At 47.2% G+C, this 134,321-nt stretch overlaps 1 protein-coding gene across 5 annotated transcripts; it reads right to left on the reverse strand.

The window, feature by feature from the left end:
• Nucleotides 1–68,939: 68,939 nt before the first annotated feature.
• GATA3 (GATA binding protein 3) lies at nucleotides 68,940–121,178 on the reverse strand. 5 transcript variants are annotated; one of them, XM_056846105.1, is made up of 5 exons: nucleotides 120,938–121,178; nucleotides 108,493–109,032; nucleotides 86,259–86,401; nucleotides 74,371–74,496; nucleotides 68,940–69,367 (listed from the first exon to the last, which is right to left on the reverse strand). In XM_056846105.1, exons 1-5 carry the CDS (start codon nucleotides 121,176–121,178, stop codon nucleotides 69,083–69,085), a joined length of 1,335 nt encoding a protein of 444 aa, XP_056702083.1. In that variant the 3' UTR covers nucleotides 68,940–69,082. The 5 variants fall into 5 exon arrangements, with proteins under 5 accessions (XP_056702083.1, XP_056702082.1, XP_056702085.1 ...); XM_056846104.1 differs by having other exon boundaries at nucleotides 86,259–86,404; XM_056846107.1 differs by having other exon boundaries at nucleotides 68,941–69,367; nucleotides 108,493–109,029.
• Nucleotides 121,179–134,321: the final 13,143 nt, after the last annotated feature.

The following is a 134,321-nucleotide window of genomic DNA, read 5'->3' on the forward strand; positions in this document are numbered from 1 at the left end:
CTTATACTGAATCAGGCCCTTGGTCCATCAAAGTCAGTATGGTCTACTCAGACCGGCAGCGGCTCTCCATGGTCTCAGGCAGGGGTCTTTCGCATCACCTACTTGCCTGGTCACTTTAACTGGAGATGCCAGGGATTGAACCTGGGACCTTCTACATGCCAAGTTCTTTCTATAACCTCAAGTAGGGATGCCAGGCAATGATGGTTGTGAGCAGGGATTATGGAGGGTGACGTCAGCTACAGCGTTATGTCACTTCTGGTGAAAAAAATGGAAGTGACACAGGTAGTTCTAGGAATCGCTGGAAACTCTATGGCAAGACCATAGTTTCTGGTAATTCCTAGAGCTATCCTATGTCACTTCCTTTTTGCACTGGAAGTGACGTGGCGCCGCATGCAATGCTGCAGGGTTTTAAAAATGTCTCCTTCTGCCACTCACAGTAGCAACAGGAAACAGGAGGAGAGAACAGGGTATGCCCCACCCCCACCAGGGAAATGATACCCCCTAATCCGCAAGGTATCTTCTAGACAAGGAAGAAGAGATGGTTTTTGTACCCTGCTTTTCTCTACCTTTTTGAGGAGGCTCAAACCGGCTTTCAATCACCTTCCCTTTCCCTCCCCACAACAGAACCTTGTGAGGTAGGTGGGGCTGAGAGAGTTCAGAGAGAACTGTGACTGGCCCAAGGTCACCCACCTGGCTTCATGTGGAGGAGTGGGGAAACCAACCTGCTTCACCTGATCAGAGTCTGCCGCTCATGTGGAGGAGGGGGGTATCGAACCCAGTTCTCCAGATTAGAGTTCATGGCTATTAACCACTATACCATGCTGGGTCGGATTGTTTTGCATTTCATGCTAGAGCACCAGGGGAGGAAAGTGAGTCCAAAGACTTCTTTTGCTTGCTGACTTTCTTGTACAGGCCAAAGTGTGAGGGTTGATCTTGCAGCAGGGGGTGGACCTCTGTGCGGATTTTCGCAGAACGGTGCTGGCAGCTATTTGCCTTGCACTCAGGGCTATCTGGAGCTCACCCATTTCTTCCGTGCGCCACTCCGTTTCTTGTAACTCCTTGCAATTTGCTTGAGGACACGCCAGTGGGTGTTTTGACTTTCCAGAGTGTCTTTCAAGACACAGATGGGGAAAGGGGGCCTTTAGAAGAAGAAGAAGAGTTGGTTTTTATATGCTGACTTTCTCTACCACTTAAGGAAGAATCAAACCGGCTTACAATCACCTTCCCTCCCCCTCTCCACAACCGACACCCTGTGAGGTAGGTGAGGCTGAGCAAGTGTGACTAGCCCAGCTGGCTTCATGTGCAGGAGTAGGGAAACCAACCCTGTTCACCAGATTAGTGTCCACCACTAATCTGTAGATTAATCTGTAGAAGGCATGTAGAAGGTCCCAGGTTCAATCCCTGACATCTACAGTTGAAATGACTAGGCAGTAGGAGATGTGAAAGACCTCAGCCTGAGACCCCGGAGAGTTGTTGCCTGTCTGTGTAGACTGCCCCTGACGGACCAATGAACCGATTCAGTGAGGCAGCTTCATATGTGTGTTCAAATGATTAATTTGCAAAAAAAAAATCACCTACCTTTGGAGGACGCTGCCTGCAGTGCCTCTGCGTGAGACACTGAAATAGGTCTTGCCTGCCTTTTGCCAGCGTGGTGTAGTGGTTAGGAGCAATAGACTCTAATCTGGAGACCCAGGTTTGATTCCCTGCTCCTCCACATGAATGGCGGACTCTAATCCGGTGAAGGGTTTTGGTTTCCCCACTCCTACACATGCAGTTAGCTGGGTGACTTTGAGCTAGTCACAGTTCTCTTCGAACTCTCTCAGCCCCACCTACCTCACAAGGTGTCTGTTGTGGAGAGAGGAAGGGAAGGAGATTGTAAGTTGGTTTGAGTCTCCTCAAAAAGGTAGACAAAAGTGGGGTAAACCAACTCTTCTTCTTTATGGACTCTTCTTCATGGACTCATGAAGGCACATAGAGAATAAGCTCCTCTTGGAGGATGAGAAGAACAAGACGAAGAAGAAGAAGAGTTGGTTTTTATATGCTGACTTTCTCTACCACTTAAGGCTTATAATCACCTTCCCTTCCCCACAACAGACACCCTGTGAGGTAGGTGGGGCTGAGAGAGTGTGACTAGCCCAAGGTCACCCAGCTGGCTTCATATGGAGGAGTGGGGAAACAAATCCAGCTCACCAGATGAGCCTCCGCCTCTCATGTGGAGGAGTGGGGAATCAAACCCTGTTCTCCAGATCAGAGTCCACCGCTCCAAACCACTGCTCTTAACCACTACACCACGCTGGCTCTACTACACTATGTAACTCTAGTTTTAATTCAGAAAAGTGCTTCAGCCCTCAGAAGTTCTGGGAACACTGCACCAGAGACCACTCGAAAGCCACGGCTGGCCCGCGGCAGACATGCTCACAGCCACAACGCCAGTCCCCTTAGAAGAAGAAAAGGTATGCAGAAACCATGAGGGGAATACGGAGCACCACAACTCAAAAGTCTGTCGTGCCGCTGGTGGAATCCAAGTCAAACACTGGGTTCCAAAGCAGCTGGTTAAAAGCACCGCGATTTTCCTAATATTTACATTCATATTTTACTGGACAATGGAGACCCCGAGTCTCTCTATTAAGCCATTATTACATTTTACAGATGTCACCTTGACACATTTTTGAGCAGGCCCTGGAAGCGTGTGTTTGCTCAGCTTTCCCCTTTGGGCGCAACGAGGAGCACGTTCCCTCGCCGTTCCTGCTCTGCGCCGGACCGATCTACTTTTCACAGGCCCTGTTCCCCTCATTAACGCGGCAGCGCCTGGCTGATGCAGGAAACCGGCTTTTGAAACGGTGCGCGGCACGCGGCTCCCTCGCTCAAAACATTGGCGACGGAAGAGCCCCAGCAGGGAAGTTGAGAAGAAACACAGGGCTTTGTCAAAGGCCCCAGTTAGGGTTGCCAGCCTCTAGGTGGTGGCTGTAGATCTCCTGCTATTACAACTGATCTCCAGCTGATAAAGATCAGTTCCCCTGGAGAAAATGGCCGCTTTGGCCATTGGACTCTATGGCATGGAAGACCTGCTCCTCCCCAAACCCCGCCCTCCTCAGGCTCCACCCCAAAAACCTCCGAATCTGGAGAGCCGGGTTTGATTCCCCACTCCTCCAAGTGAGCAGCAGACTCAAATCTGGTGAACCGGGTTGGTTTCCCCACTCCTCCACATGAAGCCAGCTGGGTGACCTTGGGCTGTTCACTCTCTCAGCCCCACCTACCTCACAAGGTGTCTATTATGGGGAGAGGAAGGGAAGGTGATTGTAAGCCGGTTTGAGACTCCTTCAAGGTAGAGAAAACCGGGGTATAAAAACTAGCTCTTCTTCTTCAACACTTGTGCAAAAAAAGTGATCTAGTGTGTCAGGTTTGAATCCTGTCTTGTCCATGAAGTTCTCCAAGTAGCCGTGGCAAATTAGTAACATAAGAAAGGCCATGTTGGATCAGATCAAGGCCCATCAAGTCCAGCCGTCCGTTCACACAGTGGCCAACAAATTATCTTTCAACTTCAGGTAACCTCATTTTTTTTTCAAGTATCATTTATCAAAAAACACACATGCAATATAGACAATAAAATTTGTCCTTTGTGGCTAGCTTGGGGCCAGCTGGAGACACCTGTGTGAACTTTGAATTCTTTGCCTTCAGATGCAAATCGAATGTCTCCAATGTCAATATTTAAGGGCTGACCGGGCAACAATAATGAGCAATATTGTTTACCCGATATCAGCCAACACGCTGAACTAATGCTCACCTGGTCGCTGCCAAAATATACATTGCTCTGACAATACATCTGTTAAAACAGCATTAACGCCACCGACCATGGCAATCCATTTCCGATAACCTTCATGACCAATTCCTCGCAATGCCCGAGACAGGCCTGTCTCTAGGGTTGCCAGCCTTCAGGTGGTGGATGGAGATCACCTGGGATTACAACTGAGGTGGGGCCATGGCTCAGTGGTAGAGCATCTGCTTGGCATGCAGAAGGTCCCAGATTCAATCCCTGGCATCTCCAGTTAAAGGGTAGGTAGGTGATGTGAAAGACTTCTACTTGAGACCCTGGAAAGCCATGGAGAGAGGCCGTGGCTCAATGGTAGAGCATCTGCTTGACATGCAGAAGGTCCTAGGTTCAATCCCTGGCATCTCAAGTTAAAGGGACCAAGCAAGTAGATGATGTGAATAGATCTCTACCTGAGATCCTGGAGAGCTGCTGCTAGTCAGAGTAGACAATACTGACTTTGATGGACCAAAGGTCTGATTCAGTCTAAGGCAGCTTCATGTGTTCATGTGTTCACCTCCAGGTGACAGAGGTCAGTTCCCCTGGAGAAAATGGCTGTTTGGGAAGGTAGGCCCTATGTCATTATACTCCAGTAAAGTCCCTCCCCTCCCCATACCCCACCCTCCTCAGGCTCCACCCTGAAAATCTCCAGGTATTTCCCAACCTGGAGTTGGCAACTCTATATATCCTCCATCTGTTTATGGTTGGAAATTAGACACAAGACGGCAGGGGAAAAGGAGAGGCTACCCTAATTACCTTTCCAAGAGCCCCCATTACCTCTTGCTCTTTCAAGTGGCTAGAGGTATCTCTGGTCCTATTTACACTACAGGCTTAAACCGGTTTCCCTCTTTTCCGGGAACCCTGGGAATTGTAGTCGTGGGAGGAAGAATATGACTCTCTTTTTTCAAAAAGCACTTTCACAAACGACCACTCCCAGACGTCATTGAGGGAAGCACTGTCAAGCCCCGGGTACGTCAGGGCTTTGTGTTCATTCTGCATGTATTTTTCAACCTTTAGAAGTTACCTCCCTTCGTGTTTTCCCCATGTTTTGTGGATGCTGTTTTAAAAAGGTAAAGGTAAAAGGTCCCCTGTGCAAGCACCTGGTCATTCCTGACCCATGGGGTGACGTCACATCCCGACATTTCCTAGGCAGACTTTGTTTACGGGGTGGTTTGCCGGTGCCTTCCCTAGTCTTCTTCCCTTTACCCCCAGCAAGCTGGGTACTCATTTGACCAACCTCGGAAGGATGGAAGACTGAGTCAACCTTGAGCCGGCTACCTGAAACTGACTCCCGTCGGGATTGAACTCAGGTCGTGAGCAGAGCTTGGACTGCAGTACTGCAGCTTACCACTCTGTGCCACAGGGCTCTGTTTTACCCCGATGTTTACCCCGAGTTTAATGCCTGCCTCGATCCCAAATCGAAAGCTGGTCCTGGACATACTTGTCAATTCGGGGTTTTCTCCCCACACCCATCTTCTTGTATCCCTCCTATTTGATTTCCCCCCTCATCCAACACCTCCCCTCCAAGCTGGAATACTATGAGGCTGCTTGTTTGGTCAGTTTCACAGCAAGTGTTGGTCAGTTTCACACCCCTGTGTAGAGTGATTTGAGAATTTGACTGCATATACTGTGCATCAAGAGAGCAGCGTTTCCATTGGAAACAACCCCTGCATAAAAGGACCATGACGGAAGAATGGGCATAAACCCAATGTACTATGCAGCGTCTGAGAGCAGAGAAAAATGTCACAAGCAAGGAAAGTGTGAGATATATGGCCAGTTTCCCTAACAGCAAATGTTTCCCAGTCATTTCTATAAGACAACCGCCAAAGAACTAGCAGGATGACTCAGATCAAACTGTGACAGTCAGCTCAGGTCCTTCTTCTTTGTTCTCATTACCACTCTGTATTCTTTCTTGAGTGCATGCTTCTGAAGTACCTACCCAGGGTACCGCCTAGGGTTGCCAATTCTGGCCCAGGAAATTCCTGGAGATATGGGAACAGTGCCTGTGATAGGGATGCCAGCTTCCAGGTGGGATCTGGGGACCCCCTGGAATTACAGCTCATCTCCAGACTAGAGATTAGTTCCCCTGGAGAAAATGGAGGCTTTGGAAGGTGGACTCTATGGCATTGTACCCCACTGAGGTCCTCCCCAGGCTCCACCCCCAAAGCCACCCCCAAATCTCTAGGAGTTTCACAGCCTGTATCTGGCAACCCTAACCATCATTCCCCCACTGGTGGCCAAGGGGAACCTGGCAACCCTAGCCTGTGGAAGGAGATCTCTATAGTATACCATAGAGTTTGCCTTCTGAATCTGCCATTTTCTCCAAGATAACTGGTCTCTGTAGCCTGGAGATCAGTTGTAATTCCAGAGGAACTCCAGGCCCCACCTGGAGACTGTCAACCTATGGGCTGAAGGCCCATAATTCTGCATATTCATGCTGAAGGTAAGCAAATCAGGATCGGGACAAGAATTAGAGACTGGGAACTCTATGTATGCCCTTTTTTCCATATAGCTTGAGAAATGTTATCAAATAGGATAAAAGAGGGGGTTACCGCACTTTGTATTCCCAGCGATGTATTAAGAGTTTGAAAATGTTATAAAAAAACATCGCTTTAAAAGGGTTTTTGGATACTTCGGCTTATAAATGGTTGGAAGACGTCTTCTCAGCTAAAGGGGCCAAACAAAGTGTGAACAGTATTTTTTATAACGTTTTCAAACTCTTAATACATCGGTGGGAATACATAGAAAGTGTGAACAGTATTTTTTAATAACATTTTCAAACTCTTAATACATCGCTGGGAATACAAAGTGCGGTAACCCCCCCCCCCCCAGTTAAGAAAAATAAGAAATATATAATAGACAGGGGGCAAGAAAAAAAAACAATTTATTCAAAGTTGATAATTTGTATAATAAAATCCATAAGTAGGGTCAATCCAGTTATGAAGATGACAACATTATTAATTTAGAAATAGTAAAGAGAAGTATGTGTCCTCCCTGATTTTTTTTATTTTATTTTTTATATAATATAATGTTGATGATAATAGAAGGCAGAACAGAACAGTTATATTATGACTAAAATTTGACAGATGATAGGTGATGTACGATTAGTATGTAATAGTCTGTATTGTGGTTGTGGAGTGTTTGTATGGTGTTTATGTTTTTCAATGTTTGAAAAAAAAATTAAAAAGAAAGGATATAAACGTGAGTAATAAATGCCGTCTTGGACTTCTCTGCCTCTCTAAGTTCTCAGCCACAAAACTCTCTCTGCCCTTAGGGCCTGTGTGAAATTTTACTCCCAGCCAGACTAGCAACTTTCCCTTCCTTCACGGAAGCCGGACTGCAAACCCTTGAACGGCTTTGTTCCCTGAGCAGTTGGAATGTTCCCCAACATTTTGTAACCTCTCACCCCACCCCTCGGCCAATCAGAATGGAGAGCTGCGCTACCCCAAGCACAATGCAGCGCAGATGTTTATGTCCTTGCTACATTTAGCTGTAGGCAGCGTCAAAAGCCTCTTCATCTACACTTACTAGTCAGGAAGGATCTGAGAGGGGAAGATTAATTTAAGCAACTTCTTAATTGAGCTCGTCAGAGGGACTAAGCCAGGGTGGTGTTCCGAAATATGTCAGCGCGAAAGGGTACACTTTGATTTTTGTGGCTATGTAAATCAGTCGTTTCAGTTTCCCCTCGACCGTCGAAGGCCTTAATCTCATTTAATTGCTCTTCCGCAAGGTGCCTTGTGCAACGCGTCTGAGAAGTGAAACGCCGGCTAAGGAAAGGGACATGGCAAAGAAACAGGCTCTGGGTGCCGGCCACAAAATTCACACACCTTCCTTTCTGATGCCATTTGGTTTTGGTTCATCTGGTCCAGCAAAACCCTTGGCAAGCGTCAACTGTACTTCTCAACCGGCTAACTTGACTTGATTTAATTCCTGTTGACCGGCGCCAGCTTTGTAAATATAAGGATGACTAAATATTTTTTCTCAGCCTGAGTGTTTTCAGCACTGTTAGGGGGATTCTCAGATGTTGGGCTGGTTTTTACGCTTTCCGAGGGAGAGACTCCATTTTTTATTGTTTATCCCAGAAACCTTTGGGGTGTCTTAAAATCTAATTTGTACCCAGCACCATATCTTCTAATCAAGCTGCACAATCTCCTGGTCTCGATTTTAATGAATCTCCCAGATGCAAATGCTGAAGTCCAGCCCAAATACCATGAAACATCTTTTATCTCTCTTCCCCATTTCTGTTTTTTATTTTGGTTGAGTTGCCAGCTCTGGGTTGGGAAATACTTAGGGAATTGGGGGGTAGAGCCTGAGGAGGGCGGAGCCTGGGAAGGGAGGGACCCCAGCAGGTTATAATGCCATAGAGCCCAACCTCCAAAGCAGCCATTTTCTCCAGTTGAACGGATCTCGATTGTCTGGGGATCAATTCTAATAGTGGGAAATTGCCAGGTGGCACCTGGGGGTTGGCCACCCTAACATCCAGGCTGATGAAGACTTCTGAGAAAGCCAAAAGCTTGTCCTCATTACTTTGTAGGGTTGCAAAATCTCCTGCTATTATCATTGATCTCTAGACAACAGAGATCAGTTTCCCTGGAGAAAATAGCCGCTTTGGCCATTGGACTCTACGGCATTGAAGTCCCTCCCCTCCCCAAATCCCATCTTCCTCAGGCTCCACCCCCAAAATCTCCAGGTATTTCCCAACCCAGAGTTGGAAACCCTATTACTTTGTGATATTTTGGTTGATACTAATAAAAAGATAGCCCCCTATTGATGTAGGGATGCCAGCTCCGGGATGGGAAATTCGTAGAGATTTTGAGGGTGGAGCCTGAGGTGGATGGTGGGCAGAGGGGAAAATTGCCGGGGGGGGGGGTTGCCCGCCACCAGCGGGCACCTGGCAACCCTGATTATACCCCACTGAGGTCCCTCCCTTCCCAAACTCCACCTTCCTCAGGTTCCACCCCCAAAATCTCCAGATATTTCCCAACCTGTAGCTGGCAACCGTATGAATGGGGGAGGGGAAGGGGACGAAAAGAGTCTGGGGGCAGATCAGAATGGCCTAGGGTTGTTTACAGGCCTAGGGATGTATAAAGAAATTAATACCTAAACTCTTCCAAAATTTGGCAACACTATTAGCAAAGACTGAGATTATTTTCATTTCAAAAGTCATTCAACATGACATTGAAAAAATGGAGCATGCAGAAGATTACACCGGCAGGGCTCTGGCAATTATATGTGTTTCTCATGGCCAGAAGGAGAAAGCGGGGCCTTTCTTCGGGAAATTCTCTGCCGAGGGAGATAGCCGTGCCGAGCTCAATGGCTTGTAATTTTTGGTTAAAACCTATTTGATCCACAAGACCTTCATTACTGAAATACCTGCCAAGTTGCCATTGGGGTATGTGTGATGCCTTTTGGTTCTGGGTTGGTTTAATCCAGTATTTTTATTGGTTTGGTTATCTGTTATTCTTATGTCGCCTATCTTGAGAAACTGTTAGTAGGATAAAGGGCAGGACAGGCTATTTCTTTTTCATAAGCCAGCAGGGCAGCCAGCTCTGGGTTGGGAAATTCCTGGAGATTTTGTGGGTGGAGCCTGAGGAGGGCGGAGTTCAGGGAGGGGAAGGACTTCAATGGGGTATAATGCCATAGGGATAGCGGGAGATAGTCATAATAGTGGGAGATCTCCAGCCACTACCTGGAGACTGGCAACCCTATAAGCCAGTCACTCGAAAGAACATGAAGGAGGTTCATAGCTCAGGGGCAGAGTACACACTTTGCATGCATTTGCATGAATTTCCAGTGAAAAGTTCTCAGGGGGCAGGTGTTGAGAAAAGAGAAGCAATCCAATCTCCTGGAAGTAGGGTTGCCAGGTCCCCACCACCGGCAGGAGGGTGGGGCTTGGGGAGGAAAGGGACTTCAATGCCATAGAGTCCAATTGTCAAAGCAGCCATTTTCTCTAGGTGAACTGATATCTATTGGCTGGAGATCAGTTGTAATAGCAATCAGTTGTAATAGCCTCTGTTTTATGCCCTCCATTAAGCAAAGCTTTTACTAACCAGAAGGAGGAAAAACCAGTTGTGTCAGTTGGCAACCCTTGTTGGGAAAACAAGGCCCCAAAGCAGCCGTTTCCTCCACTGGAATTGCTTGCTGCAGTCTAGAGATGAGTTGTAATTGTGGGAGATCTCCAGGCCCCACCTGGAGGATAGCAACTCTACCCAACTGCTTCTCATCCCTCCCATTGCTGCCTAGGGTGGCCAACCTCCAGGTAGTAGCTGGAGATCTCCCGCTATTACAGCTGATCTCCAGCCAACAGAGATCAGTACCCCTGGAAAAAAATGGCCGCTTTGGCACTTGGACTCTGTGGCATTGAAGTCCCTCCCTTCCCCAAACCCCACCCTCCTCAGGCTCCATCCCAAAAATCTCCAGGTATTTCCCAGCTGTCTCTCATGACCTCACAGCTGCTCTGGGTTTCATTATTATCTGTGATGCCACTTAGAGTTGCCCACCTCCAGGTGGTGGCTGGAGATCGCCCATGTTGCCAGGTCCGGGCTGGGAAATATCTGCCAATTTTGGAGGTGGAGCCTGAGGAGGGCTGGGTTTGGGGAGGGGAGGGATTTCAATGCCCTGAAGTCCAGTTGCCAAAGTGGCCATTTTCTCCAGGGGAACTGATCTCTATTGGCTGGAGATCAGTTGTAATAGCAGGAGATCTCCAGCTAGTGCCTGGAGGTTAAGTTAATGAAACCACAGCACCAGCTCTATTAATTAACAATAACCATGAAATGCCACAAATAATTGTGCGTTATTAAATAATATTATTGAGATTAAGTCAAAATCACAAAAGTATAACAAAATACACGGTTGCTTCACCCTTGACAAGTTCTTGGTCAGAATATAATGCAAAAGAAAAACAGTGATTCAACAGCGTCCATAAAGTCAACTGAAATATGTAACTTCCAAGTGCAAAGTCCAAAGAATCGAAACTGAGAGATACAAAACGTCACTTCCGGATAAGTAGGCGTTTCGCAATTATGATTGCTTCATCAGTTGTAAATGTCCAGATATTCTTACCCCAGTGGGGTTATCAACCTTGTAAGCGGGTACAACGACCTCTGTAACAAATAAACCAAGATCACATATACACACCATTGAGCATATTAAACATTTTTAACATTTTTAACTTTTTTAACTTTTTACATACAGTTTTAACCTTTTTAACTTATCAATCAACAAGCCAAGAGAGTAATAAACATTACCTATGATGACCAGTAGACCCTCACGGTTCCTAAGGCTTCTGCCAAAACTGGTAAGGAATGCTAACCCTGACCAACACTTTATTCCAAAGAAAGGTAACAGCTGTGTTACCTTGTTAATTAATTAGGTAATTAAGTAGGTGGAAACCCACCAAAATTTTCTTAAAGAAAACAAGAAAGGTCAAATTCGTTATTAAGACCCCATGGGGTCATAGTTTTAAAGAGATGGATGAACCTCATTTCATTCCTATGCATGATTTTGGCTACATCCTCTAGGATATGGGGACGCGGTTTGTACTGCCACAGTGCAAAGAAGAGAAGGTCCCTGTCAGAGTGAGCCTTCTCGAGAAAGTGTCCCGTTAGTGGTGCCTCCAGGGTCCTAGTGCGGATCCTCGTTCTGTGTTCCCCAATACGGACTTTAAGGGGTCTCAATGTTGAACCGATGTACATTAAAAAACAGGGACATAAAATTGCGTACACCACGTTTGAAGAGGAACAATTGGTGAACTGTTTCAATCTAAATTTAAAATTGGAATTTGTGGAACCAACTTCCTTGATCGGAAGAGAGAATGCGTACTTCGCGCATGCGCCACATTTAAAGTGGCCGTGCGGCTTGGTGTCCGATCTGCCCTGTAGGAGGTCAGTTTTTACTAGAAAATTGCGGACAGATTTAGTCTTCCTTAATCCAAACAGAGGATATTCATGGCAACCCGGAACATTATACAAAACGTGCCAGTGTCTTCGAACAATCTTTTGAATATCAAAAGTTAAGTGATTGTATTCCAGAGATGCAAAGATTCTAGATTTCCCAGGTTTGCTCTGATTGGAAGGTCCCAACAGGGTCATCCTGTCTCGGCTCCTCACCCTATCCAAAGCAGATTGTAAAACTTCAGATTCAAAGCCTCTGCGCAATAATCTACCTTCTAGGGCTGAAGCTGCAGAAAGAAAATCAGATTCAAAAGTAGAATTGCGCCTCAACCTCAAAAATTGACTGAACGGTAAGTTGCGCCGCAAGTGTAAGGGGTGGTGAGAGGCAAAGTGTAACCCCGCCCCCACATCCGTGGGTTTGCTGTAAGGTTTGACTGCTACCTTGTCCTCTGTGGTCCTAAAGACCATAAGATCTAGGAAGGAAATAGCTGAAGAATTCATGGAGCCTGTGAACTGTAGGTGGGTATTTAAAGTATTGATCCACTGTAGAAACTCTGGATAAATCTTTTCAGAGTTCAAAATGCAAAAAAGGTCATCAATGTACCTAACATAAAACAACACGTGATCCTGAAAAAAAGAATTATTATAAAGCAATTCGTTTTCAAACCATATCATATAAGTATTGGCCACTGAGGGGGCGCAAGCAGCGCCCATGGCGACTCCCTTGATCTGTATATAGAATTGGTCCTTGTAACGAAAAAAAATTATTTTCGAAAAGAATATCAAGCAAACTTAATAAGAAATGTGTGGGGACCGAGCAATCTTCCCTGGTGTCCAAGTTCCTTTCAATAATGTTCCTAGCCTCATCAAGTGGGATGTTGGTGTATAAAGATGATACGTCAAACGTGGCAAAAACTGCCTGTCTAGGTAAAGAAAGATTTTCAACCTTGTTAATGAATTCACAAGAGTCTTTGACATAAGAAGGAGTGCACTTACTGAACGGTTGTAGGAATATGGAGGTTGCCTGGAGGTTGGCAACCCTGCTGCCTCATCGCAGCACCACCCGTGACTCCCAGAGGTGCTTAGGTGGAGACAGACCAGTAAAGAGCTCTGAAGCTCAGCACAAATCAGAACCAGGCGCTTCAGAGCAGCTGATGATTCATTCACGCTTCTCCCTTTACAAATCGAATACGAAAGCCTTTATTGGCATTAAAAGGGAAAACGTACAGTGGCGTTTACAGTAAGATCATGATATAAAGTATGCCGGTATCATATGGTAATGTTTACTATAAAATCATTTTTGTAAGAACATACAAATCCCACTAGATTGGTTACTTGGTTATTTTATCCTGAGTTAACCATTGTATGGTGCAGAGTAGCAATCACGTTCTCTAATTACAAGCCAAAAAAAACCCCCTTGCTTTCGAGTCAATAATTGTTGTATCCTGCGAGGTCATAAGGTAGGACACCTTTGAATTGGTAGGTAACCATTCCCTATCAGCAAGTAATGGGTCTATGAGATTGGAGCGGCCCCTATCGTAGAGTGGACACTTAAGGAGGATATGTGAAACTGTTTCTATGTCGCCTTCTCCACATGGGCAGACCCGATTCAGATACGGAACTTTACTAAATCTTCCATATAGTAATGCAGATGGTAATACGTTTAATATAGCGAGCATAGATGCTTCATATTCATAGAATCATAGAGTTGGAAGGGACCACCAGGGTCATCTAGTCCAACCCCTTGCAAAATTCAGGAAATTCACAACTGCCTCCCCCCACGCCCCCAGTGACCCCTACTCCATGCCCAGAAGATGGTCAAGATGCCCTCCCTCTCATGACCTGCCTAAGGTCATAGAATCGGCATTGCTGACAGATGGCCATCTAGCCTCTGCTTAAAAACTCCCAGGGAAGGAGAGCTTACCACCTCCCGTAATATTACATTTCAGAAAGTTGCCTGGAATTTAGAGCAGGATCACAATCTATGTCTGCTGAGTGCAGTTATATTAAGGACTCAGTCCTAGGCATACTGATCTACAAGTAGGTTTCACTGAATTACTAATTCTCCCTTGACTCTTCCGCAGAATGGCTCCCAGACAGTCTCCCGTCTGGCTTGTTTATAGGGCCAGGCCTTCACGTCTGCAGCAGCAGGTTTCCTTCAGGGCACCCTCCGGGCGGGCATCGGGCAAGTAGTCTGCAGCCTCGACTGACGCAGCATTGCCGTGCTTTCCTTGACACGAGAATGGGGATTAATAGTGGGGCTTGCCAGAGGGCATGTGTGTGTGTGCTGTGAGCATCTACCAGAGGGCATTGCTTGGCAAAGGCAGGAGGCAAACCAGAATTACATAAGACTGGAGCTGGGCCTGGAGAGCCAGCATGGTATCGGGGTTAGAAGGTTGGTCTATGTTGGGATCCCTGACCTTTTCACGCCTGTGGGCACCCTTGTAATTTTGACACCGGGTGGTGGGCACAGTCACAAAAATGGCTGCCACTGGAGGCGGAGCCAGCCACAAAATGGCTGCCAGAACTTACCACTCACCCAGGGAAGATCCTTGGGCTGTGGTGGCAGCTGCTGCCAGAGCAAAGTTTTTAAAAGTCTGCACAGCCAATCAAATCCCCAATGGCCAATCAGAAACTCCTCTAGGCAAAAGCTGCACCTGGAGATCTCCAGCTACCACCTGGAGGTTGGCAACCCTAGATAGAAGTATTTTAAATAAGTTGTAAATAAATTCATTAAAATAAATGAAAGCTGGGAAATTGGGCCAGTTACAGTGAAATTCTAAGCAGATTTACTCCCTTCTAAGTCGACTGGCTTCAGTGCTAGCAGGGGAGGGGAAGGGAAGGTGATTGTGAGCCGGTTTGATTCTCCCGTAAGTGGTAGAGAAAGTCAGCATATAAAAACCAACTCTTCTTCTTCTTCTTCTCCTTCTCTTTCTCCTTCTCCTTCTCCTTTGTCCAAATGAGCACTGGATATAGGGTGCCAACCCCCAGAACGTGCCTGGACATCTCCCAAAATTACAGCTTCTCTCCAGATTACAGAAATCGACCCCCCTGGAGAATATGGATGCTTTGGAGGGTGGACCTTATGGCATTATACTCTACTGAGGTCCCTGTCCTCCCCAGGCTCCATCCCTAAATTTCCAGGACTTTCCCAACCTGGATCTGGCAACCTCACCCCCCCCCCCGCCCCCATCTCCCATTGCTGGCCAAGGGGAACCTGGCGATCCTTGTTCTAGCCAATGGGGGAAGTGACAGCTATGTTTGGCCCATACAGTAAGGAAGGGAATTATGGAAGAGTGAACAGAATGTGTCTTTGGTTCACTCTTCTGTAATTCTCCTCCATACTGTGTCCCCTGTTCCTTGTAGCTTTTTTCACTCAGGTCCCACAATCCCTGACACAGCCTTTGTGGAAGTAAAAGAGCCTCCTCCCTGTTTTATTTTTCAGCAAAAATGAAAGGTTTCCTAGTGCAGCCTTCACAATTGGGGGTGGTACCTGGGGAGGGTGGAGTTTGGGGAGGATGAGATATCACTGGATGACACTCTAGGCTTCCTTCCCTAGGCTCTATGGTCTTTACCACAAAGAAAGAGGAAATTCCTAGATAGGTTTGCCAGCTCTGGGTTGGGAAATACCTAGAGATTTTGGGGGTGGAGCCTGAGGAGGGTGGGGTTTGGTGAGGGGAGGGACTCCAAAGTCATAGAGTCCAAGTGCCAAAGCTGCCATTTTCTCTAGGTGAACTGCTGTCTGTCGCCTGGAGGTCAGTTGTAATAGCGGGAGATCTCCAGCCAATGCCTGGAGGTTGACAACCCTACTGACTGGAGGCCATTTTTTTTCTCCCATTCTTCAATTTCTCATATGCAGGAAAGTGAGGTGGGAGCAGGTGATTCCCCACCTGGGCAGGTAAATGGGAGGCCTAAGAAATAATGGTAGAATCCAGACCTTGGATACCTAATAGTGCTGTCCTAAGCAGAGTTACATCTTTCCAACACTTCTCTAAATGCCCACCTTCTCCCACATGAATTGTCCTCAACGTTCAGGGCTGAGTATACTCTTTATTACAGAAATAGAATGGCCAAAGGCGCAGGGCCTTTTCAGTCTTGGCACCTCACCTGTAGCATTTCCTTTCTTCTGCCATTCTCCTGCCTCTTCAAGTTGTTAAGTATAAGGTAAAAGTTGATTTCCAGGCCTCTTTCAGTTAGTGTTGTTTGCAGCTGGTTTGCTTCCTATTAAAGGTTTTCGGTAGGAAAGTGTTACGGATACCGTGGACTGCCAAAAAAACACAAATCAGTGGGTTCTAGATCAAATCAAGTTTGAACCCTCCCTAGAAGCTCAAATGACTAAACTGAGGCTGTCGTACTTTGGTCACATTATGAGAAGACAAGAGTCACTGGAAAAGACAATCATGCTAGGAAAAGTTGAAGGCAACAGGAAAAGAGGAAGACCCAACAAGGGATGTATTAACTCCACGGCCCTCAAGTTTGCAAGACATCCCTGAACAAGGCTGTCAAGGATAGGACGTTTGGGAGGACATTGATTCATAGCGTCGCCATGAGTCAGAAGCGACACTTGACGGCACTTAACACACACTCAAGGTTTTATTGCGACTAAATTAAAGCATAGATTTGAGCATGTCTGGCTGCTCAGCTGAACTTTTTATTTAAATGATATTGCTTTGTTTTTACAGTTTAATGCCGCTAATTTAAAATGCCGGGCTTCGTTATCTCGTTCTGCTTTTATACTTCTAAAGGGAGCCCTTTTAATTGTGAACCGCTGGTGGCGTTTCTATTCTTGTAATGGGTTACCATTGAGAGACTTCTTGGTTCACACGGAATGTGATTCCTTGGCTGATTGTTACGGTGATGGGATGTAAATTAATTCAACAAATAAATCATCTATTTTGGAGAACAGGAAATCATAGCAGCTGCTGCTGCAGAGTAGGCCACTGAGAGAAGAAAGAAGTCCCAGTGAGGTCATTTTTTCACGGAGGTTTGGCACGGTTTTGCCTTTGTTTTGGCCCGCTTCAAATTTTTGATTTTTCATGAATGCTTCGAGCTTGAGCAGAAAAACCGCGTCAACTCCGCGTCAACTCAAACCCGTGTTGGTCCGTTCTTTGTGGTTGCTATGCGTTTTTTTCGCTCCATGAAAAACGTTCCTGGGTTCGGACCAATTGTCCCCCCCCATGTCGGCTCATTTCTCCTCCCCTGTGAACGGCAATTGGCTGGGAGAGTTTCAAGCCCGGGGGACAGCCTCCCTCCAAGGCAGGACAGATCTCCCTCCTGCAAATCCAAGCCAAAACTCCCGTCACCCTTCTGAAGAGGGGCAGCCAGTCTGCTCTTGGTCTCCCTTCTCTATCTGGATGGAAGTTCCTGGCAATGGATGGCTGGAGCTCTACGGGGGGGGGGGGGGCACAATGATGACCGTCTGTCAAAGTCTGGAAAAGGGGGATGGCGAAGTACGGGGGGACGGGGAGCATGGTAAATAGAAAAGTTTTATAAGGAAGCCGGAGGGACTGGTGCTTTTTTTGGCTGGGGCTGTGTCCACAGAGGTGAACTGCACTGGGTAATCCGCTGGGCGGGAGTTGGGGCAGAGTAGGGGGCGGGCATAAACCATGAGCTTTTCAGAAGGGGACAGACCAAACCGTCGTAGAATACTGCTTGCTTTGTTCCCGTGAAAAACCAAAACTACTTCTGGATTGACGGGGATATAAAAACATGAATTTAAATCGTGCCCATGAAAAATAAATTTAAATCGCTTTTTTTTTTTTTTTGCTCCGCGGCAAGAGAGCATCAAAATCTTCCGTGAAAAGTGGGCCTGAGAGACGCAGACGGGGTGTCTGTTACATTTTCAGCTGTCCCTTCCTCGAAGAAACAAAGGCGAGGAAACTAATGGTGCAAAGGAAAACGAATTCTTTAATAATGTTTCTGACTGCCCCCCCCCCCCCCGCCCAACGCATTTCATGGGCCATTTCGTCACGGGGAATCTTTCAGATGCATGCATGGGGGCAATACTAAAAAGGAAGTAGGCCAGCTGGAGGGGGAAGGATTAATGTCACATCCAGGGTAAACCCTGAAGTGACAGGGATGCTCTAGCACATCCCTCCAAAAACTCTATGGAAACCATAGAGTTTTGGAGGAATGTGCTAGAGCGTCCCCGTCACTTCCGGGTCTACCCCGGAAGTGACGTTATTGCGCTGATCAACTCCCCCAGCCCCACCACAATGAAGTTCCCGTCAGTGGCGAGGGGGGACCTGGTAACTAAGGTTGCCAGGTCTCTCTTCGCCACCAGCGGGAGGTTTTGGGGCGGAGCCTGAGGAGGGAGGGGTTTGGGGAGGGGAGGGACTTCAATGCCGTAGAGTCCAATTGCCAAAGTGCCCATTTTCTCCCGGGGAACTGATCTCTATCGGCTGGAGATCAGTTGTAATAGCAGGAAATCTCCAGCTAGTACCTAGAGTTTGGTAACCCTAGATTTGAACCTAGGCCTCAACCCAAAGAGGAACACCAGAGCACCACACCAGTTCAATGAAGGGGGAGGGGCCATGGCTCAGTGGTAGAGCATCTGCTTGGCATGCAGAAGGTCCCCAGTTCAACCCACGGCATCTCCAGATAAAGGGACTAGGCAAGTAGGTGATGTAAAAGACCTCTGCCTGAGACCCTGGAGAGCCTCTGCCGGACTGAGTAGACCATACTGACTTTGATTGACAAAGGGTCTGATTCAGTATAAGGCAGCTTCATGTGTTCATGTGAAGAATTTGGCTTTTAGAGGTAGGCGCTTTAGCGAGGAGAGCATTCGTCATCAATGGGACCCTTAAGAAAGGAATGCGCCGATATTTCCTGATGAAAGAGCCATTTCTCAAAGGTCACATTTCAGTCTATTTTGTCTCCCGGCCTGTGACCCCCAGGAGAAAAGGGGACATACCTCATTGTGATGACCCATTATCTATGGCCACTCAGTGGAATCCCGGTAGCCAGGTGGCTGGGCTGTCAAACAATCCCATCTTTCATTTCTCCAGCGTCTGTCGCATAGTTTCTCTCTCCTTTCTCTTCCCGCCCCAACCCCCCTCCGTCCAAGCTGCCTGCGTAGCAGAGACCACAAAAATGCAAAGAGGAAACTCGTGTACCTAGATGACGCAGGACAACAAAGTGAAACTATTCTTTGGCTTACAAAGGGATGAACCTCCCTTGAAATTGCATTTCAATCTCGCGAAAAGGGTTGTAGCGGAATGAATAAAGTTATTACCAGGAAAAACATGGGCGTAGAGGGCATCGGTAGGTTATATCCTGTCACATTAGGTGTGCATCGCAAACAGGAAAAGTGAATGAGGGTAAATTAAAAAAAAAAATAGGGTTGCAAGGTCCCTCATTGCCACCGGCGAGAGGTTTTTGGGGCAGGGCCTAAGGAAGGGAGGGACATGTTAAAAAAGGTATCATCAGGTGAAAAAGAGCTGGGAGAATACTGAGATAATAGAGTGGACTACACCAGTTCAAACTGAGATGGAGGAACATGGCAGATCGCATTTGGGAACGATCCTCTCTGGTAAATTTTGATCTCATTTTATTTTGTTTATTTATACCCCATCTTTCTCGCCAAAGTGGCTTTCATCATTCTCCTCTTCTCCATTTCATCCTCCCAACCACCCTGTGAGAGAAGTCGGGCTGAGCGTGACTGGATGAAGTTAACTCAGCGAGCTTCCATGGCAGGGATTCGAACCTGGGTCTCCCAGAGTCGGACACTCTAACCACTATACCGCACTTACTCTCAAAGAAAATCCATGCAAACTAACAAACAGAACAGCAAGCAAAAGAAGACGAGAGGGGATATGATAACCATCTTCAAGTACTTGAAGGGCTGTCATATAGAGGACGGTTGCCCCAGAAGGTCGGACCAGAACCAACGGGGTTGAAATTAAATCAAAAGAGTTTCCGTCTAGACATTAGGAAGAATTTTCTAACAGTTAGAGCGGTTCCTCAGTGGAACAGGCTTCCTCGGGAGGTGGTGGGTTCTCCTTCCCTGGAGGTTTTTAAAAAGAGGTTAGATGGCCATCTGTCAGCAATGCAGATTCTATAACCTTAAGCAGATGATGAGAGGGAACACATCTTGGTCATATTCTGGGCATGTAGTGGGGGTCACTGGGGGTGGAGGTAGATGTGAATTTCCTACATTGTGCAGGGGGTTGGACTAGATGACCCTGGTGGTCCCTTCCAACTCTATGATTCTATTATTCTAGGATAGAACCTTTCTCCCTGGCGGGCTAATTTTCTGATTGCGTGGAATTATTTTATGCAAGGGGACAGTCAAAGATGGGAATTGTTCACCAAGTTTGCATTTTACCACTACGTTGCCACTCATTCTCCTGCCTGTGTGCCTGGGACGAGGAAACGCTTAAGCACTAATAACAGAAGCTTAAACTTAATCCAATAAGAAAGTAATATTAAATGCAAATGAACATATAAAGGAGAAAGGCAATCAAAACAAGAGAGGGGGGAAAATAAGACCGTGGAAGAATCCAAAAGAATATCAAAGGCTGAAGAGAAGAAAAACAGAGACCAAAAACAAGAATATTACCAAAATCCATTCTGGAAGTAACTATTTTAGCAAAATCTGGTCCAAATGGACAGATGTCGGAAAGATGTGATGGAAAAGTGAGGAGAGTTTACCTAGAGCAGAGATTTTGAGGGGTAAGAACTGGAAGAACTTGCTGTGTCGAATGAATTACAGGATCACCCCCTAAAATAACGGCATAGAAAAAATAGACGGTTTGGGAGGAATGCTCTTCATATTCATTTTCACCTCCTAGCCCAACCTCTAGGCCAGCGGTCCACAACCTTTTGACCCAGTGGACACCTTGGATTTCTGACACAAGGCGGTGGGCGCAGCCACAAACTGGCTGCCACAAAATGGTTGCTGCAGGAGGCGGAGCCAGCCACAAAATCTCTGCCACAGCTCAACGTCTGTCACACAGTGAAGACCCCTGTATTGTGGTGGCTGCTGCTGCCAAAGCAACATTTTAAAAAAATGTGCACCGCCAATCAAATCTCCAGTGGCCGATCAGAAGCCTCCCTGGGCAAAAGCCCCGCCTGGCCCCTCCCACTTTCTAAAAACACTGGGTAGGCACTTCTGCTCTACATAGGGTTGCCAACCTCCAGGTACTGTTGAGAAAACAAAACCAGCACACGATTTCAATGCAATACTACTATATAATGAAGTGCAAGATACCCAGGGAATGCTTAACTACAAAAGGACAATATGTACACTATATACAAAAATTGCAAAATACAAGGTACACAAATGCAAGTCAATCAAATTGGTTCTTATATCAAGGTAAGTATTCTAGATCTCTTCTTAATATTTTTTTGTTTTTGTTTTTTTAGTGTTGCATATAAGTGTAGCAGTGCTACAGGTAAGTAGAATATAGTCCACATTAAGACCGCCGAGGAAGGGATACAAGAAGGACGGGTCGTCTAGATCGGTATCTGCGTTTTGCCGGAGGCTTCATCAGCTGATCCTATTCAGAGAAAATATATTTATACAGGAAAAAATCCTCATGTATATCACGTTCCAAAAGCCAAGGCGGCTGCAGATAAGTTTCAATGTCTCAGAGTGCCAACCTCTAGGTACTAGCTGGAAATCTCCTGCTATTACAACTGATCTCCAGCCGATAGAGATCAGTTCACCTGGAGAAAATGGCCGCTTTGGCCATTGGACTCTATGGCATTGAAGTCCCTCCCCTCCCCAAACCCTCCCTCTTCAGGCTCTGCCCCAAAAAACCTCCCGCCGGTGGCGAAGAGGGACCTGGCAACCCGAGCGCTACACTATCAAACCGTGAAACAAAAGTTCCAAACGAATGTCATCGGCACGAAAATTATATTGCAAATCACCACACAAAGAGGAAAGCGCTACAATCACACATGGTCGGACACTGTGCCATCTTGACTCGGTAGCCATAATTCGCACCTGGATTGTCTTGCCCACACAAAAAAGTCCAATTGCCAACGAGATGCTGAAGCTCAATATCCAGCAACGTGTGGAAGCAGCCAAGGAAACAAAGAAGAATACCATTTTACCATGGGGCTCATATTAGACCACTGGTTCCCAACTGGGGGTCCGTGGACCCCCAGAGGTCCGCGAGAACTAAATTAAGGTCCGCGAAACAAAGTTATAAACCCATAATAAATTAATATTTTCAATTAAAAGTTCTCTATTATAAAAATATATTCAAATATTATTCTAAGTTTAATGTTTAACTAACAGTTATGATTAAAGTTTATTTTTAAATTCTCCGAATTTTTATTTTGAACCTTGGGGTCCCTGCACCAAACAAAAAAGTCCTAGTGGTCCCTGGTCAAAAAAAGGTTGGGAACCACTGTATTAGACGTATTGCTCTCCTGATCAGCGGATTAGCAGATAAGTCAGTTGAGTTTCTGTCTAAGAAGCTGCTGATGAGGGAGACTTCTCATTTTTCGCTCCCCACTGCCAAATTTTGCTCAATCGCAACTAAAATATGCAAAAACAGGGTGGAAAAAAACTGTTAAATTCTTTTATACTTTTAGTAATTTTAAAATGGTAAGCCTACTTTTGTGTTATGCACTAATATTTTATATTTTATTAATATCAGAGTTTTATCCATTTTTTGTAATTTGTATCAGTTTTACAGTCTTATCAAGTTAGACAATTTGATGTCCTACAGGCTGGTCAAATAGAGCGTATCGATAAACTTGAAGAAGAATACCACCCAAGAACAAAGAAGAGTACTAAGAACAGAACCTAGAGGAATTCCAAGAAGGGAAGGAAATTAAGAAAAGGAGCCATTAACTGAAAACCTAAACGAGCGATCAGTAAGTGAAGACTGAAACCGAGAGAGAGAGAGAGAGAAAACACAACCGATGAAACAGAATGAGCAAAAGAGAGGCCATGAGCAGAACATGATACAATGTCAAATGCAGACTCAAGACCCAGGAGATTAAGGACATGGGAGGAACCTTTGTGGCCTAATGCAAAATCAATTGCTGATCATTTTAAAGTGCCAAAACAACAGGAATCTTGTAGAGCTTTTTTAAAAAAAAATCTAGCCCAGGCTTTTGAGGACTGGTCTAATTCACCAGAACACAGCCAGTATGGTGTAGTGGTTAGAGTGTTGGGCTAGGATCTGGGAGACCCAGGTTCAAATCCCCACCCTGCCATGGAAGTCATCTGAGTGACCTTAGACCAGTCACACACTGTCAACCAAACCTACTTCACAAGGTTGTTGTGAGGATAACATGCAGAAGAGGCCGTTGAGTGGGGAGGGGGAAGGTAGGATATAAATGAAGTAAGTCAATGAGTTGATAAAATAAACTATGTTATACACTGTGAAAGCTTGTGCTAGGATAAAAATGTGTTAGTCTATAAAGGACTTCAAGACACCTGTTGTTATTGTTTTAAGAAGAGTTGGTTTTTATACCCCGCTTTTCTCTACCATTAAGGAGTCTCAAAGCGGCTTACAATCACCTTCCCTTCCTCTCCCCACAACAGACATCTTGTGAGGTAGGTGGGGCTGAGAGAGTTCTGAGAGAACTGTGACTACCCCAAGGTCACCTAGCAGGCTTCATGTGTAGAAGTGGGGAAACAAATCCGGTTCACCAGATTAGAGTCTGCCACTCATGTGTAGGAGCAGGGCATCAAACTCTGCTCTCCAGATTAGAGTCCACCACTCTTAACCACTACACCATGCCGGCTCTCAACATATGAAGATGGCCATACCTCTGTAATGTATAAAGATTCTGTAGGATGACAAAAAGCAGATGGAAATGAATTAAGAAAAGGAGCCCGATAAAAGATTTCTAGGTGTGACAGGCATGGCCACACCAATAAAATGCCTCCATAACTTCCAGGTTGGATTACCGCAATGCTTTATCTGTGGGGGGCCACTTGAAGACAACTCAGAAGCTCTCTTTGATACAGAATGCTCCCCCAGTCTGTTGACTGGGACTGGGTACCCTGGGATGTAGGTTAGGATTTATTTTATTTATTTTATTCATTGATACCTTGTCTTTCACCTTAATGGGAACCCAAAGCAGCTTACATGCTCTCCTCCATTTTATCTTCACAACACCCCTGTGAGGTAGGTTAGGCTGAGAGAGTGTGACTGGCCCAAGATCACCCAGCAAGCTTCCAGGATTTGAAACAGGGTCTCCTAGATACTAGTCTGACACTCTTAACCACTACACCACACAGGACGAGAGAAAGTGATTGGCCCAATTTCACCTGTTAAGCTTTTGTGTATTTAGATTTGAAGCTTTTTTGTGTGACTGCTTATACTCAAATCTGAACATTTTAGAAAGGGGGGGAGTGTTTTTAATATACAAATAAGATATTGAGAATAAACCATTGTCTCATGAAGCTTTGAAAGAAACGAGACAAGGAAAATAGGATGACTGAAAGAAACAAAGCATGAAAATGGCTTTGAAACCAATTGAGGCAACCATCAATCACTTAAGCATAGACAGAACCGATTCAGAAGATAAAGACAGATATGAAAGATGAGTTGTGAGAGGAAGGAAGAACCCATAAATGGAACAGAACCCAAGATTATAGAATCATAGAATCACAGAATCATAGAGTTGGAAGGGACCACCAGGGTCATCTAGTCCAATCCCCTGCACAATGGAGGAAATTCACAACCATCTCCCCCCACACCAACAGCGACCCATACTACATGCCCAGAAGATGGACAAGATGCCCTCCTTCGCATGATCTGCTTAAGGTCATAGAATAAGCATTGCTGACAGATGGCCATCTAACCTCGTCTTAAAAACCTCCAGGGAAGGAGAGCTTACCACCTCCTGAGGAAGCCTGTTCCACTGAGGAACCGCTCTAACTGTTAGAAAATTCTTCCTAATGTCTAGATGGAAGCCCTTTTGATTTAATTTCAACCCGTTATTTCTGGTCTGACCTTCTGGGGCAACAGAAAGCAACTCAGCACCATCCTCTATATGACAGCCCTTCAAGTACTTGAAGATGGTTATCATATCCCCTCTCAGATAGAAGAGGGCAAGTTGTGGTTTGGACATCAGAGCTTTAATTGGCAATCATGACATAGGAACAAAGAAGAAAATGATAGAGAGTAGGAAGAAATGGAAAAGGAAACCAAGAAGGAGATATGGCAGAAGATGGCGATGAACAAATGAAGCTCTTGTGAAAGAGTGAGGTGAAACAGAAGAAGGAACCAAGAGAGGAAAAGGATAAAGAAAAAAAATGGGGGGAACCTATCATGGCTGAGAAAATGACAGGAATGAGACTGTTTTAACAGAAGTAGAGGAGGAAGCACCAAAGCAGTTGGGCAGGAACAAGGTTTACCCCATAGTGACTCAGCACCCCTGATGCAAGAACAAAGGTCAAAGAGATAGGACAGAAGCCATGGCTGAGGAGAAAATGGATGGATGGAACGATAAGGAGAAGCAAAGAGCCAAAACAAAGCAGAAAAGAAGTCGCCCTAACACGATTTCTTGACTGAAAGAGTACTTGCAAGAGTATGTGTTATGTTGAATTAGTGTAGTCATAGCTGTAGGGTTAACCTTAAGTTAGACATTAGTTAGGCTCCATTGATCTAAAATTCTTGAAGATTTTGGAGTACTTGGATTTTTGCTAGAGGGGGGTGTTTCGGTCTACAGATGGAATCTCTTCCTGGTCCTTGTTCTGCCCCTCCATGACAGTTCAGTCACAGGCAAATAACAATGGTCCCTTCCCTCACATGAACTGAACATAAGAAAGGCTATGCTAGATCAGATCAAGGTCCATCAAGTCCAGCAGTCTGTTCACACAGTGGCCAACCAGGTGCCTCTAGGAAGCCCCCAAACAAGATCACTTGTAGCAGCATTGTCCTGCCTGTGTTCCAAAGCACCTACTATATTAGGCATGCTCCGCTGATCCTGGAGAGAATAGGGATGCATCATGACTAGTATCCATTTTTACTAATACCCATGAATACACCTTTCCTCCATGAACATGTCCACTCCCCTCTTAAAGCCTTCCAAGTTGGCAGCCATCACCCCATCCTGGGGCAGGGAGTTCCACAATTTAGCGATGCCTTGTGTGAAGAAATACTTCCTTTTCTCTGTTTGGAATCTCTCACCCTCCAACTTCATCAGATGACCCCTCGTTCTAGTATTATGAGAGAGGGAGAAACGTTTCTCCCTGTTTCAGAGAGCAGAGATAGGGTTGCCAACTCTGGGCTGGGAAACTCCTGGAGATTTGTGGGTGGATCCTTGGGAGAGTGGGGTTTGGGGAGGTGAGGGACCTCAGTGGAGTATAATGCCATAGAGTCCCCCCTCCAAAGCAGATCCTAGCAGATGCAATTGCCAAAGCGTCCATTTTCTCCCTGTGAACTGATCTCTATCGGCTGGAGATCAGTTGTAATAGCAGGAGGTCTCCAGCTAGTACCTGGAGGTTGGCAACCCTACTGTAACTGGAGATCAGTTGTAATTCCGGGAGGTCTTCAGACCCTACCTGAAGGTTGGGAACTCTAAAATGACTGGGCTGACTCCTTCCCCCTATGATGCCAACTTTCTACATGCGAGGAGTTCTTGTGTGCCAGTGGGTAAGCATGCAACCTCCCATAGCTGCAAGTCCAGGCAACTTGAACTGCAAGAAAAGCTTGATTGTTTCAACTAACTCCCAGTCTGTGAGAAACATTTTCTTTTTCCTCTAGGTGAATGAATCCTGCATTATTCATTGAATTCCATATGCGGTTATCCTGTGTTTTGTTTTTGTTTTTTCCTTACCCCTCTAAATCAAAAGAAATGTGATGTGGTTACAAACTCATTCCCTTGTATAATTATTCTTTCCAAGTTAATTACAAGATGCTCTAATTAATTATATTTAATGATTAACGCACGAAAACGCAGGAGGGATGAATGCTGCTCCGAGAACATTTGCTCTTAAAAGATAGGTCCGGACTAGTTTCCCCCCCCCCCTCTTATCAGGGAAAGGTTGAGAAATTAAAAAGGGAAAGGGAGAGAGAGAGTGTGTGTGAGACAGAGAGAGACAGAGAACGCCACCGGGCTGTGTCGGAAAAAGAAATATAATTATGTCCTACCAAGAGTGTATTTTTCCTTTGGAGTTTGCCCGTTGCCTCCCCACCCAAGTTTTGATTACTTTAATTGGATTCTGCTTGTCATTTGCTCTGTTGTTCATTTGTACAGTAATTAAGTTAAGTCGAGTCGATGTATAATGTTACATCAGAGTTTACATTATGAATTTGGGCTGCAATTAAAGAGAGGGAGAGGGAGAAAGAGAGAGAGATGTACACACAGGCAAGAGGACAGATGTACCGGGTCAGATGGATGGTCCGTCACATTCCTCTCCAATCACGACACCACCACCCCCCAAAGAAGCAGCAGCAATGTGACAGTGCCTAGCTGAGAGCTTTGCACTTCAACAGGGGCAGAACAGGAGCTGAGGCATAGGGTTGCCAGGTCCCTCTTTGCCACCGGCGGGAGGTTTTCGGGGCACAGCCTAAGGAGGGTGGGGTTTGGGGAGGGGAGGGACTTCAATGCCCTAGAGTCCAATGGCCAAAGTGGCCATTTTTCTCCAGGTGAACTGACCTCTGTCGCCCGGAGATCAGTTGTAATAGCGGGAGATCTCCAGCCACCACCTGGAGGCTGGCAACCTTAGCCATCCATAGAAGACTTTCCCACCAGCGTAGCCCCATCTATGGACAGGATCCTGATCAGGCCCGCAACACAATGGGACCAGGCCATCTTGTTCTCACCTGTTCATACCCTGGACATAGGGTTGCCAGCTCAGGGTTGGGAAATACCTGGAGGTTTGGGGTGCGGAGCCCGGGGAGGGTGAGGTTTGGGGAAAGGAGGGACTTCAATGCCATAGAGTCCAATTGCCAAAGCGGCCATTTTCTCCAGGTGAACTGATCTGTCAGCTGGAGATCAGTCGTACTAGCAGGTGATCTGTGGCTAGTACCTGGAGCTGAGGCAAGAGAAGGTGGGCACATAGAGAGTAGCCAATGGGGTCATAGGATCGGCAGGGAGTGCCTGGCAACTAGCAGGGGGGTTGTGGGGGGAGCACAGGGTCATGGAAGACATATTTTTTAAAAATAGAGCCGCGTGTACTTACCAGAAATTCATACAGGAAGTGACAAAAGGGTAGTTCTGGGAATCACCAGAAAAATTTCTGAAAATTCCTAGAGCCAGCGTGGTATAGTGGTTAAGAGTGGTGGTTTGGAGAACCGGGTTTGATTCCCCACTCCTCCACGTGAGCGGCGGAGGCTCATCTGGTGAACCAGGTTGCTTTCCCCACTCCTCCACATGAAGCCAGCAGGGTGACCTTGGGCTAGTCACAGCTCTCTTAGAGCTCTCTCAGCCCCACCTACCTCGGAGGGTGTCTGTTGTGGGGAGGAGAAGAGAAGGAAAGTCCCTCTCCACCCCAAACCCCACCCTCCTCAGGCTCCACCCCCAAAATCTTCTGCTGGTAGTGAAGAGGGACCTGGCAACTCTAGTCCACCCTCCAAAGGAGCCATTTTCCCCAGAAGACTTGATCTCTATTGTGTGATATCAGTTGTAATTCCAGGAGAACTCCAGGCACCTAGGGATGCCAGCCTCCAGGTACTAGCTGGCGCTCTCCTCAGTGGCGGATCTACATTTTGGGGGCCCTGAAGCTTGAACTGTTATGGGGGCCCCTTTGCAACCAGCAACAATAGGGCAACATCCAACAAGACCCTGGCCCCAGCCTGATGGAATGTTCTTCCAAGTAACATCAGGGCCCTATGGGACCTTCAGAAGTTCTGCAGGGCCTGTAAAACAGACCTATTCCACCCGGCCTACAATTGAGGGCAACCACAGGTTATCATCGTTACTGGCCTCCCTCTCCTCTCCCTCGGGGCTTCTGATATGAGGATTGGGCTGCTTGGCCGGGCCTCCAATGGCCCTGTAATTATACGAGTACCATCTTGTTAACTGTATTGAATGGTTTTATGAATTTTATTGATTATTTATGAATTTTAGATATACATGATTTCATTATGATTGTTGTTACCTGCTGTCAGGTAAGAGAGAGGAATGGGGATCTTCAGTAGCTGCCACCACTCTGGTGTGAGCCTAACACAAGAAGGCCCAGAGCACCATCCCTGCCCCTGGCTGCTTCTTCTCCCAACAGGGTGTACTTTCAAGACGACCAAACGCAGCGTGAGGACCCAGGGCAGAGTAACAAACATTTTATTAAAAAGGTCTAATAATAATGATAACTCAAGCCACAATAGGATGACAAAACCAGTAAAGGCAGGCAATCAAACAAATAAAAACCCTAACACATCTATCTTTACTGTCCCTAGCCCTTTCCTAGCACTAGGCCTCAGGCTAACTCACCCCTTCCTGGAGGAGGGATCCCTCCGTCTGCAGCAGCCTCTCCCCAGCCCTGCTCCCTAGGAGTGAACCCCCTCCCTTTTCAGGCAAGGCCTTTTATTCCATCTCCCCAGGAACCACTCCCTTACCCCTGATTGGCCCTAGCCTTCCCTCCAAATCCTCTTCCACCAATCACAAGGCCCAGAGGTTACCTTGGAGATGTAGGCCTGGAAACTACTTTAATGTAGGCCTCCCTAGGGCCTGTAGGCTGCACTTGATGCCTAGGATCATGACACCCACCCTGAGCCCGGCTTTGACCGGGAATGAGGGTGGGCTACAAATTTAACTAATAAATAATAATAATAGGGAGGGGGTCATCAGAGGGATAAAGAGGTGAAAATCTGGTCTTTTGGTGTTAAAATGCACAAGCGAGACGAATGCAGCCTGAATTGAGAATTCAGATGTCTTTTTTATGGTTCTGATTGGCTCTAGCCTAAGGACTGAGCTATAGAACTATTAAGCCGTGCACCAACGAAGGATTTGAGGATCCAGCTGCCAAAATGTAGACTATGGATTTTGGTGAACTCAGTGAGCCCTTACAGCTGGGGGTTCGAGCACTGCAAGCCCCCAAGAAAATTTTGAACTTTGACCAATTACAGGGACATTTTGAGGCCATGTGAAATTGGTACTATTAGAGCATGTTCTAAAGTCAATATTAAGTACTTCAACCCATTGGCTTATGATTCTATCACTAAAAAACTCCATTGATTTTGTAGAAAAATTCACTCATTAAAAAAAAAGTTGCTTTGGCGGCCCCTCCAGGATTGGGGGCCCTGAAGCTTAAGCTTCATTAGTTTCACAGTAGATCCGCTCTGGCTCTCCTGTTATTATAACTGATCTCCAGCTGACAGAGATCTGTTCACCTGGAGAAAATGGCCGCTTTGGCAATTGAATATGGCATTGAAGTTCATCCTCTCCCCAAACACTGCCCTCCTCAGGCTTCACCCCGAAAACATCCCACCAGTGGCCAACTCTAAGGCCTTTTATGCATGGCTGTTTCCCTCGCGGTCACCCCTCCGATGACTTTGGGCCTTTGTCTTGATCATGCATGTCGTTTCTGACTGTCCGAGGTCGCCCCTCTTTACCCCTGCATTTCCGCGCATTTTGCCCGCATTTTAAAATTCGTGATAAAAGAGTTCCCTGAATCTGTGGACAAAACGTGCGGAAATGAGCGGGAAGAGCAAGGTGACCTCTAACTAGGGTTGCCAACTGCCAGGTAGTAGCAGGAGATCTCCTGCTAATTCAACTGATCTCCAGCCGATAGAGATCTGATCACCTGGATAAAAATGGCTGCTTTGGCAATTGGACTCTATGGCATTGAAGTCCCTCCCCTCCCCAAACCCCTCCCTCCTCAGGCTCCGCCCCAAAAATCTCCCACCGGTTGAGAAGAGGGACCTGGCAACCCTACCTCTAACAGACAGAAATGGCATAATGAAAACACAGACCTGAAGTCATTGGAGGGATGACAACAAGGGCAGCAGCCATGCATAAAAGGCCTAAGGGTTTCTGACATTTATATGGTTGCCACCGGCGGGAGGTTTTTGGGGTGGAGCCTGAAGGGGGCAGGCTTGGGTAGGGGAGGAGCTTCAACGCCGTAGTGTCCAATTGCCAGAGTGGCCATTTTCTCCAGGTGAACTGATCTCTATCGGCTGGAGATCAGTTGTAATAGTGGGAGATCTCCAGCCACCAGTTGGCGTTTGGCAACCCTACTGGCATCATACCCCATTGAAGTCCCTCCCCTCCCCAAATCCCACCCTCCTTGGCCTCCACCCCCAAAATCTCCAGGTATTTCTGAACCTGGAGCTGGCAACCCTACTCCCAAATGTCGAGCATAGAATCATAGAGCTGGAAGGGACCACCAAGGTCATCTAGTCCAACCCCCTGCACAATGCAGGAATTTCATAACTACCTCCCCAACACACACTCACACCCAATAACCCCTACTCCATGCCCAGAAGATGGCCAAGATGCCCTCCTTCTCATGAACTGCCTACGGTCATACAATCATAGATCGCCAGCTAGTACCTGGAGGATGGCAACACTAGACATTCACCACTGTAAGAAACAGGATGCTGGACTAAATGGACGCTTTTATGTTCTCCCAATTTACCTGATGATTATGTGAGTATTCCAAACAAGTAATAACAGCAGGAAGATATTTACTCTGAGAAGCTGGTGAATTTTTTAAAAACATTTTTAATTGTTATTAAGAAATGTCTAAACAAAGAAATGGAAAAGAGGGAAATGAAAAAGGGGAATATGTTTAGGACGACTATCTTAAGTATATGTAAAAACCCTCCTTTTTAACGTACGTGTAATCCCACTGAAGCGTCTTCCACTAAGCGTTGTCTCAGCAAAACAGACACCACGGGGAAACTTTGAAAGAATAACTGAAGCACCCCTGAAGTGTTTTTGACTTTCACCAGCTCATCCGGTATTAAATCAACTGGCAATCCCCAAACAAGGATTTCACGTTACCTTGGGCACACGCAAGTAAAGCAAATTCCTCTTTTTTTAAGAAAAAAAATCCTTGGTCATTTGGGTTGGTCTTCCCAAGTCTGTGAATGCTGATTAGGAGTTTGGGTTTGGTGTATTTTCTTTCATATTAAAAGTTTTGTGGGGGGGTGGTTCTCGGGACTAAGCCTGTGTCAATTTAAAAAAAAAAAAGGAAGCCAGATGAAGCATGAATCTGTAAAGGATTTGGAAGGAAAGGGGGCGGGCTAGAAAGGGGAGTAATTCATTGGCCGTTTTTGCCACGGGGTTTTTTAGCATTTGAGATTCAAATGAAGACTGGTTAGAATTTAGTCTATGGTTTCTTTAGCTATTGTCCTAAATGCCAGACGTTGTATGTATTTAACATCTTGGCCTGTATTTTAACTTACTTACTTTTGGGGCATATATTTCCTGTCTTTACATTCGGAAGAAAAATTCACGGCGACTTTACAACAATCAGCACAAAGGTCACATTTCAAAAATCAACCACAATAGGATTGTGGGAACATATAGGGTTGCCAGCTCTGGACTGAGAAGTGTCTGGACATTTGTGGGTGGAGCCTGGGGAGAGGAGAGACCTAAGCTAGGTATAAAGTCCACCAGAGCAGCCATTTTCTCCAGGGTACTGATCTCTTTAGTCTGGAGATCATGACCAGGCCCCACCTGGAGATTGGCAACCCTAGTTACTGCTGGGGAAAGTGACTCGTGTCTGGGTTCCTCACCAAAAAAACATATTATTGACCTAAGAGAGCCACCGTGGTGTAGTGGTTAAGAGCTGTGGTTTGGAGCGGTGGACTCTGATCTGGAGAACCGGTTTCGATTCCACATTCCTCCATAGGGTTGCCAACCTCCAGGTACTAGCTGGATATCTTCTGCTATTACAACTGATCTCCAGCCAACAAATCAGTTCACCTGGATAAAATGGACGCTTTGGCAATCGGACCCTATGGCATTGAAATCCCTCCCCAAACCCCATCCTCCTAAGGCTCCGCCCCCAAAATCTCCCACAGATGGCAAAAAGGGACCTGGCAACCCTACTCCTCCACATGAGCGGCGGACGCCAATCTGGTGAACCGGATTTGTTTCCCCACTCCTACACATGAAGCCAGCTGGGTGACCTTGGGCTAGTCACACTCTCTCAACCTCACCTACTTCACAGGCTGTCTGTTGAGGAGAGGAAGGGAAGGTGATTGTAAGCCGGTTTGATTCTTCCTTAAGTGGTAGAGAAAGTCAGCATATAAAAACCAACTCCTACTCCTACTCTTCTTCTTAGCTGTCTGATTGCACCGTTTATGTCCTGTAATCTGCCTCAAGTTTCAGCAAGAAAGACTAAAAAAGTAAATGAAAAAATGAAAAATAATGTAAATGATATAAACAAATATTCCATCTTTAGGGTTGTTTTATTTTTTAAAAATGGCTTTCTAAAGTTTTTTACCTGGAGATCTCCGGCAACCACCTGGAAGTCGGCAACCTGAGTTGAGAAATTCTTGGAGATTTGGGGGCGGGGCACAGGTAGGGTGGCCAAACTCCAGATGGGGCCTGGAGATCTCCCAGAATTACAACTGATCTCTAAACAACAGAGATCCTTTCCCTTGGAGCGAATGGCTGCTTTGAACAGTGGACTCTATGGCAAAGAAGAAGAAGAAGAAGAAGAAGAAGAAGAAGAAGAAGAAGAAGAAGAAGAAGAAGAAGAAGAAGAAGAAGAAGAAGAGGAGTTGGTTTTTATATGCCGACTTTCTATACCATTTAAGGAAGACTCAAACCAGCTTACAATCACCTTCCTTTCCCCTGTGACACCCTATGAGGTAGGCAGGACTGAGAGAGTGTGACTAGCCCAAGGTCACGCAGATGGCTTCATGTGTAGGAGTGGGGAAACAAATCCGGTTCACCAGATTAGCCTCTGCTGCTCATGTGGAGGAGTGGAGAATCAAACCCGGTTCTCCAGATCAGAGTCCACCGCTCCAAACCACCGCTCTTAACCACTACACCACTCTGGTTACCATGCTGAGGCCCTACCCAGGCTCCACCCCCAAAATCTCCAGGAATTTCCCAACACAGAACTGTCAACCCTAGACCTGAGGAGGGCAGGATTTGGAAGGGATCTCAGGGTGTTATAATGCCATACACCCCACCCTCCAAAGCAGCCGTTTTCTCCAGGACAACTGATCTCTGTAGTCTGGAGATCAGTTGCAATTCCAGGAAGTCTCCAGGTCCCACCTGGAGACTGGAAATCATAGCTGCCTGTCTCCTAATACCAACCATGCAGCCTTGCAAATTGAGAATGATGTATGTGCAAACCAATTCCCCTGCATATCTTTCAACCTCCAAACCACCCAATATTCCTTACTTTGCTGTCTTTTCTTCCATCTACATGTACCTGCCTGGCTCCATTGTATCCTCCTAATCTGAAACCATTCATATTCTTTCCCTCCGAGGAATGGGAAATGCACTTGGAGCCATCGAATGCAAGTAGTTCATTCTACCTACTGGGACGTCTCATCCCAGCCCCTAGAGGCAATCTCATTACTGCCTACAATGATTATTAGGTTTGATTTCCATTCTCCTGCCACATATTAGCTGACACTAATATTATTGACTACCTGAGTCAGTCCTTTCACAGTTGTAGCAATGGTCTTCGGGTTGATGATCCCACAAAGAAGCTCTTTAAATTGCGAAGCGTTCAGGGAGTGCATTGAAATGAATGCAAAACCAGACAGGGCAGATGAGAAAAATCCACAGCTCAGCAGAGGAGAACACAGAAGCACAGAATCCAATGCTCAGACATCACACAAAACCATGTTTTAATTAAATGAGAAGAAGAGGAGGAGGAGGAGGAGGAGGTGGAGGAGGAGTTGGGTTTTATACCCCGCTTTTCTCTACCAAAAGGAATCTCAAGGCGGCTTACAATCACCTTTCCATTATCCCTTGTCAACAATCACCTTGTGAGGCAGGTGGGGCTGAGAGAGTTCGGAGAGAACTATGACTGGCCCAGACTTCCTTGGTGGTCTTCCGTCCAAGTACTAATCAGGGCCAACCCTGCTTAGCTTCTGTGATCTGATGAGGTCAGGCTTGCCTGGACCATCCAGGTCAGGGTGACAGTCAGAGTAGACTTTGCTAAATGGACCAATACCTTGACTCATTGTAAGACAGCTTTACATGTTCACTTGCATGAGCGGTATGTGCTTAGTTGTATACTACCTCAGAACTGCACTTGGGAGAGCACACAGAAGACAACAAGGAAATATGTTTGGACTCGATTCAACCCTATCTACACTGCAGCGATCATATTCATTTTATAATATCATGGTTTACCTCCAAAGAATCATGGAGATTATTGTTTCAGAGGGTAGCCGTGTTGGTCGGTGCTAGAAGAAGAAGAAGAAGAAGAAAAGAAGAAGAAGAAGAAGAAGAAGAAGAGTTGGTTTTTAAATGCTGATTTTCTCTACCACTTAAGGAAGAGTCAAACCAGCTCACAATCACCTTCCCTTCCCCTCCCCACAACAGACACCATGTGGGGTAGGTGGGGCTGAGAGACTAGCCCAAGGTCACCCAGCTGGCTTCATGTGGAGGAGTGGGGAAACCAACCCAGTTCACCAGATTAGCCTCCACCATTCATAGGGAGGAGTGGGGAATCAAACCCGGTTCTCCAGATCAGAGTCCACTGGTTCTCCAGAACAACGAGATTTGAGTCCAGTAGCACCTTAGAGACCAACAAGATTTGGGGGCGTGGGGTATAAGCTTTCAGGAGCCAAAGCTCTGACTCTCCCTGTCTGACTAAGAGAACTTTGACTCTCAAAAGCTCATACCCTGAAAACCTTTTCGATCTCCAAGGTGCTACTGGACTCGAATCAATAGAAATGATGGTTCTGGGTTGCGCCTCCTCACCCTATTTACCAGGGACATCCTTTTTTAATTATTATTAGCAGTCCTTTGGGAGGTGCCGTGTTCATTTCTGGTGTACATTCCTAAATGTGTGATTCTTCAAGGCTCACTGACTTCACATGGTCCTGAGAAACCCAATCTCTGAGCAGGGAAGGGATGTATCTTGTGCTTCGTGCACAGGCACAGCAACACCTGCGCATGAACTCCCAAACCCCGTGCAGGGCCTGGCGACAAGGCCAAAGGTGCATTGTGAACTCTTGTCCTACCTGTTGTCAGAAAAATTTGTTTTCCTAGTATATGATTAAACTAAAGAACAAACACCCCTCTGGCCTTCAAATGTGGAAGACAGGCTTTGGAAGAGTAAATTAATGCAGTATGAGAAGAAGGCTGGGTAGAGCCTACAGCAACATGCTGGGACAAGCTCAAGCAGTGGTGTGTGAATTGGGGTGTTATCAACATGTTCTTATTTGTGTTTATGAACTGCTAGAAGGTATGGGTTCTAGTAATCCAGAGCCTCCTCACCAATTTCCCAGGGTTCCTCTCCTGTCCAGCTTTCCCAACTGGTGTAGTGGTTAAGAGTGGTGGTTTGGAGCAGTGAACCGGGTTTGGAGCACTGATGAACCGGGTTGGTTTCCCCACTCCTGCACATGAAGCCTGCTGGGTGACCTTGGGCTAATCACAGTTCTCTCCAAACTCTCTCAACTCCACCAACCTCACCAGGTGTCTGTTGTGGGGAGAGGAAGGGAAGGCAATTGTAAACCAGTTTGAATCTCCTTAAAGGTAGAGAAAATCGGGGTATAAAAACCAACCCCTCCTCCTCCTCCTCCTCCTCTTCTTCTTCTTCTTCTTCTTCTTCTTGTCCTTGGTTGACATTCGAGCAGGTGATGACTTTTGGCACCTGTGGGATCTACCTGCTTATAAGGAGCTCCCTTACAAATACCTCTGTGACACTTACCCAAGTCTTTTTATCGCCTCCAGCCTCGACTTGGGTGAGTTTCACTGAAGGCCTGTTGATGTTTCATTCGTTTAGCAAAAAGAAAAAAAAGCATTTAATTAAAGCAGCGAGAAGAAGAGCATGGGCATTCGATTCAAATTCGAATGGGTTGCAGCGCCATTGAAGTTGGTTATGAAACCCTTAAGGTGACTCTTATTTTGTGAAGGCTGGACTTTGCAAGCTGCTCACCTCTGGCGCTCAGGCATCGAGACAGGACTTTTGCCTAATCCCGGTCCTGAATTTCAACCATTGAAGTCGACATTACTGGTGTTTCTTTGCATAGCTGGGAGGCAGCGGCATGCAGAGAGGAAGCTATGTCATCTGTCAGCCTAGATGGCCCCTTGCTACTAGGTGGTTAAATCATTATTCTCCTTCTATTTGATTTCATATCTTCTGTTGAGGGGGGAGGGAAGGTAATGAATCACCCCCATTTCAGTACAAGATCATTAATGCTTGCTGCTTTTATAGCCAGTGAGTGAGGGTGGTAGTGTTTATTTCAAGCGTGTTGAATCTCTCCCACCCAACAAAGTACACAGGTAGCACAGGAGAAATGAGTTAATAAATCTAAATCAATTAAGTACTGTTGAAAAGTTTTCCATAAAGTTTGCACCCTAGCAGCCAAAGATGCCTGAGGTAGGGCTAAGTCATTCTCTGTCTTTTAATGAAAATGCTAATGATTTCTTCTTTTCTGGAATATATTTTGGCTTCTAGTTTGAACAAGATGCACTTCTCCCGCAATCAATTCCACACACCTTTTTTTTTGTTGGTGGTTTCGTGCTTATCCCTCAAGGGGGGAACATAATAAATGATCGTTTCTACCCAACGGTGGGTGCAACCAGGAATAAAGAGGCAGTCTTCTCTGCCACACTGTGAACATGTGCCATCAAACCAAGGTGTCACAAATTTGGTGGGAGTTATGTGCACACAAAATCCCCAGCTGTTTAATTTTGTAGAAAGGAGTCTCAATCTTTCAAATACGCATTTGAATTTTCCATCCCCCAGAAAGTTTAGAAGGATATCGGTGCTCAACTTTACCCTTTGCACGAGAGCCATCATACTGTAGTGGTAAAGAGCGGTGGACTCTAATCTGGAGAACCGGGTTTGATTCCCCACTCCACTTTATGAGCAGCAGACTCTAATCTGGTGAGCCGGGTTGGTTTCCCCACTCATACACATGAAGCCTGTTGGGTGACCTTGGACCAGTCACACTCCCTCAGCCCCACCTCCCTCACAAGGTGTCTGTTGTGGGAAAGGGAAGGAGATTGTAAACTGGTTTGATTCTCCTTAAAAGATAAAGTCGGCATATAAACACCAACTCTTCTTCTTCTTCTTCTTCTTCTTCTTCTTCTTCTTCTTCTTCTCCTTCTACTACTACTACTTCTACTTCTATTTCTACTTTTTTCTTTGACTCAGTGGAAGGTCCAACTGAGTACAATTGTTGGGAGGGACTGTGGCTCAGCGGTAGAGCATCTGCTTGGCATGCAGAAGGTCCCAGGTTCAACCCCCGGCATCTCCAGTTAAAGGGACTAGGCAAGTAGGTGATGTGAAAGACCTCTACCTTAGACCCTGGAGAGCCACTGCCAGTCTGAGTAGGCAATACTGACTTTGATGGACCAAGGGTCTGATTCAGTATAAGGCAGCTTCATGTGTTCATGTGTTGGTCCGCTGGCTGAATTTTCACAGAGGGTTTCTTTGCGAATTGAGTTGGTTCCCAATGAAATTGCATGAAGGAAACAGAGGGAGGGGGGGAAGGTAAACAGTTCTAGAACAGAACAACCTGTCCTGCCTGTCTTCCCCCAAACTTAACGGCAGTCATTTTAATACCTGGCACTTCCTCTTTCTCCGTTGACAGACTGTTCTATGCCTGTAACAATAAGTCAATTCAACAGGACGTCGACACATTTGCATGCCGTGGTTCCCCTCTGCCCAAATCCCTTTATTATATTTGTATAAGTCTCAGCCTGTAACAACAGCCAAGCGCTTTCTCTCTTCCCACTCCCCCATCTATTTAAGGAACTTCCAAACAGGTTCTGAACACAAACAACCGATGCAAGTTAGTCAATGGGTGCTGCAGAATTCTTAGGCAATAAGCTAGAGGAGACAAGCGCTCGGAAGAGGATTTAGTAGATGTGTAGGTAGGGATGGCAGCTCCTGGTTGGGAAATACCTGGAGATTTTGGGGCGGAGCCTTAGGAGGGTGGGGTTTGGGGAGGGGAGGGACTTCAATGCCATAGAGTCCAATGGCCAAAGCAGCTATTTTCTCCAGGTGAACTGATCTCTGCTGTCTGGAGATCAGTTGTAATAGCGGGAGATCTCCAGCCACCACCTGGAGGATGGCAACCCTAGGGCGATATCTAGGCCTGACTCAAGGTGAGAGTCCTTCAGAAAGGTGATCTCCATAGGATGTGTTGCTTTAAACAATGCTTATTAATATTTGGTTTCTCAGTCATGTGAGTTGGCATAGCGGCGCTAGGGTTGTCAGCTCTGAGTTATGAATTTCCTGGAGATTTTGTGGATGGAGCCTGGGGAAGTTGGGGTTTGGGGAGGAAAGGGATCTCAGCAGGGTATAATTCCACAGACTCAATCCTCCAAAGCAGCCATTTTTCTCCGGGGAACCAATCTCTGTCATCTGGAGATTGGTCGTAATTCCTGGAGATCTCCAGGCCCCACCTGGATGTTGGCAACTCTACTTAGCACTAGGGTTGCCAGGTCCCTCTTCACTACCAGCGGGAGGTTTTTGGGGTGGAGCCTGAGGAGGGCGTGGTTGAGGAGGGGAGGGACTTCAATGCCATAGAGTCCAATTGCCAAAGTGGCCATTTTCTCCAGGTGATCTCATCTCTATCGGCTGGAGATCAGTTGTAATAGCAGGAGATCTCCAGCTAATACCTGGAGGTTGGCAGCCCTACTTAGCACCCTGTTGTTTCTCTCATTATAAGCAATGAAATCTGTACCCAACAACTGATAGGGTTGCCAGGTCCCTCTTCTCAACCGGCGGGAGATTTTGGGGGCGGAACCTGAGGAGGGTGGGGTTTGGGGAGTGGGGACTTCGATGCCATAGAGTTCAATTGCCAAAGTGGCCATTTTTCTCTAGGTGATCTGATCTCTATCGGCTGGAGATCAGTTGAATTAGCAGGAGATCTCCTGCTACTACCTGGCAGTTGGCAACCCTAACAACTGAGCTATTCTTTCAAATGAATCTGTGAGCTCTTGCCTTCCATGACTTGACAATTCTGGGCAATGAGAACCTTTGTTCCTTGTTCGTTCTCCCTAGCTGTTTTCATTTTCCTTTCAGCTTTCTAGTGTCCTCTTCCTCATCTTGTTCCTCTGGATCTCTCCCTCTTCCAACCCTCATTTCCTTCCCTCCTCCTTCCCGGGTTTGCTTTCTCAGGTGCCTCCTTCCTTTCCTAGGCCCTTTCTTTATCTGCCCTGTCCAATTAAAAGCCTGTTTAGAATTCCACCAAATATGCATAAAGTTACTACCGTCTTAAGGCTGGGGTTCCCTACATTAAGATGACTATCTAAGTCTACTCAAAGGACATTACCATAAACATTAGTCTTGGATGCTGTGCGTGTTATCTGTATGGCGTTTACCTCATTAGGTTTTATGGAGCACTTTTCACACAGACATTACAATGAGATCGCTGTCTCCTGTTTTAGACCAAACTGTCCAGTGACAGAAAGGGCCATCAAGTCACAGAAAACGTATGGAGACCCCCATAAGTTTTTCAAGGAAAGAGACAAACAGGGCTGGTTTGCCATTGCCTGCCTCTGTGTAGGGACCCTGGACCTCTTTGGTAGTCTCCCGTCCAAGTACTAAGCATGGCTGACCCTGCTTAGCTTCCGAGATCTGATGAGATCAAGCTGGCCTGGGCCCTCCAGGTAGGGTTGCCACCAGCGGGAGGTTTTTGGGGCGGAGCCTGAGGAGGGCAGGGTTTGGAGAGGGGAGGGACATCAATGCCATAGAGTCCAGTTGCCAAAGCGGCCATTTTCTCCAGGTGAAGTGATCTCTATCGGCTGGAGATCAGTTGTAATAGCAACTATCGGCTGGAGATCTCCAGCTAGTACCTGGAGGTTGGCAACCCTCCTTCCAGGTCAGGGTCCAAACTGCCTAAAGGTAAAGGTCCTCTGTGCAAGCACCAGGTCATTTGTGACCCATGGGGTGACGTCACATCCCGACGTTTACGAGGCAGTCTTTGTTTACGGGGTGGTTTGCCAGTGCCTTCCCCAGTCGTCTTCCCTTTACCCCCAGCAAGCTGGGTACTCATTTGACCGACCTCGGAAGGATGGAAGGCTGAGTCAACTTTGAGCCGCCTACCTGAAACTGACTCCCATCGGGATCGCACTGAGGTGAAACTCAGCCAAAATTGCATACCTTTTCATTGATTGGGATATGGCAAGCCCCATGATTTTGGGTTAAGAGTTTACATCAAGCCACAAAAAATACTAGATAAAAATATCTCACAAGGTTTATTTCTGTGTATGTGTATGTTTTTTTAAATAACTTTCTGTATTTATGACCACTGAGGAAGGCCTTTTCAGGCCGAAACGCGTCTGATCAAGCATGGGTCATTTGCATTGATTGGATATCAAGTGTGCATAAGAATTCTATAGCTGATATTTTTTATATGTAGCCTATTTTCCAGACCCTGTGTTTTTCACAATTGTATAGTGTACGCCTAGCAATAAATGCAATTATTTTGTTAGAGTGCAGAGTTTGTAGCTCAGGCTTTGAAGCTGTCTCTTGCAGAGTACACATTCCCCTGGCGCTAGGTAGGCACTACCACTCAAGCAAGAAGAACGTATTTCTAGAAGCCTCAGAGAGCCCTGTGCGAGAGAAACATGCTCCGCCACAAAGGCCTGACACCACAACAGGCAAAGAGGACTGTGAGCAGAAAGTATAGGATCCACACCTATAATTATAATTAATGTTTGAAACTGAAAAAGTTATTCTACCTTTCTATTGAGCTTGAAAGGAGCATTTGAGTTAATGGAGGATAAGGTCGCTTATGCATGGGTCGCTCACTGGACCCACACTTTCTTCTTGGGAAGCTATGCGCCAGCAGTCTCCTAGCTCAAAACAAGAAGCTTGTGAGTCCATGCTTGTGAGAAGCTTGTGAGTCCAAGCTAGGGTTGCCAATCTCCAGGTAGCAGCTGGAGATCTCCCCCTATTATAACTGATCCTTTATAACAGAGCCGTTAGAACTGGGCTGCAGCTTGGGGACTAAGGTTCCTAACACTGTGTAGACAAATGCTGGGAGATTTTGGGGGAACAGTGCCAGGTAGGGTTGCCAACCTCCAGGTACTAGGAGGGAGAAGAACCTATGCTGTTAATAGTGGTAACTATGTGAGGAGGCAGCACGTGGCTCAATAATTACACTATATATAACGTTGAACAAAATTTGTCTTATTTAAGAAAATTATGTTAATAATATACAACCAACCAAATGTTAAATCACATTGGTCGCCTCGCAGGGCTTAAGACAAAACAGAATTGTAAACAAGAACCAAATCAAATCAACCCTAACTGGCTAGAATTTATACAAAGCCTCTCAGGGCAAAATTCAAAGTGCACAAGGATACATATTGTAAAGATAATCACGAAGAGTAGCGAAATAACGCAAAAGAAGATCAATGACAGGGTCTGTCGCAAGGACGCGTTTCGAAAACTTCTTCAGCCCTCCTCAGGCTCCACCCCAAAAACTTCTCGCCGGTGGCAAAGAGGGACCTGGCAACCCTAGTGCCTGGGAAGGGTGGATTTTGGGAAGTATGTGACATCACTTTTGGATGATGGTCTAGAAATTTCCCCTAATCTCTATGGTAAAGATCATAGAGACTAGGAGAAATCCCTAGAGCGTCAGTACAGAGACCATTTTTTCCTCTCACTCCTCAGCTTCTCAATGGAGGGGGGGGGGAGATTGGGCTGGGACAGGGAATTCCCCACTGAGCCCAGGCAATTGGGAAGCCCAGAAGGGAAAATCTGGGTTGGTCAAACGCAATCCAGGGTGCAACTTGTGATGGAAGTTGCTCTTCTCTCATGGACCTACCATTTCATTTCGTCTTTTGTTTTCAGCGTTCAAAACGACCTGTTACCCAAACAGAGGATCTGGGATCTGGCGTCGTTCTGTGAAATTTTTAAAATGCAGAATTCCCATTTTCTACCAACAGCGGTAGAAGGGAAGTCAAACGAGTGGTAATGCTTCCAAAATGAGTAACAGTGGAAAAGCCGGTCTTTGTGCAAGAACGCCCGGATTTTTTTTTTCCCCAAGAGACTTTTTTCATGCTTTTTCCAAGGTACAAACCTCATCCTGCTATTATTATTCTGGCCATCCCGCGCTGAAGTCATCTAATTGGGACTCCTCGGGGCAGGGGCCTTGGCGCTTAATTTGCCCACATACGCCTGGCACGCCTTGCAGAGCAGAGTTAATAACCTTAATGGCCCTGCCTGCCAGCCACGGTGACCTACCGTGGGAGAAGCCTCATACAGACAGCGAGTGTGTGAACGCGGAGAACGTCCCTGCAGAGAACCAGCAGGTCTCAGAAGTGTTTGAACACCTTGGGCAAGATTGTTAAAGAGATCACACATCTCTGGGACTCAGCTATCTGGAGGCTATTTGACGAGCTCTTCTGAGGAAGCACCAGTGCTAATTTACCTCTCTACCAGCTTAGCAGATAATATGTTCGACATGAATCAATTTTCATCTTTTCAGATGGGGATTTCTCAAACTTTTGTCCAGAGACAATAGGAAAATTAAGTAATCTATTTGAACAGAAGTGGCCTCGGGTGCTTTTTTTTTTAAAGAAGTAAAACAATGTGGGTATAAATCCTTTAAATAAATAAGTAAGCAAGTAAATAAGTAACTAAATGAACGAATGAATGAATGAGAAGAATTGATTTTTATATGCCGACTTTCTCTACCACTTAAGGCAGAATCAGACAGGCTTACAATCTCCTTCCCTTCCCCTTCCCACAACAGACACCTCGTGAGGTAGGTGAGGCTGAGAGAGTTCAGAGAGAACTGTGACTAGCCCAGGGTCACCCAGCTGGTTTCATGTGTAGGAATGGGGAAACCAACCTGGTTCACCAGATTAGCGTCCTCCTCTCCAAACCACTACTCTTAACCATTACACCATGCTGGCTCTCAGGCAAGGAAGGGGAAAGAATTAGAAATAGGGTTACCAGCACAACATTGGCCGATGAAATAATGCAATAATAATTTGGGCACGCAGTAGTGCCCCTTCCGGGTTTACCCTAGAAGTGATGGGAATACTCTAGCACATTCCTCCAAAAACTCTATTAAACCGGGAAGGGCCATTATTGCGTGCGCTGTGTGTGCACAAATAGCTCCCCACCAGCACCATAAGGAAGCTCCCGCTGGTGGTAAGTGGGGACCTGAAATTCCTACTTCCAGGTGATGCATTAGGAATTTCTCCTAACCTTTATGTTGAAGACCATGAAGACATGGGGAGATTCCTAAAGTGTCACCAAGGAGGCCATTTGCTGGCCATTTTTATTTCTACTACTTAATTACTGGATGAGGGGATGGGGGTAAGTGTGGGGGTTTGAGGGGGCAAAGCGGCCATTTTCTCCAGGGGAACTGATCTCTATCGGCTGGAGATTGCTTGTAATAGCAGGAGATCTCCAGCTAGTACCTGGAGGTAGGCAACCCTAGCTGTATCCCGCCTTGAACTCCGTGAAGGAAGGGTCAGATAAGCAAGCAAAATGGCTGAGCAAGATGAGTTTCTGTCTTGGAAGAAAGCTCCATACTCATTGTTGAAAAGCCCCTCTCCTCTTTGGCCAAATGTGGAGGCCAATGAAGGAAAGACTCAGGAAATTTTCATTTGAGGATGGGCTCCAGTGGGCGTATGCGCTGCTTTAATTACCTTGGGCCTCAACCATTTAGGGCAGGGTGTCAAACATGTTTGTTTTAAGGTCCGTATCTGACACAAGTGTAACTTGGTCAGGCCACGGATTAATTAAATCAGTATGAATATTCAGTAGTACCCGTATTAATTCACATATCCATTAAATACTAATCCTAGTTCTTCATACTAATGAATATTAATATTATATAAATATAAACCCTGATTTAATTAATTAATTCATGGCGAGTTACACTTATGTCAGATCCAGACGTCTTTCTACCAAAGCAAGGTTGTTAACGATAGGACATTTTGTCAGTACTACATGGTTTATTTGTACTACATGGTTTATTTGTACTATCTCCCTTGTACAAATGGGGTGTCATTTATCAGTACTTTCAGGAAGTTCTCACCATAGAGTTCCTGGCTATTCCTAGAGCTACCCAGAAGTGAAGAAGAAAGCTCTAGGAATTGCCAAGAACTCTATTGTAAGAACTTCCTGTAAGTAGATGAGGCCTCATTTTTCTTCTAAAATGACTCACGTCCCCATTTCCAGCAGTGGCGGGTAATGGGACCTGGGGGCAGGGGATTGGCAGCAGTAGATGAGACAACTAGGTATGGGTGCCAACTCAAGCTTGGAAAATCCCTGAAGATTTGGGGGGAGGGGGGAGTTTGGAGAGAGGAGGGAGCTCAGTGGGGATGTGAGGTCATCTCTGAAGTAGGGTTGCCAGGTCCCTCTTCTCCACTGGCGGGATGTTTGTGGGGCAGACCCTGAGGAAGATGGGGTTTGGGGGGGGGAATTCAATGCCATAGAGTCCAATTGCCAAAGCGGCCATTTTCTCCAGGTGAACTGATCTCTATCGGCTGGTGATCAGTTGTAATAGCAGTTGTAACATCTCCAGCTAGTATCTGTAGGTTGGCAATCCTACTCTGAAGCCATCATTTCCTCCAGGGCTACTGATCTCTGCAGTATGGAGATCAGTCGTAGTTCCAGGAGAACTTCAGACTCCACCACCCTGATTTAGGGCTTTTAAGGTTGAACCCATGAAGAGTTTTGGAGGAGTCTGCTCTGAAGAGTTGTTAACCCTACGTGTAGGGTTGCCAGGTTCCTCTTTGCCACCGGTGGGAAGTTTTTGGGTCGGAGCCTAAGGAGGGCAGGGTTTGGGGAAGGGAGGGACTTCAATGCCATAGAGTCCAATGGCCAAAGTGGCCTTTTTCTCCAATGGAACCGATCTCTGTCGGCTGGAGATCAGTTGTCATAGCAAGAGATCTCCAGCTAGTACCTGAAGGTTGATCCAATGAACAGCAGTAGAGACAAAATACACAGCAAAATAGTAACTGTATGCCAAAGGTGAAGTTCATTCAAAGTGCTGTAGTGATATTAGAACAAGACAAAATCCATAATTTCAATTTTCATGCGTTCAACAATGTCACAGTGTACAAAACGTTCAACAATGTAACAAGAGTCCAAGGCTAGAGTCCATCAAACAAGGTACCCCTTGAGAGTGCAGCATATATTCTGTATTAATCTCCCTGGAGATCTGCATCTGAATCAGGTGCAGTGACCCTCCACTTGGACACCATTGTTCCTGTGAGCCCGGTGTTATTTATGGGTACAGGGATCCAGTTTTCTCCTGTTTCAATTTTGCTAAATCTTCATCAGGAATCAACATGGATTGCTCAGTAGCTAGTTCACATGTTGGCAACCCTAGCTGGAGATCAGTTGTAATAGCAGGAGATCTTCAGCTAGTACCTGGAGGTTGGCAACCCTACCTGGAAATCTTTAAGGCCGGTGCAGTGAGCCTTTCCCCACAGGTGAACAGGTGATATAGTTTGCTTGGATATGCTAAACAATGTAAAGTGTAGTGGCTAAGAAAGGTGCAGACTCTGTTTAAGGCCCGGTTAATACAATTCAACCTATTGATGAATTCTATTTCAGCAATTTGTGGCTGGCGTCTGCCTTGGAAATTCTTTGGCTGACTTTCACATCAGCCATAAAATGTCCCTTCATTTGAATCTGATTAGCAGAGTTTCTAGGCCCTGCCCAACATACAAATGTCCCTAAACGGTCTGGATCCTGTATACCCAAGCGTCTTCTCTCATACTTCTAAAGTACCATCAAGTCACAGCCAACCGATGGCAACCCCACAGGGTTTTCAAGGCAAGAGACAAACAGAGGTGGTTTGCCTTTGCCTGACTGTGTATCCGCCCTGGAATTCCTCAGTGTTCTCCCATCCAAGTCCTGACCAGGGCCAACCCTGATTAGCTTCTGAGATCTGACACAATCAGACTAGCCTGGGCCATACAGGTCAGAGTGTTCTCCCATATATTCCTCCTCAAAGCATATCCTGCCCCCAAGAGCTATTTCTTAGGGTTGCCAACCTCCAGGTTCTAGCTGGAGATCTCCTGCTATTACAACTGATCTCCAGCCGATAGAGATCAGTTCACCTGGAGAAAATGGCCGCTTTGGCAATTGGAGGAGGAGGAGGAGGAGGAGGAGGAGGAGGAGGAAGAAGAAGAAGAAGAAGAAGAAGAAGAAGAAGAAGAAGAAGAAGAAGAAGAAGAAGAAGAGTTGGTTTTTATATGCCAACTTTCTCTACCACTTAAGGGAGACTCAAACTGCTTTACAATCACCTTCCCCTCCCCACAATAGACACCCTGTGAGGTAGGTATGGCTGAGAGAGTGTGACTAGCCCAAGGTCACCCAGCTGGCTTCATGTGTAGGAGGAGTGGAGGAATGGAGAATCAATCCTGGTTCTTTAAATCAGAGACCACCACTCCAAACCACTGTTCTTAACCGCTACACCACGCTGGACTCTATGGCACTGAAGTCCCTCCCCTCCCCAAATCCCACCTTCCTCAGGCTCTGCCCAAAAGATTTCCCGCCGGTGGCAAAGAGGGATCTGGAAACCCTACTATTTCCTCAAATCTGTCCTTCCACTGCCTGAGGAAGATCTAGACCCACCCCCCATCCCAACTTCTGCCCTCTTGCCTGCCGTACACCCGCAACCCCCCACTCTCACTGGAGGACAGGAATAACAAGGATTTTCACATTTTCCTGTTTGTTTGGCATACCCAGAAGTTCCCCACACCCTGCCAAGCCCCGATCCAAGCGTGGCAAACAGGGAACGTTGAGCAACTCCTCGCAGAAAGGCAGGCCCGCCTTCCAATGAGCCCATCTGCCAGCTGCCGCCTGGCATCCCCAGAGGGGCGAAGGTCCGCCCACGCGCATCTCGTTGACAGACGAAGCGGCGGATTTAATGACAAACGCCCCATTGGACAAATAAGGAAGGGTGGGAGAGCACCCGGAGAAGATATGATAATGAGCCTCTTCCCCCGGAATAACAGACAGGGCGAAGAAGAAAGCCTGTCTAACCAGCCCAGCTAGAATGGAATCCAACTTCTATCCACTGGGTTCCTTCTCAGTTTCATTCGTGGGCATGCTGGGAAAAAATAATTTATATTTACTTATTGGATTCCTCCGTTCGAGGCTTGGTTTCTAGTTCCTGACGTGCACGGAAACGCATTATCCCCCTTTCTGTAATTTTTTTTTTAATTTTATTTTTTTGCTGATTCGGTTCTTTTTTCCGGTTGCTTGGTAACCACCCACTTGCGCTGTGCTTTTATCAGATTGGGCCTAGTTACCATCTTTTTGCACATGCCCAGGGCAACTTTTGCTATCAGAGCCTGCTGAATATTTTAATTTTGCTTCCTGAAAGAAGACTTCATCTTTATTCGCAGCTGCGTCTTCTTCGCTTTCCACCCTCTCTTATTTTGTCGTCGTGTTTTCGGTTTCCGCAAGGTTCCCCCCCTTTTTTTCCTGGGTAGTTGTGGATATTTTCAAAAGAAACACACCGTCATTTACTTTGGAGGTGATCCCTGCATCCTTCTCTTATGCCAAAAAAAAAAAAAGAATGAAATTAGATTCCACACCCTGACCTATTTTACAGCCAAGAGAAAAAAAAAATTTCTTGTCCAACTCCTTTTTAATCGGTCATATAAAAATGAAATTAAACATGGAAATGAAATGACAAGTTGTAAATTATTTATTGATTGGAATAAATAGCCAACCCAGTCCTGAAGGCCTGGGCTGGATCAACAATGGCATTGCCAGCATGCAGTTCAAGGATGGTGCATCTTAAATGTTACATTGTTGCAGGAGATGATGCAGCTATCCATTGCTCTCCACCCATGCAGGAGCAGAGCTCTGCTGGCTACAGCAAGTGTGATAGACCCCCAAGAGAGGAACAGGCCAGTAGAAGCTAATGCTGGACTAGAATCATAGAATCAAAGAGTTGGAAGGGACCGCCAGGGTCATCGAGTCCAAACCCCTGCACAATGCAGGAAATTCACAACTACCTCCCCCCCCACACCCCCAGTGACCCCCTACTCCATGCCCAGAAGATGGCCAAGATGCCCTCCCTCTCATCATCAGCCTAAGATCATAGAATCAGCATTGCTGACAGATGGCCATCTAGCCTCTGCTTAAAAACCTCCAGGGAAGGAGAGCTTACCACCTCCCGAGGAAGCCTGTTTTACACTGAGGAACCGCTCTGACTGTTAGAAAATTCTTCCTAATGTCTAGACGGAAACTTTTGATTGAATTGCAACCCCTTGGTTCTGGTCCAACCTTCTGGGGCAACAGAAAACAACTTGGCACCATCCTCTATATGACAGCCCTTCTAGTACTTGAAGATGGATTGCCTTCTACACCTTCACAACTTTCAAAGGGAAACAGAACATCTCTGCGTTGCAGGGTTCCCAGGTTCCCACCAGTTTTGGGGGGGAACTCAGATGTGAGGTCAGTCCACTCTAGGAATCACCAGAAACCCTATGGTAAAACAGTAGCTCTAGAAATCTCCAAAAACTCTATGGTAAACCCTGAAGTAAAACCATAGCATTTCTGGTGGTTCCTAGAGTGGACTGATGTCACTTCTGGGTTTTCCCAGAAAATGTCATCACGTTATCACCCATTGGTGCTCCCCTATGTCCCACTTCTTTACCCATTGATGAAAATGGTGGGATATAAATGATTGGGGCTGTGGCTTAACGGTAGAGCATCTGCTTGGCATGCAGAAGGTTCAATCCCCAGTATCTCCAGTTAAAGGGACTAAGCAAGTAGGTGCTGTGAAAGACCTCTGCCTGGGACCCTGGAGAGGAGGAGTGGGGAATCATCATGTGGAGGAGTGGGGGATCGAACCTGGCTCTCCAAATTAGAGTCCACCACTCTTTACTACACCACTATACCATACTGAAAGCTGCTTAGCTTCTTCTATTTTTGGTTGAACTGTGCTTAGTGGGGGTTTTCCCCTCTTGTTGAAAAAATAACTTTTATTCTTCAAGTGTGATGTTATTTTATTGCTTTATACTGCAAAACGTCAGTGAAAAAAATGCCAAATGTGCTTAACAGTAAGTTAAGTTCAACAAAAACAGCATTGGAAAGAAGAAGAAGAAGAAGAGTTGGTTTTTATATGCCGACTTTCTCTACCACTTGAAAAAGAATCAAACCAGCTTACAATTGCCTTCCCTTCCCCTCCCCACATCAGACACCCTGTGAGGTAGGTGAGGCTGAAAGAGCTCTAACAGAGCTGTGACTAGCCCAAGGTCACCCAGCTGGCTTCATGTGGAGGAGTGGGGAAACCAACCCGGTTCACTAGATGAGCCTCCCCCGCTCATGTGGAGGAAAGGGGCATCTTACATTTAACCAATTGCTAAAATAGAAATGCAATCCTGTTGTTCACCTCCCCACATCTCTGCAGCTTGGTAATTCAGGGACAGAGCCCCATGTCTTCTGCTGGGGAATCTATCAGTGGGCTGGCCACTTAGGGTTGCCCACATTGGGTTGGTAAAATCATAGGATCATAGTGTTGGAAGGGACCACCAGGGTCATCAAGTCCAACCCCCTGCACAATGCAGGAAATTCACAACTACCTCCCCCCACACACACACACGTACCCAGTGATCCCCTACTCCATGCCCAAAAGATGCCCAAGATGCCCTCCCTCTCATGATCTGCCTAAGGTCATCAGCATTGCTGACAGACAGCCATCTAGCCTCTCCTTAAAAACCTGCAGAGAAGGAGAGCTCACCACCTTCTGAGGAAGCCTGGAGATTCGGAGGTGGAGCCTGGGGAGGGACCTCAGCTAGGTATAATGCCATACTGTCCGCCCTCCGAAGCAGCCGTTTTCTCCAAGGGTAGATCTGGGTAGTCTGGAGATCCATTGTAATGGTGGGAGATCTCCAGGCCCCACCTGGAGGTTGGCAACCCTATGTTTTTTTTCAAGCCTGTCTCCGGTAGCAATGAATGCAAGGCCTCTCCGCCTTTCCCATCGCATAATATATATCTTTCAAGTGGGTGGCAGGAAGAGTTATGCTGGGTGTGATACAGCAAGGCCCTTTGGGCTCCGAGGCAATGGATCAGCGCGCCAATTTCGCTTTCTGAACCGAATCAAGAGGAGGTATAACCTCTAGACATCTCCCCGGCGCTAATTACGCCTTCTCTGGCCAACCGGCTCTTCCCTCCATCCCCCTAATTGCTTCGTTACAAACCCCGATCTTTCGACAAGCCTCCACAAGCGCCTCTCGTTTTTCATTATAATTTAAGAGGAAAATCCACGCTCCTCAGTTCATGTTAAAAGGCGGAGGGGGTTGGAAGGGAAAGGGAAGAGCCCTCCTTCTCGCCAGTGGGATAATCCCTCGCCTACAAATCAGGCTTCTGTTTTGTGGAATTAGACCTCACGCATTTCACATAGCTGATTGAGGCGAGGTAACCCACACCTAGCAAAGGCCATATAAGTCTCCCATTGTCTACAGGGGATTCCCAAACCAGAGTTACCTGGTGATAGACAGGAGGTCCTGGGCTGGCTGCAGCAGCTGCAGCTGTAGAGTGACTATCAACTTAAGTTTAGGTCGAACAAGGGCCTGTAATAGGGTTGCCACCCTCCAGGTAATAGCTGGAGATCAGTTCCCCTGGAGGAAATGGCCCCTTTGGCGATTGGAATCTATGGCATTGAAGTCCCTCCCCAAACCCCACCCTCCTCAGGCTCCACCCCAAATACCTCCCACCAGTGGCAAAGAGCCAGCATAGTGTAGTGGTTAAGAGCAGTGGTTTGGAGCAGTGGAGTCTGATCTGGAGAACCGGGTTTGATTCCCCACTCCTCCGGCGGAGGCTAATCTGGTGAACTGGATTTGTTTCCCCCACTCCTACACACAAAGCCAGCTGGGTGACCTTGGGCTAGTCACAGCTCTGTTAGAGCTCTCTCAGCCCCATCTATCTCACAGGCCATTTATTCATGGAAGGTTTTGCCTTGGGGTTGCCACTCTTTAGATGCACTTTTCCCCCATTCATATTCTCGAAACTCAACAATAAGCCCCCATGCAGAGTTTTGAAAATTCGGATGGGGGGAATGTGCCTCTAGAGAGTGGCAAATCCAAGGCAAAACCTTCCATGAATAAATGGCCACAGGGTGTCTGTTGTGGGGAGGGGAAGGGAAGGGGATTGTAAGCCAGTTTGAGTCTCCCTTAAATGGTAGAGAAGGTTGGCATATAAAAACCAACTCTTCTTCTTTGTCTTCTTCGTCTTCTTCTTCAAAGAGGGACCTGGCAACCCTAGCCTGTAAATCTCCATCTCGAAAAATCAGAACATTTGTTTTCCCCCCGAGTGGAGCCGAACATTTGCACCCAACATGTTTCGACCTTTGGTTCGTGCAACACGAAGCTACCACAAGTCCGTCCCGCAATGGCATGGCGCCTGTTTTGCATGCTTGAGTTCCTGATTCAAGCCTCGGGGCCTCTGGTGAACATCTCAAGTAGACCGTGGAGCGCCACTGCAGGTCCGAGGAGACAGAAATACCCAGCTTGATGGTCTGACTCAGTATAAGGCTGCCTTAGATTAATTCATCAGTGTTCATAATTGAGTCGGGGGGGGGGAATGCTCTGCGCCAATCAAATCTGAATTTTGCCACCTGCATAAATTATGCAAAGTTGCTTCAGTTGCATAATTTATTCTGCTTCTCTGATTCTGGGAAATGGCATAGCTTTGAAGCTGTGCCTCCTCAGCCAATGAAAGCCCTACTCCAGGACACAGGTACGAGTTTAAGAACATAAGAAGAGCCCTGCTGGATCAGTCCAGTGGTCCATCCAGTCCAGCATCCTAAGAACCTAAGAAGAGCCCTGCTGGATCAGACCAGTGGTCCATCTAGACCAGCATCCTAAGAACATAAGAAGAGCCCTGCTGGATCAGACCAGCGGTCCATCCAGTCCAGAATCCTGTCTCACACAGTGGCCAACCAGTTCCTCTGGAGGTCCAACAACAGGGCATAGAGGCCGAGGCCTTCCCTTTACACTGGGATTCAGATGTTTACTGCCTCTGAACATAGAGGTTCCCTTTAATCACCATGGGTGGCTAATGGTCACTGATAGACTATCCTCTATTAATCTATCAATTTCCACCATTTAACCAGGTAGCTCTCCCAAGTAAGCCAAGCTACATAGCACAAAGGAAAGGTAAAGATCTCCCATGGTCACTACCCAATCTGACCAGGGTTGAAATTCTTCTGTTGTATTATATTTGGCAATCAGACCCTACATCCAAAGCATAACTTATTGTCTACGTTTCTCCATGAGATCATTCAGAGAGCTGAAACAAACTCAGAAAGGGAGGAAGAGTCTCTAGTAAAAACTCTGAATTCATATTTGTTTGCAGAACTCCTGTTTACATTGTTTTTCTGGTTTGAATTTTATGCAAAGATTCCTAATTAAAGATGCAGTTGGGTAGAGGGTTGTTGTTTTTAAGTACTCAAGGATGTATTTGGCAAATTGACACTGAACTTGATTCTTAAATAAATCAAGTATGAAGGTCAAAGCATTTTTAGAAGTATATGGGAGTTTACATAAATACCAGCACGTCTATGCCCAAATTTCAACATAGTAATACTTAATTGCCCCCATCAAACTTATCTTAATACTTTCTATGCTAGCCAATATTTTACCATACCTCTAAGATACACACTTTTTGTAAAAGGTCATTAGGTATTGTCATAGAATCAGCATTGCTGACAGATGGCCATCTAGCCTCTTCTTAAAAACCTCCAGGGAAGGAGAGCTTACCACCTCCCGAGGAAGCCTGTTCCTCTGAGGAACCTCTCTGACTGTCAGGAAGTTCTTCCTAATGTTTAGATCAAACTCTTTTGATTTAACTTCTACCCGTTGGTTCTGGTCCGACCTTCTGGGGCAACAGAAAACAACTCGCACCCTCCTCTATATGACAGCCCTTCAAGTACTTGAAGATTGTTATATTATCCCCTCTCAATTCTGGATTGTGGCCTTCATTTTTCACTTTCTCCCGGATTCCGATTCCATGGCGCCAACATTATGCAACGCCCTGATCATCTTTTTTCAGCCAGCCGGCTCCGTGTGTGTTCCAGTTTCCGCAGCTGTGTACAGATATGGGAAGGGAAGAGACGATAATTCTCCATTTTACAGCAGCAGTTCGCCCAATTTAAAAAAAAATCAACAACTATATTTCTGACTTAAGGCAAGAAAAAGAATGGAATGATAAGCACCACGCCCTCTGTTACTGGCGCATGAGGAGCACATACATTGGCCACAACATCTTTTTGATTTATAGTATAAATTGAATCTATGGAATTGGCTCAGCAGATCTGGAAGCCACTCCATATACACTTGAGGCTCTCAAGGACTGAGGCATAGAATCATAGAATCATAAAGCTGGAAGGGACCACCAGGGTCATCTAGTCCAACCCCTTGCACAATGCAGGCAATTCACAACTACCTCCCACACACACACCCAGTGACCCCTACTCCATGCCCAGAAGAGGGCCAAGATGCATGGAGGACTCGATTTTCTCACTGACGTCCAATTCCCCTCTAGAAGTTGATATGGCAATTGTCCATTGGCGCATAGGCCAAAAGAACATTCAGGTGGACTTCCAGTATGGACTTCCAGTATGGTTAGAAGGTTGCTGGAGCAGAAGGTCTGCTGGACCTGATGGGCCTTGGTCTGATCCAGCATGGCTTTTCTTTTGTTCTTATATGCATAATTAAATTGTGAAACTCCCTGCCCCACAATGTGGTGATGGCTGCCAACTTGGAAGGCTTGAAGAGGGGAGCGGACACATTCATCGAGGAGAGGGGTATTCATGGCTACTAGTCAAAATGGATACTACTCATGACGCATCCCTATTCTCTCTAGTCTCAGAGGAGCATGCTTATTATATCAGGCGCTGTGGAACACAGGCAGGATGGTGCTGCTGCAGTTACCTTGTTTGTGGGCTTCCTGGAGGCACCTGGTTGGCCACTGTGGGAACAGACAGCTGGACTTGATGGGCCTTAGTCTGACCCAGCAGGGCTTTTCTTAAAGTTGCAAGTTTGGTAGGAGTTTTTCAAAATAATATGAAAACACTGTCATGACTTGGGCCAACATCGCAAAGCTTTCATCCAGCCTGGGCCAGTGTGGTGTAGTGGTTAAGAGCGAAGGACTCTAATCTGGAGAACCAGGTTTGATTCCCCACTCCTCCACTTGAGCAGCAGACTCTAATCTGGTGAAGCGGGTTGGTTTCCCCACTCCTCCACATGACACCTGCTGGATGACCTTGGGCCAGTCACAGTTCTCTCCACCCTCTCTCAGCCCCACCTACCTCACAAGGTGTCTGTTGTGGGGAGAGGAAGGGAAGGCAATTGTAAGCTGGTTTGATTCTTCTTTTGGTCGAGAAAATCAAAGTATAAAAACCAACTCTTCTTCAGCTGCTACAGACAAGACTAACACAGCTATCCATCAAGATCCATCAATTATAGTTTGGTCTTATAGTTTTTTTTCATTGTGAAAACTTTCAATTATTTATTAATAGTGCCCTCACTTGCCTTCACTCTTCATTGTCAGTGATGCCCCATGGAGCTGGGTTCTAATGGTGCTGTAGCATTGGGACTTCCTCCCATTCACTGTATGGTCCAGGATTGTGTAAGATTACTCATCTGACTAATTCAAGAAGGCAGGGAAAGCAGCGGCGGCCTAGGGGAATGGCACCCGAAACAGTCGGGGAGAACAATTACTGAACAAGATTGGGAAAAGGCGAATAATTGCTTGCTGGGGTGGGGCATCTCTACCCTACCCAAACTGCTAATTTCTATCTGAAAATCTCAAAAAGAGAGAACATTCCCTGCAGCTCTAGTACCGGAGGTCACTCATCAAAAAACTCTCTTCTGCAGCAAGGTGACTTGAGAGAGAGAGAGATACATTATGTAGAGGGCACAAGGCTTGTTCTGTCAACACCTTTCAATTCGGGATTTTCGATTTGGCCAAAGAGTTTCCTATGAAAGGGCTTTCTAATACCCCCAAACAGTGTGAATGCCGCTAGCTCGCGGTTACTCGCCCTGATCAAAGAAGGCCCTCTCCAGTTTAACCTTTCTTGTAATTTGTTTAAACTTGTAGGGCTCTCGGAGGGCAGGCGTCTTTCATTCGAGGCAACCCTAGCTCGCTTCAGTGCCGTATTAAATCCTGGCGTAAGTGCCTTTTCGCAAATCCTATCCCATAAGTTGACCTCATTTTCTTCTCGTAACAAAGGCGGTTTTATGCAAAGGTTGATCCCGGAGAAAAGGTTAAACAACAAAAAACTCCAGCTTGCTAGTTCAATAATAGGTTATTTCTCCCAATGTTCCCATCACCTATAAGCCTACATATGCACAAATTATGTTGGACTTCAAGGGTGTGTTATCCCCTTCACTGGGGTGCCTCCTTACACTCAATGTTTATTAACCCAGAATAACTATGGTCATTTATGCATGGAAGTTTTACATGAGGTTCGTTGCTGGCTGGACCCACACTTTCCTGTTGGGAATCTCTGCACCAGCAGTCTCCAAGATCAAATTGAGTCCCCACCCCTTTAAATGCTGCATTGTAAATTGGCTTACTTGCAGTGCTTACTGTGAAAGAAAATTACTCCCCCCCCCCAAAAAAAAACCAATTGCCACATAAGAAAGCATTTTAAGAACAACAATATAAGACACGGAGCAATCTGAAAGGGGGGGAAATCCAAGCCTTGGTTTTAAAAAAGCCTTTCTTTTGCTTAGAAAAAGTTCTGAGGAAGCAGGAAATATTTCAATACCCACCTCTGGATATGCTGCTTTGTAATTGGCTGTGAGTGAAACCAAGCTTGTGTGCCCTGCACTTTGCCTTATGCGTGGGGATTTCACCCGGGCTGAGCTCAGGGAAGGGGGAAGAATCGGGATAACAGAGGAACGGGAAGTCCCGGACTTTGCAAGGGCTGACAGTGAGGTCATTTCTAATGGACGGAAAACTCATGCATAACTCCAAGGAACAACCGAGACAGATGGGGGAAAACGTGAGTTAAAGTACCCATGCATAAATGACTTACGACTCCTTGGTGTCAGTCTCAGGCGTCTGCCTCTAGCATCCTTCAAGCATACTCATCCAGACAGGTAGATCTGAAGCAGTAAAACTTTATTAGGAACTAAAAAGCAAACTAAAAGAACTAACTGCACGCAGGCAGGCAAGGTTAGCAATGGAGACCCAGTACAGGCTACCTGCTTTAAAACATTAGGACAAGAGAATAAGATAAACATTGCCAGGCAACAACGAGATAAGCATTTCCCATGAATGAAGACACAACACGCCACAGCTGTGATAACCGGCACTAATGAAGTATACACAGGAGCTTCCAAACCCTGGGAACCAAGGACTTGACTTGTGGCCAGAACTCGGCCTGAACTTATGTCAAGAACCCGTTTGGATCTTGCTTTCAGTGAAGAACCTGACACTTGGTTACATAAATAGTCACAGGGTTTAAAAAGTCCTCCGCAGATGGGCATTGTGAGATCCATTAGGGGCATAAGAATCAGCAGTGAGGGTAGTGGATCGTGGAGACCCAGGTTCGAATCCCCACTCTGCCATGGAAATTGACTGGGTGACCTCGGGCCAGTCACCCTCTCTCAGCCTAACCTGCCTCCAGGGTCGTTGTGAACACAAATCTCTCGGCCTTGAACACCCCGTTGTTGGGGTTGCCATGAGTCAGTTGAGAGTCAACGGCACGTTCCTCTCTGGGAAAACCTGCAAACAAAGTAGGGTAGCTTTGGGAATTGCCAGTAACCATAGGGTTTCCAAGGATTCCTAGAGCTACCCTAGATCACTTCCGGGTTTTCTCAGGAAGTGGGGGAAGCAACACACACAATGTCATACCCCCCCTACCCGCACACTCCGGTCATCTCTGGAGGCCCTGCTTCAGTTGCTCCTGTCATCTGAAGCTAGATGGGTGGCAACCCGGGAAAGGGCCTTCTTGGTCATGGCACCAAAATGTTGGGGCTTCCTCCCCAGGCGGATTCATCTGTCTCCCTCTACTGGTGTTTTTCACCAGCAAGTTATTCCTTTTTTAAAAAATAAAATTTTATTTAAAAATTTTTAATAACATATATCTTCCTTTCACATACATCGCCATACATGCAATGTAAATCATCTTTCAGGGAGTTCATTTAAGTTGGTCACTCAGGTCTTACAGGTCATTTGTTTGATCAAAATTCTGCTTGAATCCTTTATCAATATCCCCACAACTTTCCAGGCTAACTATCAAAACAATGCTAATACTTAATGCTTGATACCTTCCAAACTATCTATCAAAGCAATAATAATACTAAATACTTAATACAATTCTTCTTACCCTACTATACTTCGCTTTTTACCTCCTTTACTGCTCTAGATCAGACTATCACATAAAACAATATTTCTACCACCTTAATATTATTACTATTTTATGTTTGTTATAATACTTCCCCCCTTCTTCACTAAACGCTACTTTTTACTTTATGTAATCGAAGTATTACAAGTTTGCAAGTTCTGAGCAAGGCTGTCAAAGGCAGGACATTTTGGAGGACATTGATTCATAGGGTCGCCATGAGTCGGAAGCGACTTGACGGCACTTAACACACACGCGCCATCGAAATTCTTCCATTGTTCTGCCTTTCACCAGATTGGATAATTTAGCCACCACCACATATTCTGCCAATTTATCTTGCCATTTCTCCATTTCTGGAACTTCTTCTTGTTTCCAAGTTTTGTCTGGCATGCCACCCTCTTTTTAGTGTCGTTTGTTTACGTGCTTTTAATTGCAGCTGTATTTTTAATTGCGGAAATGTTTTAATGTTTTTATGTCCACTGCCTTGCGGGCCCTGATTGGAAGGAAAGGTGGCATAAAAATGTTTTGAATGAATGAACGAGTGAATGAATAAATGAATACTGTCCCCATTCCCCAAACTTCCTGGTTGCCCGGCATGGCCACTTGCAGTCCACAATAGGGTTGCCAACCTCCAGGTAGTAGCTGGAGATCTCCTGCTATTACAACTGATCTCCAGCTCACAGAGATCAGTTCCCCTGGAGAAAATGGCCGCTTTGGCAATTGGGCTCTATGGCAATTGGGCTCTTCCCCTCCCCAAACCCCGCCCTCCTCAGGCTCCGCCCCCAAAACTTCCCGCTGGTGGCACCTGACAACCCTTGTCCATAGACGTGACCACCTGCCCTCACATTGGGAGTCATTGCAGGGTCCTTGAAACAATGTCCCATTTCCTGTAGGGTTGCCAACCTCCAGGTGGGGCCTGGAGTTCTCCCAGAAATACAACTGATCCCCAGACATTAGTTGTCTGAAAAATGGCTGATTTGGAGGGTTGAATCTCTGACTTCTACCCCTGCATATCTCCTTCCCTAAGCTCCACCCCAAATCTTCAGGAATTTCCCAACCCAGAGTTGGCAGCCCTATGGGGGAGAGAACCCTGGTGAAGCATAGGAACTTGGTTCATTATTTATTCATTCACTTATACACCACTTTGCTCCAGCTAGCATGGTGTAAAAAGCAGTGGACCCTAAAATGGTGAACCGGGTTGGATTCCCCGCTCCTCCACATGAGCGGCAGACTCTAAACTGGAGAATTGGGTTTAATTCCCTGCTCCTCCACATGAAGCCAGCTGGGTGACCTTGGGCCAGTCACAGTTCTCTCCGAACTCTCTCAGCCCCACCTACCTCAAAAGGTACCTGTTTGGGGTGAGGGGGGGAAGGCAACGGAAAGCCACTTTGAGACTCCTTAAAGGTCGAGAAAAGTGGGATATAAAAGCCAACTCTTCTTCTTCTTTTTCTTCTTCTTCTTCTGGTGGAAATGGTATGAGCATAGCTGTGAGAGCCAGCATGGTGTAGTGGTTAAGAGCGGCGGACTCTAATCTGGAGAGCCAGGTTCAATTACCCACTCTTCCACATGAAGCCTGCTGGGTGTCCTTGGGCCAGTCACAGTTCTCTCCGAACTCTCTCAACCCCACCTTCCTCACAAGGTGCCTGCTGTGGGGTAGCTGAAAGGAAAGGAGATTGTAAGTCGCTTTGAGACTCCTTACGGTAGAGAAAAGGTGGGCAGAAAAACCAACCCTTCTCCTCCTCCTCCTCCTCCTCTCCAATGAGACCCAAAGTTTTTTACATCACTCTCCTCTCCTCCATGTTGTCCGCACAACAGTCCTGTCAGGTAGCAGCACAAAGGCGCTGAATTCTTCTTCCTCAAAAAAGAAGACGTGCGGGCACATGAAAGAAATGGGGGATGGGCCCAGGAAACACACAGCTCACCAGAGGGAGAGCAGGCCCCGGCTCAGTTACCTGTGTCAGCTTTCCCGGAGCTAAGGACGATTTTATTATGCATCAGTTGCAGACAGGAATGTATGCACGCAAGCGAGGGCAACAGACAAAGGAAGGACAGGCAAAGTACCCTCCTCGGTTTTAGGCCCCAGAGCAAAACGTTTCTTTTCACCCAGGATTTCAACTAAAGGGACCAGATAGGGTTGCCAGGGCCCACTTCAACACCGGTGGGAGGCTTTTGGGGGGGGGGAGTCTGAGGAGGGCAAGGTTGGGGGAGGGGAGGGACTTCAATGCCATAGAGTCCAATGGCCAAAGCAGCCATTTTCTCCAGGGGAACTGATCTCTGTTGGCTGGAGATCAGTTGTAAGAGCAGGAGATCTCCAGCTATTACCTGGAGGTTGGCAACCCTAGAACTAGAGCAACTGCCCTGGGAGGAGCGGTTGAAATGCGTATGGATGTTTAGCTTAGAAAAACGGTGGTTAAGGGGAGACATGATAGAGGTCTATAAAAGTATGCATAGTATGAAGAGAGTGGACAGGGAGAAGGTTTTCTCCCTCTCTCCTACTACCAGAACGCAGGAGGGCAGTCATACCTTGCTCCCAAATAGGATTGCCAACTTCCAGGCCGCTTTGGCAATTGGACTCTACGGCATTGAAGTCCCTCCCCTCTCCAAACCCCGCCCTCTTCAGTCTCCACCCCCAAAATCTTCAAGTATTTCCCAGCCCGGAGCTGGCAACCCTTAATGCCATGGAGTCCACCTTTCAAGTTGGCCATTTTCTCCAGGGGAACGGATCTCTGTCACCTGGAGATCAGTTGTAATAGCAGATCTCCAGCCACACTGGGAGTTTGGCAACCCTATTGGCATTATACCCCATTGAAGTCCCCTCCCCTCCCCAAATTAGGGTTGCCAAGTGCCCGGTGGTGGCGGGTAAAATCCCGCCAATCCACCGGGCTGCCTGCTACCCAGAAGTGACGCGGATGCTCTAGCAGCCTCTGCCGAAACTCTATGGAAACCATAGAGTTTCGGCAGAGAATGATAGAGCGTCCACATTGCTTCCAGGTAAAGCCGGAAGTGACGAAGGCGCATTGTGCTGCATGCACGCGCACATCGCGTGCCAAAGAAAAGCTCCCGCTGGTGGATCTGAGACCTCGTACGCCCCCCCCAAATCCCACCCTCCTCAGCCTCCACCCCCCCCCAAATCTCCAGGTATTTCTGAACCTGGCGCTGGCAACCGTACTCCCAAATGTCGAGTGTATTGTTGATCATGAAGATGGGCCCTGTGCTGTCCCTTTCCTTTGCAGAAGGCAAAACCACTTCCCTGCTTCTGGGTGACCTCGCTCTCACCCTTAATTTTGCAAAAGCGTAGCGCCAATTGAGAGGGACTGTTAGGATTGTCGAAAGACGGGGGGAAGGGGGGGATAAATAGCATTCAAACTGTGTTTCCTTTCCCCCTCAGGCAGAACTTTCGGATCTCCAGCGAGCCGAGCCGGAGAGAGCATTCGAGTAGAGCAAAGGCCAAAATGTAGACGGGAAAAAAAAAAGATGAAGACTTTTGCAAAACTGGGTGCCTTCGAATTTATTGCAGCACCCTCAGGAAAACCACAAGTGGAATTTTTTTCTGAGTGTGCATTTAACACCCCAGAGAACAGCCAGACCACGCATTAGAAAACGAAAACGAGGGAGTTTCTAGACAACATTAAATGTGACCCACTTTCGGAGTGTGTTTTTGTATCGGTTGGCAAGACTCAGGCTCAGAAGATGGGCCACAGACATTAACGCATGTGTGATGGTTCTACTTCGCGAAGGGGCTCTGGCTCAGTGGTAGAGCCTCTGCTTGGCATGCAGAAGGTCCCAGGTTCAATCCCTGGCATCTCCAGTTAAAGGGACTAGGCAAGTAGGTGATGGGAAAGACCCCTGCCTGAGACCCTGGAGAGCCGCTGCCGGTCAGAGTAGACAATACTGACTTGATGGACGAAGGGTCTGATTCAGTAGAAGGCAGCTTCATGTGTTCATGACTTTCTTAAAGTCGGGTTCCTATGGCCAGGTTGTTTTCAGTGCACACTGGGGGGGAAAGCAGCTCAGTGGCAGAATGCATGCTTTCCATGTGCAAGGTCCCGGGTTCAAATTTTGTTCTTATCAGGTAAAGGAAGACAAGAAGAGTAGTTGCAAGCCAGATCATGGCCTGTAGAGTCAGTAATGAAGTACAGGCTTTGCAGATGAAGGTCCCAGATTCAAACCCCAGTTACAGGTAGGGCTGCCAAGCTCCTGGTGGGGTTGGGCACCACCCACAGGTCCTGTTGCCCCCTGAGGCTAGAAGCGGCAGTGGAAGACAAATTAAAAAGAAAGACAAGGTCTCAACTACTTACAGGAAGTGCTGACCATACTTCACTTTAATGATATTGTTCACATGCCCAACTCGGCCCTGAACAATGTCACATTGAGAGAAGTGCTTACCATAAAGTTCCTGGTGATTCCCAGAGCTACTCAGAAGTGGAAAGGATAGGTTTAGGAATGGCCAGAGACTCTATGGTAAGAATGGCCTGTTTTACCATAGAGTTTCTGGCAATTCCTAGAGTAACCCTTTTCACTTCCAACTAGCTCTAAGAATGAGCAGGAACTCTATTGTAATTAGGATTGCCAGGTCCACCCTGGCCACCGCCAGTGGAGGGGGGGTAGGTTGCTAGATCCAGGTTGGGAAACTCCCGGAGATTTGGGGGTGGAGCCTGGGGAGGGCAATGGGGAACAAGGCCAAAAGTCCACCCTCCAAAGCATCCATTTTCTCCAAGGGAACTGATCTTTGCAGCCTGGAGAGGAACGGCAATTCCAGGGGATCCCCAGGTCCCACCTGGAGGCTGGCATGCAGTGATTAGGATGTCAGACTGTGAGCCTACCTTGCAGGAGGGGGGGAACAGCTGGGAGGCGCAGATCTGTTTAAAGAGCCCCCCGCATGCCTTCAGGGAAGCCCCATGAAGGTGCACGGGGGGGGACAGAAAAAAAGGCAGAAACACCGAACCTGCTGAATTTATTTGGCGATCGCCCCGAATTTGCTGAATTCGGAGTGTCATTTTCAGGCCTTTTTTCAGTTTGGTTCCATCCAAACAGCCGAATTGCAAAAAATTCGGCTGTTTTTTCGGTTCAGATGAACCGAATCGACAGCCCTACCTCTGTCCGCTTCAAAAGACATCACCTTTCTGATTAATCAACTAATGCTTGAGTTGACTAAGTTACCCAGTCACCTGATGCCAACTGGCAGCCAATGACTTTCAAAGGTGTGTAAGAGGATCTAAAAGAGAAGAAGGAAACTGCAAGTTCTCCAAGATCCTTTTTCCTTTCAATATGGATGCGATATTTTTTCTCCTCCTCCAAGACACGTGAGTCCAAAAGACAGGGGAAGGAGAAGGAGAAGGAGAAGGAGAAGGAGAAGGAGAAGAAGGAGGAGAAGAAGAAGAAGAAGAAGAAGAAGAAGAAGAAGAAGAAGAAGAAGAAGAAGAAGAAGAGTTGGTTTTTATATGCTGACTATCTCTACTACTTAAGGGAGACTCAAACCGGCTTACAGTCGCCTTCCCTTCCCCTCCCCACAACAGACACCCTGTGAGATAGGTGAGGCTGAGAGAGCTGTGACTAGCCTAAGGTCACCCAGCTGGCTTCGAGTGTAGGAGTGGGGAAACAAATCCAGTTCACCAGATTAGCCTCTGCCGCTCATGTGGAGGAGTGGGGAATCAAACCCTGTTCTCTAGATGAGAGTCCACCGCTCCAAACCACCACTCTTAACCACTACACCATACTTGCTCTCAAAATGAATGGCCCTCAAAATGATCACCTGGAAGGCTTTAAGAGAAGATTGGACATATTCATGGAGGAGAGGGCTATTCAAGGCTACTAGTCAAAATGGATACTAGTCATGATGCATACCTACTCTCTCCAGCATCAGAGGAGCATGCCTAATATATTGGGTGCTGGGGAACACAGGCAGGACAATGCTGCTGCAGTCGTCTTGTTTGTGGGCTTCCTAGAGGCACCTAGTTGGCCACTGTGTGAACAGACTGCTGGACTTGATGGGCCTTGGTCTGATCCCGCAGGACTTTTCCTATGTTCTTATGTGTAGGATCCACCCCTGAATTCACTATCATTTTGTATTGGTGCCAGTGTGCCCAGAGCCTATTCATTGGTAACCCATGGCAGTAACAGGAGAGATGTCATACGTTTTCCCTGCTCCCGTCTGTCCATGCCATTTGGAATGCCCCACCAACTTCAGAATGCTTCCTTTCCCAGACTGTTCAGAGGTAGTCACACACCAGGGCAATGCACACCAGAGCCAGCGTGGTAGAGAGGTTAAGAGCAGTGGTTTGGAGTGGTGGAGTCTGATTTGGAGAACCAGGTTTGATTCCCCAGTCCTCCACATGAGCGGTGGAGGCTAATCTGGTGGACTGGATTTGTTTCCCCACTTCTGCACTCGAAGCCAGCTGGGTGACCTTGGGCAAGTTACAGCTCTGTTAGAGCTCTCTCAGCCTCACCTACCTCACAGGGTGTCTGTTGTGAGGAGGGGAAGGGAAGGCGATTGTAAGCCAGTTTGATTCTGCCTTAAGTGGTAGAGAAAGTCCGCATATAAAATCCAACTCTTCTTCTTCTTCATTGAATGTTTTTAGAAAGTAGGCAGGGCCAAGTGGGACTTCTAATTGGTCACTGGAGAGCGAATTGCCTGAACATATTATTTTAAGTTGCTTCAGCTGCAACTGTCTGTCGAAGAAGAAGAAAAAAGAAGAAGAAGAAGAGTTGGTTTTTATATACCAACTTTCTCTACCACTTAAGGAATACTCAAACCAGCCTACGATCACCTTCTCTTCCCCTTACCACAACAGACACCCTGTGAGGTAGGTGGGGCTGAGAGAGCTCTAAGAGAGAAAATACTTCCAAGCCATTTGTTCATTTTAAAAAGGCATCCCATTAAATGGAGCTTCAGCCTGAAATGTTGATGCGTGACATCACTCCCGGACATGGTGTGTCTGACTCCGCCTTCTGTGGCAGCCATTTTGTAGTGGTGGCTACCACTCAGTCTCAGAGTTCCAAAGGTGTCCGCAGCCTCCAAAAGACTGGGGACCCCTGCTAGCAAAAACAAAAGCAGGAGCTGCTACTTTCAAGGATTGAGGAGTCTTCCTGAAGTGGCCGGCCCGGCAGTTCTGGATGGGAACAGGAAAGGAATAAGCAGAAAACGACTGTCGGCATAGGCCAGATGGCGCAAGAAGGGCCAAGCCTGGACCTCGTCCCTCTTGAGATGCCAACCCAAGCAGCTTATGCTGACAACCAGTAGGGTTGCCAGGTCCCCCCTTCACCTCCAGCAGGAGGTTTTTGGGGTGGAGCTGGGGCAGGGATCATGTGCACGAGGCTGCGCATCACCTGGTTGCGTCACTTCCAGTTCATACCCACATCACGACAGGCTGCTTTGCCACTCAACCCCCCGAAATGCTAGTGATCCCTGCTCCTGAGCCGGCCGACCTGGCAACACTAACAACCAGCCTTGCATAGGGTTGCCAACCTCCAGGTACTAGCTGGAGATCACCTCCTATTACCGTGTTGACGAACCTATGGCACGCGTTCCGCAGCCGGCACACCGAGCCCTCTCTGCGTCTGCCTAGGGCTGTGCCGTGTTGCGGGCGCTGAGGGCGGTGCTCCTTCTCCCCAAGCCCATGCTCCCCAAGCCTGCGCTGGCACCCTCCCTCTCCTTGCACCCGGGGCAAGCCCCTCCCTCTCTCTCAGCTGAGCTGTGACCGCAGCTCAGCTGTTTGTCGGGGTGCCCCGCCCATCTTCAGTTTGGACCGGGAGGCTGTGGCCGAGCACCTTGCCACGCCCCCCTCTCAGCTGAGCTGCAGGGCAGCTCAGCTGTTTGTCGGGGGGGCGCCCCTTTTCAGTTTGTCTGGGGCCCCGCCCGTCTAAAAAGCATTTAGAAAATTCTACAACATTTGCAGACAATCCTACAAGCCATCAGGAAATCTACAAGGAATTTTCTAGCATTGTAGCAGCTGCAAAGGTGAATTTTAGTAACAGGTTTTTACAGTTCCGTAAGATGGTGACAACCCTGTGTTTTCTTACTTCTCCAGATAAAGACAAATTTGAAGAACTTCATCTTTCCTGCCTACAATGGTTAGATTTAGAAAATCTGGAAATGGAGCTAATAGAATTTCAAGAAAGCTCTATCTGGAAAAATAAATGTTATGACCTGCGTGAAACACTTGAGAAGATAGAAAGGATGACAAAGGACAGCACAGTTAGTTCTGAAAATGAAATCCTTAAAGTGTGGCATTCTCTGCCAAATAATTTTAAGTCAATGAAAGCACCTGGGATTGCTTTCCTTACTTTTTTTGGATCATCTTATGCTTGTGAGAAACTGTTTTCAGCTTTGAATTGTATCAAATCTGACACCAGAAACAGGCTAACAGATGACCTGAGTGCTGCATGTGTTGCTCTCAAACTTACAAAGTATGAACCAAGGGTAGACAAATTATCAGCATGCACACAACAGCAAAAATCACATTAATTGTTCAAAAAATTTGACGATGTCCTCAAAGATGTCACAAAAATGGTGAATTACATCATGGCTCGTGCTCTGAATTGTGGACAGTTTCAAGCACTTCTTGAGGAGGTTCAGGCACAGTATAATTGTTTACTTATGTACAATAATGTCCGGTGGCTGAGCAGAGGGCGAGTCCTGGAGAGATGCATGCCAAATGCAAACTTTTACCTTTCAATAAAAAGTTGTTTGTACCATTGAAAGCTCTGTTATTGTGTTTTTCTTTTAACGCAAAATGTGTGAATGTATGAGCTGCTGTTTCTAAACTAAAACCTCACTTTCAGGTTAAATTGCCGTATTGGCACTTGGCGATAAATAAGTGGGTTTTGGGTTGCAGTTTGGGCACTCGGTCTCTAAAAGGTTCGCCATCACTGTCCTATTACAACTAATCTCCAGACAATAGGGATCAGTTCCCCTGGAGAAAATGGCCGCTTTGGCAATTAGACTCTATGGCATTGAAGACCCTCCCCTCCCCAAACCCCGCCCTCCTCCATCCCAAAAACCTCCCACTGGTTGCGAAGAGGGACCTGGCAACCCCAGCCTTGCAGATACTGCATGTTAGGAACCAGGAGCCTGCAGCTCACCTCCAGTAACAAGCTACTCCCCACCTCCCTCCCCCAAAAAACATTTCCATCCTAAGGCCATATTGTTTGTATGTGTCCTTAAAAAAAAAAAAGAATCCAACTGGTTTTCGTTTTCTCTGACTTTTCGTGGGGTGGGTTGTTTGCTTTTTTACCCATCTGGTTTCAGTTAGTTGATGCCGGCTTTATGTGGGTCTTGAAGTGGAAAGGCAGTGTGGTGTAGGGGTTAGGGTGCTGACCTAGGATGGGAGCTCATTGGGTGACCTTGGCCCAGTCAGCCTCTCTCAATCCAGTTTACCTTACAAAGTCATTACTGAGAGAATAACGTGAAGATGGGAGAACGGCGTCCCCTGCTCTGAACTCCTCAAGAGAGAGGAACTGGGTGAAAAGACACTAGATAGACGCTGAAGTGTCATTTATCTCAGAGTTGTGTTTTTTTACGTTTGATTTTGGTAAGCGACTTTGAGCACTTAGTAGGGCAGGATAGGAATGAAGTACATAATTAAATAAAAATGTATAATGCTTCCTAGGAACAGAGGCAAGTTCATTGCCTCCGCTAAAATTCTTGAGGATGGCACCAGTCTGAAATCAAGACAATCCAATCCTGAACCTTCTGTGCCCACTACAAAATCTTTCACCATATTTCCATAGAATTAGCATTGCCAACCTCCAGGTGGGGCCTGGAGATCTCCCAGAATTACAGCTCATCTCCAGACGACAGAGATCAGTTCCCCTGGGGATAATGGCCATTTTGGAATGTGGACTCCGTGACATCACAACCCTGCTGAACAAATTCCCCTCCCCAGGCTCCACCCCCAAAACCGCTAAGAGTTTCCCAACCCAGAGCTGGGACCTTACGATCGTAAGAGCCTCCAAACTTTGACCAGCCGCATACCCAGGTTTTCCACCACACTAAAAGCAGCAGGCTGATATCAGATCAACAGAATTTAATCTAGTTTATTCTCCAAAAAAAAAGAGAGAGAGAGAAGAAAAAAATATGAAAACAAAACCAAAAAGCGCAATTCTTAACACTAGCAGTAAGTAAAATTTGTACAACCATTCAATCTGTATCATAGGATGAAATAAATCTACATCTTGTCTTAATTTGGTGCTTTGAATTATACATACAAACAACAATTACAGGAACTTGTTCACAATGCGTGTAGGCCTGGAAAACGCGCTGCGGCGACAAGCTGAATATATCACACCCTGAAACCATCCCGCTTTCCGATCGTCCGGAGGCCCGTCAGCCTAGAATGGATGATTTGGTTACACCTTGGATTAATTTATTTTTAATGCATCAACTTGAGCCAGTGAGTGAGGAAAGAGAAAGAGAGAGAAAGAACCAAAAAAAAAAAAAAACACCCCACAGCTCGCAGTTTGTCCATTTGCCTGTTTCGACCTCGTTCGTTCTTCTCGGTCCGTACCATTCAATGTTCCTCCCGATTCTCTATTGCGTGCCCTCGGGCACTAACTCCAAGCGATTTCTTTACAGCTAACCAGACGCAAAAGTCTTCTTCCCCCCCCCCAAAAAAAATGTACAGTATTTTCTTACAATATAAGTTATACAGTGTTCAGCATCAATCTGCTCGTCTGGGGGAGAGGAAGATAAGGACGGGACAGAGGGTCATCGTAGGTAGGTCTTCTTCACAGCACTAGAAACCCAGTTCAAGAGTGAGCTTGCGTCGGAATGGTTTATTCACAAATGGAATCCTGATGTCAGTGGTCGAAATAACACAGATATACCTTTAAAAAGCAGCCAACAACCGTCCCATTTCCCCCCCACAATGATTTAAAGTTCTATAACTTCAACCAGTTCTTTTTTTTAATTATTATTTTCTTTTCTTTTCCATTTGCATTTTGGGGCTTGCAATGGGGAAGCTCTCGCCTGCGACAACGCAAGTATATCAGTGTACCTCTCATTTTGAGAACTTAAAAGCATTCGGCAGGGAAGTCTTTCTCACGCACGCGCAAGCACCCAGGGTGTTCTAGCCCATGGCGGTGACCATACTGGACGGGTGGTGAGGCCCGAAAGACAGACTGGAAGGCGGGTGCATCGGAGTTGGCGTGGAGAGCATGTGCCCGGAGTGGCTGAACGGCGAAATGTGGCTGATGGACGTCATGTGTCTCGAGAGGGCGGCGGGGTTGAAGGAGCTGCTCTTGGGGAAATCGTCCAAGCTGTCGTGGACCTTTTTGCACTTTTTCGACTTGCTAGACATCTTCCTGTTTCGGGTCTGGATGCCTTCCTTCTTCATAGTCAGGGGTCTGTTAATCTAAACAAACATCAATTAATTTTTTTGTGGGGCTGTCTCGTCTCCATCCCCGCCTTGCCCGAATCGTAGCGCGCTCGCCTCCCGGATCCGATGACACAATGGTGCACTAGTTAGAATCAGCTACAAACACCTGAAGCGGCCTCATACCATTGGCCCACCAAACCAAGTATAGCAACTAGGAAAAACTCTACAGTGGTGATCCCCAGCTCTGCTATTTCCCCAGCCTAATGTGTCCATTTCGGAGGACATTGATTCACAGGGTCGCCACGAGTCGGAGGTGATTTGACGGCACTTAACACACACTATGTGTCGCTAATTATTTCAGAGTCAGTTGCAAAATTCTCAAAAATAATTTTAAATGTGCTTTAATTTAAAAGCTAAATGTATGCCACACTGCACTCCCCCCCCCCAAGTTATTTTCAAAGGGAGGGAAGAGGTGTAAAAATATTTTTTGTAATGAAAGGGAGGAGGAGGAGGAGAGGAGGAGGAGGAGGAGGAGGAGGAGGAGAAGGAGAAGGAGAAGGAGAAGGAGAAGGAGAAGGAGAAGGAGAAGGAGAAGGAGAAGGAGAAGGAGAAGAGTTGGTTTTTATATGCCGACTTTCTCTACCACTTAAGGAAGACTCAAACCAGCTTACAATCACCTTCCCTTCCCCTCCCCACAACAGACACCCTGTGAGGTGGGGGGGCAGAGAGAGCTCTAAGAGAGCTGTGACTAGCCCAAGGTCACCCAGCTGGCTTCATGTGTACGAGTGGGAAAACAAATCCAGTTCACCAGATTAGCCTCCACCGCTCATGTGGAGGAGCGGGGAATCAAACCTGGTTCTCCAGATCAGAGTCCACTGCTCCAAACCACCGCTCTTAACCACTACACCATGCTGGCAAAGTTGGGAATCACTGCTGTGGGGATCTCTCCTAGCTTTACGAGCGGAGAACTTTGTGAACCAAAGATGCTAGGGAATGAACTCGAGACCTTCAGTACTCCAATGAGCATGGTGCCTTCACCCTGAGCTAGGGAAATGGAACATCTGGATTCAGATCTTGGGATTTTTTAATGAGATATCTATATTTTCCAGTTTCTCTCCTGGCCTAAAACGCCCATAATCCAAGTCTGAACGTTAACACAAACACAGCACCCCAAAATTGTAATTCATTCCCAAACCTGAAAATTAACTCCAATTTATATTCTAAAGTAGGAATATTTGTTCCTTAGCCTTCCCGCAACCTCAGTGGTTCTCGAACTTTTTGAAGTGGGAGCTGTGCTTTACAGAACCTACTCACAAACTCCAGAAACTACTCACAAACTCCACGATATTACCCCACCCTCTTTTTGGCTGTCAAGTCACAGCCAATTGAGGGCAACTCCGTAGGGTTTTCAAGTCAAGAGACAAACAGAAGTGGTTTGCCATTGCCCGCCTCTGCGTAGCAACCCTCAACTTCTTTGCGGGGGGCGGGGGGTGTCTCCCATCCAAGTACTGACCAGGGCCAACCCTGCTTAGCTTCTGAGATCTGACAAGATCAAGCTAGCCTGGGGTATTCAATGAGAAATGGATGACAGGAGGAGGATGTAAGTTGTTTTGGGTCCCCATGCAGGAGAAAGGCAGAGAATAAATGAAATAAATAAATAGTAATCGCAGATTGCCCCGTGGTGCAGAGTGGTAAGCTGCAATACTGCAGTCAAAAGCTTTGCTCATCCAGGAAAGCGGGAAACTTCTTGACCTCCTCAGGTAGGCCATTTCAAAAAGTGGGGGCCACCACAGAGAAGGCATTGGTATGGGCAGCTGTTGATTTTGCCCATTAGCAGATTGGCACCTGCAGAAGGCTCGCTCAGATGTGCAAAGGTATTGTGGTGGGGCACAGGGGGAAAGGCGATCTTGCAAATAGGTCATGTTGCTGAGAAACAAGCTTATTTCATGGCCATTTTGCCCATTCTGAAGCATCAAACCCACTGTTTACCTGCGATTCTCCCCTCTCTGTTCCTTAGGGTTGCCAGCTCCGAGTTGGGATCTACTTGGAGATTTTGGGTGTGGAGCCTGAGGAGGGTGGGGTTTGGGGAGAGGAGGGACTTCAGTGGGGTGTAATGCCATAGAAGCCACCTTCCAAAGCAGCCATTTTCTCCAGATGAATTGATCTCTATCTCCTGGAGATCAGCTGTAATAGCGGGAGATAGGGTTGCCAGGTCCCTCTTCGCCACAGGCAGGAGAATTTTGGGGTGGAGCCTGAGGAGGGCATGGTTTGGGAGGGGAGGGACTTCAATGCCATAGAGGCCAATGGCCAAAGCGGCCATTTTCTCCAGGAGAACTGATCTGTATCGGCTAGAGATCAGTTGTGATAGCAGATCTCCAGCTACTACCAGGAGGTTGGCAACCATAGTGGGAGATCTCCAGCTACCACTCGGAAGTTGGCAATCCTACTGTTCACCCTCCTCTCTCCTGGCCTTGTAACCCACCTGTGAGAGGGTCACAACCAACATTTGGGGCCTGGCCCACACTTTGAGAACTACTATTTTACTAGTTCCCCCCACAATGCTATTTGTCTTCCCTGAAATTCCTCTAAAACCTTTTCTCCCCTCCGGTGTTGTTATGCTAAATGGGACATGGGAAACAGGTTCGTCGAGGAAACAAACGGCGCCCTCCCACACGCAAACCAAAGACCTTGTGATCTGCAGGTGGTGGTGGCTGGTTTCTTTATTCGCAGGGAAATAAATAAGACTGTGGTTTACAAACACCTTCCTTTCTCGACACGGACTAGACAAGACTGTTAAGTGGGACGTTGTTTGCAAGAACAAAAGTTTGCATCTGTTGCAAACGTTGTTCAATAAGGCTCAGATCATTAGAAGCTAGGGTTGCCAGGTCCCTCTCCGCTGCTGGCGAGAGGTTTTTGGGGTGGAGCCTGAAGAGGGCAGGGTTTGGGGAGGGACTTCAAGGCCATAGAGTCCAATCGCCAAAGTGACCATTTTCTCCAGGTGAACTGATCTCTGTCGGCTGGAGATCAGTTGTAATAGCAGGAGATCTCCATCTATTACCTGGAAGTTGGCAACCCTATTAGAAGTGGGTCACCGGATGTGGGTCACAAGATTGGTTATGCCAATGTTTTCTCTTTTAAAATCCTTTTTAAAAGAGACAGGGAGAAAACATAGGAAACAAAGGGAGAAGAAGGGAGAAGGACAAAGAAAAAATAGCTCCTGGATCCAGTGGAGCGTAAAGATGGGGCCTTGGCTCAGCAATAGAGCATTTACTTTGTGTGGAGGAGGTTCCAGATATGATTTGATGGGAGGTATCTCCAATTATAAGGTTTTAAAGTAGTTGGAGCCAGTGGCAGCTTTGGAGGGTGGGTTCTATTGCATTACATGCCTGTTGAGTTCCCTCCCTTCCTCAGACTCCCCCCTCTTTAGGCTCTGCCCTCAAATCACAAGGAATTTCCCAACCCAGAGAAAGAGCATCACCCCAAAGCAGATGCACAACTGTAGGTTTGGTTTAAAATATCTGAAGAAGTGAGCTGTGACTCACGAAAGCTCATACCCTGCCAGACATTTTGTCAGTCTTTAACGTGCTACTGGACTCCTGCTCTTTTCTACTGGTTTTAAATAGTCACTCTCACTTCCCAAGGAACCCAGTTTGATTGATTCACTTCTTTAGAAAATTTATGCTCTGCCTTTCCAGAGACCTGATCAAGCCAGGTTCTGCGCAATTACATGCCCAGGGTAATGTCGATTGCCACTTGGAGGTCAGGAGGCAATTTTCCTCCAAGCCAGATTGGCTAGGGATCCTGGAAGTTTTTGGTTTTGTTTGTTTTTTGCCATCTTCTGAGCATGGAGTAGGGGTGAATCGGAGTTTGGGGAGGGAGGTAGTTGTGATTTTCCTGCATTGTACTGGGGGTTGGACTAGATGACCCTGGTGGTTCCTTCCAACTCTATGATTCTATGAGTGCTTTTGTTTATATTGGAGCTGATTTTCATACTCAAAATAATCAAAAGTACAAATCACAAGAAAACTTTGTTGTTCGATCAGAAGCATAGGACTAGGGCCAAGAAAACGATCCTGGCACCCCTGGGCTTCTCAATCCTAGACAGACTTTTTAGACTCAAAAAAGCCTTTATATGATTCACATCTGAGTTGGTGGGGGGAGAGGAGAGTTTATCAGAAGAGCAAGCCCGTCTAACCGCAGCCAGCTTTTGATGGGGGCTTGAGTAGGAGTTGATGAGGGGAGATCGTAGCCCACTTATTCTGAAACATAGCATAAAAAACAAGCAATCGCTAAGAAAAAAATGTATTGCGCGAGGGACATCAAAGCAAAGTGACTGAAAAATCTCCCCCTAATTTCCCCATTCATAAGAACAGAAAAACATAAGAAAGGCCATGCTGGATCAGACCAAGGCCCATCAAGTCCAGCAGCCTGTTCACACAGTGGCCAACCAGGTGCCTCTAGGAAGCCCACAAACAAGACAACTGCATCAGCATTATCCTGCCTGTCTTCCACAGCACCTAGTACAACAGGTATGTTCCTCTGATACTGTAGATAATAGTTAGGCATCATGACTAGTATTCATTTTGACTAGCAGCCGTGGATAGCCCTCCCTTCCGCGAATATGTCCACTCCCCTCTGAAAGCCTTACAAGGTGGCAGCCATCACCACATCCTGGGGCAGGGAGTTCCACAATTTAACTGTGCGTTGTGTGAAGACCATTATTCTAATGCTGAGAAAGGCATGAAAACCTCAATTTATGCAATTTCCTTGATGATGCATTAGAATTCCTTGGACAGCATCGACAGGCATTGAAATGCATTGCACGACGATTTCTTGACCTGTCCGCTGCAGAAGCAATGGCTTTCTTTAAGGAATGTTATATTGAGCGAGAAGAGGTCTGAAAGCAAAAACTATGCAGGGTTTGGCCAGAAGCGTTCTATGGTCGGTTCACCGAGCTCTTGACTTCAACAACCACAAGAAAAAACAAAGATAGATTAACCCCTGGAGAGGTATTCAGGGAAACTGACCGCCGCACTTACATTGTGGAGCTTGTAATACAGCCCGCAGGCATTGCACACTGGATCCCCGTTGGCGTTCCTCCTCCACAGGGTGGTGGTGGTGGTCTGGCAGTTTGCGCATGATGTCCCCGCTCTCCTTGCAGCAGACTAGAGAGAGAGAAAAGAGAAAACGCAACCACGTCACAAGGACCGCGCAGGATGGACGACGTACCCCCAGAGTTGCAAATGACGAACCAGTCGGACCATCGCTGCAATCGACAGAACATCAGAGGCCCACAGTTAAGACAGAAGGACAGGTGGGGATCGAGGGACATTTTTGGAGCAACTCACAGCATTGAGTCAAATTAGCATGAATTCAATGCTGCTTCATCAATAGACGTTACACTGACTCATTCCAAGCTACAAATACATCATCTTCTATTCATGATTCACACCAGAAAATCTGCTTTTTACATACTGGGATTTCATTATTGTACAGTAACAATCCAAATATGGGGGGGGGGAAGAAATCTGCTCTGAAGCATTCCACTTGAAGCTGCCTTATACTTAAGGTCACCAACCTCCAGGTGGTACCTGGAGATCTCCCGATATTTAAACTGATCTCTGGACAACCAAGATCAGTTCTCATGGAGAAAATGGCTGCTTTGGGGGAGGGTGGACTCTATAGCATTATACCCCACTGAGGTCCCTCCCCTGCCCAAGCCCCACCTTCCCCAGGCTCCACCCCCAACATCTCCAGGTATTTCCCCACCCACCATTGGTAGCCCTACAATATTGAATCAGACCCTCGGTCAATTAAAGTGAGTATTGTCTATTCAGACTGGCCAGGATCTCAGGCAGAAATCTTTTACACCACTTACTGCCAGATCCTTTAACTGGAGATGCCAGGGATTGAACCAACCAATGCGAAGCAGATGATCCACCACTAAGCCACAACACCTCCCAAAGCTCCCCTCCATACTACTTATGGAAAGTCCTCCTTAAGCATGAATGCCCTGATAAATCTGACTCCATCACTCCAAACCACCACTCTTAACCACTACACCACTGTCCCTCTCTTCCCACTGCTGGGGATCTCCTACTATTACAACTGATCTCCGGCCAACAGAGATCAGTTCACCTGGAGAAAATAGCCGCTTCGGCAATTGGACTCTATGGTATTGCAGTCCCTCCCCCAACCCCCCCCCCCAGGCTCCATCCCCAAAATCTCCAGGTATTTCCCAACCCTGAGTTGGCAACCCTACTTATGTGAGAGACAGAACTCTGGACGGCCCATATGCCTAACATACCCCTGACAAATAAGAGGCTCATCGGATGAAACCAAAGAACCATTTAGCCCAGTTGGGCTTTCCTCACAGTTGCCAACCAGATGCTTCGGGGAATCTAACAAACAGAATTCATAGGCTTGCCAGGTCCCTCTTCGCCACCAGTGGAAGGATTTTGAGGTGGAGCCTAAGGAGGGCATGGTCTGGGGAAGGGAGGGACTTCAAGGCCATAGAGTCCAATTGCCAAAGCGGCCATTTTCTCCAGGGGGACTGATCTCTATCTAGGGTTGCCAGGTCCCTCTTTGCCACTGGCAGGAGGATTTGGGGGCAGAGCCTGAGGAGGGTGGGGTTTGAGGAAGGGAGGGACTTCAAGGTCATAGAGTCCAATTGCCAAAGCGGCCATTTTCTCCAGGTGGACTGATCTCTACCAGCTGGAGATCTGTTGTAATAGCAGGAGATCTCCAGATAGTACCTGGAGGTTGGCAGCCCTAGAGTTCAAAGACCCGCCCCTTCTTCCCATTGGGAAGAAAAATGGGATCCAAAACAAATTAGTAAACCAAACAAGCAAGGAGACTCCATTTAGTGATCATGGACATATTCCCCACAGATTTGTCTGACACAGCCTTCTAAGACGATGTCCATCAGAAACAACTTGTTTAAGAATTCCATAAGCTAATGATGGGTCCCACGAAGAACCCCCTCCTTTGGGGCCTCCTCCCATCATTTAACTGGATAGCCTGAGGGCCCAGCGCCGTGGGAAGGGTAAGTGAACTCTTTTTTTCCAAATTAGCCCCAGCAAATACCAATCCGTATTTTCACTGTGCTTTCCCTAACTTCTGGAAAACCTCCGCTGGCAATGTACCAGCAGCTCTTCAATGAAGCTTGGTCAATACGTTGGGTTGCCGCGGGTCCCTCTTCGCCACTGGCAGGATGTTTTGGGGCGGAGCCTGAGGAGGGCGGGGTTTGGGGAGGGGAGGGACGTCAATGCCATAGAGTCCAATTGCCAAAGCGGCCATTTTCTCCAGGCGAACTGATCTCTATCGGCTGGAGATCCGTTGTAATGGCAGGAGATCTCCAGCTACCGTAGTATCTGGGAGCTGGCAACCCTATCGATATGGTGCTATGCCCTGAACCTCCATATTCAGAGATAGTCAGCATCTGAATACTGGGAGGTAACATCAGGGTAGGGATGCTAGTCTCCAGGTGGGACCTGGGGATACCAAAGTAAAGGAAGAAAAACAAAACTTAACCCTAAAAACAAAATTAAGTACCTAAAAGGTGAAGCAAAAAACAACTAACAAGGCCAAGAAGCATACAATTAAAAGCAAAGCCACTCAAAAATAATCTAAGTTCACATAAGTTTAATACAAGTTAAAACCAAATAATGCTGATGACTCCTATAATGCCTTGCAAAAAGCCTTCCAAATACATATATTAAAATAGCATGATATACATTTAGACATACATATACATTTAGGCATAATATACATTTAGACATACAATCATATGCATAGACATACATGAAGCTGCCTTATACTGAATCAGACCCATGGTCCATCAAAGTCAGTATTATCTAATCAGACCGGCAGCGGCTCTCCAGGGTCTCGGGCAGAGGTCTTTCACATCACCTACTTGCCCAGTCCCTTTAACTGTAGATGCCAGGGATTGAACCTGGGACTTTCTGCATGCCAAGCAGATGCTTTACCTCTGAGCCACATACAATAATATAAAGACCATATGATTGTATGTCTATGGTTTGCATATGGTTGTATATCTAAATGTACATTATGCCAATAGTGTTATTTTAATATATGTAGTTGGAAGGCTTTTTGCAAGGCCTTATAGGAGTCATCAGCATTATTTGGTTTTAACTTGTATTAAACTTATGTGCACTTGGATTATGTTTCAATGGCTTAGCTTTTAATTGTATACTTCAGGACCTGGGGATCCCTTGGAATTACAGCTCATCTCCAGGCTATAGAGATCACTTTCCCTGGAGAAAATGGATGCTTTGGACTTTGTGGCATTGTACCCCACTGAGGTCCCTGTCCTCACCAAGTTCCATCCCCAAATCTCCAGGAGTTTCCCAACCTGGATCTGGCAGCCCTACCTCAGGGGGAGGCATTAGTCTCTGGGCTCTGCAAGAAAACCTAACCATAAAAAAAGGTAAAGGTCCCCTGTGCAAGCACTGGGTCATTCCTGACCCAAGGGGTGTTGTCACATCCCGACATTTTCTAGGCAGACTTTGTTTACGGGGTGGTTTGCCAGCGCCTTCCCCAGTCATCTTCCCTTTACCCCCAGCAAGATGGGTACTCATTTTCCCGACCTCGGAAGGATGGAAGGCTGAGTCGACCTTGAGCCGGCTACCTGAAACCAACTTCCGTCGGGATCGAACTCAGGTCATGAGCAGAGCTTTGGACTGCAATACTGCAGCTCACCACTCTATGCCACGGGGCATAAAGTCACATATATTTAATCAAACTGTCTTCTAAATATTGCTTGTACCTGAGAGATACATAAAAGGTCAAAAATATATTCTAAGGACTGCTTCACACACCCCTTCCTCCTCCACACGCTTATAAATATAAACACAGAGATAAGGTTAGCTTGTCATAGAAAAGGCTAGACTTGAACTTTTCCTTTCTGACATCTAACTTTCATTGGGCTGGGAATTTTTTACACAGGAGAACATTCAGTCATGTGAATTCTGACCTGCCATCAGAGGTACGGCCCAGAGACAAAGATGTTCTCTACTTCATTAAAAAACCACCCGATTCTTCTTGTCTCTCTAGCACAAGAAACAACCTTAGACAATCTGGAATTAATATCTCGGAAAGCCCCATCACACATCCATCAATTTTAGCAACCTGAATAGCCCAGACTATAGGGTTGCCAGATCCCTGAAAATGCGGGCAAGACGCGGGGAAACAGTACGCATAATCACAACAAAGATCTGAAGTCATCAGAGGAGCGATGGCGAGTGAAACAGCCATGCATAAAAGACCATAGCCTCCATTCGGATGTCAAGATAAAATCTGATACAGGGAACTTTGGCTCTCAAAACATTATACCCTAGAAATATTACTGGTCTCGAAGGTGCTACAGGACTCGAATCTCGCTCTTCGACTGCAGACCAACACAACTACCCACCTGGAACTATGGTAAAATCTGAGTTTGCTGCTCACAAACCCTGGTTAATCTCCCGAATGTACTGAACAAGTGACAGTTTGTTCATAAACCTTGCTTAACCTGCAGAATCCCCAGATACTACCTTGAGAACCTTTGCATCATATGGCTGCTCATGTTATCTCCTCAAAGCTGATTGGTTTGGCTCATGCTAGAGCATCACTGGGTATGCAGTCTGCTCACTGTTGGTTGGCCGCAATACATGAGTGAAAAAGTAAGCCTGCCGAGAAGTTTTCAGACTGCTTTTGGCTGTTCCCGCCTCCCCGTCTAGCCACTCCACTGCATTCCCTAAACTTTTTTTTTAAATCATGGAAGAACATCCCAGTTTGCTTTGGGTGTCCATGCCAGTATAACTGTCACATATATTTGACTCCCAGTGGATTCTGGGACTGGTCCCTCAACCACTTGACAAAGATCAGAAGACATGTTCCCAGTGTTACCTCGCCTGTGTCACATTCACAGAATCATACAATCATAGAGTTGGAAGGGACCACCAGGGTCATCTAGTCCAACCCCCTGCACAATGCAGGAAATTCACAACTACCTCCCCCCTCCACACACACACACAGTGACCCCTCCTCCATGCCCAGAAGATAGTCAAGATGCCCTCCCGCTCATCATCTGCTTAAGAATCAGCATTGCTCACAGATGGCCATCTCATCTCTGCTTAAAAACTTCCAGAGAAGGAGAGCTCACCACCTCCCGAGGAAGCCTGTTCCACTGAGGAAAATTCTTCCCAATGTCTAGACGGAAACTCTTTTGATTTGATTTAAACCCTTTGGTTCTGGTCCGACCTTCCCATGCTAAGTGTTTGGAGAGTTCTGTTAAATTATGCAGCAAGGAAAACTCAATTCCACAACCTGAATGAATGCCAGTGTGCAACTATTTCCAGTTTATCCATCATAACTGGCCTCCCCATCCCTCCCCCCCTTTGTATCTATGGGGGTTGACCTGCCAAAAACCTAGTTGCACGGGGTGTCAGAGTTGTTTTAAGGCCGTCTTGTACGATTTTAAATGTTTTAATAGTTGGTTTTAATTATTGTTATGATTTTATGTATTAAAATGTTAATGCGCTGTGATGGCGAAACTATCCAATTTGTTAAAAGGAGAATCAATGGAAGAATTTCAGAAGAAATGGGCAACATATGCAAAACTTAAGGTGAAATACAGTAACGTAGAAGTTAGTAAATATTAGTATTTAGATGCATAGCAACATGTATATTCTAAATGGTATAAGCTGAGATGACTTTATAATTGATTTTGTATGTAATAAACAGTAGAAATAGAGGGTGCAGCAAAGCCAGAGGGGGAGAATAAGCTCAATCTAGAATGTGTGTGTTAAGTGCCGTCAAGTAGCTTCCGACTCATGGCGACCCTATGAATGAAAGTCCTCCAAAATGTCCTATCTTTGACAGCCTTGCTCACACCTTGCAAATTGAAGGCTGTGGCTTCCTTTATTGAGTCAATCCATCTCTTGTTGGGTCTTCCTCTTTTCCTGCTGCCCTCAACTTTTCCTAGCATGACTGTCTTTTCCAGTGACTCTTGTCATCTCATGACGTGACCAAAATACGATAGCCTCAGTTTAGTCATTTTAGCTTCTAGGGTCAGTTCAGGCTTGATTTGATCTATAACCCACTGATGTGTTTTTTTGGCAGTCCACGGAATCCGTAACACTCTCCTCCAACACCACATTTCAAAGGAATCTATTTTCTTCCTATCAGCTTTCTTCACTGTCCAGCTTTCACACCTATACATAGCAATAGGGAATACGATGGCATGAATTAATCTAGTCTTGGTGGCCAGTGACACATCCTTACACTTCAAAATCTTTTCTAGCTCCTTCATGGCTGCCCTTCCCAGTCTCAATCTCCTTCTGATTTCTTGGCTGCAGTCTCCCTTTTGGTTGATGGTGGAGCCAAGGACTAGAAAGTCTTGAACAATTTCAATTTCCTCATTGTCAACCTTAAAGTTGTGTAATTCTCCTGTAGTCATTACTTTTGTTTTCTTGATGTTCAGCTGTAGTCCTGCTTTGGCACTTTCTCTTTTTACTTTCAGCAATCAAGAATAGCTATTATAAATATTGTATAATTTTTAAGAGGCCAATGGGAAAATAGTTGGAATAAATGTCATGAATGCAATTATAATTAAAGCAGATATAATGGCCATGGTCATAGAATATTAATTTATAGTATATTAAGAAGATATATAGTATATAGTATATTAAGAAGATTAACTTTTTTTAAAGATATAAAATGTGAATTTGTGAAAAGGCAGTAATGTACCGGAACCCCTAGAAGGGTGGAAAAAGACTGTGTGGATGTGTATGTTTGTTACTGTTATATCTCTTTTATTAAAAATAATAATAATAAAATAGGTTAAAAAACAATGATGTTACCCGCCCTGAGTCTGGCCTTGTCTGGGAATGAGGGAGGGCTATAAATCCAAATAAATAAATAAATTTCCTTATTTACACTCTGTGGAAGGAGGAACCAAGCATCTCCTTGACTACTAGAAATCCTTCCTGGGTTTCCTTGCATTTGGTTTTTGAGATTTCCTCAGGTATTACACACTCTTTCAATTCATCTTAAGGTCTAGAAACTTGCTTGTTGTTTAATCAAGACTACGGGGTCACGGGACACTCAGAATTGGACAGAAACCAAGCCACGTCAGTGGATAGCCACTAACTCCCACTGATGTCAGTGGGAGAGGGTTAAGCACATGCCTAACATGAAAATCAACGGGACTTGATTGACCAACTAGTGTCGCCAACATGCTTAGCTTCCGAGATCCAATGAGATCAGGCTAACCTGGGCAATCCAGGTTAGTTAAAAATAGTAAATAAATAGAAAACTTAGCAGGTGTTGGATGGCAGATGTTGGGGGAAACAATAGATGTGGGCCTGCTCAGAATCTTCCTAGAGGCACCTAGTAGGGTTGCCAGGTCCCTCTTCACCACCAGTGGGGGGTTTCTGGGGTGGAGCCTGAGGAGGTTGGGTTTTGGGGAGGGGAGGGACTTCAGTGCCATTGAGTCCAATTTCCAAAGTGGCCATTTTCTCCAGGTGAACTGATCTCTATCGGCTGGAGATCTCCCTCTAGTACCTGGAGGTTGGCAACCCTAGTACCTAGCCCTTCTTATGTTCTTGTGGATGAATAGAGAGTTGATTCCAGCATCCCATTCTGAGTGGGATATTTCCTTTCTGGATAGGAAAGCCTCCATTATCTTTTGGAAGAATCAAAGTCATGAATATGGATTTCTGAACTTTTGGTATTTGGAAGGAACTTTTGGTATTTGATTTATCTCCAGTGCCATATAAGTTCTGTAAACTTTGACCGAGGATATGGATTTAGTCTTATCTTTGAGAAACAGTGTCACTTCTGTTCAAAGCTGATAAAACAGAATACACTTTTTTTCCCAAAAGAAAAAAAGAAAGAAAAGCATCCTTTATTCTTTTTCTGTGATCACCTTTTTCTAGTTGTTGTGTTTGGGAGGGGGGAAGAAGAATGACAATGTATTATTTCCGAGGACCAGATATCCGGCAGATTTTTCCTAGGAACTTAGCATTCCGTAGGGTTGCCAGCTCCAGGTTGGGAAAGATTTGGGGGTTGGAGCCTGAGGAGGGCAGGTTTGGGGGGGGGACTTCAATGGAGTATAATCCCATAGAGTCCAATTGCCAGAGCGGCCATTTTCTCCAGGTAAACTGATCTCTGCCAACTGGAGATCAGTTGTAATAGCAGGAGATCTCCACCTAGCACCTGGAAGTTGGCACCCTAGCTTTTCACATAAAATATTTTGGGAGTGGGGGAGAATACTTGAACCTTGCTCCAAATTATAGTCCAACAAGAACTTTCCTCTCTCAAAAACCATTAGTCAGCTGCTGTTTCCAGTGTCAAGATGAAAGATTCCCTTCCCCTTAAGAAGGGTCACGGCTTTCCTTTTAAAGGTAACAGCCAAAGTAAATCGAGGAGGGCACCTCCATTTTCTTTTGTGATTTGTGCAGAAGAGAAATAGAGCAGGGACAGAAAATTTATACCTTTTTCCCCAACGTGACAATTTTAGTTTAATTGTGGTGTCCCATTTTTCTTTCTTAGCAGTCTGGCTAACATGGATTTTAAAAAAAAAACAGACATGGATTGTCACCTAGGTTAGTATTAGACACTTGGCAAAGAGTCTTGTACTTTGGTATCCATATGATTTAATTTTTGAAGTAATGTCTCTATCGTGGTGTAGTGGTTAAGAGTGGTGGTTTGGAGCTGTGGACTCTGATCTGGAGAACCGGGTTTGATTCCCCACTCCTCCACATGAACAGCAGAGGCTAATCCGTTGAACTGGGTTGGTTTTCCCACTCCTCCACACAAAGCCAGCTGGGTGACCTTGGGCTAGTCACAGCTCTCTTAGAGCTCTCTCAGCCCCACCTACCTCACAGGGTGTCTGTTGTGGGGAGGGGAAGGGAAGGTGATTGCAAGCCAGTTTGATTCTCCCTTAAGTGGTAGAGAAAGTTGGCATATTAAAACCAACTCTTCTTCATCATCATCATCTTGGCTGGTAGACATATTTTTTTCCACACATACTAGTGCATAGTCTTAAATTTTAAGTTGAGGAGTGGGTAGACCTCCATCTTGGGACACAGATGGATCAAGGTGTTCAGACAGAGAAAATTCCAGAGCCATTGAAGAGACTTTCGCCTCCCCCATTAAGGGGGAAGCAGTCACTACGCAAAGTGACACAGTGTCCCAGAACTTCCCGTCCTATGAAGAACGCATGAGGCAAGTAAGATGGAGCGGTTAGAATGCTGAACTAAGAACAGAAAGATCTTGTAAACAGCAGGATAAACTGGAAAAAGGGAACCTACTGTGGTGTCATGGTTAAGAGTGGCGGATAGGGTTGCCAAGTCCCTCTTCGCCACTGGTGGGAGGTTTTGGGGGCAGAGCCTGAGGAGGGCGGGGTTTGGGGAAGGGAGGGACTTCAAGGCCATAGAGTCCATTTTTTCCAGGTTAACTGATCTCTATTGACTGGAGATCAGTTGTAATAGCAGGAGATCTCCAGCTAGTACCTGGAGATTGGCAACGCTAGTGGTGGACTCTAATGGGTTCGGTTTCCCACTCCTCCACATGAAACCTGCTGGGTGACCTTAGACCAGTCACAGTTCTCTCTCAGCCCCACCTATCTCACAAGGTGTCTGTTGTGGGGAGAAGAATCAGAAGAGTTTCCATCTAGACATCAGGAAGAATTTTCTGTTAGAGCAGTTCTTCAGTGGAAGAGGCTTCCTCGGGAGGTGGTAAGCTCTCCTTCCCTGGAGGTTTTTAAGCAGAGGATAGATGGCCATCTGTCAGCAAGGCTGATTCTATGACCTTAGGCAGTTCATGAGAGGGAGGACATCCTGGCCATCTTCTGGGCACTGGGGGTCTGGGCGGGGGGAGGTAGTTGTGAATTTCCTGCACTGTGCAGGGGGCTGGACTAGATGACCCTGGTGGTCCCTTCCAACTCTATGATTCTAAGAAAGGAAGGTGATTGTAAGCCAGTTAGAGACTCCTTAAAGCTAGAAAAAATTGGGATATAAAAACCAACTTTTCTTCTTCTTCTTCTTAAAACTTCTTAGCAGAAGAGGAGGGGTTTAAAAGGTCCTCAATAGTTTATCTTTGTTAGAACAGCATTGGCTACTCGGACTGGCAAATGGGTCTTGGGCAAAGAAGGATCTTTCCTAACACATGATCATCTTGTCTGGAGATGCAGAGGATTAAATTTGGGGTCTTCTGCAGCCAAAGCAGGTGATCTACGCTGTAAAAAGGGGGGTTCCCAGGCTGAAAGGGCTTACAGTCATCTCCAAGGGAAAGACCCGTTGATGCTGGTGCAAGCCATTGCGCTGGGGAAATGCTGCCAGGGAGGCAGCGCTGGCGCCCGAGCCTCACACTGCCACACTGCTCCCCAGAGCTGGTGTAAGTTGTCCTGTGCCGGCATTACAGCCCACTTAGCACAAGTAGCACTAACACCTGCACATAAGTCGTGCCAGCTCCTATCTCCCCCCCCCCCCGTCCATTAGGATTGCTCTATTAGTCTCTTGCCTTGAAACCCCTACTGGATTGCCATAAGTCAGCTGCGACTTGATGGCACTTTACACTCACAAACCCAGCAGCCTCATACTAATTCAGACTGAGGACCAAACTAAATGATCTGTGATTAGGTTGCCTGTCAGTTGACATTTCCATAAATTGCAATGGTGGGAAAAGGAAGTGAGATCAGGATCCTGCCACCGGGCGAGGGGGAGAGGCATGAACTTTTCCCCAACTTCTCCCATGGAGGGTCACTTCCATGGAGCTATTTACTCCAGCGGGGCAAAAAAAAACCCCACCCTTCTCCCAACATGTTTTCCCTATCAGAACAAAAAGCACCTTTGGAGGACCAATTCAGATCAGGAAAAAGAGTCAAACCCCTATAGTCCTGATTCATATTGGGGGTCTCTGTAACCACTACTTGTAGAAGTTTTAAGAGACAGGAGATCTAACCACAGAATGAAAAGCACCTTTGGGGGACCAATTCAGATCAGGAAAAAGAGTCAAATCCCTTGGTCTTGGTTCATATTGGGGGTCTCTGTAATCACTACTTGTAGAAGTTTTAAGAGACAGGAGATCTAACTACAGATCTCCAAAGCTGCATCTAGTTTTGCCTTTGTTAACACTAACTGGCACCAGATTTTTCTCCGGCTGCTCTGGCAACTGGAAATTCAAAAGGTTGAGCCGAAGACTTTCTGCATGCAAAATGTAACTGCAACACAGTTCACTTCAAGGTGTGAAAGAACACATCCAAAACAAATGAATTTATCAATACTTTGAGGGGGAGAGAAGAGGGTTCAGATTCACCAAGACAGTTATCACACAAAGTACCACTGGATTTTGCCCCCTCCCAAGTGTTAGAAACTCAGCAAAAGACAAAACACAGAGCAAACAAGAACAATGAACATTATTCCAAGGTTCCATGCCAATCCAAAGACCCCAAAAACCCATCAGATGGAAAGAGAGGCTCCCGTGACAGTTTAATTTTTTTATTTTTTTAGAAAAAATGAGTTTCAAGATACCCTCCTGTGTTCAAGACAAATTATACTTTTTCATGCCTGCCACATGCTCCACCCAGCTCCCGTACCACCCTCCGGAATCCATTTAATAAAAATCATCATCCCTTATTTGATTTTTTAAAAAAATAAATTATTATTATAATTATTATATATAATAGAGACATAGAAATGGTACATAACTTGGCAGGCATAGTGAAAAAGGGGGGAGAAGCTCTCTCAAAAACCCTCTTCTGTACAGACAGACAAGACTCTGGGCAGGACTGCCCAGTCCCACTCCCTCCAGAAAGCTTTCCATCTTGGGCTGAGGAAATTCAAAAACACAACATGACAGGGAGGGAGAAAGAAAAAGAAAATAAAGAAGTTAGTGCAGTTTTGAGATGCAAGCCACTTACCAGCCTTCTCTTGGGCTTTATCAGAGGGCGGTTCTGCCCGTTCATTTTATGATACAGTCCACAGGCGTTACAGAGATAATGCCCCGTGCCATCTCTCCTCCATAGTGGGGTTGAGGTAGCGCCACAGTTTACACACTCCCTGCCTTCTGGAAACAAGAGGGGACACAGTTCATTGAGGGACAGAAAGGGGAGGGAAAAGGGGAGTCGGAGGAGGTCTCAACATTCCCTCCATTTAGCTCAACATTCCCTCCATCTAGCTCAACATTCCCTCCCCAGGGCCAAAAAGCCAGCTGTGTTGTGAAGTGAAATAAAGGGGGAGGCAATTCAATTTCACAGTTAATTAAATAAAGCAGAAACTGCCTCTTTTTACCTTTTGGCAGATCAAATGACCACTGGTCGTGAATGGCAGTAGGACTATTTATTCATATTTTTTATAAACTCATTCTGGCATGACAAAGATACAAATAGTTATAAATAGAATAAAAGCAGCTAAGTTGAAACAACCATAGCAGAATTATAAAGATTATAAAGAACTTTCTGTTTTCCTTTGTGGTGAAAAAGAAATTATACAGATTAAACACCAGAAAATGTACACCTTTCTCTCCAAATGCATTTTCAAAGTGACATTTTAATTGTAACGAAACTCTTCCTTAGGGTAGATCTAGAATAAAATTCTCAGAAGAAACCAAAGAGTTTAAAATGTTTTTATTCTAAGCATTGAGGGCATTTTGAAAAAAGGGATTATTACTTGGGGCCCTGCCAATCACCCCATTTTTTAATCTGGCAAATGGGTTGCGCAGACTTGGGGATGGTTTCAAGGGCCTATTTGTCCATAGAAAACTGACCTAAAGAAAAAATCCATGCACACTTGGGACACTGCTATATGTATTGTTTTGTTCCTGTTTTTTAACGCACATTCAGTCATGCCACCAATTTTTCTTGGGCAAATTTCCCACTTTCGTTTGTTTCTTTTATACCATTTAATGCACCTGATGCAAGAACAGACATCAAATGTCAATCATACACACTGGGAAGAGGACAATTACAGTTTCGTCCCAAGTGGGGAGAAGCTATTGAGGAAATCTGAACTTTCCAATCAAACCAGTGGCCATGAAATTCAGTATCATCCCGAGAGGACCCCAGGAGTTGAAACGTCTCTCAAACAGTTTTCAAATCTCTCCTGACTCCACCTGCCAATTGTCTTAAACCTGGACTTCCATGAACTTTATTCCAAAGGCAAGTTTCCTGATACAACCCAGTCAGTCTGACACTTGAGCAAAGAGAACTGAGATTTTGAGAATCGATCTGGAATGGACATCTTGTGGGATTTTTTAAAAAGTAATCTGGTCGGAATTCCAAAATTTCATGCCCCTTTTTGGCAATTCTCAGCTGATTCTCAGACAATTCTAAGGACTGCATCTCTAAAGGGCATTAAGCTACATCCAATAGGTAGCCTCATTATAGAAAAAAAGCTTAAATCCTTGCCTATCCAGGAGAGCTTAGGGTGGGTAGCAATATAAACAAATCTGGAGCATAGTTGTTGTTTTTAAAACCTCTGCATTTGCTTAACTCCAATCATCTAATGCCTGCCCTGAGAATTATACATGAACACATGAAGCTGCCTTCTACTGACTCAGACCCTTAGTCCATCAAAGTCAGCATTGTCTACTCAGACTGGCAGCGGCTCTCCAGGGTCTCAGGCAGAGGTCTTTCACATCACCTACTCGCCTAGTCCCTTTAACTGGAGATGCCGAGGATTGAACCTGGGACCTCCTGCCTGCCAAGCAGATGCTCTACCACTGAGCCACGGCCCTTCCCCGTACTTCAGTTTCTTAAGGGTGCTCAAGCTAGGGCTTTAGCTACTCTTCCGGAAAGAATGTCACATGACTGTGAGCAAGCTAACTCTAAAGAATCTCTACTCACCCTGAAGAATCTCTACTCGCCCTGAACACAGACGGTGCTATTTTCCTAGCTGGTCACGGACAGGATTGGCAAAGGGACCCAATTATCTAACCCAGCCTGTCCTGTCCTGAAGCAGGATACCTTGTTAACTAAAGCCTGGCCAAGATGGTTGTACATGATAGCATTTGCAAATTGCTGTGAACGCTCAGTCACACAGACTCACACGCCAAGGACTGGCAGGGCTGCTATTAGCCGTAATTGTATTTTCACATATTCAGTCCTCTTAGCTTGGCTTCTCCCTTCCTCTGCTGTGTTTCTCACTGTTGAAAATGTAGATTGTAACTTCCTCGGGGCAGGGATCTGACTTTTTCAGTTTGTTGGCTTGGCTTGTGCCACCCTGTGATGCACCACATTGATGAAGAATACAGAAATAATTTGATCCTCGTTAACTTCATTAGGACACCTCTGACAGACAGCCGCTGTGTACACATGAAGCTGCCTTTTACTGAATCAGAACCTTGGTCCATTGTGGTCAGTATTGTCTACTCTGACTGGCAGTGGCTCTCCAGGGTCTAAGGGTGAGGTCTTTCACATCACCTACTGCCTGGTCCTTTCGACAGGAGATGCCAGGAATTGAACCTGGGACCTTCTGCATGCCAAGCTGATGCTCAGCCTCTGAGCCATGGTGTACTTCTCAGCTTCTCCTACAGCAGATCCCAGCACCTATCCAGGAAGCTTCGAATTGCTCTTAGAAGTGGGATATCCCATGCACGGTTGCCAACCTCCAGGGAGAGCCTGGAGAAATTACAACTGATCTCCAGGGAATAGATAAGCTCCTAGGGATGCCAGCCTCCAGATGGGACTGGGGGATCCCCTGGAATTACAGCTCATCTCCAGAATACATATATCAGTTTCCTTGGAGAAAAATGGATGCTTTGGAGCATGGGCTCCATGGTGTTGCACCCCACTGAGGTCCCTGTGATCTCCAGTATCCATGCCCAAATCTCCAGGAGTTTCCACCCCAAAAACTTCCCACTGGTGGCACCACTACCCTCCATCTCTTGCCGGTGGCCTGGAAGAACCAGCCAGACCTATCAGCTCCCCTGGAGAAAATGGCAACTGGAGGGTAGAGTCTATACCTTGTACTCTGTAGAGGTCCCTCCCCAAACCCTGCCCTCTCCCCATTTACCCATTTACCTTTAATGGGTAAATAAAAGGTTTCATTAATTAATCAGTGAGAGTCAAAAATTTTCCCCGTCAAGTCACAACTGACTTATAGCGACCCCATGGGGTTTTCAAGGCAAGAGGAACATTTTAGAGGAAAGTCACTTGTTCCAGAACAAGGAAACTCTCAGATATAACACTGGTCCCCTTCATATATTCTAGTCATTCTCTAGAGGCTTATCGAACAAACTATTGGGGCAAGCCATGCTTCATAAGAACATAAGAAAAGCCCTGCTGGATCAGACCAAGGCCCATCAAGTCCAGCAGTCTGTTCACACAGTGGCCAACCAGGTGCCTCTAGGAAGCCCACAAACAAGGCGACTGCAGCAACATTGTTCAGAGGTAGTTTGCCTGCCTCTGTGTAGCAACCCTGGACTTCCTGGGTGGTCTCCCATCCAAGTACTAACTATAGCCGACCCTGCTTAGCTTCCAGGATCTGATGAGCTCAGGCGAGCCTGGGCCATCTCGATCAGGGCAGATGAAAAGAAGTGGTTGGCCATTGCCTGCCTCTGCATAAACAATCCTGGATTCCTTAGTGGTTTCTCATCCAAGTACTAATCAGGGCTCACCCTGCTTAGGCTCCAAGATCTAAGGAGATCAGGCTAGCCTGGGCCATCCAGGTCAAGGCAAGAGATGAACAGAGGTGGTTTACCATTGCCTGCCTCTGTGTAACAACCCTGGACTTCCTTGGTGTCCATCCACGCCAGCGTGGGGTTGAGAGCCAGCGTGGTGTAGTGGTTAAGAGCTGTGGTTTGGAGTGGTGGAGTCTGATGTGGAGAACTGGGTTTGATTCCCCACTCCTCCACATGAGCCGTGGGGCTAATCTGGTGAACTGGATTTGTTTCTCCACTCCTACACACAAAGCCAGCTGGGTGACCTTGGGCTAGTCACACTCTCTCAGCCCCACCTACCTCACAGGGTGTCTGTTGTGGGGAGGGGAAGAGAAGGTGATTGTAAGCTGGTTTGATTCTCCCTTGAGTGGGAGAGAAAGTCGGCATATAAAAACCAACTCTTCTTCTTCTTCTTCCAAATACTAACCAGGGCTGACACTACTTAGCTTCTGAGACCTCATAAGATCAGGCCAGCCTGGGCCATCCAAGTCAGGGTGCTTGTTAAATACCCTGAACCGTTGGAAGAAACAGCTATCATTTGCTCTTGGTGGTGGAAAGTACCATCAAGTCACAGCTGACTTATGGTGACCCCGTGGGATGTTCAAGACAAGAGACATTCTCATCCCAGGTGTATGCTCAACACCCGGCCCCATCCATGCACCATCTGAGGCATGCTATCTTTATGCTCCTGTGTACAAACCAACCACTGTGCGCACTACCATATGTATGTAGCACAACAAGGGACCTGAGCCCATTCCCACATTGCACAGATGAAATTGGCAGCCAATGATAACGTACCAACTGGCTCCTCTGCTACAAGGTTGTTGTGTGATCTCGATAGCCAGAGTGGAGTGTAGAGTTGCCAATAGGGTTGTCAACCTCCAGGTACTAGCTGGAGATCTCCTGCTATTACAACTGCTCTCCAGCCGAAAGAGATCAGTTCCCCTGGAGAAAATGGCCGCTTTGGCAATTGGACTCTATGGCATTGAAGTCCCTCCCCTCCCCAAACCCCGCCCTCCTCAGTCTCCACCCCCAAAATCTCCAGGTATTTCCCAACCTCCAGGTATCTCCCAACCCAGCATCTCCAGTTAAAAGGGACTTGGCAAGGAGGTTATGTGAAAGACCTCTGTCTGAGACCCTAGAGAGCCGCTGCCGGTCTGAGTGGACATTGATGGACCAAGGGTCTGATTCAGTATAAGGCAACTTCATGTGTTCATGTGTGTTCATGTGGCCTCTATGTTTATTTCACTTATTTATTTATTTAGATTTTTATTCTGCCCTCAGTCCCCAGCCAAAGCCAGGCCCAGGGCGGCTAACAACAAAGCACTCAATACAGCAAGATACAATAAACTCTTAGACTAAAAAAAAATAGACTAAAAAGATGGTTAAAACAACCTCCACAAATTCGTTGATGATGGTTACAATTACAGCAGTTGGGTTTATGCTTTAGAAGGACTGTGCAGAAAAGATGTACATGGAACACGTCACTTTCAAATGGAGGGTACAACTCTATTTGGAATGTACTATTCCAGGATCAGCTCTTCAGTTCATTTATCAGCCGCTTGGTCATACTAGCAGCACAGTAGCAAGACCAAGCTCTGACCTGGGTGGCCCAGGCTAGCCTGATCTTGTCAGATCTCAGAAGCTACGCAGGGTCGGCCCTGGTTAGTATTTGGATGGGAGACCACTGAGGAGTACCAGGGCCACTATGCAGAGGAAGGAAATGGCAAACCACCTGTTAGTCTCTTGCCTTGGAAAACCCTACGGGGTTGCCATAAGTCAGCTGTGATCTCATAGTCCCAAAAAAAGTGCAAAACTAATAAGCAGCAACATCCAGAGCAGTTGGCCCAGGGTTGCCAAATTTATCACTTTTTTAGAGATAAAATATTTTAGAGGAACGTCACTTGTTCCAGAACAAGGAAACTCTCAACACTGGTCCCCTTGATATATTCCCGTCATTCTCTAGAGGCTTATCGAACAAACTATTGGGGCAAGCCATGCTTCATAAGAACATAAGAAAAGCCCTGTTGGATCAGACCAAGGCCCATCAAGTCCAGCAGTCTGTTCACACAGTGACCAAACAGGTGCCTAGGAAGCCTACAAACAAGATGACTGCAGCAGCATTGTCCTGTCTGTGTCCCACAGCACCTAATATAATAGGCATGCTCCTCAGAGACTGGAGAGAATAGGTATGCATCATGACTTGTATCCATTTTGACTAGTAACAATGGATAGCCCTCTCCTCCATGAACAAGTCCACTCCCCTCTTCAAGCCTTCCAAGTTGGCAGCCATTGGGGAAGGGAGTTCCACAATTTAACAATTTAACTATGCTTCAAAACTCATTGGCTTCTGCATAATATATCTGCCTATTTTGCTCCCAAAATGCTGATGGTTCTCCAGATTAGAGTCCGCTGCTCATGTGGAGGAGCGGAGAATCAAACCTGGTTTTCCAGATTAGAGTCTATCGCTCTTAACTACTACACCACACTGGCTCATAGGAGGCTGATAGGGTTGCCAACCTCCATGTGTGGCCTGGAGACCTCCCAGTATTACAACTGATCTCCAGGACACCAGTTCCCCTAGAAAAAATGGCTGCTTTGAAAGACGGACTCTATGGCATTACACCCCGCTGAGGTCCCTCCCCAGGCTCCATCCCCAAATCTCCAGGAATTTCCCAATCCAGAGTTGGCAGCTCTAGATCCAGCAGCTATCCAAGCTAACCCAGTTCCTTCCATGACTTTCAGAAACACCATCAAGCTACACCGAACTGGCCATAAAAGGAAGATTCCTCCATTACATGTCATCACTGTGCCTGATGGCAAAATGGTTGAACCCCCTGCGGATGATGGAAGCCACACAATTGGGCCACCCACAGACAAGGAAGGGTTTTGTGCTTGAAAGGTTTCTCAAGTATGCAGAAAAGCAGAACTTTTTTTTTCAATTACCCAGATGAGGAAACCCTTCCCCTGCCTCAAACATTCTGATGAGGACTTTGGAAAAGTGCTCCTGAAGTAAGCTTGCCAAATCTAGGTTGGGAAATGCTTGGAGATTTTGGACGACTCACAATAATGGGTTTAAATTGCGGGCAGAAAGGTTCCGGCTGGATATTAGGAGGAAAAAATGTACACTAAGAGTTGTTCGACAGTGGAATCAGCTACCTAGGGGGGTGGCGAGCTCCCCCTCACTGGCAGTCTTTAAGCAGAGGCTGGACAAGCACTTGTCAGGGATGCTCTGGGCTGATCCTGCATTGAGCAGGGGGTTGGACTAGATAGCCTCTATTGGCCCTTCGAACTCTATGATTCTATGATTCTGTGATTCTAGGTGGAGCCTGAGGAGGGCAGCGTTTGGGGAGAGAAGGGACTTCGATGGGGTATAATGCCATAGAGTCCACCTTCCAAAGCGGCCGTTTTCTCCAGGCAAACTGATCTCTGTCGCCTGGAGATCCGCTATAACAGCAGGAGATCGCTAGCCACCACCTGGAGGTTGGCAACCCTATCCAGATGAGACAGACTGCTAAGAGTAGCAGGCATTTGTTAAAAATTGGGGGTGGGGTGTAAAAATTGTCCTGGTGAGGACTCTTTGCAGATAAAGCTGAAATGCCCGATTGGAGATCGTGTTGAATTGCTACACTGACCTCCCCTTTGAGCTAAATAAACAGCCGGTAAGCATCCTCCTTAGATCTATCTCAGATTGGCCTCCTGTTTCATCCAGCCTCTCCCTTCACTCGATTAGACGGGCACACAAATATTAGTCGATGATTCAGTTTCCTCTTGTGCCATGCTGGCCCCAATCGGACGGCCCGAACATAAACACTCCATAAATGAGCGCTTCCAATTTGGTAACCGACATTCCCTCACTGACTAATCTACCTATTCTTTAAAGCTTCAACTTTTAGGGGGCAAAATATGAACACCCTGGCTTGGATGGCCCAGCATGATCGCATCAGATCACAGCTGCTAAGCAGAGTCAACCCTGGTTCGAATTTGGATGGGAGACCTCCAAAGATCGCCCAGAGAGGAGAACACTGAGAAGGGGTATGATAACCATCTTCAAGTACTTGAAGGGCTATCATGGAGAGGATGGTGCGGAGTTGTTTTCTGTTGTCCCAGAAGGCCGGACCAGAACCAACGGGTTGAAATTAGATCAAAAGTGTTTCCATCTAGACATTAGGACGAGCTTTCTAACAGTTAGAGCGGTTCCTCCGTGGAACAGGCTTCCTCGGGAGGTGGTGAGCTCTCCTTCCCTGAAAGTTTTTATGCCGAGGCTAGATGGCCATCTGTCAGCAATGCTGATTCTATGACCTCAGGCAGATCATGAGAGGGAGGGCATCTTGGCCATCTTCTGGGCATGGAGGAGGGGTCAATGGGGGTGTGTGGGGGAGGTAGTTGTGAATTTCCCGCGTTGTGCAGGGGGTTGGACTAGTTGACCCTGGTGGTCCCTTCCAACTCTATGATTCTAAGAATCCCAGGGTCGCTATGTAGAGGAAGGCAATGGCAAACCACCTCTGTTCGTCTCTTGCCTTGAAATTCCTACTAGGTTGCTATAGGTTGGCTGTAACTTGACAGCACTTTACACACACACAAAATATGACCAGGCTCTAGAGAACATTTTTTGACAGCCAGAAGAAACTCAGGAGTTGAGCTTCAGGTGTTTTGTCATTCCAGGTTTAAATAAGTATTCATCCAGTCCTGGAATCATCAGTTTCCACTTATTGCCAGTTTTGTTTAAAACACACACGCACACACACACACTTGTAAATATCGCTTAAATTCTGCAAATTCAGGTGCCATATCTCATATCTGGAAACACCACCCCGTGATTCAGAAGATGCACCTTTGGTCTGATCAAGCAGGGACATTTCAAATGAAACCTGCTTAGGGAGTATAAGGTATGAAGACGGAAATTGGCAACCTTTCATTAGATAAGGTAGGAGAGAAATGTGTAAAATAGTGTGGCCTAATGGCTAGAAATGAATGTTATGACAGCTGACTTCCAAACTAAATATGGTTTTGTACAATTGTACTTTCTGTAATGATATCATAATGGATTATGTATGGTTTTCAAAAATAAACAAGGGAAAGGGGGGGGAGAAATCCTTCGCCCTAATCTTTCTTGTGTTGTAACTGTAGTTTCTTGGCCCGGATCCAGAGAATGTTTATTGTGGTGGAAACTAATGGAACCTAATCATAACAGGTCCCATTGATTTCATTGAGATGAATATGGGACTAATTTTCTCTAACATGGGGCCAAAATGTTCTTAATCTGATATCTTGGGTTCCAACTGTTCCCAAAAAAACTGACATTTTGCACTTTCATAAAAGCCAGTAAGTAGGGTTGCCAACCTCCAGGTACTAGCTGGAGATCTCCTGTTATTTCAACTGATCTCCAGCCGATAGAGATCAGTTCACCTGGAGAAAATGGCCGCTTTGGCAATTGGACTCTATAGCATTGAAGTCCCTCCCCTCCCCAAACCCTCCCCTCCTGAGGCTCCATCCCAAAAACCTCCCGCTGCTGGCGAAGAGGGACCTGGCAACCCTACCAATAAGCCTTCACACTAAGATACGTACAACTCCCCTCCTGCTCCGCTTTCCAAAGATATTTCTAGAGACAATAAGGGAATCAACCTCTCTTTCCATATACAACACAGTACCACTTCCACCTAAACCAAAATCTAAAGTGAATTTGTAGCATCCTACTCATGCCAAAAAAAAAAAAATCTCTGTAGGAATTTTAAGGGAAGCTATAGTAAGGTCAACAAAAGCCCCGTGGTGCAGAGTGGTAAGCTGCAGTACTGCAGTCCAAGCTCTGCTCACAACCTGAGTTCGATCCTGACAGAAGTCGGTTTCAGGTAGCCGGCTCAAGGTTGACTCAGCCTCCTATCCTTCCGAGGTCGGTCAAATGAGTACCCAGCTTGCTGGGGGTAAAGGGAAGATGACTGGGGAAGGAACTGGCAAACCACCCCGCAAACAAAGTCTGCCTAGTAAACGTCGGGATGTGACGACACCCCATGGGTCAGTAATGACCCGCTTTACCTTTTATAGTAAGGTCAACAGCATCCGCAAATTCCACTTCTGGGGTTGCCTCCAAATTTAACTGAACGGAAAGCTTAAGGAAACAGGAAGGTTGAAAATCCTGATGGGATTTCAAGGGAAATTTAAAGAAATTCCACCTAACATTTCTTGGAGTGCTTTCACGCATTTGCGATTAACCAAAATGAAGACCTTTGGGGATTAACTTGAGGTTTTAAACCTGGCTTGATCTGGCAACTGTATAGGCCTCCTCTACTGAAAAATGTGGTCTTTGACATGACATCTAATTGGTTTTTTTTTTAAGAATTGGTGGCCCTTGTGAGCGTACAAAGGCAGGATATCAATTTTCGTTAAAGACATAAAATAAATATGCGGAAGCGCATTGATGGGCTGAGCAAAATGTCCACCTGCCCCAACATTTTGTTTACTTTCGGGGGCTAACCAGGTCAACCTGAATGTCCTACAAGGAGAGAGACTCAGGCTAAAGCCCTTTTATTGCACTCCAGAAAATGGTATTCAGAGGTATGAATGATAAAGCTGCCTTCGACCGAGTCAGGCTATTTATCATTGTCTGTTCTAACTCGCAATAGCTCCCCAAGGCGTTTTTTCTCCATCAGCTCTTACCTGAACTTTTTTTTATGGAAGATGCCAGGGACTGAACCTGCGACCTTCTGTCCACAACAGAGATGCCCAACCACTAAGCCATAGCCTCTCCCTGTGCACTCCCTCCAAACACTGAGGTCACCTTCAGATTTTATAACTAACAACCATTGATGTACCCAGGCTCTATGACTTCGAACGAATTCCCTTTTTACAGCTTTCTCAAGTCAAGGACCGTCACGATCGACTATAGGCAATGATTCCACATTAGGGTTGCCAGCCTCCAGGTAGTAGCTGGAGATCTCCTGCTATTACCACTGATCACCAGCCAACAGAGATCAGTTCACCTGGAAATAATGGCCACTTTGGCCATTGGTCTCTATGGCATTGAAGTCCCTCCCCTCCCTAAACCCCACCCTCCTCAGGCTCCACTCCAAAAACCTCCTGCCGGTGGCGAAGAAGGACCTGGCAACTCTACATGTTTGCCATGCATTGCGCAAAAAACCACTTTCTTTTCTGCTAAAAATGGAGATGGGCAGTAGCCCTAAAAGTCTTCAGCTAGGTCAAGGCATTCCCCAACCAAGATTATTTTGCCAAGGGCAGAGCTCGCTTTCGATCATACACAAGATGGGCATACATCCAGAGTCAACCCATCGCTCCACCTAGCACAGTACTGTCTCCTGTGACCGGCAGATTTCTGGGATCTCAGGCAGAGAAGGGTATTTCCCATCATCTGATAACCTGCAGTACTAGAACTGGAGCTGCTAGGTATTAGAACATAAGAAAGGCCCTGCTGGATCAGACCAAGGCCCATCAAGTCCAGCAGTCTGTTCACACAGTCACCAAACAGGTGCCTCTAGGAAGCCCACAAACAAGACGACTGCAGCAGAATTATCCTGCCTGTGTTCCACAGCACCTCATATAATAGGCCTGCTCCTCTGATCCTGGAGAGAATAGGTATGCATCATGACTAGTATCCATTTTTACTAGTAGCCATGGATAGCCCTCTCCTCCATGAACATGTCCACTCCCCTCTTAAAGCCTTCCAGGTTAGCAGCCATCACCACATCCTGGGGCAGGGAGTTCCACAATTTAACGATGCATTGTGTGAAGAAATACATCCTTTTAATCTGTTTTGAATCTCTCACCCTCCAGCTTCCGCTGATGACCCCGCGTTTTGGTATTATGAGAGGGAGAAAAGCTTCTCCCTGTCCACTCTCCATACCATGCATAATTTTATAGAACTTCTATTGAATCAGGGACCTTTGCATGCAAAGTCTGCGCCCTCCCAAAGAGCCACAAACCCTCTGGAAATTTCAGTGGTGAAGTATCTAAAGCCATCAGAGGGTTAAGCCGCTGTTGAGTTACTGGGTTCTTTATTCCCAGGCAGGTAAGTAAGCGACAACATCTCTTACTTCAAAGATTTGTCCCTAACGGCAGACTGTAGAGCTGCTTTCCCAACACCCCAAAACACAATACATGCTCCTTATTTCTGAATTCTACGGAATGGACATCTGCCAATCCACACTTTCAAACGGTACTCAGAAAATCATCCAGCTCCACCAGGTTGACCCCGTTTTATCCTGCCCTGGATCTTCTGCCTGCAATGGTCGCCAGATGCCCAAATTAGCAAATTACGCTTTTCTCACCACTACACACTCCACAGCCTGGGAAGTTGCTATATTCACTTCTGAGAGGGAAAGCAAAGGAATGGCAGCTTGGGACAAAGGTAGCTACGGCTCAGAAAAGCAGGGACATTTGAATCTCAGGGGGAAGGTAGATATTGTCCCTACCCAATGGGGTTGCAGAAGATGGCCATGATGCCCTCCCTCTCATGTACTGCCTCTCATGAGCTGCCTAAGGTCATAGAATCAGCACTGCTGACAGATGGCCATCTAGCCTCTGCTTAATATCTAGACGGAAACTCTTTTGATCTAATTTCAACCCGTTGGTTCTGGTCCGACCTTCTGGGGCAACAGAAAACAACTCGGCACCTTCCTCTCTATGACAGCCCTTCAAGTTCTTGAAGATGGTTATCATATCCCCTCTCAGTCTTCTCTTCAGGCTAAACATACCCATCTCCTTCAACCTTTCCTCATAGGACTTGGTCTCCAGACCCCTCACCATCCTTGTTGCCCTCCTCTGGGCGCGTTCCAGCTTGTCTACATCCTTCTGGAATTGTGGTTCAGAGACATAATTCTGAATCTATTGTTTGACCAGCGTGGTGAAGGGTTCCTTTCATTTCTGGAATGTGTGAGAACTTTCTACGCTGATCAACAACTTCCTTTGTTGGATAGTCATCTGAAGCATAATTTAGCATTTTGGTAATTATTTTAACTTATGTTTTAATTCTATTGTTCTGTATTATATATACTAACTGTCGGAAGCTGTTCTGAGCAGCTTCTCCTGGTTGGGAAAGGGCAGGGTATAAATTGAATTAATTAATTAATTAAACAAATAAATAAATTTCTGGCAGGGCTGCCGTGAAAGGAGTTGGGGGCTGCAAAATATGGTAGGACACCCCTAAAAGTAGCTGACCACCTCCTGGCTGACTCACCCCCACATTGCATAGGGATCCCAAAAGGCCGTAAGCCTCAGTCTCTCTGCTTGCCTGTAGCAGCCACGGCCACGACACAAATATTCATAGCATTATGATATTATCTGCCATCGTTCCTTGCTGTAAGAGGAGATTAATCCTGTATATTACAAGTGCTATAGGAATGATAAGCCAGGGAGCCAGTTTTCAACCCAGAAGAACCATCCTGTTTATTTTTTTTAAGAGCCTTGCAGACTCTGAAGAGACCGGGGTTACAGTTTCTAGTACTATTCCAGTGATAACAGAAGAATCTTTCTAGATCCAGCCAAAAGCCTATCTAGTCAAGATCCTTTTCCGACAAAAGCTGCCCAGGTGCCTTGGATAAGCCTACAAGCAGGGTGTGAAGAATACAAGTCCGTCTTGTTGTTTGTTTCCATCAACTGGCATTCAAAGATACACTGCTGCTGAACCTGGAAGCTCCATTTGGCCATCATGTCAGTGTGGTGTAGTGGTTAAGAACGGTGGTTTGGAACGGTGGACTCTGATCTGGAGAACCAGGTTTGATTCCCCTCTCTTCCACATCAGCGGCGGAGGCTAATCTGGTGAACTGGATTTGTTTCCCCACTCCTGCACACGAAGCCAGCTGGGTGACCTTGGGCAAGTTACAACTCTGTTAGAGCTCTCTCAGCCCCACCTACCTCACAGGGTGTCTGTTGTGCAGAGGGGAAGGGAAGAAGACCCCACCTAGGTTTGCCAACCTCCAGGTACTAGCTGGAGATCTCCTGCTATTACAGCTGATCTCCAGCTGATAGAGATCAGTTCACCTGGAGAAAATGGCCGCTTTGGCAATTGGACTCTATGGCATTAAAGTCCCTCCCACTCCAAACCCTGCCCTCCTCACCCTCCCCCCCCCCAAAAAATCTCTACGTATTTCCCAACCCAGAGCTGGCAGGTCCCTCTTTGCTACCGGCAGGAGGTTTTTGGGGCGGAGCCTGAGGAGGGCGGGGTTTGGGGAAGTAAAGGACTTCAATGCCATAGAGTCCAATTACCAAAGTGGCCATTTCCTCCAGGGGAACTGATCTCTATCAGCTGGAGATCAGTTGTAATAGCAGGAGATCCCCAGCGAGTACCTGGAGATTGGCAAACCTAGCTGGCAACCCTACTGAGGACCGTTCAAGAGACTCAGCCACTCGACCGATCTCATTGAAAGCCGGCTGGCCTATCTAGGTCTGTCTGAGCCACAACCCCAAAAGGTGTCTGCCTCTCACTCACCACTTCCTCTTTGGCTGCACAGCAGAATAAAAAAAGACCAACAAAGAACTGTAGGAGCGACCAAGCAAGCTCTCCGGATCCCTAAAACCAGCTCTCTAGCTCAGGTTTAACTTATCTCCCATCCCGATCCTTTCCCTTCCTTTGGCTTTACTTTACCATTCCCTAGGGTTGCCAACCTCCAGTTACTAGCTGGAGATCTCCAGCTCTTACAACTGATCTCCAGCCAATAGAGATCAGTTCCCCTGGAGAAAATGGCTGCTTTCGCAATTGGACTCTCTCCAAACCCGCCCTCCTCAGGCTCTGCCCCAAAACCCACCTGCCAGTGGCAAAGAGGGACCTGGAAACCCTACCATTCCCCCTTGCTTCGCCTCCATTAAGCCATGTCTCTGTCTGGTGATCAATTTCTTTGGCACGCACAAAGGTCAGATGACACCAAATTATTTGGTGAAAACAAAATCAGGCTGTGAAGAGCTCCCAAAGGATCTCTCCAAACCGGATGTGAGCAAGTGCAAAGTGATGCATATTGGGGCAAAAAAATCCCACTTCACATATACAGTGATGGGATCTGTGCTGGCAGAAACAGACCAAGAAAGGGATCTCGGGGTGGTAGTGGATCGCTCAATGAAGATGTCAACCCAGTGTCAGGCTGCTACGAACAAGGCAAATTCTGTGCTGGCTATAATTAGACGAGGAATAGAGAATTAAACTGCTGATATCATACTGCCCTTGTAGAAATCTATGGTGAGACCACACTTGGAATACTATGTACATTTCTGGTCACCAAACCTAAAAAAAGGATATTGCAGAACTTGAGAAGGTGCAGAAAAGAGCAACCAAAATGATCACAGGACTAAAGCAACTGCCCTATGAGGAATGGTTAAAATGCTTAGGGCTGTTTAGCTTGGAAAGAAGGCAGTTAAGGGGAGACATGAGAGAGGTCTACAAAATTATGCATGGTATGGAAAGAGTGGACAGGGAGAAGCTTTTCTGCCTCTCTCATAATACTAGAATGTGGGATTATCTGCTGAAGCTGGAGGGTGAGAGAGTCAAAACAGAGAAAAGGAGGTATTTCTTCATACAATGCATAGTTCAGTTGTGGAACTCCCTGCCCCAGGATGTGGTGATGGCTGCCAACTTGGAAGGCTTTAAGAGGGGAGTGGGCACGTTCATGGAGGAGAGGGCTATCCATGGCTACTAGTCAAAATGGATCCTAGTCATGATGCATCCCTATTCTCTCCAGGAACAGATGAGGAATGCCTATTATATTAGGTGCTTTGGAACACAGGCAGGATGGTGCTGCTGCAGTCGTCTTGTTTGTGGTCTTCCTGGAGGCACCTGGTCGGCCCCTGTGTGAACAGACTGCTGGACTTGGTGGGCCTTGGTGTGTCCCAGCATGGCTTTTCTCATGTTCTTATGTTCTTAACCTTTCTAGACACACCGATGATACCCCCAAGAAGGACAGGTAAATCAGGATCTGGCATCCACCACCCTGCTGGTCTGCTAAACTAGCCACCCAGGGTTCAGGAGGACAGAGCTCAGCTCTGCGGGCCCATCAAAAGATCCACAGGCCCTGCCCTGGCCAAGGACTTCAGTAGGGTTGCCAGGTCCCTCTTCGCCAGGTTTTGGGGGTGGAGCCTGAGGAGGGAGGGGTTTGGGGAGGGGAGGGACTTCAATGCCATAGAGTCCAATGACCAAAGCAGCCATTTTCTCCAGGGGAACTAATCTCTATTGGCTGGAGAACAGTTGTAATAGCAGGAGATCTCCAGCTAGTACCAGGAGGTTGGCAACCCTGGACTTCAGGCAACCACCGTCTCCAAAGTAGCAAAACTTTTTTGTCTCTCCTTTTCTGATCACACGGCAGCCCTGAATATCGCAGGTGCCTTTGCCAGCCAGAAAGTGACAGCTAGAACTAAGATCCCTCTTCTGTTTCCTCTCTCCCGCCCTCTTTTCTCTTTCTCTTCCTTCCCCCAACCCCCCACCCCCTGGTTTGCTTGCATGTACAGAAAGAGGCCGTTCTGGGCTTTCTCTCTCTCTCTCTCTCTCTCTCTTTGTCACTGTTAACCGCATCCGGACTCTATTAAAGTTCCTGGCGCTGGATAAACAATGTAACTGTCGCGTGCAGCAGTCTGAAAATAATTGGATTAGCTAAAACATATCAGCTAAATAGAGACAGTCCCTGCTCAGACAGTCAGAATAAATGTCACCCTGGAAAGAAGAAAAAACCCTGACAACTGATCCCTCTGCAGGCTGGGACGACTCTGCTCTGCCTGCAGATGCCTCAAAAACGGGGGAAGGGAAGGGGAAGAATTTGGACTGAGCCTGCTCTCGGTTTTATATGCAAACAGTCTGATCCTAAAGGCGTGGATTCGGAAGTCCGCCGGGTTTCAGATAAGCGCAGCCGAACGTGCTGGCAAAGAAGCACGGGGTGGAAAATTACACCGCCAATCAATTCGGGTTGCCAACTGATCAGGGGGAAAACTCCCCAGGCCTGCTGCGTGTGTGTTAAGTGCCGTCAAGTCGCTTCCGACTCATGGCGACCCTATGAATCTATTTCCTCCAAAACGTCCTATCCTTAACAGCCTGGCTCAGGTCTCGCAAGTTGAGGGCAGTGACTTCCTTGATTGAGTCAATCCATCTCTTGTTGGGGCCTCCTCTTTTCTTGCTGCCTTCAACTTTTCCTAGCATTACTGTCTTTTCCAGTGTCTCTTGTCTTCTCATAATGTGACCAAAGTATGGCAGCCTCAGTTTAGTCATTTTAGCTTCTAGGGCCAGTTCAGTCTTGATTTGATCTATGACACATGAACACATGAAGCTGCCTTATACTGAATCAGACCCTTGGTCCATCAAAGTCAGTATTGTCTACTCAGACCAGCAGCGGCTCTCCAGGGTCTCAGGCAGAGATCTTTCACATCACCTACCTGCCTTGTCCCTTTAACTGGAGATGCTGGGGATTGAACTGGGGACCTTCTGCATGCCAAGCAAATGCTCTACCACTGAGCCACGGCCCCTCCCCTATAACCCACTGATTATTTTTTTAGCAGTCCACAGTATCTGTAACCCTCTCCTCCAATTCCACATTTCAAAGGAATCTGCTTTCTTCCTATCACCTTTCTATCAGGCCTGCTACTGCACTTTAAAACCACTTTCAAGCCATGTTCCCTCTGGCCACTGGTGGGGATGGGGGTGTAGGGTTGCCAGATCCAGGTTGGGTAACGCCTGGAGATTTAGGGATGGAGCCTGGGGAGGACAAGGACTTCACTGGGGTACAATATAGGGTTGCCAGGTCCCTCTTCATCACTGGTGGGAGGTTTTTGGGGCAGAGCCTGAGGAGGCCGAGCTTTGGGGATGAGAGAGACTTCAATGCCATAGAGTCCAATGGCCAAAGCGGCCAATTTCTTCAGGGGAACTGATCTCTATCAGCTGGAGATTAGTTGTAATAGCAGGAGATTTCCAGCTACTACATGGAGGTTGGCAACCCTAGTGCAATACCATACAGCCCACCCTCCAAAACATCCATTTTCTCCAGAGGAACTGATCTCTGTAGCCGGGAGATGAGCTGTAATCCCAAGAGATCCCCAGGCCCCACCTGGGGACTGGCGGCCCTCTTCCCACTACCAAGCACACCACAATGCCGAACACAGTCCTTGGCTTTTGATTTAAGACTGCAAACGCACATCGGAGCAATTCCCATTAAATTTAGCGAGGCTTACTTCCAAGCCAACTTCTGCACTAAAGCATGCCTTTTCGTTCCACAAGGAATCATGACCCTTTCCTGAAAGTAAGCCCCACAGACGTGATGGTCATTTTCTGGGCATGTAGTGGGGGTCACTGGGGCTGTGGGGGGAGGGCAGTTGTAAATGTCCAGCATTGTGCAGGGGATTAGACTAGATGACCCTGGTGTTCCCTTCAAACTTGATGCAATTTACTTTCTAGTCATTGCAATTGGGATCACTGTTTCTACTGTGCGGATTGTGGAACGCTTAGGAGACAAGCCCTGGTGAGACAGCCTCAATCAAATCCCCATTTTCCCAAACTTTTTTTTTTTTAATCCTCCTCTCCCTTACTTAAAATAAACGGGCTCTGCGAAGAGAATCGGAGGAAATGTGGAGGAATTGTTGAGCGGCAGAAGCATACACGGTTCTCTCCCTTTGCATTTCCTTTGAATAGGGAAGTCACTGGACCAATAAATAATATTTCCGGAACACATTCGGGTTTTGTGGCGCGTCCTTCCCTTCCGCGACACCGCACGGCCCTTTAGTCAACTCTCCAGACATTTCCAAGTTAGTAGCAAATTGCGCCAAACAAGGGAAAGCATCTGGAGTTGAGCAAATGGTTTGAGAAAAGGTTGATGCAGCTAAAAAAACCTGTGAGAGCTGGTTTCATTACTCAGCTTAAAAGGAAGTGAACACCTGAGCCCAAAAAACACCCCAACAGAGTTTTGAAGAGGCACTGTTAAAATCCAGACCTCTACCTGTGCATGCCACGTATGCTAGGTTTAGCTAGAGCTCCTAAAGGGTGGTGAAGAACATAAGAAAGACCCTGCTGGATCAGACCCAGGCCCATCAAGTCCAGCAGTCTGTTCACACCATGGCCGATCAGGTGCCTCTAGGAAGCCCACAAACAAGACGACTGCAGCAGCACCATCCTGCCTGGGTTCCACAGCACCTCATATAATAGGCACGCTCCTCTGATCCTGGAGAGAATAGGGATGCATCATGACTAGTAGCCATTTTGACTCGTAGCCATGGATATCCCTCTCTTCCATGAACATGTCCACTCCCCTATTCAAGCCTTCCAAGTTGGCAGCCATCACCACATCCTGAGGCAGGGAGTTCCACAACTTAACTATGCGTCGTGTGAAGTAATACTTCCTTTTATCAGTCTTGAATCTCTCACCCGTCAGCTTCAGTTATTTATTTATTTCTTCACATCATTTCTATCCTGCCTTTCTCTCCAAAAGGGACCCAAAATGTTTAGCATCATTCTCCTTTCCTCAATTTTATGCTCACAACAACCCTGTGAGGTAGGTGAGGCTGAGAGAGTGAGACTGGCCCAAGGTCACCCAGCAAGGTCCCATGGCATGGGTGGGGGGTTGAACCTGGGTCTCCCAGATCCTCGTCTGACCCTCTAACCACCATTCCACATTGAACATTTTTTGTGATCTAGGAAGGGCTGTAAAATGACAAGTGCTTGACCAAACACGCACGCGCACACACACACACACAAGACAAAAAGGCCTACCCCACCCATGCAAGGTTGTGTCTGAATTTTGCCAACTGACCCAAAAAACAAGTCAGCCTGACTCACTCCTGTGCCTTTAAGAGAGTAAATCACCAGGCAAAGCTTTCCCAAACATTCCAACAAGATCACCTGATCATGGCTTTAGGCCAAATTGCTTTTAAAGACACAGAACCACAATGGAAAAGTCTCATATGTAAACTCTCAGTGGTCGGGGACACGCTCAGAGCTGTTGTGCTGGACGCGTACATGCCAAGGGAAGCCGCTCTGAACCAGAATTTCCTGCCGTGTACATGCATCATATATGACACATACCAGCGTGGAATATGTCATGCATAAGCTGGTCCTGAAGTACACACCAGGATGTGGCAATATGATGCCATCTGTGCAACTATATGGAATTTTATTTTATCCCTTCCCATGAACTTTGAGGATTCCTGACTCATTGGACATGGCAGGGATGAGTTGACCCTGAATCCGATTTAAATCAAATTTGAAGTCTTATATCCCATTTAGCTAAATAAAATAAGGAAACTGAAAAGATCTTTCACGAATACCTCCTTGTAGACAACTTTCTAAAACTGGGGTGTGGGTAGGGTTGCCAACCTCCAAGTACTAGCAGGCGATCTCCTGCTATTACAACTAATCTCTAGCCAATAGAGATCAGTTCCCCTGGAGAAAATGGTTGCCTTTGGCAATTGGACTCTATGGCATTTAAATCCCTCCCCTCCCTAAACCCTGCTCTCCTCAGGCTCTGCCCCCAAAACCTCCCACCTTTTGTGAAGAGGGACCTGGCAACCCTAGAAGTGGTGGGTGAGAAGAGGGGTTTTTTATGGATCAAAGCCGTTGACTTGGACATAAATCTCATTAATGTAATATGTAGGGTTGCCAGCTCTGGGTTGGAAAATACCTGGAGATTTTGGGGGTAGAGCCTGAGGAGGGTGGGGTTCAGGGAGGAGAGAGACTTCAATGGGATATAATGCCACCGAGTCCACCTTCCAAGGTGACCATTTTCTCCAGGGGAACTGATCTCCGTCCCCTGGAGATCTGTTGTAATGGTGGGAGATCTCCAGCCACCACCTGGAAGTTGGCAACCCGAGTCATGTACCTCCACGTATGTGTGCCAAGGATCACAGCCATTACCGAGGGGTCACGTCCTTCCCTCTCACTGTTACCCTGGGAAGGTGATTGCTGTCAGGAAACCATTTCCTCTAGAGTATTACCAATCAAATCCATGGAGCTTCTCTAGAGTAACAAAATGGCCTCCCGCCAATGCCACAAATGTCCTGGGAACACATGATGGATAAGACAGGCAGGATAATGCTGCTGCAGTCGTCTTGTTTGTGGGCTTCCTAGAGGCACCTGGTTGGCCACTGTGTGAACAGACTGCTGGACCTGATGGGCCTTGGTCTGATCCAGCACAACATTGCTTATGTTCTTATGTTCACCCACCCACCAGGATCAGAGGAGCATGCCTATTATATTAGGTGCTTTGGAACACAGACAAGACAATGCTGCTGCAGTCATCTTGCTTGTGGGCTTCCCAGAGGCACCTGGTTGGCCGCTGTGTGAACGGACTGCTGAACTTGATGGGCCTTGGTCTCATCCAGCATGACTTCCCTTATGTTCTCATATTCTCTCCAGGATCAGAGGAGCATGCCTATTATATGAGGTGCTGTGGAACACAGGCAGGATAATGCTGCTGCAGTCGTCTTGCTTGTGGGCTTCCTAGAGGCACCTGGTTGGCCACTGTGTGAACAGACTGCTGGACTTGATGGGCCTTGGTCTGATCCATAGAATCATAGAGTTGGAAGGGACCACCAAGGTCATCTAGCCCAACCCCTTGCACAATGCAGGAAATTCCGAACTACCTCCCCCCCACACACACACACACAGTGACTCATACTTCATGCCCAGAAGATGGCCAAGGTGCCCTCCCTCTCATGATCCAGCAGGGCCTTTCTTGTGTTCTTATGATGCCATAGCTTTGTTAAAGCTAAGGCTGTAGTCTGGTTCCTGCTGGACCGGGAGACCTCTGGGGGCCCTGATTCTGTTTCAGCTGCTCTGATCTTGCTGAAAGACTGTATAGTCAATATTTTGGAATGTGGCCCGACAGTGTTTGGGGGCTATCTTTGGTCGGTTTCAGGAAAGGTGGAATGGCACAGCCCGATCTCGACAGATCTCGGAAGCTAAGCAGTATCGGTACTTAGAAGGGAGACCACCAAGGAAGACTCTGCAGAGGAAGGCAATGGCCAAACTACCTCTGCTTCTTCTGGCTTGACTAGGTCACCATGTCGGTTGCAACTGGACAGCACTCACATAATTTTAAGATGAAGAAAAAGGAGGGTTGGTTTTTATACCCCAATTGTCTCTGCCTTTAAGGAGTCTCAAACCGGCTTACAGTCGCCTTCCCTTCCTCTCCCCACAACAGACACCTTGTGAGGTAGGTGGGACTGAGAGAGTTCGGAGAGAACCATGACTAGCCCAAGGTCACCCAGCAGGCTTCACATGGAGGAGTGGGGAAACCAACCCAGTTTACCAGATTAGAGTTTGCTGCTCCTGCGGAGGAATGGGAAATCAAACCCAGTTCTCCAGATTAGAGTCCACCACTCTTAACCACTACACCATGCTGGCTTGGTTTCTGGATTACTTCCTTATGTGGATCACTGGCCTTTAAGATTGGTTTACGATCTCCTGTCCTTAGTTTTTGCACTCAAACTGGAACTTATGTACGTTTGGAGTCCCCCCCATAGATGCAATCATTTCTAATTTTTTACCCCTGGCCGAGAGGAGCAAGTTAAGAATCCATTAAAGACCTTACCTGTGCTGGAGCGTGCTTTCGGTCTGGATTTGCACCCGAACCCAGTCGGCGACCCCCCTAGCAAGCTGCTCGGGGGGAAAAGTCCAGAGCCATATTCGGGGACGTAGGAAGGGTAGGTGGTGATGGGGTGGTGAGCGGAGGCCGAGGCCGCCCCTAACGAAGACATGCTGGTCCGGGAATGCGAGGACTCCAGCTTCATGGTGTCGGCCAAAGACACCTGGTACTTAATACACTCCTTCTCCTCCTGCCGGCTGGATCCGGTGGAGCCCGGGGTCGAGATGGAGGGATCCGGGGAGACATCTTTAGGCGGGGTCGGCGGGAAGGTGAAGAGGTGCGGGCTGGAGTGGCCCGTGGACAAGGTGGAGGAGGAAGCCGGCGGGTACACGGAGAGCGGTCCGGGCGAGCTGTGGTGGATGGGGGTCTTGGAGAAGGGGCTCAGGTTCCAGGGGGAGGCGCTGTGGTGGCCCCCCAGGGCTTTGCTCCCGTCCAGCCACGGGAGGGAGCCGTGCAGCAGAGGCGGACGGCACACCTGGCCACCTGCTAGGACAGAAGACAAGCAGTGTGAAATGGAATAAGCCAGAGTGACCTTTCGCCAAAATTAAAAAGTGCATTAAAGAGCTCGATTATAACAGCACTAATTTTCGTGCTCGCTGCATTTGTTCATCCCAGTTTTTCGGAATACCCCCACCACATGGTTTGCCCACTTATACTTATTATTTGACAACTCCTCGTCTTTCTAGAGTCTTCTGTTTCGCTAGACTGAATGCTAACCCCTCTATGGTTATGCAGGGCAGAATTTTGAATATACCATACCCAGACAGGACCAGTCCTTGCTCTTCTGGCTCTATCGATTCATTAGCTCATGCCCTCTTGGAATGCCGCTTTTATGAGGAACTTAGATCACATTATATTTCTCCCCTTTTAACATATAAATCTAATGCCTCTGTGTCTGACACAAGGCCTTTTTTATTAAGCGACAGGGATCCCAAGGCTACATTGTCAGTGGCAAGATTTATTTCAGTCCTTATATCCCTCAAACATTACGCTGCTCAAGATCAATGGATCAAAGAGCTTCTAACGGGTAAAGGAAAGGAAAGAAGACAAGCAGAGGTCCCACTTAGTCGCCTTCTCCCAGAAGAAGCACTAGAGAAATCTGCCAGGGGGGCCTCAACTCAGATCCGCTGGCTACCCCAACATCCAGTTCCCTTCCTTGAACAATTTGGGATCCAGGGAGTTCCCTGGATTCAGGGAGTTCACTAATCTCTGTCGTCTAGATATCAGTTGTAATAGCGGGAGATCTCCAGCCACCACCTGGAGGTTCATCTATATAAAGAGAGAGAAAATACCACTACACACCTGAATGTAATGAATTCTATAATTTTCCAAAAAGGTGATTTATACTTTTAAATATTAACTTATAATTTTCAAAACACTTCTGTCAATGCAAAACAAACTATACAAGATTTTGTGATTTATCCATGTTTCGCATATCAGCTTCATCAGAAGTGTGTTGCTCTATACCATGGCTCAGTGGTAGAGCATCTGCTTGTCATGCAGAAGGTCCCAGGTTCAATCCCCGGCATCTCCAGTTAAAGGGACTAGGCAAGTAGGTGATGAGAAAGACCTCTGCATGATACCCTGAAGAGCCACTTCCGGTCTGAGTAGACAATACTGACTTTGATGGACCCAGGGTCTGATTCAGTATAAGGCAGCTTTGTGTGTTCATGTGTACCAGAGGTTCGCAAACTTTTCAGGCTACCGCCCCCTTGGTTCCACAAACTCAACCCCAGCACCCCCCTACCCTATCCTATAAAAAGCATTATTCAAAATAGGGGTCTGCATAAAATTTCAAAACAGTAACAACTAATTGCACATCTATTCACAATCAAATTTAAACTTTTTAGTTGAAGTTTATTCAACAAAATGGGTGAACTACATCCAGTTGTACCAGCTCTTCAAAGTCTGGGGGGAAATTCTGATAGTTTCCACCAAATTTTCCATAGCTTGATCTATTGTAAATTAGTGAACAACCCAGTTGAAGGAGCCCACCTCTAGTGCCCCCCTTCTGCCCTCTTGCCTCTTAGTGCCCCCCTAAGTGATCCCTCTGCCCCCCAGGGGGTGGTACTGCCCACTTTGAGAACCACTGCTCTATATCTTGCCATTACAGGAGAATATTGACTTCTCCACGGAGTCTCTCTGATTCAAATTCTGTTACCCAGCAGACCTAGGCGAAAGAGAGGCGAAGCCCAGACAGCGTGGTCTGCCAACTCAAACAGAATAATCTGCTTGGTAACAGGATTTGAATCAGAGAGACTCAGTGGAGCAGTCAAGATTCTCCTGTAATGGCAAAATACAGATCCACGGACTTCAGACGAAGCTGATACGTGTAACAAGGATACATCGCGAAACCTTGTATACTTTGTTTTGTGTTTTGGAAATTATAAGTTGATACTTAAAATTATAAATCACCTTTCTGGAATATTATAGAATTAATTACATTCAGGTGTATAGTTGTATTTTTTCCTCTTTGCATATATGTGCTTTGGGTACCACTCCCCTACTGATATTTTGCATTATACCACATGGAGGTTGGCAGACACCCAAGGGATTTTCATTTATTAGGAAGGTTACGAATTGTTTATTAGGGTGGTTACGGATACCGTCCTTCTTAAGGATGAATTTTCTCAGGTAACAAAGTTACCTGAGACCCAGCAAGAGATGGATTGACTCCATAAAGGAAGCCACGGCCCTCAATTTACAAGATCTGAGAAAGGCTGTCAAAGATAGGACATTTTGGAGGACTTTGATTCATAGGGTCGCCATGAGTCGGAAGCGACTTGACGGCACTTAACACACACACAGCAAAGTTAGTGGCCATGTTTTGTAGAATAGTATTTAATTATAGGAAATCTAAGTAGAAATGAAATGTTGTAGAGGGGACTGATTGTTTAAATTTATATTGATGACCAGTTTTTAAAGAGAGTAATATTTTGTATAGTGTTTTAATCCAATGTATTGCTTTATACTGCTGGTTTGGGTATGCCATGCAACTGCAAACATTTTATGCTTGGTCTAAGGACTTTAATAATAATAAATATAATATACCAGTGGGTTTTAGATCAAATCAAGCCTGAACTGACCCTAGAAGCTAGAATGACCAAACTGAGGCTATTTTACTTTGGTCACGTTATGAGAAGACAAGAGCCACTGGAGAAGACAATTATGCTAGGAAAAGTGGAAGGCAGCTGGAAAAGAGGAAGACCCAAAAAGAGATGGATTGACTCCATAAAGGAAGCCATGGCCCAATTTGCAAGACCTGAGCAAGGCTGTTAGGGATAGGACGTTTTGGAGGACATTGATTCATAGAGTCTCCATGAGTCTGAAGTGACTTGACTGCACTTAATACACACACATGGGGTGGGGGTCGCTTCCTGCAGCGAATTAAAATTAAGTACCTTGGGACACAATTCAGCTCAAGGAAAGCGTTATTTTAAGTCCTATTGTTTCCCAGCAGATAGGTTTCGGGCCTGAGTTCTAGCCACAATCCCTGGGGCTTAAACATACTTTGGCTGGATCATTGCCCTTGCAGGATAACACATTAAAATGGTCATGATCCAGTCGGGGCGGTGTTTTCCCATGGTTCCTGCCTCCCTCCTCTTCGCACCCATCCTCTCAACAGCAGTTCCGTTGGTAGACAAGAGAGATCAGAGAACCTGGAACATGGTATAGCATGGAACATGGTATAGCATGGAACCCAAAAGCTTCTAAGGTGCTTCTGTGTAGTTGTTCCTCAAGGTAGCTCAAAGTTGAACCCTCCTCTAGATTTTCACTAAAAGGAGGCCAAACCCTATGGAGTTCAGCAGCTCTGGGAGTTGTGTACTTTGCCTCTGAGGTTGGGCCTGGCCTACCCACAGCAGAACTTGGAAATCCAACTGTGCGCTCATAGAATCATAGAGTTGGAAGGGACCACCAGGGCCATCTAGTCCAACCCCCTGCAGATGGCAGGAAATTCACAACTACCTTCTTCCCACACCCCTCCATGCCCAGAAGATGGCAAAAAAACAACAACAATCCTGCAGGATTCCTGGCCAATCTGGCCTGGTGGGAAAATTGCTTCCTGGCCCCGAAGTGGTGATCAGTCCTACCCTGGACATGCAAGAAAGGGCCACGAGAGCCAAGCGCCGACGCAACCCTTCCTTCCCTCCCTTTCATGATCTGCCTACGTTCGCAGAATCAGCATTGCTGACAGGTGGCCATCTAGCCTCTGCCATCTTCTGCTGAGTCAGGCCACTGGTCTAGCAAGCTCTGTTTTGCCTACTCTGACTGGCAGCAGCTCCCCAGGGTCTCAAGTAAACATCTTTCACATCACCCGGGGCCTGATGCTTTTTCATGGCAGGTACCAGAGACTGAGCGTGGGACCTTCAGAATGCAAAGGATGACCTCTACCTCAGAGTCGCAGCCCTACTCTACAATCCTCAACAGAGTTACACCTTTCGACATCCATTGAAGCCGATGGGCTTAGGAGGGTGAAACTCTGCTTAGGACCGCATCTAGAAAGAGGCCCTAGGCCAGCCTCTAATAGAACTCCTCTGAAGTCACAGTTCTCTTCTTGTTTATACAACTACTCCATACTCTAAAGCAGTGGTTCCCAAAGTGGGCAGTACCACCCCCTGGGGGACAGTGGGATCACCTAGGGGGGCACTAAGAGGCAAGAGGGCAGCAGGGGGGCTGCATTGTTCACTAATTTACAATAGATCAAGCTATGGCACCATGCTGGCAAATTTGGTGGAAACTATCAGACTTTTTTTCCAGACTTTGAAGAGCTACCACTGGATCAAATTCATCAGTTTTGTTGAATAAATTTCAACTAAAAAGTTTTAATTTGATTTTGAATAGATGTGGAATTAATTATTACTGCTTTGAAATTTTATGCCAACCTCTATTTTGAATAATGCTTTTTATAGGATAGTGTAGGGGGGCGCTGGGGTTGAGTTTGTGGAACGAAGGGGGCGGTGGCCCGAAAAGTTTGGGAACCATTGCTCTCAAGAATCATCCTCGGTCTTTCGCTCCAGTGGGGCCAACTTTTTTAATCTGCTGCCTCCAAAATCAACAGAAGTCTTGTGGCACCTTAAAGACTAACAACATTTGATTCCAGTGTAAACGTTCAGGGACCAAAGTCGACTTCTTCAGAGGCATAGCCACTGTGAGGCGAGTACTCACCGCAACTGACGAAGCAGTCTCTAGCCCACAAAAAGTATATGCTGGAATAAAACTTTGCCAGCCTTTACAGCAAGAATCCTGCTGATGCTGTCTATAGCATCCCCGCCAACATCCCAATCCTAAACGCCCTGGCTCTCAAGCAAAGAGAGGGCCAGAGAACACAGAAAAACAGAATTTCAAATGGCTTCCCCCCCCCCAGATGATGCCTTAATCCACACAATACTGCCCTACAAGTCCTGATAGTTTCATACATCTGTGTCTAGCACCAGTTTTTCAACACTGAGCAATTTGGTGCTTCAATCACAGTGCGAGGGGAGAATATCAGGGTCAAGCTTTTGCCTTCCTTTTGTCTTTTTTACCCCAGTTCTCAGTTGGCTGTCATCATTTAAGATCAGGGCATTTTTTTCCCCCTTCGCATCCTGCATTTGCACCCTACGTTTCCCCCCCCCCCCGTCAAAGACTCTAAGCGGCTTCCGCCATTTCCCCCTCCTCCATTTCATCTTCACATCTCCTCTGTGAGGTAGGTTAGGCCGGGAGCGCGTGACCAGCCCAAGGTCACCCAGCAAGTTTCCAGGGCAGAGCGGGGATTCGAACCTGGGTCTCCCAGATCCCAGCCCGACATTCTACCCCCTACATCACATCTTGAACTCCTCTACCTAAAGTAAGCAATCAGATGTACTTATTGTCAGGGAAGATGTATTTGCTCAACTCAAATTCAAATAAATGTCATTTACAAGCAAAGGTGTTTTAAATCATGGCCATTCTTGAGAAGACAAAAACTTTAACGCCCAGATCCTAATCCCATTAGTAGAAGATGTTCTGTTAGAGCATAGGTTCTCAACAAAGGGGGAATTCCACCACTCATCCACCCCGGGGGAATTTCAGGGTTCCAAGGGGAAAATTGGGACCACTATTCAGCACAGTATGATGTCCTGTAGATTATGTACAATCTGTAAAATTGTAGTTTGTTTTTTTTTGAGTTAGACTATCTTTGGAAGGGGGGAATTATATTCTGAACAATGGTGAAAGGAGGGGATGGAGCAAAAATGGTTGAGAACCACTAATAGTTAGAAAAACTAGAACTAACATCCATTCACAAGCATTTAGATTCAGGATATATGGAAGTCCAGCTCCAAGCCCCTGTTCAAAACCACTTATGCTCACCTTTACATCATAAACACTAAACAAGGCCCGTTTTATTCAGTAGGGCCACCACGCTAGTCAAAATATGCCTAGAATCAAACTTTGCTTTTGAGTAAATGCGCCCACCGAATGCCTAGACCTAAACAGATTTACTCAGAAATGCATTCCTCAAGTGAAACGAAACAAGAATGGCTTAGAATTGCATTGTTACCCGAGAACAAATGCCACTCAATGGGCCTTCTTCACACTTTACACATGCTCAGGGGGAGAAAATCCTGCTGATTTTAATAGACTGGAGGGGGGGTTGGTTAGCATTATATCGATCGCTATATGCCTACAAGTCTGTAAACTATGAATGTGCTCATGGCACAGATACATGAGTCACATAAGCTGCTGGGTTTTCAGTTGGGGACAGGAACTGTGCCCTTTAACAAAAGACATAGCAAGTGACAACTTTAGTTTCCTTTTTTTTTTTTTTTTTAATCACCATCTGATATGTACTGTTAAAGATCCCAAAGGCCATCTTCTCGGGTTCTTTCTGATCAGTTGGCAACCTAGCTAGGCCAGCTGGCTTGCCGCTTTCCTGGGAGTTAGCAGGGAAGTTACACTTGAGTCCGATCCTGAGTAGGTCTCTTTAGGATTGCTCTCTGGGCGACAGGGATTGCCCCTTCTAAACGGATGTAATTCATGGTATGCTTGAGAGAAGGGTAAAAACAGGCCGCCGTCCCCTGGCAGCAGCCAGTCCCTAGAAGTCCCCATACCTAGAAGTCTGTCCCACTCACGTATTGTGGGGCTTAAGCCCCAGTAAGAGGAAGGAAAGTGTTAGGATGGGGGTGGAACTGAACCAGAGATGGGTAACACCTAGGCATAGCCCGAAATTGTGGCCGGTTGGGGTTTTCCATTGACGTAGGCCGACCTTTTTCAATACCTCGCCAATAGGGGCTTTTCTCTCCCTTCTTCACCCCCCCCCAAGTCCCCTCCCTTGGGCAAATCGCTGAGCCAGGCCCAATCTGTTCTGTAGGATTATGTGAAACTGACTGTGGCAGTTTATGCATGGGGAGGTTTTGCCTTGCATTTGCCGCTGTCTAAATGCACATTTTCCCCATCCGAATTCTCAAAACGGAAAAATCATCCCCCGTGAAGAGTTTTGAGAATTCGGATGGGGGAAATGTGCATTTAGACAGCGGCAAATGCAAGTCAAAACCTCCCCATGCATAAATGGCCTATGTGAAATTGACCAAAAGCAAAAACCAGCGATGATGACTCCGCAGGCCTTCCACGTTTTCTCTGTCTGGCGCACAGCCCTCTGCTGCAAACATTGTGGGATCGCCTCCTTTGCAAAAGGAGGCAGGGTCCCTCACCCGCTTAGGCCGTTGCCCGCAATCTGAAGCCAATTTTTTAATCTGGAGTTGAAACGCTGGCGCTTCGACCTTTTGGATGAGCGAGGCTCAATCGTATTGAAGCCAGGCTTCCGTTTCGAGTCAGATTGGAGAAGCAATACCTGTGCTAAGGTCAGCGGTCCTTCAAATAAAGGGGATTTTATAGTTCGGAGTGGCTGGAATTTAAAATGACGGGCAGACCCCAAATTGCTTCGTATGTATCCTCGAATCCACAATTTTTTCCTCTCTCTCTCTCGCCCCCTTTTTAAAAAATCCCACCTAATGAGAAAAAATCTGAAGAATTGGAAAGTTTGTCTGCTTGGGTGTCGTGTTGTCTTGTTTGGTTCTTAATAAAAGACGCTGGTGGATTTTTGCTCCTGGCTTCAGCAGGGCTTACTCTCAAGGGTAAATTGGGCTGTGTGTAAACGATGCTTGTATACTCGGGCAGCCTCATGGGGTTCAGCGGGGCCTACTCGCGCTTAAGCCAAGGTGCTGGGCCTTTCGGCTTCTACAACCCCATCCCAGTTAAAGGCCAGAGGTAACTTTTTTAGTGAACGGATGTGGACATGAACTAAAACCAGCCAATTAAATGAGATCAGTCGTGCTGAAGAGATAAAAGAGTTTTAGGCTCCAGGTAATTTACCTTTTTATTTTAAAAAGAGTGCAGCCCTATGCAGAGTTACTCCAGTCTAAATTAATGGAAATCAGTGGCCTCAGAGTGCCATAACTTTGCATAGGATTGCACTGTCAATATCCAGAAATTTAGCGGAAAGGTGCGGATCTTTCCAATACTTCAAGTTTCCTCCCCCCACCCCTAAAAAAACAACACAAGTCTGACTTTGTGTCTGTTTTACAAACATTTTGCAGGAGATTCGGTGGGTTGCGGAGGAGACTGTTTTGCCAGCCACAAACTGCCCGATCCAAACTGGGATTGCACGGCTTACTTAGAAGTAAACCCAGGTGAACACAGTGGGACTTACTTCCGAGCAAGTCTGCATAGAGGCTCAGGCTAAAAGGGTCGGAGGTTCCCCCCACTTCTAGGCAAGGCTCCCATTCATTTGTGTGACCCCCCTCAACTTTTCAGATTAGGATTCAGGGTTAACAGGTGAGTTTCCCCCCCCCCCCAATCCTAAACACACGGATAAAGAAATAAAAGGCAACTGAAATCTCTTCTTTCCCTTTATAGGAGTGGATTCTAGACTGGTTTACATTACAATCAGTGGGAAGGGACTCCTTTAATGCATACATTTAGGATTAGGGGCTGAGAGAGCAATCCTCAACAGGCCTACTCAGAATCCTACTCTGGTCTATGCAACGGGGATTACTCCCAGGAAAGTGTTTTTAGGATTGCAACGTAAACCACATTGAATTGGATCTTCACTGGCTCCTAATTGCTGTTTGGGACAGCTTTGTAATATATATATTAATGCACCGATACGGCGAGTCACCCTGACCTGCGGTTCAAAACGAGAAAGGAACAAAATGTCCTAAAACATTGTCAAAATCAGGGGGATTAAGTTCTAGGTAAATGGGGTGGCGGGCGGATTGACATCCTGGCTTGGGAGGTAGCTCTCAGCCACACACGCCTATGCATGTCTACTCAGAAATCCGCCCCACTAGGTTCCATGGGGCAGAGTGCACTTAAATACCGAGGCTTCGTTTCCAAAGGAGGGTCCAACCGAGGACCCCTTTCCTACGCGCCCACTGGCCCTACTTCCCCCCACGTGTGAATGTCTGCTCTTGCGGGACAGCCGGGAGGCAGTTTTATTTAAAAAAAAACACACACGAACGCACGTTTGAAAGCATGCCTGTGCGCGGGGATTGTTCAGATAAACGCGACGGCCTTTCGACCCGCACGTGTGAAAAGAATGGTAATGCAAGAAGTCCTGAGTTCTCGGTCCTTTCCCGGGAGATCAAAGGGTTTGCTTTGCAACGGGGGCGGGAGGGGGGGGGAACAGGATCGACCGTATTTTGCAACATGTTGCAAGAATTCGGAGCCAGGCCAGTACTCGTGAATTTTGCTTGCTCAACCCAGTGGGGTGACTCCGCTGCCCGAGCTTTCTAGCCAACCTATTGCCATTGGGGGAACACCCCCCCCAAAAAAATAATAATAATTATCTCCCAACTCTGGAGTAGTGAGCGCCCTTCTTCAGAAATTTGGGGACATTCTGATGGCCTCTGCAAAAAGTTTGCATGTCGCATTTGCCAAGAGAAGCCGGACTGAGCATTGTGTTGATATAAATGCCTTCCCCACCCCCCACCCCAAAAAAACCCCAATGTATTCTGAATTTTCTGTGTTAGGGACTTCTCCACATTTTTCCACAGGTTGCCTTTTATAAAAGTGTATGTGGGGGGATTTTTGTAATGAAATGGAACGGACTAGGCCTCTGTCAAAGCCAACCTAAGGGTGCCAACTTTTCTAGCCCAACAGAACTCTTCCACCATGGTGGGTTTTTTTGTTTTGTTTAAGTGGGCATGATCCAGTCAAAGCAGAACAGCGATCTGAAAGCTTATGTTTAAGGCTGCGTACTTACTCAGAAGTAAAGGTTACCCCCTACTTGGGAAAGGTGTACAGTTAACAATCCTCAACTTTCCTTCTGAGTAAACACGCATAGCAGGCTTCCCACTCAAACAGAAAACTCACATTCTGGTTGAACAGTATCCCATATTCCCCCTACCCCAGATCTTTCCTGAGGAAGAGTTCTGCCTCACTTGAAAACTGACAGTCAAGTTGCAAACTTCCAGCAGGCCCTAACAAAATCCTCTAGCATTCGGTTGATTATTCACGAGCACAAATTCATACACGCTGGTGGAAAAGTCCCTATGAGACAATCCCTTATTTTCCCCCTCCTTCGCCAGACTGAATTCTAGCATCTCACCCGGGAGGCAAATTCATTACACCTATTTTTGAGTTCTATTTCTGAAGGGTTGCATATTTTCCCCCACCATTTCTCCCATTGCCCAATCTGAAGTTTTCTTTCTTCGCAACAGTTAATTGTGCGGTTTCCAAAGCACTGCCAAAAAACAAAGTCTGTTGTGTTTTTCCCATTGGTGTTATTATTATTATTAATAGTAGAAATGACAGCCAGAGAGAATGGGGAGGGAGGGGGAGAGAAAGCCTGGCACGCCAGAGTTTCTACAAGAAGAAAAAGTTTGGAAGATGTTCAGTTGCGGCCTGCACTGGGAAGTGTGATCCAGTGAGTGCGCAGGGGATTGCTTCCGTGTAAATATGTGTATCCCCCCACCCCCCTGTTCTCCACCCTGGCTTGCAAAGTTGGGGGAACTAAACAGGGGTGTGCTCCAGCTCAAGTTGTGAGCCCTTTTGAGCCCGAATGGGGGTCTCTTGACCTATCCAAAATTTCCTGGGCAGCACATCCCATGGGACTGACTCCCCCCTCAGTACGCGTTGCGTCGCCGCAGCCTTTACGAAGGAGTTTCACCGCCCTGCCCAAATTGGTCATCGTGGCCAGGGGAAAGTCTGGATCGGGTCCCCCCTGCTCACCTGGGCCTGGCGGGTACACCGCTGGAGCCAACAGCATTTCGGGCTTCGACAGCGGTTTGAACTTGCGGGCCTCCTGGCTCATCTTTGACTCGGAAGTAAGCTTCCATGCGGTTTATTCCCGAGCAAAACACTTTTAAGGATCGCAAGCCCTGTTTCATATGCATGAGAGGTTTTGCCTTGGATTTGCCACTTGCTAGATGCACATTTTTTCCCCATCTGAATTCCCAAAGCTCAAAAATAACCCCCCATGCAGAGTTTTGAAAATTCAGATAGGAAAAAAACATGCATCTAGAGACCAGCAAATCCAAGGCAAAACCTCCCGTGCATATGAAACTCCTGGCTTGTGATCCTTAAAAGTGTTTAGCTTTGGAATAAACTGCATGGAAGCTTACTTCCGAGTCAAACAAGGGCCAGGAGGCCCGCAAGTTCAATTTGGATAGGAAAAAAATGTGCATCTAGAGACCAGCAAACCCAAGGCAAAACCTCCCATGCATAAGTGGCCATTATAGAGTCGGCGGAACTCTTCCTTCCAAGGGTTTGAGACTGAGCTGCCTAATTCTGGACCATCTTTCTTTCTCTAGAAGTCCCCACCCCGACTTTTGGACAGAAGGCACAACCCACATCCTATCCGAGGCCAAAAGGTGGCTGCGCGCTTCCTCGAAACCCAGTTGCCAGAGCTTAAAAAAAAGGACCCATTTCCTGAATAAACGTTCCTTAGGATAACAGGCTGGGAACCAACTTGGGCCATTTGTGCATGGGAGGTTTTGCCTTGGATTTGCCACTCTTTGGATACATGTTTTTCTCATCCGTATTTTCAAAACTCAACCATAAGCCCCCATGCAGAGTTTTGAGAATTCGGATGGGGAAAATGGGCATCTAGAGAATGGCAAATACAAGGCAAAACCTCCCATGCATAAAGGGCCTTGGGGTGCCGGGCCGGCCCAGGAAACGGGACCTGACACCCAACCTGCCGGTCGTGTCAATTTCCCAGGCCGCCTTCCCGAGGACTGGTCAATTTCACACGGCTGGCCGGGCGGCTGTTGGGAAGAGCAGCCGTGCAGAAGAGTGGGGGATAGATACATACAAACTGGCAGGCCATGTTCCGTTTCCGGGCCCGGCTTTCAGCTGTCAGATCGAGCCTGGGGGGGGGGGGGCGGGGGGAGAGATCTCCGGGGGGGTCCGGGATCTCTCGACGACTCACCGTGATGGGCCGGCGGGTACCTCTGGACCGTGGCCCTCACCGAGTTGCTGTAATAGGGCGGGACGTGGTTGCCTTGTCCGTCGATGTTAAAAAGTACATCCACTTCCTCGGGCAGAGGATACTGCGTGGGGTCCATGTAGGAATGGGCCAGTCCCGGGTGGTGGGAATCCGGGTGTTGCCCGTTGAGGACGGCCGGGTGGTGGTGGCTGACCCACCGGGGCTGATCCGTGGTGACTTCCATTCTGCTGGGTTCGAGACCGTCAAGGTGTTTGTTTTGGGGTGGTTGTTTTTTATTTTGCTTGCTTGTTTCCTGAAAGTCCTTTCCCCGTGCGGCAAAAAAAAAGTTATAATAAGAATAATATTAAAAAGGAAACCGAAAAAAAGACGCCAGCAAAGAGCGTCAAGTTCGTCACACAGTCCGAGGGACAGAGTCTATGTACAGGAGGGAGGGAGAAAAAAGACAGTTCTCAGCGAATAGCCGCTTCCCCTCCCTTCCCAAAAAATAAAATGAGATGGGGGGTGGAAATTTCCCCCGGTGTGCGCCTTCTCCTCCTCCTCCGTGGACAGACACCTCTCCTCTGAGATCACCTGCAAGGGAGAGAAAGAAGAAACAGAAGGGGGGGGGAGAGAGAAACTTTGTTAAAATAACTTTTCTCAACACCTGACTTTGCTTCTCTTTCTGGCGCCAGAGATGCAAGTCCTCCCGAGCGTCTCTAAAAGGCGAGGGACTCACCGAACCGAGAAGGGATCGCGCCTCTCTCTCCCCCACTCGAGATCGGGGCTCTGGGCAGCCTGGCCGGGAGAACCGAGCCGGGATCTAGCGCCAGGCAGCCGGGTTTCACCGCAAGCTCGTCAGCCGCCGCCTCCTCCTCCTCTGGGTTCGCCAATTTCTCTCTACCCCCCAACCCCACCCCACCCCACCCCGAATTGCTGCCTCTCCTAGCGAGTCAATTTCTCGTTGAGCAAAGGGCGGGGAGAGAATCTGTTTTTTAAAAAATAATAATTAAAAAATCGGGGAAAGTTGCAAATGCCCCGGTTCGCCGGATGAAGGCCTTTTTAAAAAGCTATTGCTAAGGGGCTGGAAACATTTTGAATGCAACTTTTTAAAATAAATATATATATACAGGGGAGCTTCAGAGGCGGAGAAGGATATGGGGAGGGAGACAGAGAGCGAGAGAGGCGTTCTCAAAGGCACGCAGCAAAAAACTGAGCGGAGTTGGAAAAAGTTCTAGGGGAGGGCCCTAGGGAGAACCTGGCCGGCTCAAATTGTGCTCCCTGCTTTCCCCCCCTCCTCTCTCTCCCCTCCTCCTGACTTGTCTCTCTCTCTCTCTCTCTTTTCTTTCTTTTTTTTTTAAAGGGAAGGCATTCTTTCTGAAAGAACCAGGACGGCGCCAGCCGGCTCAGTGCTCGCAGACAGCTGCGGCCAGACACAACTTAAGGAGGTTTTGACTGTCATCGGGAGGGAGCGGGGAGGAGCCTGTCGCTGAGGAAGGAGGGGCCGAGGGAGCGGAGGCAAAAGGGAAGCTAACTGTTGCGGGTCAAACCCCCCCCCCCCCCAACCTCCGTTTCTTCCTAGCCCCAAGGGGCCCGGAAAGAACTTAACTTGGGACTTCTGCAGTAGAAAAGAGTGTATGGCCATTTATGCATTTGGGGGGGGGGGTTTGCCTTGGATTTGCCGCTTTCTAGATGCACATTTTCCCCCATCTGAATTCTCAATACTTTGCATGGGGGCTTATTTTTGAGCTTTGGGCAAAAAGGCATGGGAGGTTTTGGCTTGAATTTGCCACTCTCTGAATGCACATTTTTCCCAGCCAGATTCTCAGAACTAAAAAATAAGCCCCCATGCAGAGTTTTGAGAATTCAGATGGGGGAAAGGTGCATCTACAGAGCAGCAAATCCAATGCAAAGCCTCCCGTGCATAAATGGCCCTAGGAGTCCAGTAGCGCCTTAAAGTCTTAACAAAATTTCTGGCAGGGTAGGAGATTTTCCAGGACTTCTACAGGAGTTGTGGAGACATATCCAAACAAGGGGGGGGTCAAAAGAATCAGCACCCACAGAGAGAGAGAGAGAGAGAGAGAGAGACCTCGCCCTGTTATTTTAGAAAGACCCCCCCCCCTTTCCTTTTCAAATAATTTGGCTTCTGTTTCGGAGCAGGGAAGTCCATGTTTTCGAGGTCTGTTGAATTCGAACCGATTGGACACCGGGGGCGGGGGGGGGGAGAGAGAGAGAGAGACCTGGAGCAAAGCAAAGCGCTTTCGAAATAGAGGGTCCTTAAACATTGCATTCACGTGTCTGGCAAACCGTGGGAAAGGAGACCAGTCATCAGGGTTGTTTAAAAATAATGGCTGTCAGCCCTTCCAAGGCGCGGGGAAGGGTCCTGCCTACAAACAGGCACGCTCCGCAAAGAAGAACAACGCGATCCTCTGCAGAGTTACTCCGGTGTAAGGTCCCTGCAACGAATAGGCCTAGAGCTGAGTAACTCTGTCGAGGACAGCACTGTAAAAAGCTCTTGTCTGACCAGTACGATACTGGGGGTGGGGGGGTGGGACGTGTTCACCATGGCTCAGACTCTCCCGCTTGGGGGAAACCGAAAACGAGCGCCCAGGAGAAAAAAACCAATCCGAGCTGAGCTCTCTTCCGACCTGGGACACCTTTTCCTTGATCGGGACCATCCGAATCATCCGATGGAATAGAACAGGGCAAGAGTCCAGTAGCACCTTAAAGACTAACAAAAATATTTTCTGGTAGGGTATGAGCTTTCGTGAGCCACGGCTCACTTCTTCAGATACAAAAGGGCAAGAGTCCAGTAGCACCTTAATGACTAACAAGAATATTTTCTGGTAGGGTATGAGCTTTCGTGAGCCACAGCTCACTTCTTCAGATACAAAAGGGCAAGAGTCCAGTAGCACCTTAATGACTAACAAGAATATTTTCTGGTAGGGTATGAGCTTTCGTGAGCCACAGCTCATTTCTTCAGATACAAAAGGGCAAGAGTCCAGTAGCACCTTAAAGACTAATAAGAATATTTTCTGGTAGGGTATGAGCTTTCGTGAGCCGCAGCTCACTTCTTCCGATACAAAAGGGCAAGAGTCCAGTAGCACCTTAAAGACTAACAAGAATATTTTCTGGTAGGGTATGAGCTTTCGTGAGCTGTGGCTCACGAAAGCTCATACCCTACCAGAAAATATTTTTGTTAGTCTTTAAGGTGCTACTGGACTCTTGCCCTGTTCTGCTACTGCAGACACTAACACGGCTACCCACTAGGAATTACCATCCGAAGGAAGCAAACGAAACGCGGCGCCGGCCCTATTCCACTCTCTGGGACGCAGAGGAACCGAAAGGAAACGAAAGGGCTGCCTCTCGGCCAATCAGGGAGCCGCCGGAGGGCCCCCGGCCGTCCGCGATTGGCTGCCGGCCGCGGCTTTCGAACTTCGGCTAACTCTCTCCGCGCTCGGTCCATTGAGCCACCGCGTCCCCTAGCGGTCCATTCAGACTCGAGAATCCCCTGCATTCAGACTCGAGAATCGGCGCGTCTTGGCCGGCCGGCAGCGCGCAACAAGTTGCGTGCGGCGTCTTCTTCCCCGGCCCTCCCCCCCTCCCGGCTGGCCCGTGGCCCCCTCCCCCGCCGCTCGACATTCAACAAAAACGGAGTGACTCCGAAGAACCAAAGCGGGTGCGCATTTGGAAAGGGGGCTAGAGTCCCCTAGGCCAGAGAAGACCGTTCTCTTGGCACTCATGCAACAAAAGGAGAAGGGACGGGGGACCCTTTTGTTTTGTTAAAAACAATATTTTATTTCAGGCTGTGCCGGGATGTAAAGGGGGAGCGGAGTGCAGAGAGGGGGAGCTTTTTCTTAGGGGGGGGAGAGGGAGGGGACCCCAAATAATCCTCCTAATAATTCTAAAACGTTGTTCACGGTCGTCTTCCCTAGGCGTGCTGCAGATCGAAAATCTGCTTGGCTTCTCGAGGGGCGCGCGCGCCCGAGCAGAGGCATGTTTACTCAGAAGTAAGTATCATGTGGCCCATTTGGCCCTGGACAATGTCAGAAGTAAGCACCATCTTATTCAATTGTGTTCCCTTCTCCTCCTCTCCCCCCCCCCAAAAAAGATTATAGCCCTCTTTGTTTCGACGTGAAGCCCATTAATTCAATGGAGATTTAATCCCAAGAAAATGATCACAGGATCGGAATGCCGGAATCTCTTTTTTAGGGCTAGGGAATGCCCACTTAAGAGATTTCCGTCTAGGCTTTGACCGGGACAAGACGACCCTAAAGGCTTGGGTTGCCTTAGTGTGTGGGCGGGTTGTGACACCTTTAATTGCCATTTCTACATCCCTACCCTGTTTTATTACAATTATTAGAAGGAGGGGATCGCCCATCACTTTACACCGTCGCTCAACGAACCAGAAGAAAAATAGCTGCACATTTTGGCGGATCTCTCTTCTCTCAATAATCCTTCAACCACCAACCTCAAAGTCCAAAGAATCTCCAAAGTCCAAAGAATTTCTGCGGCCAGCCGTACTCCAGACTAACAGCACAATCCTCTGCAGAGTTTACTCCAGTTTAAACCCAGAGGATTGCACTGTAAAACAGCATTCTGAGCGCATTGAATTGGCAGTAAGTGGTTTACTCCTCAGTAAGAATCGCAGCCCGAAAGATCCACATAATGCTTACGATCAAATGAAAATAAGTGCCTCTTCGCATGACTAGTAACTTTAAATACATTTACTGTTCTCTTAAATAGGGTTTATTTTGCTTCCTTCCAAAGTTTGTAGCCGACGGTGTATTTCCCCCCTGCCTGTGGTAACTTTTTTATTTTTTTTTAAAGAGAGCTTAATTTATTTCGGCCACCTTAACAATTCTGTGATTCTTCCCTGGAAATTCCCATCAGAATTGGAGTCCGGAACAATTCAGTCGGGACCACTTCGCGATTCATTCTTCACCATCTCGGGTGGGATGGGGAGAAAGTGGGGAACGCGCCCCTCCCCCCAGACTTTTGATCAAGTGGCATCGATCCAGTGGCAAGATTGATTACTTCTCTTTTCAAACCCCTTTGCCAACTACCGAGGCGGCCAAACGCAGAGACAAATATCCGTCCCCGCTAAGCGAATATGGAAAGTCGATTAACCGAAGGTCCCTGTTTCATCTCGCTCAAAGCAAATTAGGATGCCCACATCCACGATTTTTCTTTTGAAAACTCCCCCCACCCTTCAAAAAATCCATCAAGTGTCCTTTAAGGCACTGCAATGTTAATGGGGATAATTTTGCTTTTTAAAAAAATAAAAATTAGGGCCATCCTCTTTAAACGAAGCGATATCCTTCTAAAGCCATTGATTTCAATGGATTTAGAAAAGCCTAGCTGGGACTACACTGTAGAAGACTTGGAGATCCGATCGACTCAAAAGTAAGTTCCTTTTTTTTGTTTTTTACTCGGGCTTACACCGGGTTTTGGGGATCGCAGCCTTAGATTCCTGAACACCTCCTTACAAACGATCTGGCAGATGTCAGTATAAGAGTCCCAGCCCCTTATTAATTGTTTTCGAGGGCCGGGATTAGATTAAGCAAACAGATAGACACAACAGTCCTTTCCCCCACCCCACCCCGATCTCTAAAGATGTATCCCGATTCTTGTTTTGTCTATTTTGGCCGCCCTCTGGCTCAATTCCATTTCTGGGCGTTCTCGGGAGAGGGGGGAGTTGGCTTCTCCCCTTCCTTCCTTCTTAATAACAACACTTAGTATTCATCGAAAGCACCCGGGGGGGGGAGAGGGAACGTCGGCGTGAATTTTCTTGCGCCCTACACACCAACCCGGTGAGGTGGGCCAGTATGAGTCCTGCCGCGGAGGCGAAGGTCACCAGCTCTCTAAAGGCAGCCCTGGAGGCTGGAGGCCGGTTGTGGGAGGGGGAGGGTCTTCTCCCCTTCCCCCCTTTTGTCTCCCTCCTTCGTTCCTGGATCGACCGGCTGTCTTTGAGAAGGCCATCAAAAGAGCAACCTTGGCTGCAGCCAGTCCGACCGACGCCACCGGCCGCTGACGTCATCATTTCCATTCAGACGACGGGGGGGGAAAGGCGCTGAGGACCAGGCAGGGGGAGGGTCTCAGTAGCCCACGGGAGCAGCTTCGCCCCCCACCCCAGATGAGAAAACTACTTGAAAGGGCATCCGGGTAGATCCTATAGACTTGGAGAAGGGAGAGAACCCCTTCAGTTGGGGGGGGGGGAGAGAAGCCTACCTGGAATTCTTGCGCAATTACTCGGCAGTCAAGCCCACAGCACACAACGGAATTTACTCCCTACGGTCACGTCCTTCTTAAAAATCCCGCTGACATCAATAGGGGTTTTTTTCCCTTCTGGGATTGAGTTTCTGGGGCGGCCAGAACAGTGAAGGAGCTCTGCACACGCTCAGGCGGAGCCGGTGAAGAGGGAATGAGGCCAGAGCTGACCAGATCGCCGATTTCAAGACTGGGCTTGCTTTTAACCAAACGGAGCCGGTCACAGTCCGTGTGAATCCCACGTGCATTTCCTAGGGGCGCCTAAACAAACCCCAGTATATTCGCGCTTTAATAAACCGGGGTTAATCCTCCAACCGATTCATCGGAGGAATAGATCTGCCCACCAGCCAAGGGCCATTTACACACGGGAGGATTTGCCTTGGATTTGCCACTCTCTAGATACACATTTCCCCCACCCAAATCCTCTCAAAACTCAACAGTAAGCCCTATGCTGAGTTTTGAGAATCCAGATGGGGGAAATGTGCATCTAGTGAGCAGCAAATCCAAGGCGAAACCCTCCAACACTGAAATCCCTTCTGAGTAGACCTGCTTCGAATTGCTGCCGCTCACGTCTAAGCCAGCACGCAGAATAAGAGAAAGTTGGGAACATTGCAACCGGCTGGAGATTCTCCGTTCTTTCCCAAAGGGTGCTTTCACACGCACCAGATAATGCGCTTTCAATCTACTTTCAATGCACTTTACAGCTGGTTTTTACTGTGTGGTACGGCAAAATCCACTTGCAAACCACAGTGCATTGGAAGCGGATTGAAAGCGCATTATTCAGTATGTGTGAAAGTGACGGACATGTTTCGCGCCCCAGTATATTCTTTAGGGGGAACACAGAGACGGAATTACACTCGAGTAGACTAGCCTCGATCCACTCCCGTTCATTTTTTTACTTTTTATCGTTATGAAACTGTTTCACGTCCCGCCATTCAGCTTTTCCCAAGCGCACGTGCCAACTTGCCCACAGAATACCTGGCTAGCGAAAGAAGATCGGGCAGCCAACTTGCGCGTGTTTACTCGGGAGTAAGCGGCATTGGACACTGGCTCCTGAGTAAGTGTAGGAGCATGGCCTTAAATTGGTTTCTGTCGCCCTGGAGGATCATGGCAAGCCCTCGCCAACCCCGAGGAAAATCCCCCTTCTCTTGAGGGGCAGATTTTTATAGACACTTGCTCAAAGAACGACACGTGTTCTCTCTTCTGTCCTGGTGGGTCAAGATCAGCAACTTTTGGTAGGCCCCTCCTCGCTCTTACCCACACCCCTCTCCATCCCCATTGAGAAAAAATGCGGCACGCTGATCTACCGCGTAGTAGTGGAGTTTAAGAATAGATCTGCAGCAAATCGGTGGGGGGGCGTTTACATCCAGAGCCCATTCATAGTGGAAGTGAATTCCGACGAACTCACTTGAAAATACCCCCCCCAACACACACACCCTCGTTCTAGACACCCAAGCTTAATTTTCAAGTAAAGCCAAAAACTCCTGTACACCTTTATCTTGAGGGGGGTGGGGGGAACCCACTGAATTAGGGAGGGGCTGTGGATGAGTGGTCGAGTATCTGCTTGGCATGCAGAAGGTCCCAAGTTCAATCCCCGGCTTCTCCAGTTAAAGGGACTAGGCAAGGAGGTGATGTGAAAGACCTCTGCCTGAGACCCTGAAGAGTCGCTGCTGGTCCGAGTAGACAATACTGACTTGGATGGACCAAGGGTCTGGTTCAGTAGAAGGCAGCTTCATGAGTTCGTCTTTGCGTAGCCAAAGCAAATCCACAGCTTTTGGGGAGGGGCCGTGGCTCAGTGGTAGAGCATCTGCTTGGCATGCAGAAGGTCCCAAGTTCAATCCCCAGCATCTCCAGTGGAAAGAACTAGGTAGTAGGTGACGTGAAAGACCTCCGCCTAAGAGCCTGGAGAGCCGCTGCCAATCTGAGTAGACAATACTGACTTGAATGGACCAAGGGCCTGATCCAGTATAAGGCAGCTTGATGTGTTCGTGTGAATTCCCCGGGGTTTACCTCCGAGTAAGCAAGCCTCATTCTGGCCTCGCCAGCTCGGGAGGCCTTTGGCTGGACTCTCCCGGCCGAAGGTGATCTCAGAACGGCTGCAAAAAGGCAGCGTTTTGCGGGAGAAACCGGGCCTGTCAAACGCATCGTCTCCCTACCTAGCTAGCCCAGCTAAAGCGTCTCCTCTTGACCTAGTTAAGCTTGAGCGATTTCACATGAAGACCTGAAGCTGCCTTCTCAGACCCTTGGTCCATCAAAGTCAGTATTGTCTACTCGGACGGGCAGCGGCTCTCCAGGGCCTCAAGGCAGAGGTCTTTCCCATCACCTACTTGTCTGCTCCCTTTAATTGGAGATGCCCGGGGTTGAACCAGGGCCCAACCGCATGCCAAGCAGATGCTCTACCACTGAGCCATGGCCCCTCCTCAAAAAATCTTTTTTTATTTTTCTGCCCAAGTGGCAGAAGGTCAAAAGTGGGAGAATTTCAAAAGTATCCTCCGTGTTCTTTTTCCTTACTGAGCTTTTGCGATACGAGCGTGGGGGCCGTTTAATAGCTTCAAAACAGCGAGACAGAAATGGCGACTTAGGCCATTTATGCATGGGAGGTTTTGCCTTGGATTTGCTGCTCTCTGGATGCACGCTTTCCCCATCCAAATTCTTACAACTCAAAAATAAGCCCCCATGTAGAGTTCTGAGAATATGGATGGGGGAAATGTGCATCTAGAGAGCGGCAAATCCAAGGCAAAACCTTCCATGCATAAATGGTCCACATGGACTATTCTCCGCTCCTCCTGACCCTTGCCAGTTCTGCTTAAGAGAAAGTGGGGGGAGAGAACGGGAGAATGGGTTTCTGTAGTACCAAAGAACCCACCCCACTCTGTTTCTCTGCTAGCTGGCGACCCATTCCTTAAGTAAGCCAAAACAGACACCTCTGTGTATAAACGTAGTTACTCCAAATCTAACATAGATCAACCATACAAAGTATAGCTAAACAGCAGGTTGTATTATACAATAACATTGACACGCACATACAAAAAGTCCTATTTCTTAAGCATAAAGACACAAAGTCACAATATTCCAAGGTTTCCGAAATTCACTACCCTAAAGACAGACAAAAAGTCCAACAGGTACCAATTCAAGGTTTTTTTCTTCTTCTTTCAGGTGTGGGTTCCAGGTAAGTATGACTCAGTCCCAAAGCAGGGGATAAAAAGTGAAGGGCGGGGAACCCACACCTGAAAGAAGAAGAAAAACCTTGAATTGGTACCTGTTGGACTTTTTGTCTGTCTTTAGGATAGCGAATTTTGGAAACCTTGGGATATTATGGCTGTGTCTTTATGCTTAAGAAATAGGACTTTTTGTAGGCGATCCATTCCGGGCAGCCGCGTTGGCTGGCGTCTGCCTCTTCTCTCGGCTGCGGGAGATCTACAAAGCCCGGGCTGCGATCTCACGCATGCACGCCCCTCGCCCGCCTCCGAAATCGAATTAAACGACCCCCCCTCCTCTCCCCTCCCCTCGCGGGGGCTCTCAGCCTCGCCCCCCACCTCCCCGGCTTGGTTGTTTGGCTAATTGCTCCCAACAATGGGCTCCATTAGGGCCAAACTGTCAATTAAAGCCCCCCCCCCCGGCGGAGGGGATGAAAACCGAGAGGTTCCCTTCCCAGCTGGCGGGGGATCAAGAGGGGAGAAGCGAGCCCGGCGGGGGCGATCCTCGGAGGAGTTGCGCCGGTCGAAACCCCTCCGAGCTCGCTGTGAGCAGCACCTCTCCGAAGGGGAAGGCGCAACGCAAAGGTCCCCTTCCCAACTGGCGGGGGATCAAGCGGGGGAGAAGTGGGGGCGATCCTCGGAGGAGTCGTGCCGGTGGAAACCCCGCCGAGCTGGCCGCAAGCGGCACCCCTCCGAACTGGAAGGCGAAACGCGAAGGGACGCCGGTTTGGAAGGGCTGGCGCAGCCTGCCGGCGTTTCCTCGAGAGTAAGTCCCACCAATGTCATTGGAGAGGGCGCTTCGCCCCTAGGCTGCTGTGGTCGGGGAAAGCCCTTCCGAGTTCCCAACGCATCAGCTTTTTCAATCCTGAACGGATTTGGGTTCGCTACGAAGAAGGGCTTGGAAGAGGATCGACGGTTTTAGGGACCGCGTCGAGGACCGGCGGGGAGGCACTGGAAACGCTCGCCCCGAAATGAAGAGAAGGGCCTAAGACCGAGAGGGTCTGGATCCTAACCGCTTCGTACGCTGTAACCCCATGAGCCAGCATCAGTTTTCCCAGGGGGGTTGGTGTTCAGGTTGCGATCAAACTTATTTGCAAAGTACACGATTGGGGGGTGGGGGGGTCCCCTCGTTTTACACACAAATAGACTGGTCCTAAAGATAAATTACTTGAGGAGGGAGGGGGTTCCCCTTGATTGCCTTCCAAGTTTTTTTTTTAAAAAAAAGCAATCCGGATCATGGCACCGAAAGAAAGCCTCATCTTAATCCGAAGTCTCTCGGCTTGGAAAGTTCGGTCTCACAGAAGTTCAACGGGGAATGGGGGAGGCACATGACATCTCTATCGCTCCCTTTCCCCCCAGCCAAGATCTCGAGAGGCGGCCCCCAAACATGCCTTTACTACTGAAAAGCCTAAATTCGCATTGATGGGTAGTTTGCCGTGCCGATGGAAGTTACTCCGGATTAATTCCTCCGGAATCAAAGTACAGGAGGCAGGCTTCCCAATTTACAACCAGGATTCAGGTAGGTAGGTAGGTAGGTAGGTAGGTAGGTAGATAGATTTGGAAGGGACCACCAAGGCCGTCTAGTCCAACCACCTGCACAATGCAGGAAATTCATAACTACCTCCCCTATATTTGCATGGAAGTAGAATTGGAGGGGATAATTTTATTTCTTTGAAGGTTTTATGTTTCGCCTCTCTAGTCAAGCAGGATCCCCCAAGGAGGGGTCTTTCTCGCCCCCCCTTTGTTTGGGACTAAGAAGGAGTGCTTGGAAACTGTAATCCTATGCAAAGTTTGACCCCGGGGTAAACCCCACGGAACAAAGCGGGATTGACCTCTGAGCAAAACCCGCCTAGAGCTAGGCCTCAGAAAACGAGTCGACCGGAGAGTCGCGGAGAGTAAGCGGGTGCGGCGCGGCCGCGTTTCCTCCGCCGGAGCCGGCGCTGGCTACTCTGGCCCAGATTATGCACTTTCTACGCACTTTGCAGCTAGATTTGACTGTGAGAAATGGCAAGATCCACTTGCAAACGATTGTCAAAGTGCATTATTCGGTATGTGTGCAAACGCCTCGGCTGTCCAATGAGATTTTACCCCCCCCCCACACACACACACCCCTTCTGAAGGAAGTCCTTTCGCTGGTGGGAATTGAACCCGGGCCCTTCCGCGTCCGCAGGATGTGTCCCGCCATGGGGTTCCGACCCCCTCCTAGGGTGGATCTTCCGCTAAAGCAATCTGTGCTTAAAACAGCAGCTTTATATCCCCCAACACCAACTCCACTCACACAGAGACAGCATCTGTCCTCTTATGCATTATATGCCCACCAGGCTTACTAGCACCTGGTCTGAATTTCTCTGTCCCAATGATGGGGAGGGGGGAAAAAGCCCCCCACGCGCACACTCATCCCTCCGGCTTCCCCCCCCCCAAAACCACCCCAACTCCTTTTTGAGACGACCCACAATTGAGTGAAAGGGATTATGTTACGTTTACCGGGAGGGGGCTTTATGGGGAAGGAGTGCGGCGCAGGTAAAAGCTGTGTCAACAGCCCGCGGCTCTGGAGGGGATGGGTTATGGAGGGGACACGGCCCAGGGCAGAGATCTAAAGATTCTTCCCACCCACCCCTCCCCACAAGTGTAAAACAACGGCTGTTCCTGGCTGGGAATTTAGGGGGGGGGATTCAAGCGGAACGTGGGGGAAACGCCGGTTGCAAGCGCCCAGGCGGAGGGGGGCCGATCCACCGCGCGCGACTCTCGGCATCGGCGCAAGAGAAAAGGAGCCTGGACGCTGAATTAGACCCCCCCTCTCCTTTTCTCGCGTGCAGTCCCTTTGCTCCCGTGCAGCGGGGAAAGAAAGAGCGCCGGTTCTTTGTATGGCCAAGATCCTCTGGCTCCCTAGAAATCAACGGGCGCTTTGAAATTAGGCTTCCGAAGGGCCTGCGTTCATAGACGCATAGAGCTGGGATCCCCAAGGGTCATCTAGTCCAACCCCCTGCACGACGCAGGAAATTCTCAAGAACTCCCCCCCTCCCCCAGTGACCCCTGCTCTATGCCCAGAGGAAGACAAACGATCTCCAGGATCCCTGGCCAATCCCTGAAGGGAAGTTCCTTCCTGACCCTCCTTCCAAATCCCTCTTTTTTTTCTGGTTTTCAAAATGTTGGTTCGACTTTTGGTGAAGGGGGTTGGAAGACGTGGGGCGGGATCCCGATCCTGGGTCGTCGGCTTCAGTTGGATGGACATTATATTTTAAAACCCCAAGACCAGACAAAAGGAGCCCGAACGCTGATTCTCCCTCCACCCTTCCCTCAACGCTTAGCTGGCTTTCCTGGAAGACTTCCTGCCGGCTACAGAAACCACACACACTTAAGCCGCAATCTTTGCAACCCGGGGGCGATCAGATCTCTTCCCCCCCCCCCCATCTGTCCTTTTCAGTCAACCTGGAAATTCGTGCTCACCGGAGGAAGAGCGAAATGCCTCAACCCCTGATCGTATCGATTCTGCATATCTCGCCGGACTTCCCCGCCCCCACCAAGTGTCTTCTGGCGAAATTGTGGGGGGGGGGGGGAGAGAAGCAGATTCCTGCAAACCAGCAGACGTCGGTGGACGGGAAGTAAAGGGGAGGGGAGCCGGAGACCCAGCCCCCCTTTTTGAGAAAGAACCATTCTAAGCCAGGCAATCGCAAAATGGGAAAGAAAGCTTCGTTTTTTAATTGCATTTTCTTCTTCTTTTTCCTGAAGGGGAGGGGGAAATCAAAGGCTTCGCTGCCCCCAGGACAGTTTTAAAAAAAATCAGTCACAGTTTTTTTAAAAAAACCAGCCCCTGCAAAACCAAACCGGCTCCACCAGTCGGAGAGGCGACCCTTTCCCCCCCCCCCAAACATTCCCAAGGAAGAGAGAAAGTGCGCGGCGCAGACAGCGGGGAAAGAAAGGGA

This window comes from Euleptes europaea, chromosome 3 (genome assembly GCF_029931775.1).
Source record: "Euleptes europaea isolate rEulEur1 chromosome 3, rEulEur1.hap1, whole genome shotgun sequence".
Taxonomy (NCBI): Eukaryota; Metazoa; Chordata; class Lepidosauria; order Squamata; family Sphaerodactylidae; genus Euleptes; species Euleptes europaea.

Coding starts and splice junctions, on each gene's coding strand:
- GATA3 (XM_056846104.1), bottom strand. CDS start 121,178: ATGGAAGTCACCACGGATCAGCCCCGGTGGGTCAGCCACCACCACCCG. Junction 86,405..108,492: donor GAAAGCACGCTCCAGCACAG/GTAAGGTCTTTA, acceptor TCTTGTTTCCAG/AAGGCAGGGAGTGTGTAAAC. Junction 74,497..86,258: donor TAAAGCCCAAGAGAAGGCTG/GTAAGTGGCTTG, acceptor CTCTCTCTCTAG/TCTGCTGCAAGGAGAGCGGG.